Genomic DNA, 126,085 nt, shown 5'->3' with positions numbered 1-126,085 from the left:
ATTAAATTGTGATCAGTTTTTCCACAGTAACACTTTATGACATCATCATGACATCATCATGGTCACCTGACACGACAGTCCACTGTATCCAGGTGGACAAATGCAGGACTCGATAAATCTGGCCACGTCCCCTATGACATCAGACTCTTCCTCTGGCTCCTCCTCCACTGCTGTGTCCATTGTAATGTTAGAAATCCTTCAGAAAAGACATAACATAAACATGATCACTGTTGTAATAAAACATAAAAGACAGAATCATCAGCATATGCATATATATACTGTATCTGTAGTACCTGCTCTGCTGAAGTCTGGTTCCGTACGATGCTTTGATGATGACATACTGGACGTTACTGAGGACAGACATGAAGTCTTCATGACGCACTGACTTCTCCCACACCGAGTTAAAATACTTCCATTTGTACTGTAACACACACACACACACACACACACACACACACACATATATTAGTAACTGTAGCAGGGTTTGGTTTTGTTCTAATTTCCCAGGATTCCTTTCACCAGTACCTCTGTCATCCTAATGTCGTGCTGGGTCTTGATGCCGTTGCTCGGGGCAACCACGTCAGTGTATATCACATGCTTCTTCAGAGTACCACCCCTCATTATCACCTGAGGCTCCTGATTGGACAGTCCTGAACCGTCTTCAGCAAAGAAGGTGACGGTGTAAGACAGGAGGCCATTGTAGGACATCAGCTGTGCAAACACATGAGACACAATGAGACACTGACATCATACTGTGACAGTAAATGTTCATAATAAAGAAAGTTATTTACCTGGTCACCTTCAAACTGGGGGGGCAGCCTCCAGTACAGGGGACCAGCCAGTCTGCTTAAGTTCACCTGACGAGTGTCAAGCAACATGTCTCCGCCCTGCTGGTAAACTCCAGACACTACACCTTGCAGGTTAGACTGACTGACCAAAGACAAGAGAGAAGGAGAGCGAGCCAGGGTGACCTGTGTGTGGGGGGGAGGGGGAGGGGGGGTTAAAAGGTATATGATGTTATTTCAAATATATACTTATACTTATATTTAATTTAAAATGACATCTGACATCTGCGTGTGTCTCTGTGTGTTGTACTCTCTGAGACACACACACACACACACACAGTGAGTGTGTGTGTTGTACCTGCACTCACCTGTCCTCTGTAGACTCCTCCCTTCTCTTCACAGTCGCGGCTCAGTCCTGAACAGAAACACTGAGAGCAGCCATGTGGATTCATCGATGACAGACCAAACCAACCAGAGACACACTCCTCACAGTGACGCCCGGCCACGCCCACCTGACACACACACACACACAGAAATACCTGTTTTTAAACAGTTTGATGGAGGACGCTACACATTAAATACATTAAATATAACATTATCAACAGAGGAGCCCCATGTTTTTGTTTTATTTCCTTGACAGCTTGTTGTCAACTTGTGTGTTGTGAAAATACTAAATAAAAAGTATAAAAAAAAAGAAAGTGAACTGAAAGTTTGATGATGTGTAGTGACCCCCATCTGCCAGCAGAGGTCACTGTAGGCTCATTACCTTACACACACACGCTCCTCCTCGTTCACAGTCACACACTCCCAGCGTTGAGTTGCAGAACCGCTCGTCTGTTCCCGCTAAGTCGCAGCCACACGCAGTGCATGTTGGGTAACCGTGGTAACCAGGTGCACACTGGTCACATGACTTGGCAGAGAAGCCCTCTTTGCACGGACACTGTCCATTTGTGATGTCACACTGAGGGGAGGAGCTTCCTGCTGTGCTGCAGCTGCATGGCTAAAAAAGAGTCAATGAGTGAGTGAATAAGTGAATAAGTGAATAAGTGAGTGAGTGAGTGAGTTTCTGTACCTTACAGCCAGTGTTCAGGTCATGACCCCAGTACCCTGTCTCACACCTATCACAGGTGTCTCCCTCTGTGTGGGCGGGGCATATACACTCTCCACTCTCTGGGTCACAGTTCCCACCAGTGTGATCGCAGGTGCATGCTGGGAAAAGAACAGAAGGAACCCGGTCAGGGATTGAGGGATTGAGCCAATCAGTGGCCAGACTGACGTCGCATTCATGTACCTGTGCAGCCACTCTGATTGAATCCATAGTAACCTCTGCTACAGCGGTCACACTTGTCTCCGCCCACACCTTTCACACACTGACACCGACCATCCTCATCACATGTCCCAGACACGGATCCTGATTGGCTGCACTTACAGGCTGAGCAGCCCCGCCCACTCTTCAGGCCAAAGAACCCCGTCTGAAAAAAACACTTTTATTTATTACCTGTGTGTGTGTGTGTGTGTGTGTGTGTGTGTGTGTGTGTGTGTGTGTGTGTGTGTGTGCGTGTGTGTGTGTGTGTGTGTGTGTGTGTGTGTGTGTGTGTGTGTGTGTGTGTGCGTGTGCGTGTTACCTGGCAGATGTCACAGTTGTGTCCTGTCACATTTTCTTGACATGAGCATTGACCTGTTGTGACATTGCAAACACTGGAGATGGCACCACTGACATCACACCCACACTCTGAGCGAGAGACAGACAGAGAGACAGAGAGTGTTGTTTCCAGTAAGACAAAGCAGAGGGACTGACGTGCTGTGACGTCAAAGTAGCAGTGTCCGTCTTACCTTGACAGTCCTTCGCCTGCACAGCATCTCCATAGTAACCAGGCTGACAAACTTCACAGTGTCTCCCAGTTGTGTTGCCAAGGCAATGAAGGCACTCTCCAGTGACAGTGTCACAGTGTCCAGCTTTGGTTACGTCCACATTACCGTTACACTCACAACGAACACAGGTCCCGCCCACCACCTGTGGGTTACCATAGTAACCAGTGGCACACCTGGGGACACAGACACAGGTGTTACACTTCCTGTTTGTCTCTTTCACACAAGTCCACTCACAGTGTGTGTTTGTCCTCACCTCTCACAGTTCACTCCAGTGTATCCGACCTGACACTGGTCACATGACACCTGACCTGACGTCCCCAACACACAGGTGGGACTGAAACTACACAAACACAAACACACATTATTCAGACTGTCAGCATGTATGTGTCCTAATAAAGTCTGTTGTGAAGACACTCACCTGTTGGATGGCTCTGTCAGAGGACATGGACAAGGCCGACAGTCATTTGGCGTCCCCTCTGTGGCATCGCCATAGAAACCAGGGAGACACTGATCACAGTGAGGACCTGTGGTGTTGTGCTCACATTCCTGAGAGACACAGGTTTGTTTAAAGAGCGCTGAAAACAACACGGTGCTGTTTATTATTGGTACTGATTCTCACCAAACAAACGCCGTCGATGTCGCACTCGCCGGCGTGATCGTTACACTCACACTGCATACAATTTCCTCCAAACATGACTCCGCCCACTCTGTAAAACCCCGGGAGACATGTCTGCAACACACGACACGAACGTGGATGAGTCATGTGACACAGGTTAACAACTGCAATCATACAAAACTGATGACATAAACTTCTGACCTCACAGGAAGTGCCGCTGTAACCCCATGGACATTCACACGTCTCCACAGCAACCGCCTGAATCCCAGAGTGTGATCCTGAGTCAGCAACATCCAAAGATACAGACTTGAGACTAAAGGACAGAAGGAAACTGAATGTGAGACTGGATTAAACCTGATGGAGTCCTGACAGTCTCAGCTGTCCCACAGAAGGACTGGTAATAACCTGGACCATCCTTCAGTACCTGAGAGACAATCCAGCGAGTTTATTCTCTGATAATCTATACTCTGATCTAGCCAGACAGTGTTGCCAGATTGGGTGGTTTTCCGCCCAATTGGGCGACTTTTGTTTTTGTTAGGCGGGGAAAAAAACATTGGGCGGGTATATCAAATTTGGGCTGCTTTGGCCCACATTTGGTGAGTTTTTGTAGTCCTCATACAGGTCATTTGTGATGTAAATAATTATTGGATTGGGCGGGTTCTAAAATGTGGTTGGGCTGGAAACTGTCAATCTGATCTGACAACACCAGACCTCACCAGTCTTGTAAGCAGACCTATGTCCTTGCCTGGACATTCCCCGTCCGCTCCTCCGTGTCCTCAGGCAGAAAATGAGCCGTGACTTGTGCCTCTTTAAGTTAATGTGCTCTTTTAGCAAAGAAATGCACATCCTTGCACATTAAACATGCAGGTTTGGTGCTTGTACTTGCTGATGAGCAGCTTGACTGACTCATGTTGCAGCCAATCACAGCCCAGCAACATTTGCATGAGTAATGTGACATACAGACTGTATAGATTATCAGGATAATCATTTCTCAGGTTATTATGATTATTTCTCAGGATGCAATACATGTTTTTTGGGTTTTGTGAAACATGTTTGTTCAAATGTTTTTGACACTAACAAATTTTAATACATGTAATTAGATTACATCATATTAGATCTGATTACATCTCACCGTATGAGTCTGTCTGCAGGGACGTCCAGGTGAAATCTGACCCTCAGTGATGTCACATTAGTGAGGACAGACAATAGGTCATCACGAGTTACGTCCACACCTGTTTGGTCGTGGACAAAATGTTGGGGGACCACTGCCACGGCAACAGAGCGCTCAGCCAGTGGAGACAGAAGAACCAAGAGACGAGGAGAGAGACGAAGACCCTCGCCATTTCCCTACAGACGACACAGGTCACTCTGGGTTTTGTAGTTCATGCATATGCCATGTTTTACTTGAAACATTGTTTCTCACCTCAATGATGATGTCAGAGTGGGCGGTAAGTGAATGGTCTTCATTGTCCAATGGGATGTCATAAATCACAGAGTAGTTCAGGTAACCCCCATAAGACACCAGCTACAGACATACAGGAAGTTAGAGGTGGACAAACACACAGACAGGAAGTTAGAGGCATAGACAGGAAGTTAGTGAAACAGACAGGGACCGTTTCTCTTTCACTTCTCTGTACTTCTCTGTATCTGTACTTGTGAAACGTCATAAGTCTCAGTCCTAGTTCTGTTCCAGTATGCATCGGGTGGTGATCAAGTACAGGAGTACGCAAGTACAGAGAAGTACAGGCAAGTACAGAGAAGTACAGAGGAGTATGCAAGTATAGAGAAGTACAGGCAAGTACAGAGAAGTACACAACTATAGAGAAGTACAGAAAAATACAGAGGAGTACAGAGAAGTACACAACTATAGAGAAGTACAGAAAAATACAGAGGAGTACAGAGAAGTACACACATACAGCGAAGTACAGAGGAGTACAGAGAAATACACACATACAGAGAAGTACACAAGTACAGAGAAGTATGGCGAAGTACAGAGTACATAAGTACAGAGAAGGACAGGAAGTTGGATCAATAGACAGGAAGTTGGAGCAACAGACAGGAAGTTAGATCAACGGACAGGACGTTGGATCAACAGACAGGAACCTGCTGTTTACCAAATAAGAAAATGGTTGCCAACCTTGTTGCTAAGGAAACTGGTGGGTGCTGTCCATGACAGCACTTGGTGGGTGTGGCCTGAGGATACATTGCTGGGTATTAGGTCATTATCATGAACAGCAGCTGGGTTGAGGAGTGACTCAGAGGGGCGGAGCCAAGCATCTTTATGATACACCTAAGCAAAAAATTTAGATTTGAAAAAATATATATATTATGCAACACTCTGATGCAATATATGTGACCGGTACGTAAGGGGCGTGTCTTACCTGAGCTGTGGACCAGGTGGAGCTCTCACAGACGTCAGAGACACCGAAACAAAAACAGTCGCTGCAACCGAGAGAATTGTTGGTCTGAAGGTTGAAGAAACCTGGTTTACAGAGATCACAGTGAGCACCCATCACGTTTTCCTGAGGAGAGGACAGATAAGACATCATTCACACCTGTTCATGTGTTCACACCTGTTCACGCAGTGAATGTGATATCAAATCTGAACATCAGTGCAGGTAACACTGTTTACCTTGCAGATGCACGGCTTGCAGGGGTCACTGTTGATGCTGCCTGACAGGTTACACTCGCAGCGAACGCACCTCGGAAAATCTCTGTATCCAAACGCACAACGGTCACACTGCCGACCTGTGAAACCTTGGAGACACACGCACTGACCTGCAGACAAACACACACACACACACACAGTGAGTAACAGCATACTTCTTATTTGTGTGTGTCTTTGTTTGTTTGTGTGTGTGTGTTTGTTTGTTTGTTTACCGGGTTGTTTTTTGTCGTCTTTGACACAAACTGATGATGATGATCCTCTGGCGTCACAGTTACACTTTACACACGGAGAGTCTGAGTATGGAGAAACCTACACACACACACATGAACACATGAACACACACACACACACACATGAACCAAAACACACGCATGAACACATGAGCAAAACACAAACATACAGTACTAATGTGTACTACTAGTGTGGAGTATCAGTGTGTAGTACTAGTGTGTAGTATCAGTGTGTAGTACTAGTGTGTAGTATCAGTTTGTAGTACTAGTGTGTAGTATCAGTGTGTAGTACTAGTGTGTAGTATCAGTGTGTAGTACTAGTGTGTAGTATCAGTGTGTAGTACTAGTGTGTAGTATCAGTGTGTAGAGTCAGTGTGTAGTACCCCTGCAGGTCTGTAGTATCCATCACGACACGTCTCACAGTTGATTCCGTCTGTGTTTTGTTGACAGTCGATACAAACTCCGCCTCCACGACGAACTCCGCCGGCATTTAGACTCAACGAAAGTTTGGCAACAGTTTGATTGAAGAAACAGTCGAAGGCTTTGTTGTGACAGTTACACTCTGAGAGAGAGAGAGAGAGAGAGAGAGTTAGAAAGACACACAGGTGAGAGAGAGCGACAGGTATACAGACAGGTTCACTGTCTCACTTTCACATGTGTTTCCATCAGAGATGGTTCCTGGTTGCCATTGCTGCTGGTGGTAACCAGGGCAACACTGATTACAGTTCTCTCCACAGGTGTTGTGTTCACACACACAATGCAGCTTCTGTAAAAACACACACACACACAGGCTGCAGGTCAGATCATGTAACCAGGTAACCAGGTAACCAGGTAACCAGGTAACCAGGTAACCAGGTGAACAGTTAGGTCTTGTTACCTTGGTAATGGGGTCCAGCGGGCAGCTCTTTGCGTGTCCATAACAGATGCACATCCCGCCCACAGAAATATCTTTGATGGAGTAATAATACTGAGACAAAATAAACAAATAAACATCATTTCATCTCAAATTAAATGTAACAGAACTTTTGTTGCTGTGTCAGAGGAATTAAAGAAAGCTTTAGGTTGTCCATTTAGGGGGTGGGAGTGCTGGACAAAGTTTAGGCTGAGTTGTCTCTCTCAGCTGTCCTCTAGAGGTTGTTTTGGTGCCACCATCAGGCATGTTGGAGGATGTGCAGCAGCTCCGTGTTCATTACTTCTGGTCTGGTAAGGACTGACAGAGAGGCAGGCATCGTCCCTGTACTGTATCATGGACAAGGACATTGTGTCCTCCACTGCTCGGCTACGGAAATTTTTTTCCAGAGGAGAACATCTGAAGCTGACCTGACTGGACAGTTATCAGTTATCATACCAGGTATGTGGCTGAGAACTGGTCTTCAACAACTTATCTAAACTTCCTGTTTAGATATGTCCATGCCAGAGCTGGAGTGATGAGGTCCAGAGTCTGAAGGGTTTAGAAGAAACCTTCTACGCTCTGTTGAATCAGCTGGACACTTTCAAGAGCTCAGCGGACGATCGAATGGAAGCTTCATTTGTTGTATTTACAGACTATACTTTGTGGATTGCTAAAATCTGTCTCACCCTCCGGGTCACGATGGGGTCAATGTCTCGGGGGTCATGGGTGATCAGTGTCATCAGGTCTGCATTCAGGGTTCTGATTCGTTGAAGTCTCAGTCTGATGTAACGAGCTGATGTGAAGTTCAGGAGGTCAGAGGTCAAATCGTCTGCACCAGGTCGCCCATTAATCAGAGAGGTGTGGATCTGAGAGAGAGAGAGGTTTGAAACCAACAACAGTTGAAATCATTCTGTCACATTCATATTCATTAAATGTCCATCGTGCAGAGAGCAGAGCGCTGCCCTTTGACCCCAAATCTGACCAAACGTGTCCACAACACTGACTCTGCTCATTCCATTTCTGTCCAAACAGTATTTAGTGTCAAGTGTTCATGTCGTTAATGAAAACTATGACAAAAAATGATGATCAACAGCACTTTTTCACAGACGAACACGAGATAAAGTTAAATAAATAAGAATAAAGTTCATGTGACAAAAACTACAACGGAATCTACGGACACTTTCATCGACGAATACAAACAAGAAATAAAAAGTGAGGCCGGGACAAACTGGGGAGAGAACCAATCAGAAGTGAGGAATAATAAGACGAGGTAGGGAAGGCAACAGGTGTGAGCGATGTCTTGTCCTGTCCTCTCCTGAGGTAAAAAAAAGGCAATCAGAGATGGCAGACTTCACCCCATTCACACAACAAGCCTATGGCGCCCTCTGTTAGTCATATTTGTAAGTGCGGAAGCACAAACAAACGGACAGATACTTCACTCCACAGAGTTATTGTTTTTGCCGGCTTTGTGTCTGTATTTCTGTCTGTCACACTTACCTCTCCATGTTCCAGTGGGTTCAGTCTGGAGTAGTAGGACGTGCAGATGACTTCAGTGTCCCTCTTGTACGTCGGTGGACCAAGTCTTGGAGTCACATTGTAACGAGTCAAACACTCTGTGTCACTGATGGCGTAAAACTGCCACGGTTCAAAGGTCACACCATCCAGAGAGCGCTCGAGGATCCAGTTACCTGGGAGACAGACAGACAGTTGAGACAGGTTTGGACGGACAGACAGACAGACAGACACAGACAGACAGACACAGACAGACACAGACACAGACACAGACACAGACACAGACAGACAGACAGACAGACAGACAGACAGACAGACAGGTCTCACCAGGACGAGGAGAGTTAGCTGCCTTGATGATGATGTAAGCGACCTGAAAAATCTGAACAGAAAAATTATATTTAACACATTTGACAACATGACCAACATGAAATAGTCCTTTAATAAAGTACTTCTATAATCAGGTGTAGTAATTACAGTACTTTTGATAGCCAAGTATTTATTATAATCAAGTGTACTTTGATACTTCACCTGTTTGAGGTCCAGTGAGATCGTGATCCAGTGAAACTGTCGTCCATTCTTGATGCTCGGACTCTGGAACCATTGGTTTGTTCCATCAATGGCGTTTGTGATTGGATGACGTTCTGAAGACGAGTGCATGCACACACACACACACACACACACACACACACACACACACACACACACACACACACACACACAATTATGTTGAATCCTCTGTCATGTTAAAGTCAATAATCAACAAAATTATGACACAGTGTAAGAATAGTCTAAGTTTCTAGTTTGCAGATATAAAGTTGGTGTCAAGTTGTTTACTTGTTTGCATGTGTACAGTTCTTAACTTGTTTACAGGTGTAAAGTTGTTTACTTGTTTGCAGGTGTAAAGTTGTTTACTTGTTGGCAGGTGTCAAGTTGTTTACTTGTTTGCAGGTATAAAGTTGTTTCTTTGTTTGCAGGTATAAAGTTGTTTACTTGTTTGCAGGTGTAAAGTTGTTTACTTGTTGTTTACTTGTAAAGTTGTTTACTTGTTTGCAGGTGTAAAGTTGTTAACTTGTTTGCAGGTGTAAAGTTGTTTACTTGTTGCATGTGTACAGTTCTTTACTTGTTTACAGGTGTAAAGTTGTTTACTTGTTTGCAGGTGTAAAGTTGTTTACTTGTTGGCAGGTGTAAAGTTGTTTACTTGTTTGCAGGTATAAAGTTGTTTCTTTGTTTGCAGTTATAAAGTTGTTTACTTGTTGTTTACTTGTAAAGTTGTTCTTTGTTTGCAGGTATAAAGTTGTTTACTTGTTTGCAGGAGTAAAGTTGTTTACTTGTTGTTTACTTGTAAAGTTATTTACTTGTTTGCAGGTGTAAAGTTGTTAACTGGTTTGCAGTTAACTTGTTTGCAGTTGTAAAGTTGTTTACTTGTCTGCATGTGTACAGTTCTTTACTTGTTTACAGGTGTAACGTTGTTTACTTGTTTGCAGGTGTAAAGTTGTTTCTTTGTTTGCAGGTATAAAGTTGTTTACTTGTTTGCAGGTATAAAGTTGTTTCTTTGTTTGCAGGTATAACGTTGTTTACTTTTTGTTTACTTGTAAAGTTGTTTCTTTGTTTGCAGGTATAAAGTTGTTTACTTGTTTGCAGGTGTAAAGTTGTTTACTTGTTTGCAGGTGTAAAGTTGTTAACTTGTTTGCAGTTGTAAAGTTGTTTACTTCTTTGCAGGTATACAGTTGTTTGCAGGTATAATGTTGTTTCCTCTTACTGTTTGTTACTGTCAGCTTGATTATTTGGATATTTGACAAATTCAAAGTGATGTTCACATGTTCACAGTGAATGCAGATTACAGTGGACTCTGGTTCTGGTTCAGAATCCTGGTTCTGGTCCTGGTTCTGTTGTTGTACCTTTGGATAGGACAGAGTTGGCGTCACATTTAGGACAGTGTGGGTTCTTGATCTTTCGTCCTGGAACATGGTCGACCAGTTTACAGTAAACCTCAGGCTCTGGATCTCCACAGGTGGCGTTGCTGCTGATGATGGCGTTACTCGCCAGATTCAAGATGGCTGGAAACAAACCTGAAAAGCAAGTGGAAACACAACTGTTACAGAGAGAGAGAGAGACTGTGTGTGTGTGTGTGTGTGTGTGTGTGTGTGTGTGTGTGTGTGTGTGTGTGTGTGTGTGTGTGTGTGTGTGTGTGTGTGTGTGTGTGTGTGTGTGTGTGTGTGTGTGTGTGTGTGTGTGTGTGTGTGTGTGTGTGTGTTCTTTGTTTTCACACACAGATGTGACTCAGAAGGTTCTGGAGTGTCTGCATGTAAAAGTAAGTGAGTCACCGTCTGAAACTGTTGTCATGTGACCACCATGTAATCACGTGACTGACTTGCATTTTATCTCATATTAAATCATTTTGAACTTAAGTTGAACTGATGCATGATTATTGGTTACTGGTTATTTTATAACACTGGTTCTGATTTAAGTTCCATATTTACATGAACACATGAAGTGAAGCTCAGGATGATGAATCTGAAACTTTGTCATATGACCTTCATCATCACTGACTTTCATCCCTTTGTTTCAGATCATGTAACCTCAGAGGTCACAGGTTAAAAAATTGAAGATAATCTGAAACATGTTTGTCGGAGATAAAGTGTTGAAAACCTTTGATCAGTGACTGATACGTTAAACAATAGATGAACTGAAGATGACCTAATCACTGATCAATTCAAATCATCTCAGTCACAAACATCCAATCACTGTGTCACAAGGTCGTCAATCTGTAACATGTTCATGATTTATCAGTGAGTGTGAGGTCACCACAACTTAATCCTTCAAACATGTTCTCCAAACATCACTTTGTTTTGTCTGTTTTTCATTTCACCTTCAACACATGAACGTTTCATTGTCACATCTGCAGAAACTCATCTCTGTCCAGAACCAACAACAACTCTGTCACCACAATGGTTACATTATAATATCATATTATAACCAATGATTACATCATAATCTCATACTATAACCGTAATGGTTACATCATAAATCTCATACTATAACCAGTGAATCGTTCATAATCTCATACTATAACCAATGATTATATCATAACCTCATACTACAACCGCAATGGTTACATCATAAATATCATACTATAACCAGTGATTACATCATAAATATCATACTATAACCAGTGATTACATCATATTATCATACTATAACCGATGATTATATCATAATCTCATACTATTACCTCAATGGTTGCATCATAAATCTCATACATAACCAATGATTATATAATAATCTCATACTATTTCCTCAATGGTTACATCGTAATATCATGCTTTAACCAATGATTATATTATAATCAAATACTATAACCAATGATTACATCATAATCTCATACTATAACCTCATCACATTATAATCTCATATGTAAACCAATGACTACATCATAATCCCATACTGTAACACTATAAACTCAATGTTGCATCATAATTCCATACTATAACCAACGATTACATTATAATATCATATTATAACCAATGATTACATCATTATCTCATAATATAACCAACAATTACATCATAAACTCATACTTTAACACTATTACCTCAATGGTTACTTTATAATGTCATATTATAACACTATGACCTCAATGATTACATTATAGAATGAATCAGTGAAGTCGTCTGTGTTTGTGTTTCACCTCAGTGCCAGAGGGATGAGTTCACACCTGTACACACACACACACACAATAATGTGGGGGGTCTTTTATGGTGGTAAAGAGGAAGAAGGCGGAGTTTGACTGTTAACTCTAATTAACACACATAGTCTCTCACAGCAGGACTGTCTGTGTGTCTGTGTGTGTCTCTGTGTCTCTGTGTGTGTGTCAGTCCCTCATAAATATCTTGATCAATCACAGACTGATATATCACTGATAAATCGTCAATGATTTAAAGACTAATGAACGTGTTTGTTTTTAATAATTGATATGATTTTAATTTAAACCTCAGTTTAATAATCAGTTAACTGTGTGTGTGTGTGTGTGTGTGTGTGTGTGTGTGTGTGTGTGTGTGTGTGTGTGTGTGTGTGTGTGCACATATAAAACAAACCAATTCAAACGAAACTTCTTCTTTTTTCAAATTCAAAGTAAAGTAACTTGTTCATGTTAATATTTACTTAAAGCTAACATGCTAACAGGCCTTCAGCATGGGATTACAATATTTAAAAAAAAAATCATCTTCACTTAATGAACATCTAAAGTGTAATCTGATGATGATTGATCATAAGTGATGTAACAAAGTTATGGTTATTTAAAAAAACAAAACAAACAAAAAACAGAATGTTACAATGTTACACAACAACAGAGTAAAGACAATAGAACATTTCTCACCTCTCTGTTGAGCTGATGTTTGCTCCAAGAGAAACAACAAAAGCAGCAGCTTCATCTTCTGCTGCTTCTGCCTGAAACTCAGTCTAACTGTTCACTTTATAACAAGTGACTAACCAGTGACTAACCAGTAGCTAACCCTCTCACAGCTCTCACTGCAGCTCGACCAGCACTAACTGCTTAAATAAATCTGCTTCACAGGAATGTGTTGCTGCAGAGTCTCTGCTGGAACGCCACAGTGACTTTACCTCTCTCTATCACCCCCCCTCTCTCTCTCTTTCATTCATTCTACTCAATAAGAGGGGGAGGGGGAGGAGGGGGAGGAGGGGTGGACTGTACCATCTCACAGACTGACGGGGAAATGTCCCTTTAAAGAAAAAAAAATCATTAAATTATCAGGGGGAAAAAATTGATTAGAATCAATAATCACTGACGAGAAATGTTATTTGATGATTGACATTTATTAGTGTATTTATTTAATCGTTTAACACTTTACATCACTTTAACTTTAGCTTTTTATTAAGAAATGATATATAAATATATATATATATATATTTGTTATATTTATATAAAAATGCTCAAAGAACATTTCATATTTTCACTGTTGACGATTGATGTAATCTCACTAACTGCCCCTTTAACTGAGAATCACTCTCAACCATTGTCTCTGTCCTGAGAGAGAGAGAGAGAGAGAGAGAGAGAGAGAGAGAGAGAGAGAGAGAGAGAGAGAGAGAGAGAGAGAGAGAGAGAGAGAGAGAGAGAGAGAGCATGTGAGTGTGTGTGTGTGAGAGTGAGAGAGAGAGAGAGTGTGTGTGTGTGTGAGAGAGCGAGAGAGATGATGTCTCCAGAATCATGATGTCCATCACAACCACAGTAACTTCAACAAAGCTGTGAACGTGTCATCGCCCTGAGAGACAAGACTCAAGAAAAAATATTGGACTCAGTCACAGAAGACACTTGTCTCTGCGGTTGCCAGGTCTGGTGTCCACTCACTAACCAAAACTCTGCAAAATGGGACACTCTGCAAGTCCGTCCTCCTTGTCCAACAGAAAAGTCCAAACAATGCACACAGAGCAGACAATTAGGACAATACCCATTAATGATCAAAGCTCAAAAGAGATCATTTAAATTCTACAATCACCTGAAAGAAAGTGACCCCAACACAAAGACACTGTCCACAGATGTCCAGCTGGTCCTGGGACTCCACCAAGAAACCACATCAGACGAAACAGAGTCTCAGGACAGACTCAATGAGGACAGCCTGGCCTTGGACACAGACCACTACAGACAGACCAGAGAAGACACAATGTGTCCACAAGGTGGAGACAGAGCTGCACTTTCAGAGACACATCCCACAAATGAAAACACCCAAAAATACTTGGACAATATGGAAAACACAGCAGCAAAGTTTGTGAACTGTTGGGACACGAGGACGTCCAACATCCAAAAAGCACCATAAAAACAAACCACACAAGTTATTTATTCTTCTGTTCATATCTTTAAACTCTGTCTACATATATATATACACATACATATATATGTATGCGTGTATGGATATGTATATACATATATATATGTATGTGTGTGTGTATATATATATATATATATATATAGTTATATATATATGCATGTACACATTTGCTTTTGCAATGTGTGACGGCTTCAGAGCCGGCCATGTTGTTGTTGTTTCTCTTGTCTGTTTTGCCTTCTCTTCCAGGTGGGAGGAGCTGTGGCTGATTGATTGATGCAGCACACCTGAAAACAGCTTAGGAGACTATTTAAGCAGCCCTGCCATAGATGCTCCCTCTCTTCCTCTGACATCTGACATCATTTGTTTTGTTTACACATTATGTTGCAGTATTTGTTTACTTTATTTAATTAAACATGTTCAACTATGCATAGACTATGTGTGGTCTCCTTTTTTGTCACAGGCTTTGAGCCAGGTTGTGTAAAATGGGGGCTCGTCTGAAGGCTTTGTTTGGTAGGTTTACAATACTGAGTAGAAGCTTGTGTAGCAACTGCGAGGTTTGAACTAGTACTTTTGTTACCTCTATCTCAGATTAGTATAAGTACTAGTTTAGGTTTGGGGCTTACCTTTAGGATAGAGAGTAAATTTGTCTTTGGTTTTGCTATGTATGATCTGAACCAGTAGTCTGGATACTATAGTGTGTAGGTACTAATTCTGGGAGACCACATAGTTTATTGGTTGTGTTAAGATCAGTTTGTTCAGTTAAATAGGTTTAGTTGTTTTGGTTGAAGTTGTTGTGTCTTTTACTGCTTTGGTTTATCAGCTGTGCATATGGTTAAGGTTAGAGCTTTAGTGCTATCTTTTTAAAGGACTGATAGTTTTTGAATTTTGAAATTTGAAAAGTGACAGTATTGCCTGAGTGACAGTTTTGATGGGTTGGGGTGCACAAGTTGGAATTAGAGCTTTCTCTGGTAGGATTAAGGAACGTTCCTCCTTTGGGGTTCGTTCGTAAAAACTGGTTAATGTTGTGGCAACGTGTGGGTGTTAGTTGTTTCAGGCAACTTTCTTGGGAGCACGTCCGTGGGACCTTGCAGGGTTGCCTGTTTACAGGTCGCCTTTCAACCCCACTGGTTTTCAGTGTGTAAGTACCCACCGCAAGCCACATGAAGAGACGGGGGAGATTAGTAAGTTTCTGGATAGGTAGTTAGCGGGAGGCTTTAATTCTAAGTGCACTTCAGTTATCTGTACTGTTCAGTTATGGCTACTGTTGCTAGTTTTGTTCAGTCTCCCTCTGAGGAACTGTTGAATAGTTGTACAAAAGAACAACTTTTGAAATTGGTTGAATATTATGAAATTGATGTTGGAAACAGTCTGTTGAAGGATGAAATTAAGGGGTCATTAAGGAATGTTTTAATAGACAATGGTGTTTTGACAGCTTCAGTGCAGAGTTCAGTTGACGGTGTTGATGAGTCTGTAGTCTCTCCTACTGCAGTGTTAACCTTTGAGCAGCAAAAAGAGCTATTGTTGTTGCAAATGGAGAGGGATAAAATGGGCATGGAAAGGGAACGGCTTAAGCAGGCTATGGAGAAGGAAAGATTGCAGTATCAGAGGTACCAGTTAGACCTAATTAGGGAAGGTCAGCTGTCTGGTGATTCTGATATTGGGGTTTCAGTTGGTCCTGGACCATCCGTGTCACATGAGTTGAATAGGTTTGATGTTGTAGGTAACTTGCGTCTGTTACCAAAGTTCGATGAGAGAGATCTAGACACCTTTTTCTCTCTTTTTGAACGTGTCGCAGATGGAAGAGGTTGGCCTGAGGCTGACTGTGTAGTTATGTTGCAAACTGTATTTACAGGAAAAGCCCAAGAAGCATATTCAGCTCTTAGTGCAGCTGACAGTCAGCAATATGCTACGGTTAAAAATGCAGTGTTGAAAGCATACGAGTTGGTTCCAGAGGCCTATCGGCAACGTTTCAGGTTATGGAGGAAGTCTGATAAACAGTCACATGTTGAGTTTGCCTGGGACTTAACCAAACATTTCAACCGTTGGTGTTCTGCTTTGGAGGTTAGTACCTTTAAAGACCTGTGTGATCTGATGGTGCTCGAACAATTTAAAGATTGTATTCCACCTGAGGTTGCCACTCATCTTTCTGAGCGTGGGGTAAAAACGGCTTCTGAAGCTGCTACTCTAGCTGATGAGTATGGGCTGGCACGGAAACAAAACTTCGGGTTGAACTATGTTTCATGAAAGGCTACTTTTAAAGGTGCTGGTCACTCTCCTAACTTTTCTTGGTCTGTGTCTGCAAAGGTAAATCGTGGTCCACGTTCAGTGGGTTTTGATGGAGGCTGCAGTTATTGCCGTGATCATGGGCATTGGAAAGCGGAGTGTCCTTTACTGAGAAGCAAGGTAAAGCACACAGGTAATACATACATTAAGCCAGCTGCTCTCAGTGTTCCAGTTAGAAACATTCCAGTACTCTCGGAGGAGGTACTTGATGCAGTAAAACCTATAACTAATAAATATTCAGGTTTTGAAGCTTTTGTGTCAGAGGGGTTTGTGTCTCTTATTGGCGACGATAAAGTGCCTGTGAAGATTCTTCGAGATACAGGAGCAAAAAGTTCATTTATTCGAGCTTCTGTTCTGCCCTTTTCTCAGGACTCAGATTCTGGTGATTGTGTTGCAGTACGGGGAATGGGTTTAACCACTCTGTTGGTCCCTGTACACAGGGTAATTCTGTCATGTGGCTTGGTGAGTGGTGAAGTCCACATTGGGGTTAGGCCTGCCTTACCTTTAGATGGGATAGATGTGATTCTGGGGAACGGTCTGGCTGGCAATCGTGTCTGGGCTGATGACACTCCACCTGCTAATCCTACACCTTTGTTAAAAGAACCCGATCATTGTAAACAAGAGTTCCCAGAGGTCTTCACAGCTTGTGCTGTAACGCGGTCAATGTTAAAAGCTAAGCCAGACTCTTCAGTTCAGGATGAAGAGAGTGATGATGCCATTGATTTACATGTACCTGAATATCTCTCTGTCTCCCAGCAGGAGTTTATCGGAGACCAGCAAGCTGATGCTGCATTGAGTGGGCTGTTGGACCAGGTGCAATCTAGCCATGAAGCTAATAGTGCAGCCGTTGGGTATTTCCTGCAGAGTGGGGTATTGGTCCGTAAGTGGGTGCCACAGGGTTTGGATTGTATGGGTGATCCAGTTGTCCAAATAGTTGTACCAACTAAGCATAGAAATAAAGTATTGAAGTGTTCTCATGACCAGACTGGGCATTTGGGAGTCAGGAAAACATACTTTCACATTTTACGTTACTTCTTTTGGCCTCGTCTTAAGCGTGATGTTGCAGCTTACATTAAGACCTGCCATACATGTCAAGTAACAGGAAAACCAAATCAGACCATTAAGCCTGCTCCACTTTTTCCAATCGCTGCAGTTGATAACCCATTTGAACATTTAATCATTGATTGTGTTGGGCCTTTACCCAAGTCAAAAGCAGGATCTGAGTATTTGTTGACTGTAATGTGCCAGGTTACACGTTATCCTGCTGCATATCCATTGCGTACTATCACAGCAAAGTCAGTAGTCAAGGCTTTGACTCAGTTTATTGCCATATTTGGAATACCAAAAATCATTCAGAGTGACGAAGGGTCAAACTTTTCGTCACGTTTGTTTTCACAAGTACTCAATCTGTTAAATATCAAACATTTCACCAAACTCTCAAGTCCCTGTTGCGAGCATATTGCACAGAAATGGACAGGGACTGGGAAGAAGGTTTACCATGGTTGCTTTTAGCTGCCAGAGAGGTGAATCAAGAGAGTACAGGGTTTAGTCCCAATGACCTTGTTTTCGGCCACAAAGTACGGGGACCGTTGGCTGTGCTTAAGAATGAGTGGATTGTAGATGAACCACCCCGAACTTGATAGATTATGTAAATGGTTTCAAACACAGGCTTTATATGGCTGGCAAATTGGCTAAACAAAATCTGGCAAAATCTCAAACACGCATGAAGCACTTGTATGATCGGCACTCTGAGACACGTCAGTTTAGTGAGGGTGACCAAGTATTGGCTTTGCTGCCAATAATAGGTTCACCGTTTCGAGCTAAGTTTGTTGGACCATACACGGTAGTGAATCAGCTTTCAGAACAAAATTATCTTATTGCTACTCCAAACCGTAGGAAAAGAAACCAACTTTGCCACATAAATTTGTTGAAACCATATTATGTTCGTGACTCTTCGCAGGTTCAATCTTTTGACTCAGATCCCTCTTCCTCAGAAGTGTGTTTGGCCTTGACTGCTGGTCCAATGGTCCAGTCGGCAGTTATTGGGGGGAAGATGTGGTAGCGCCTGATGATTCATTGCTGCGTGGTCGCTTGAATAACTCGGAATCGCTTCAAAATTTAAATGTGTTGCTGTCTCATTTGACTGTTCAAAAGCGTATAGAGTTGACTGAACTGATAAACAATTATCCATCCTTATTTGAGGACAAGCCTTCAAAGACGTATTTGATTGAACATGATATTGACGTGGGTGACGCAAAACCGATTCGTCAGAGATTCTATCGAGTCTCTGAGGAGAAGAGCAAAATTATTGATGGTGAAGTTAAGTACATGCTTGATAACCATATCGCTGTACCTTCCTCTTCTAGTTGGGCTTCTCCTTGTTTGCTTGTTGAGAAACCTGACAAGTCACCACGTTGTTGCACAGATTTTCGTAAAGTAAATGCTGTGACTAAGGCTGATTCCTATCCATTGCCTCGCATTGAGGACTGTATTGACCAAGTTGGCTCAGCCATATATGTAAATTTGATCTTTTAAAGGGGTACTGGCAGGTGCCATTAACACCAAGAGCTCAAGAAATCTCTGCTTTCATAACACCACCTGGCTTGTTCTCGTACACAGTTATGGGTTTTGGCTTACGCAACGCTCCAGCAACATTTCAGCGACTTATGAATATGGTCGTTAATGGACTTGAAGGTTGTGCGGTGTATTTAGACGACGTAGTTATATACAGTAACACCTGGGAGGATCATTTAAGTCGTATTTGTGCTTTGTTTGAACGACTAGCAAAGGCAAATTTGACGGTAAACTTAGCGAAATGTGAGTTTGCAAAAGCCACTCTGACATATTTGGGTAAGGTGGTGGGTCAGGGTCAGGTGCAGCCTGTTCATGCAAAGGTTTTAGCTGTTACTGACTTTCCAGTTCCCACCACTAAAAAGGAATTGATGAGATTTTTGGGTCTGGTCGGATATTATCGCGGTTTTTGCCGTGATTTCTCAACTGTGGTGGCTCCTCTGACTGACTTGTTGAAGGCCAAGGCTAAATTTATTTGGTCTGCCTCATGTAAGCAAGCTTTCTGTGACATTAAAGCTTTATTGTGCTCTGCTCCAGTCCTGTTAGCTCCTCAGTTGGACCAGCCATTCACGCTTCATGTGGATGCAAGTCATATTGGAGCAGGTGCAGTACTACTTCAAACTGACAAAAGAGGTACTGAACGTCCCGTTAGTTTCTACTCTAAGAAGTTCAACTCCTATCAGTTGAATTATTCAGTGATAGAAAAAGATGCGCCCCTGCATTAATCTTGGCTCTGAAGCACTTCCATGTCTACCTAGACTCTGGCATGCCAGTCACCGTATTAACTGACCATAACCCACTGACCTTTTTAAACTCTCTGCAGAACCCAAATCAGAGGCTTATGCGGTGGGCCCTGTTCCTGCAGCCGTACAACCTGAACATTCGGCACATCAAGGGCAAAGATAATATTATGGCGGATGCCTTGTCTCGTGCCCCTTTGTAGTTTCATGCACCGTAATTAATGTCATTTTTCCTGCTCTGTCTTCTGTAATCTGCTGTTCTTCCTTTTAAACTGCTCCTAGGTGTCAAGGCTGCTGAGGTTGGAGGTGCAGACTGGGGATGTAATGTACATTTCTGCACCTTAAGGTTTAGGGTAGGAACCCTGTCTTATGGGGGGAAGTGTGACGGCTTCAGAGCCGGCCATGTTGTTGTTGTTTCTCTTGTCTGTTTTGCCTTCTCTTGATGCAGCACACCTGAAAACAGCTTAGGAGACTATTTAAGCAGCCCTGCCATAGATGCTCCCTCTCTTCCTCTGACCTGACAACTGACATCATTTGTTTTGTTTACACATTATGTTGCAGTATTTGTTTACTTTATTTAATTAAACATGTTCAACTATGCAGAGACTGTGTGTGGTCTCCTTTTTTGTCACAGGCTTTGAGCCAGGTTGTGACAAATGTAAAACATGTTTCCCATGTCAATAAAGATTCTGAATTTGAATTGAGAAACACTGACAACACACACACACAGTAAATCAGGTTTTTTTTTTCTAAAGTGACACTAGTCTCGGCACGGCATGACACATCATGGTTTAGGTTGCATCTTCATCACACTGCTGCTTGAAACTGCGAAAATGTGAGACTACATTTTACACAGACACACAAACGAGTGACTAGCGACTTGTAAAGCAGTTGTTTTCAGTGTAACTGAATACTTAGAATCAGTTAATTAAAAATATTTGTTCAGTACGTCCTCCGGAGCACAGACTCTGTCTGATTGGACATGAATCTAACCCATGTTTATAGTTTTAACTGATCTACAGTTCAGCATTGTTCGGCTTGATCCTTGTGTAGGACGCCTCTTCCTGTGACGGCACTCTGGCCAATCAGCAGCCAGCAGTACTCAGCGCAATTGGAACCTCGCCAGAGCAGGTACTAAAAAAAATGTAGCTGGTACCAGGTACTATGCTAGTGAAAACACAACTTAAAGGTGAAGTAAGTAGTTTATAGTGCCATCTAGAGGAGAGGCTGAAATTAACAACAAAGAACCGCTCCTCTGCTCACCCCCTCCCTTCCCTGAGCGCTACGGTATCCTCAGCCGGTCAAATGTCGTCCTCGTCGTCTTTCTCCGTGTCAGCAGATGAGGTTCGTGAGGCGAGGGAGAGGGCGAGCTACCGCGGCCGTAGCAGACGAAGCGGAGAGAGAGGAGGCGGGACTTCTGCTACAAGTAAAGAGACGCTTGATTTGTTCTCTCGCGTTTGTCTTTACAGGCTCCCGTAGAAACATGGCGTCTCGCTGCTAACAGTGGCTATGCAACCGCGGCCCGCGACCATGTTATTTAACATGACTTTTTGAAACGCTACGAAAATGAAACAAAAACTTTTATACAGCGACTAGACAATGCAGGAGCACATAATATGTATAAAAAAGTGGATTTTGGGTTATATAAACCCATAAATACTACACATTGTCACTTTAACCAAGTAGAGCCGGTGGAAATGTGCCAGTAATACAGTGAAATCTCACTGTGACGTCAGCAGAGGGCACTGCAGCCCGTGCTGTGACTAAAGAGGAGGTGGCTCAACAACAACAAAGAGCAGGGAGGGACAGGGCCGGCCCAAGCCTCCATGGGGCCCGAAGCAGTGGGAAATGGGGCCTTCTGTTACTGCCAATAAAAATGATTATTGATCATTCACACACCTACTATATTAAAGGTATTCTACTTATTCTACTCTGTCACGAAAACTGAATGTGATAACTTTTTGTTGTAGTTAGATTGTAATCCACAGTGATTAATGCATTGAAGCAGACACCAGATTTGCAAACTTACAGAAAAATCTTTCAATTAAAGGTGCATTATGTAACAAATCTAAAGCAACTGGCCATAAAATCCTCCTAATATGTCACAGAGACTCATGAATAATGTTCATATAACAAACTGAACTCACCAACAACAACAGTACAGACAAAATATTTGCATTAAAAAATATATATTTTGCGGACTGCAAATCATGTTTATGTTTTGAAATCATGTTTTGGCATGTGGCGCCACCTACCGCCGTCTACCAATCATTGCAGTCAGTAGAGTCTCAGCTGCCGAGCAACCACGGGTTGCCAGTTACGTCAGAAAACCTTGGTATTTTGAATTTGAGTGTAGTAACCGTTTTTGGCCACATTCTTACATATGGCACCTTTAATATTTGGCAAAATCAGCAACTCCCCTGACTGGCGACACAGAGAATCAATCAATCAATCAATCAATCTTTATTTATATAGCCCACAGTTTACAAAACATAGTTTGTCTCACGGGACTTCACAGGGTTGGTAACATCCTCTGTCCTTAGACCTTCGACCAGGGTAAGGAAAAACTACCAGGGAAAAAAAAACCCTTGTAAAAGGGAAAAAGGGTAGAAACCTTAGGGAGAACCACAGGTGAGGGATCCACTCCCTGGACGGACAGACGTGCAGTAGATGTTACCCAAAACATACAATACACAATGACAAGAATAAAAAGTGAAAAAAAAAAAAAAAAAAAAAAAAAAAAAAAAAAAGTCTTTAAATGCCAGGATCATCTGGATCACTGGGTTTATCACAGCCTGTAGTGAAGACTGTTGTGGTCAGAGACTTGAGGATGACGGAGTCTTCTTTCCTGTCCTGACCTCATGTCGTTCACTGGTGTCAGCAGAACTGTAAGAGATTAAAATCAGTTAGAGATGTGCTATATGTAGATTTATGTGCTACATCTCATGGGGGTACATCAGGTAAGTGGTGAGGGATGAAAAATCGAGGACGGGGTAGAGAAAGTGCGGCTCGTGCAAAGTCTGTGTGCTCATTCTAAGTGCATGATGGGAAATTCCCCCAGCAGTCTAAGCCTATGGCAGCATAAGATAGACTATTCTAATCAGGGCTACCTGATCTAGCTTCGACTATAGGCTATGTTAAAAAGGTAGGTTTTCAGTCTCACCTTAAAGGCAGAGACCGAGTCAGACTGTCTGACTGAAAGCGGAAGTTGGTTCCACAGGAGAGGAGCCTGGTAGATAAATGTTCTACCACCGATTCTACTTCTAGTTATTTTCGGAATAACCAGTAGACCTGAGTTCAAGGAGCGCAGCGGTCTATTCGGCTGATATAAAGTGATTAAGTCACAAATGTAAGAAGGTGCCTGATTGTTCAGGGCCTTGTATGTAAGTAAAAGTATTTTAAAATCGATTCTACTTTTCACTGGGAGCCAGTGAAGAGAAGCCAGGACAGGAGTTATATGGTCACGTCGTCTGGTTCGAGTCAGTATCCGTGCTGCTGCGTTCTGGACCAGTTGAAGGCTTCTCAGGGACTTACTAGGACATCCAGACAGTAAGGAGTTACAGTAATCCAGCCTAGAGGTTATAAAGGCGTGGATAAGTTTCTCAGAGTCTTGTCTTGATATAATATTTCTAATTGTCTTGATGTTGCGAAGGTGGAAGAAGGCTGTTCTACATATATGCTTAATATGTTCATCCAGCGATAAATCCTGGTCAAACAGGACTCCTAGGTTCCTTACTGTAGTGCAAGGGACTGGAGTGTTACTGCCTAGGTTTAGAGCTCCAAGTGCTGCTCTTATATCTTTTGGCCCAAGGACCATGACCTCAGTTTTTTCTGTGTTAAGCATCAGAAAATTACGAGTCATCCACGTCTGTATGTCTATGAGACAATCCTGGAGTTTAATAGATGGGTTTGGGTCGTCCGGTCGTGCAGATACATATAGCTGAGTGTCATCTGCATAACAATGAAAATCTATGTTGTGTTTCCTGATAATGTTGCCTAATGGCAGCATGTACAGGGTAAAAAGAATAGGTCCAAGCACAGAACCCTGAGGAACTCCGTAGTTAACCTTAGTGAGTATGGAGGATTCCTCGTTTACACTAACAAACTGAAATCTGTCCGATAAATAGGACTTGAACCAGACAAGTGCCGATCCTCTAATCCCAACGTCTTGTTCTAGTCTATCTATAGATCTCATGATCTATAGTATCAAATGCTGCACTGAGATCCAACAGAACCAGTATAGAAGCCAGTCCTTTTTCAGAGGCCATAAGAATATCATCTTTTACTCTAAGTAGTGCAGTCTCTGTACTGTGGTGGGTTCTAAACCCAGACTGGAACTTTTCAAATACATTATTGCTACACAGGTGATTACACAACTGTGTGGCTTCAACTTTTTCTAAAATCTTTGAAATAAAAGGAAGGTTTGAGATCGGTCTATAGTTACTCAGAATGCTACTGTCGAGAGAAGGCTTTTTAAGTAATGGCTTAATTACTGCCATCTTAAAGGCCTTTGGGACACAGCCGCTCAGTAAAGACATATTTATTTGATCTAGTAAAATATTTCCAACTTGTGGTAGAGCCTCTCTAAGAGTCTAGCTGGTATAGGGTCCAACTGACATGTAGTTAGTTTAGAGGAGGAGACCAGTGAGGTCAGCTCCCGGAGGCTTATAGGAATAAAATGATTCAATACATGTAAAGCTGGAGCCGCAGTTAAGTCTAGGCTCGCTGTACTAAACTGGTTGGTAATTCTATCTCTGATCGTTTCTATCTTATCGTTAAAAAATGTTATAAAGTCATTACTACTCAGCGATCGAGGGATCGATGGATTCGTTGTATCATGGCTCTCTGTCAGCCTGGCTACAGTGCTGAAAAGGAACCTGGGGTTGCTCTTATTTTTCTCTATTAACTCTGAGTAATAAGAAGTTCTTGCATGTCTAAGAGCTTTTTTATATATATCAAAACTGTTCTTCCACAAGACATAGTGACTGTCATTATGTGTGGAACGCCACGTTCTTTCTAACTTCCGTGTACTGAGCTTTAACGCTCGAGTTTGGGCTGTGTACCATGGGGCAGACTTGTCCCGGGTGATAACCTTTCTCTTAAGAGGAGCAACAGTGTTTAGAACTGTTTGCAAGGTTAAATTTGTGTTATCCACTATTCCATTAAGTTCCGTGGGAGAGATGTTTCTATAGTCATCCTCTGTGATAAAACATGGCTGGAGGGCAGACGAGAGCTGTTCAGTGAATTTTTCAACTGAACTGTCGGATAAACAGCGACTGTAATAATGCTGCTGTTTAGGATCAGTAACATTAGTAAGTACAACCTCGAATGAGATCAGACAATGGTCCGATATCAAAGGATTCTCATCAAATACTACCAAGTTACGTATGTCAATACCATACGTCAAGATAAGGTCAAGTGTGTGTCCATAACGATGTGTTGGTTTGTTAACCTGCTGCTTGAAGCCAATTGATTCAAGCAAAGCTTTAAAAGACGAGCCAAGACTATTATTGGCTACGTCCACATGAATATTAAAATCACCTACTATGATGATTTTATCTGAACAGAGAACTAAATCAGATAAAAAATCTGCAAAATCACTTAAAAAGTCGGAGTAGGAGTTCGGTGGTCGGTATACAACGATAAGCTGGAGTCTGTTATTCTGTTTAATACTTGAGTCTAACAGACTTAGAGTAAGGTGCTCAAATGTTTCATAAGTACACGTGGGTCGAGAGGTGAGCGAAAGTATACAGTCAGATATAGCTGCGACCCCTCCACCTCTGCCATTTCCTCTAGGGGTATGAACATTGGTGTGGGAAGGAGGCGTTGCTTCGTTTATAGATACATAATCATTCACTTGAAGCCATGTTTCTGTTAAGCAGAGCAAGTCAAAATCCTGTTCGTGTATCAGTTCATTCACAAGCAACGCTTTTGAGCGGAGAAAACGAATATTTAACAAACCACACTTAAAACTGTTCGTTCTCGGCTCGGAGAATGTCCTCGTGTTTATTCTAACAAGGTTACTATGAATGACTCCTCTCCTGTTTCTCCGTGACTGTCTAATGTAAGGAGCCCTAGAGGCAGACACTGTGTTAATCCTAAGCCGAATGTCGTCTCCGTCTGCACGAAATATTTTTTAAGTGTCCGTCACTCCGTCAAGGGACAACGGAGACTGCAAGAGCTGCGATTGGTCCTCAGGACAGGCCGAGCGAAGCTGCTCTGTGCCGGCTCTCAGTGCGCTCCGGGCGTCCTGACAGAGGCGGAGCTGATCCCCGCCGATAACGCCGCTGCCGAACTATAAATACGTCATATCTTAACACACACATCACATGTGTAGACTCTAAATGGCCAATTTCTCGCCTCAAATTATCTTAAAACTGCGTTCCGTCACACAGAAAAGTGAGAAACGGCCACTGTTTCAACAACAACAGTCTTTCTCTCTCTTTCTTTCTCGGACGCCATTGCTCACTGTAGCCAGAAGCACAACAACCTTGCGCAGCGACCCCTACTGATCGGGCGGGAAATTGCAGCGAGAGTCCGTCACCACGACGCAGAAGTATAAATGCTCGAGGCGTCTCCGTGGTGACGCAGACGGATAACGTATTACGCAGTCGGAGAAGTATAATGTGGCCTTTACTTCACCTTTAAAGGAAGTGTTGCCGTTTCTGGTAAATGCTGAGGAGGTAGGGCTGAGGCACACAAAGAAAAAAACTGAAAATTCCCAGTTCAAGTTCAAGGAGCTTGACTTTTACTTTCAGTTTGGCAGCGCTTTAAAAGCGCTCCTCATTCATTCTTCAGCTCTGTTACAGGACCGACGTCAACATGAATAGACACGCAGGTGAGTCGCTGTTTCCTCTCTTTGTTCTCTGACAATCTGCCACTGCATTTGTAATATGTCCACAAGTGTTCTGCATTCACTTGAAAACACACACCAAAGATACATTTCTGTTATTTTACGAGATGAATTCATCTCCGTTTTGTGAATAAACGAATTAATGAAAATAAATACAAATAAATAAGATTATAATTATATAATAATAAAATCATTAAACATTGAATTTCTGTTTTTGTAGGGCTGCAACTTCCTCTATAATCTCTCAATTGTTTTGTTGACGAGTTGTTTAGTCCATGACTGATGTTTCCCAAATCCATGAATAAAAAATATTCTCAAAAGTAAAGTTTCGTTGTATGGAACAAGAACAAATATTCACATGTGAGAAACTGAGAAATCAGAAAACTCTCAAACTGTTTTCAGAATTAGACATCAGTTAATTACATATGTTGTGAAAGTTCATTATGTCTATGATTGAACTTGTTAACCAGTTTTGGCGTGTATCAGATAGATAGATAAAGCGTGCTCGCTCTGTACTAAGTGTAAGTGCGTGCCTTCAGATTTATATTCCAACTTCACAATTTCATAGCCGGTTTAGATCACGTTTGCATAAGGCCGAGCTGTTTGGGGGAGTTTTGTGTTGAACATGTCTCTTTCTCTCTCACACACACACACACACACACACACACACACACACACACACACACACACACACACACACACACACACACCCACACACACTCACACACACACACACACACACACCCCCCCCCCCCCCCACACACACACACACACACCATCCACGACCATCTCACTCATCACAAAATCCCCTCAAACATTTAGGAGTAAGGTAAACTGTTATACTACTACTATTAATAATAATAGATTGTTTTTATAGCGATTTTCGCTTTTTTCTTTTTTTGAGTAAAAGTACAACTGTTTTGATAAAAACTATTTAATGTACTGGTGTAAAAAATTGGGTAACACTTTCTATGAATACCACATCTATAGTGCATTAGTGCAGTATATTATGACTACACTCATAAACATACATAGTTCTTAATGATGCACTATATCAACAGTTATGAATAACTATAAATGGTGTTTATAATGACTTATAAATCCAAGGGTCTAATGAGTGCTCTTGACTGGTTATTAACTACAGGCTGACTGATGGGGCTTATAATACATTATGACTACTTATACACCTCTATACACACACCTCAACAATCAACTGTTATAAGGACTCAGAGGATGCTATAATACTCCATGAAGGATCATACATTATCAATGTATGCTTTAAGTAAAGTGAAGTTCATGTGGATACATCTATAATGCAGTATACCTCATCATAATGATTCATTGTTGGTGTTAAATAAAGTTGAACACATTTTCATGCATTTAAAAGAATATACGCTGCATCATAAGTCATTATGTCAGATTGCAAAATAAAGAGAATTACATAAAAGTGGAAGTTCCAATTAACGCTGTTTTTAGTGTGTTACGAAGCCCTGAAGGTTCAAAACAAACAGTTCAGCCACTGCTGAGAACGCTGTGTTTTTATTGTAATCTCGGGCTCAGCGAGATCTCCCTTCTGGTTACGTAAACAGCATTTCTCCTGAACAGCAGATCCTCCTGCTCCGGGCACTAGTCCGGACACATCCGGTTGCGTACATTGAACCGCAGAAGAAGAATAACGTCCGTTGTATGAAGAGAATTTTGTGTCTTTATTATTCAATCAAACAGAATAGATTTGAAACCAAAAAAGAGTAAGTGACAATCAAAAGAAAATGTTTTGAGATCAAAACAGAACAGGTTGCAATTGAAAAAAAAAATATGAGAGAGTATATTTCTTCAAATTCAATCAAAAATAATGTATGTAAGTAAAAACATTTTAATTCTAGTTTTGGTTGCGAATTCAACAGTACTTGATGGGCGGGGCCTACGCTGGTGGATGGGAGAAGAGTTTCTATTGGTTGGTTTGACCTGATTCCAGCACCAGCTACATCTTCTGCATTACACCCACTTCTCCCTTGTGCTGCTGCTCTTGAAACGTTTCCCATAAGTAATGAATTGCGCTGGCTACACTTTTCTCAGAAACTTTACTTTATCGCATTAGAAAATATTACCTTGGCACGACCATGGATGTTTTACGACACCTATCCCGTCGTAAAATGGCGCATGCGCACAAGCTTGCACAGAGATGCCGTAATCCTCGCGTTATGCCTATTATCCAGGGCAGATCACTTTTTTTCTTCGTGACTATAGGGCTCTTGGTTGTTTACAAACATTGTGGATGCGCACGCATGAATGGGATACAGCTTGATGACACACATGCTTTAGGCGCCGGTGAGTGGATTAATGATGAGACGAAGTGGCCCCGTCTGCGGTGGCCCGATATCCACCTCGTACCTGATCGACACTCTGAGTCTTTATTCCAAGGAGAACTTAAAGTCCTACATGTCCTACTTAATGTGCATATAGCCAGCTGCTGCTGCTGCAGTGTGTGTGTGTGTGTGTGGGGGGGGGTGTGTGTGTGTGTGTGTGCTAACATGTTAGCATAAACGTGAGCAGACCATCGTCCCAAAAACAACAAACAGATGGATTATTTAGCGGCAGAAAGAAAGCAGGACATGACAATAACTGGACACAGTAGTTACTCCTGAGATGATGACTTGATGCCAACACCCCAAACCTCTTATTAACCTTCTATCTTCTTATGGGGTGAGTTTTCATTAACGTTGTTAATTAATTTGAAGTCACATACATGGATTAAAACTAGGGTTGCCACCCGTCCCGTAAAATATGGAATCGTCCTTTATTTGGCAATTAAATGTTGCGTCCCGTATTGAACCAATACGGGACGCGGTTTGTTCCGTATTTCCTTAAATATTCAATCCACATGTCTGTCACACACACATTGACACTAAAGATAAAGATGAAAATAAAACACAGGGAATAATAAGGCCAGCAAACTAGTCGTGGCGGGATCTACGCAGGATCCCGGCCGCCCCGGCTCCGGTCCTCTGTGCGCGTGCTGCTGTCACGGTTGCCTAGCAACAGACGCCACACATCGGTGCTGCTCACAGTTAACTAAAGACAGATTAATCGGTTATTCCCTTAATTACAACTAAACTAAAGCTCTTCTACAAAAAGATTGAGACCACGGAGTGAAAACAATGAAAAGTGCGCTGTTAAGAGTTACACTAGTAGACAGTAAGATCTACTCGGATCCCCTGCACGTCATTGCGACTGTACCGATCCTCGTCATAAAGATTATTATTGGATGTAAAGATAAAACTGCGTGTAGAGAAATAATCCAGTCTGTGCTGATACGGAAAGATCGCTTGGAGGAAAAGCGCAGAGCGCAGCAGCGACGCACAACGCAGCAGAGAAAGATAGAGAAACCATAGTGCAGGTGCGGTGCAGAAAAAAAGGCCCGTCTGCACCAGATGAGGGGGCGCACTCTATAATATAATATACTATAATTGTAATGCCTTGACTTTAGTGAGGTAAGCACACACAGTCCCTGCCATAACAAAATTAGAAGAAAAAAAACAATGGTACAGAATTAGCACAATAACTTATTTCAGTTTTCTGGTTTCGGCCAACTGTTTCCTGATTTTCGGTGCATCCCTAGTTATATTGCTCTTGCCAATAAAGACATTTCATGTTCATGTGTTCCCCAGCTGCTTCCCAAAGTAGATATTTTCTGTAATACAGAGTTCTGTAATGTTTTGAGTTACTTGGCCTTACTTCATGAGTCATCATAATGGTCCTTCAAAAAGCCTCAGAATGCCCCATTTTTACCTCAAATTTTCAAATGCTCCACACCAACCCGCCTCCGCTCAGTCGCTCCGCTCCCTCGCCTTGTACTCTCCATAGTGAAATTTTACTAGAAAAACCCCCGACACCCTTACAACACACGTGCCCAGATGTCCTACATTAGTCGGCTCCGTGGTGGTCATGGCCCCGAGGAGCCACGGTGGGGCGTCCCTTATTTTCATTTCTGAAAGGTGGCAACCCTAATTAAAACAGTTTGTCTTTTTATAATCCACTGTGCGTTCCAGAACTTTTTGTGGCTGCATTGTTATTCACTAGCTCCAGGGCCGGCACAATATTGATTTGATATTAGAAATATGTGTCTATGTTTGATCCTTCTCTCTTAAATATATATAGTATATTTTGTTTTTCATTTTTATGAAAAAACAGATGATGGAATTATGACTACACGAGTGTAAGGACAAGAAATGATAACAGAATAATTCCTATATATTTTTAAGTTATTTCATTTCAGATCTTAAGAGGATATTATGTCCAGTTTTAATATATTATATGTATTGTTCTGTGTAGCAGCGTAGCTCACAACAATAGTATCTGCGCTCATACAGAGAGGTGTGGTTTCACTGACAGCTTAGACCAGGAGGGGGTTGTTCTATGTAAATGTGATGATTCTGTCTGTTGGCTCCCAAAAGGTGTAAATCTTTGAGGCTAAAATTCTCCCTAAAGCAGTTTGAGGAGTGCCTACATTCAAATGACCACATCTTCTTCAAATATTATCTGTTTTACGTGTATTAGACATTGTTGGAAAGCTTAGAAATCACACTGGTTGTATTGTTAAGTATTGGCTGTATTTTTTACTTTTTTAAAGTAGCTGAAAAGAAAAAACATTGATATCATAATCCATACATTATTGTAACAATAGTAGCAGTTTTGTGAAACTAAATACATCGCCTTGCTTTTATTTATCTAGTCAGCTTCAACCAAGGCAAATCCCAAGGCTGATTCATCCCCCAGAACTGCATAAAAGGTCTGTAATAATATTTTTTCTGGTAGGATTATAACATAATTGTCGACATGTGGGTCATTGACGACCAAATAATAACAGCATTGCTTTGAATAATGTGTGGCACAAGGTTCTCAGTATGGTCCATGTCTATGGCTGAGAGTGGCTATACAATGTATTGTTCCTGCATCAATGTCGCAATGTGCACATTATACGCTATAATCATATCATATGATGCTTGATATAAGACAAATTAAGATAATATTTATTTAAAAAAGTGTTGCTTGACACAAAAGCAAAACTGGCAAGGCAGGCAGGTGATACACAGACGCTACATGCACAGCAATTACAGTCATTGTAAAGTGACACAACGACCAAGTGCAGCCCACAATTATTCGCTTCTTACCTATAGACACACAATCAGGAATTCTTGAATTGTTAATTGTAATTATACATACTTCCTGTTATTGTAATCATTTCTTAATTTGGAATTACTTCATTTGTAATTATTTCAACAGCCTCACCAAATGCAGTTCAGGAGGTTGAAAAACAACTTCTTGAGGCAGAGAAAGACAAGGGGTGTATTCGAGATGAAACCATCTCCCTTCTCAAAGATGACAAGACCTACGTGAATACTTGGGAAAAAAGATGAGCTCATCCATCAGCTACTCTCCAAGAAGGACAATGATAATTCTACAATCATGTCTGGCAAGTCAAGTGAGTGATTCACATTCATACAGTACAGTACTCTTTTTTTCACTCTCCAATAGGTCTTATTCAGCACACAGAAAAAATGTGTTTTCATGTTTATTCCTTTCTCACAAGATCACTAGTCACAAAATTTGTTTTTTTTTATTTGCAGGTGTCGAACGCAAGCATGGGAATGATAGAAAAGCCCCTCTGAAGAAAGCCAAGCAATTAAAGAGCATCTTTAATGATGACAAAGAGGAAGACTCCAGTTCTGTTCTTGATGATTCATCTGAAGGTAACAAAGGCACAATTTATTACATAGAGTTCAATCAAATCCCACATATTTTGACGGTAAACATTATCATGATCTGTTTTGATCATCCCTTGATTTCTGTTCTAGATCCATCCATGGATAACTACCAAATGAAGAGGTCTTCAAAATCTCCAACCTCTTCCTCCTCCTCCCACCATCAAGTTCAACCAACTGATGAACAGATTGGAAAAAGACAACGTAATTGCTCACTACAATTTTGAAAAGTTTGCACATCTGAAACAGCAAGCTTTTTAAACAAAATCTGGTTTTAATATGCCATTTACAGCGAGAAACACCAGCAGCATCATTGCTCGGTACAAGAAAGCTATCAATGCCTTTAACCGAGGCGGTTCCATGAAGGCATCTTTCGATTGCATCTGTGCTGATAGAAATACTGTCTCCAGGACAGCTCCAATTGCTGAACTGAGCATAGCTGCACCTGATGTCTTCAAAAACGTGGGGGCCTGGAATGAGCCAAAGAAAAAATTATCATCCTTTGTTGACAGGTGCCATGCTGCCATGATCCCAGAGTTCAAGGAAAAGATGACAAAAATGATGGATGGAGCTCTGCTTCCCATCGCCACCCATGTCTAATGATGTCACTAAATGTTAATTCATATTCATCCGAAGTTGCAGTGGCTGATCTTTTTTTTTTTTTTGATTACAGTTTTCATGGGCCACATGTTTAAAAATTCAGAATGTTAAAGTTCAAGAAAATAAACTTGAGAAAATGGATGTTTTCTTTCACTTTCTTGGAGTGTATTATTCATGTTTTATACTTTAATATTATGTTCCTAAAGCAGACATCTTAATGTAATTCTCTATATATTGCTATCTAACATAATGACTAATGATGCAGCATATATTCGTTTAAATGCATGCAAATGTGTTCCACTTTACTTAACACCAACAATGAACAATTAATTATTGATAAGTTATGCTGCATTATAGATGTGTCCATATGAACTTCACTTTACTTAAAGCATACATTGATGTGCATGATTAATGTGTCAGTCAACATGGGTCAAAGGTCACAAATGTCACTCACTCAGGGACCCAATTCACCTGTCCTCATCACTCACCTGTCCTCATCACTCACCTGTCCTCATCACTCACCTGTCCTCATCACTCACCTGTCCTCATCGTTCATCTGTCCTCATCGTTCACCTTACCTCATCACTCACCTGTCCTCATCGTTCACCTGTCCTCATCACTCACCTGTCCTCATCGTTCACCTGTCCTCATCACTCACCTGTCCTCATCGTTCACCTGTCCTCATCACTCACCTGTCCTCATTAGTATTATGTTCTTCTTCTTCACAGGGAACATAACAAATGAGGTGCTGAGGATCGTGTTGTTGGGGAAGACTGGTCTTGGGAAGAGTGCCACAGGAAACACCATCCTGGGAAAAAAGCATTTTAAATCTAAGTGCAGTCCCGAGTCTGTAACCGTTGACTGTGACAAGGGCAGTGCTACGGTCGACGGACAGCAGGTTGATGTCATTGACACCCCGGGTCTGTCTGACACCAGGTTTAATGAGGAAGAAACACAGAAAATCCTAAATCAGTGCATCAACTTCTCCTCACCGGGTCCCCACATCTTCCTGGTGGTCGTGTCACTGAACAGGTTCACTGACGAGGAAAAGCAGGCGGTGCAGACGATTCAAGAAATCTTTGGTGAGGGTGCCAACAGATACAGCATGGTTCTCTTCACCAATGGTGATAGTCTTGAAAATCCCATCGAGGAGTTCTTGTCGGAAAGTCAAGAACTTCAAGTGCTGGTGGCCAGGTGTAACGGCCAGTACCACGTCTTCAGCAACAAGCTGGAGGACCATACTCAGGTCACTGAGCTGCTGGAGAAGATCAGAAACATCGTGAAAAAGAATGGAGGAAGCCACTACACCAACGAGATGTTCCAGAAGGCAGAGAGGGCGATCCAGGAGGAGAAACAACGCATCTTGGAGAAAAAACATGAGGAGATACGTAAAAAGAAGGAGGAGGTGGAGAGGAAAACTCGAGAAATATATGAGAAAAAGATGAAAGAAATTAACAAACAAATGGAGGCAAAGAGAGAGATGGAGAGAAAAGAGCAGGAGGCGGTGGCAAAAAGGATGAGGGCGGAGATGGAAGCAGAGAGAAGGAAGATGGAGAAAGAGAGAAAGAGGTTGATCGAGGAGGAGGAACAACGCATCCTGGAGAGAAAACAGGAGAAGATACGTAAGAAGGAGGAGATGGAGAGGAAAATTCAAGAAGAACATTGGAGAAAGATGATTGAATTGAACAAACAAATGGCGGCAATGAGAGAGAGGGAGAGAAGAGAGCAGGAGGTGCAGGCTACAAGGATGTGGCAGGAGATGGAAGAGGAGAGAAGGAAGAGAGTGATGATAGCGGAAGAACAGGAGTGGAAAAGGAAAGAGGAGCAAGAAAGGTTACAGAGGAGGCATGAGGAACGAGCCCGGCGAGAGGCTGAGGAATCAAGTTGGTGTATGATCCAGTAAAAATCACCTGATCATCTAAAGCCGCGTTTCCACCGCTCTATATATCTATATATATATATATACGTATATATATATATATATACGTATATATATATACACTCAAAATGATCAACAATACAATTGATTAAACTATCGATCAAACTATTGATTAAACTGTCGCTTCAACTGTTGGTTCTCATCTCACCTTGACATGGCTATGTACTGCGGTACGTACAATATTCTGTTGTGTTCGCACCCTGTGGTGAGTCAAGTGTGTCTAATCCTTCATTCCTGGACTAAAATACAGTGATTATTGCCTTTTCAAATCACCTGAATTAGACATGGGTCCTTGAAATCCTTTCAACATTTTCATATTTGAAAAAAGAAAAAACATTCAAGGCCCTTGAAAGTTTTTGAAGATCACCCGAAATAGACCTGATCCTGTCTCTTTGTTCCTGTCCACTGAAATTGCCTTTGTGTCCTCGAACTGATTTGCTGCGCCCTGTCTGTCTCAGTCCTCTGTCACCACATCAGCCTCAGTAACAGAGGTACAGGTGGAGAAGCAGACTAAAAGAAGTGTTGCACTGTGTGTACATTTTTTTCTTACATTAAAAGAAAATGGCTCTTTTATATTGTTTCCCCATAGTTTGATGAACAGTCTGCTGATTCTTGACACTTTGACCAGATAACTTATTATTTTTCAAGTACTGACAATAAGTTCATTGTTCATTTGAATTATTGTTACGTATAGATAAGTGCATTTCCTTTCTTCTCTGTATTGCGTTGTGTGAAAACTGCTATGTCTACTTCTTTTTAATGTATTTACCTAGTTTTTTTAACCTGTCCAGCCCAGTTCCTAGGACATGTAATATGGTTGACTGCATGCACTTGTTGTGTTGAGCAGATTTGCTGTGTGCAGGGCAAGTCTCTGATACTTGGCCTGCAGGATTTTTTATTCTTGTACATTAAAGTACAAGTGTGTAAGGGCAGAAGTAACTGTTGTGGCAAATTTTGTTGAAAGATGTCTGATGAAGAAATAAAGTTGGAGCAAAAGCAACGTGCTGAAGCATTGGTTTAATCTTTGCAAAGAGAGAGTCACAGGGCTGCCAACTTTTGAGAAAACCTTGGAGTGAGACATCGTGGCATGCGGGGCTAATGTATGGCTGGTTTACACCACACACCCAATATATTTATTTATAGTAATATTTTATGCATCCCAAGCTTAATTAATGCTTTATACAATATAATATATATTATATTTATGGATTATTATGCTTAATACTCATAATTATTTATACAATAATAATAATATGGTAAATAATATAGATTTTTTGAGAGCTGGATTCGATCCTACGACCTTCCCAACAAAAGTCCAACCACCAGACTACCACTGTAACACCTCTCTTGCAGTTTTGGGTCATTGTTGTGCTGGAAGACCCATCCATTTTAAGTTTCCTGGCTAAGATTTTCATGGTACAAGGCCCCATCCATCTTTCCACTCGGTGTGGTGAAGTTGACCTGCCCCCTTAGCAGAGAGACACCCCCAAAGCAAAATGCTTCCACCTCCATGCTTGATGGTGGGGATGGTGTTCCTGGGATCATAGTCTGAATTCCTCTTCCTCCAAACGCTGTGTCAAATTGATTCTAAATAACTCAATTTTGGTCTCACCTGACCACATCACCTTCTCCCAATCATTCAGGTGTTCAGTGGCAAACTTCAAACGGGCCTGTACATGTGTCTTTTCACAGGCGCTGCTGGATTTTATAAAAATAATTTAAATCTTTTGTTTTATGTGATTTTCTGGATTTTCTTTATGATATTTTCTCTCCCTGTTAAAATAAACCTACCATTAAAATTATAGAACGTTGGGGGAGATGGCGGACCTCGGTACGGAGTAGACGTGTGTGGAGGGAGCTCCACCTTTGCACAATTTTTCACCTCATTATTGGGATAAAAGAGAAGGACGAAAACGGCAGGCCAACCGAATTTGTCACCAAGTTGCTACCAAAGCTGCTGGGAGAGGAGCATTTTGATCGACCTGTGGCTGTGGACCGGGCCCACAGCGCCAGCTAAAGACGGGAAACCGAGGGCTATCATCGCCAGGCTGCACCACTTCCAGGTAAAGGAGCTGGTGTTGAGGCTGGCGAGGGAGAAAGCTCCACTGCGGTACGACGGGCGTCCTGTGTTTATCTTTCCTGACCTAACTTCAGCGACCATGAAGAAACGGATGGCCTTTCAACATGTCAGGGAGAAGTGCAGAGCCAGGAAATTACGGTGCGGTTTCAGGTACCCGGCGAGGTTCGTGGTAACGGTGAACGACAACACGGGCACGTTTGACACCCCGGCCGAAGCCGAAAAATTCCTCAGTCGAGAGGCTCAGGACTGGGACAGAGATATCATGTCCGGTCGGGATGTGGACTAATTTTCGGACTGTTTTCTAAAACCGGGTGAGGTTAAATGTGTTTTCATTTCATTATTACTCATGTGTGAAGGGAGTCCTCCTTCTAAGTGAAGGGTGGTGAGCAGTTATACGCTAGCGTGGGCCGTTTTTCGGCGCCTACGTTCTAGCTTTGACTTCTTGTTTGGGGTATGGTATCGCAGCTCCGGGGGTGTGTTTCCCCCCGATTTTGTGTTCGTGTGTTGGGTTAGATGTTCTCTCTTTCTTAGCACTCTCTTTTCTTTTTTTTTTTCCTATTTTTGCGTCTACTGCATATTCCTTTTATGCCATGGTCATGTTTCGTTGTAGGTATTACTTATGTTAGGTGAGCCAAGTAAGCACAGTGATGCTACACTAGTGAGCTGGAATGTTAGGGGGATGAATACCCCACTCAAGAGAGGAACAGTATATGCGCATTTGCGTACACTCAAAGCTGATATTTGCTTCCTTCAAGAAACGCATATTAAAAAAACAGCAGCAAAAGTATTATGTCCTTCCTGGGCATCACATGTCTTCCAATCTAATTTTAGTACAAAGACGAGAGGAGTGGCAATTCTTATTAAGAAAAAAATACCTTTTGTTCATGCACAAACTATTTCGGATGACAGAGGCAGATATTTAATAGTTAAAGGGGAGCTAAATTCAGTACCAGTAACTTTGATAAATGTGTATGGGCCCAATTTCGATGATCCTGTTTTTTTTCAGAATCTTTTCAACAATATATCTAGTATGTCAACCGAAAATATAATCTTAGGTGGAGACCTCAATTGTGTTTTGGATTCTCTTCTTGATAGGCAACACCCCCAAATAAGCCCGTCTAAGTGCAGTATAACCCTCAATAATCTTATACAGTCTAATAATCTGGTCGATGTATGGAGGCTTCTTAACCCTACTGGGAGAGATTTCTCCTTTTTCTCAGCAGTTCACAAGTCTTATTCGAGGATTGATTATTTCATATTGGATTCTAGATTACTGTCACAAATAGTAGAATGTACTTATCACAATATTCTCATATCAGATCATGCCCCAGTCTCTTTAAAGCTTAAATTGAATCATAAACTAGGACAGTTCAACTGGCGTCTAAATAACACCCTTCTGAAAGACAAGGAATTTTGCTCCTATCTTTCAAGGAAAATAGATTTATACATAAATACTAATGACTCTAACGAGGTAGACGACTCAATGCTTTGGGAGGCCATGAAGGCTGTTCTGAGGGGCCACATTATTTCCTATGAAGTAGCAGAGAGAAGAAAATCTAAAGAAAAGTTAACTGAAATAGATAAACAACTGTCTGATCTAGAAGCACTGTATAAGGAAAGTAATAATACATTACACATTAAGGAAGATTACTGCATTAAAGTACGACTATAATTCTATATTGTCCAAGAATGTTTCACGCTTACTGGCTCAAGTAAGACAAAAGTATTTTGAGTTTGGTGATAAACCCCAGAGATTACTAGCTCGCCAGCTGAGGCAATCTCAGGCTTCCAGGGCCATACATTCCATCAGAACAGGTGATGGGGCTCTCTTGACGGATCCTGAAAAAATTAATAAGTGTTTCGCAAATTTTTAGGGTATTTATCAGTCACAGGGTGAACCTGACCTTGGAGCGATGGAAGACTTTTTTGAGAATCTGGGATTGCCTAAACTATCAGGAGAATCTTCTTCCTCGCTAGATGCAGATATTAATTTGAGCGAGATTACAGAAGTGATTTCCTCTCTCCCCAATAATAAGGCTGCAGGACCTGATGGTTTTAGTATTGAATTTTTCAAGGTATTCAACTCTAAGCTGTCACCTCTCATACTACGCATGTTAAGTCACTCGGTTCAGGGTTCTATGTTACCCCCAACCCTGTATAAGGCTAATATTTCACTCATTCCCAAACCTGGTCGTGACCCTAATCTGGTCTCTTCTTATCGCCCTATTTCTCTGCTGCCTATTGAAACCAAAATCCTAGGGAAAATCTTAGCTAACAGATTAAAAAAGCACATGTGTGCTATTATCCACCCTGATCAAACAGGTTTCATGCCAGGCAGGCATATGTATTTCAATTTGCGCCGCTTATTCCATGTGTTGTATACAGAGCACACAAAGGGGGCAGTAGTGATCTCTTTAGATGCTCAGCGCGCATTTGATCAAGTGGAGTGGCCATATATGCTGTTTACGTTGGAAAAATTTGGATTCGGACCCTCCTTTATGAAGTGGGTTGAGATCATTTATTCACACCCTACAGCTTCTGTTATCACCAACCAAAATATTTCATGTCCTTTTGCAATCAATCGCGGGACCCGTCAGGGGTGCCCCCTCTCTCCTTTTTTTTTTCTATAATTATTGAACCATTAGCTACCAGTATTAGAAAAAGTTATGTAATATCTCCTATTGTTATGAATGGACAGGAACATCATATCTCGCTATATGCGGATGATATTCTTCTGTTTGTTTCCCAGCCTCAAACATCAATACCACATCTTTTGACATTAATCAGTAATTTTGGCAAACTCTCTGGATTTTCTGTTAACTGGGACAAAACTGAGATAATGCCAATTTCTGAAGTTGATATTACATATATACAGTCCACTCCCTTTAAAAAGGCTTTTGAAAATTTCACTTACCTTGGTGTAACAATTACAAAAGATCCCGAGGACCTCTTGCGGAAGAATTGGCATAATAAGATTGAGCAACTCAAGCAGGGTATACATTTTTGGAAGACTCTCCCTATTTCACTAGCTGGAAAGATAAATGCAATTAAGATGATTGTATTGCCACGTTTTCTACATCTCTTTCAGTCTATTCCGTGTTTCATTCCCCAGTCTTACTTTAAACAATTGGATTCCATCATTATACCTTTTATTTGGAATTACAAAGCGGTAAGGATCACCAAAAAACATTTATGTAAACCTAAAAATACTGGAGGCTTTGCTCTACCAAATTTCAAAATGTATTACTGGGCGGCCCATTTGTCTATGCTTGCTTGGTGGAGAAAGGGCCCCCCCTCTTCATCATATTGTTGCCCTGCGTGGCTGCGTATAGAGCGATCACTTTGTAAAAAGACCTCCTTGCTAGCACTACTCAATAGCCCCACCATAGCTAAGAGGTCATATTACAGTAACAGTTTTGTAATTAATGGTACTGTACGCATATGGGAACAGATAAAAAAACATATCAAGGCCCCAAATATATACATTGATACTCCAATTTGTGAAAATCATGCTTTTTTGCCTGGCCTAAATGATATAGTTTTTTCTGCTTGGAAACAGAGGGGCATCAGTTGTGTGAGTGATTTATATATTGAAGGGACTTTTGCCTCATTTAAACAATTACAAACCATATATAATATCTCTGCCTCAAGCTTTTTCAGATATTTGCAGATAAGAGATTTTGTTAAGAAGAATATACCAGAATTTGAAGTTCTGAGCAAACATGATAGTCTCGAGGCAATGAACCAATTCAATCCGGCCACACGTGGGGCAGTTTCCCTTTTTTATCGAATCCTGAATGAGAGAGCTCTGCTGAATACAGAGGTTTATAAAAATGCATGGGCTGTTGAACTGGGCATGGAGTTGAGTGGCGAGATTTGGGAGGAATGTCTTTGTAATGTTCATAAATGTTCAGTCAATGTGAGACACACCCTTATACAATTTAAAATATTACACACTATTCACAAGAGAAGCTGCACAGATTTTACCCCACTGTTTCACCCATGTGTAATCGATGTAAATCTATGTTGGGTAATCTTTCACATACCTTTTGGTCATGCAGTAAACTCCACTCCTATTGGAAAAGCATTTTTCACTGTTTTTCTGAGGCTTTTGGAAAAACCTTGGCCACCAGCCCGCTGGTGGCGGTACTGGGAGCCACAAGTGTTCTACCTTCTACCAACAAATACGAGAAGAAGGCTATTCTTTTCGGGATGGTGATAGCGAAAAAACTGATTCTACGTTGGTGGAAAATGGACTGGGTACCGACATATGACTTGTGGTTGGGAGAGATGTCCAACACACTTCATCTTGAGAGACTGAGGCTTTATAACGAAGATAGAGGAGAGGTATTCGACAAGACATGGGACCCTGTGCTGAGATATTTAAAGGGGAATGACCTACAAACCTAATACTTCACTGGCCACAGATGCTTACGAGTTCTTATATACTCCATTTTATTCTTCCATTTACTCATAAATGTTTTTTCTTTTGTCATTTGCCTTATTGTCCTACTATGACCATGGAGTGATATCATAATTTCAGACGCGCTATGTTCTGTTTGTTTTGTTTTTTTGTTTTTTTGTTGTTTTTTTTTGTTTGTTTGTTTGTTTTTGCTTTCTATGCTGTTCTTTTCCTTGTTATCCCTGACCATTGAAAAATAATAAACATATATTTAAAAAAAAAAAAAAAATTATAGAACGTTCATTTCTTTGTTAGTGGATGATCTTACAAAATCAGTGAGGGATCAAATACTTCACATTATTGAAATGGGGGGGACACAAAATATTTGAAACACTTGTCAATATAATGCAGCCCTGTACAGCAACACTGCAAACTACAACATCAATGATTATCATGTACTTTAATTAACTCTCTGACCGTGTCAATGAAAAATGGTTATTATTATCTAAAGGACATTACATTATTATTAAAAAGGCAGAATTCAGGATATGTGGCTTTAGTGTAATCGACATACCAAAGCAGTCCATCATATGACATTCTGCTATTCTCAGCTGAAATGGGATTTACTTACTTACAAAGATAAAAAGATCATAGTGACCATAGACTTCCAATGGCAGTGATAAAACGGACAGTTTGTTTAATTTCACTTGACTCCACAGAGGTCCACAGACCTTATCTGGGTTGACTGTGAAATGTAAAAACATAGTCATAACACCAGGGCTATCACCCTCTCCTGCATAGTACCTAGAGCTAATAATGCAGGTAAAAATTATTTATTTTATACTGGTATCATGGCTTGGAATAGTTTGCCTACTGCTACACAACTCCTAGCATCTAGAGGGATTTTTAAAGACAGGTAAAGCAGATTATATGGAATAAGGTGGATATGTATTGAAAATGTTGATATTTTATCTGTAGTTGTGTTTTCTTATTTATTTTGTTTTATGCTATGTCCCCCACCCCCCAGTTTGAGTCTTGTTTGCTCCTTGTCCATTTGTTACTTGTGGCAACACCAAGGACCATGCTGGAAATAAGTTTTGTACTTTCGCATGTCATCCTTTGGATTATTGTATTTTATTGTCTTGATCCGGAAATAACTAAATAAATAAAAAATCTAATCTAATTTGTTGTAATTAACTTCAATTGTAAAGCGTAACATTGTTTCATAAAATATTGATAGTTCTAAAATGAAGGATCCTCACAGACAGATGAAATGTGTGGTTTTCCTGAAGAACTCCCCAAGTGAATTTTAGTTGACCATATAGATATCTCAAGAAAATTACCATAAAGAATGACTGCCTTGCCCATAATGTGAAATTGTCCTCTCTTGTACATCGACTCCATTATTTCTAAAAAAAGATCAATTACATTTTTAATCACTTATTTTACAGATACAGTGTAATAGCTGTGACAGGTGGTTCCACGTGCAGTGCCTGGGGATGAGGAAGGACCAATTCCGAGACGCCAGGACAAGCTACTGGAATTGCATAGTTCAGATATTTCTTAAATCTCACTATGTTGTTGTCTTAGATTTTATCTTTTTTTGTTTTGTGTGATTTAAAATTTTAATAACTACATGCATAATTCAAGGTGTTCATATGTTTCATTGAAAAAGAGAATCTTTAGGTATACTTTTTTTTTTTTTTTTTTTAATGTATGTTACCAATATGCAAAAATGTTAATAGTATATTGTATGTGCAATAGACCATTCTAACCTTAGGTTAGTTGAACATCAAAAAGCAGAACCAACAGTTTTTTGAAGTCCTTGTTACTCCGCAGGCACCAGCTTGCTCTCAACTAGTCTTGCTAGCGACACTGTCTTGCCTTCCTCCTGATTGCCAGCTAAAACCAGTTTATTGCTTCCTTGCCGCAAATCCAGCCCAATATAAAGGTGATAAACTATTACTTCAGCAGTGTATGAATCTTGGACTACATATGTAAAATACGCTTTTTATTCCATGTTAAAGTGGGTGAAATAGATCGATGGAATAAGTAATAGTTGAGAGGATTGCACTTAATCTTGTCCTCTGTTAGGGATTTTGACAGCAGATTACTCAAAAAGTACACAGTAAAAGTACTTGAAATATCAAGCAAGTAGTCTGGGAGTCTGGGAAATACTTAGTTCAATAGTGTATGAATCTTGGACTACTTATGGGAAATAAGCCTTTTATTCCATGTTAAATTTGGGCAAAATCGAATTAATCTTGTCTTCTGTAAATGATTTTGACAGAGGATTACTGAAAAAGTACACAGTAAAAGTACTTGATATTATTCATGCAGGTAGTCTGGGAAGTACTAAGTTCAGAAGTATATAGATCTTGGACTACCTATGGAAAATAAGCTTTTAGTTCAATGTCGAAGTAGGGCAAAATAGACTTAATCTTGTCCTCTGTTAGGTATTTTGACAGCTGATTACTCGAAAAGTACACAGTAAAAGGATTCAAGGTTTTTTTTCACACGTTGACGGTTACACAGTAACACAGTGAAATGTTGCTTTAGAGTCACTCTGATGCTGAACATTTACTTCAATTTAACATAAATTTAAATGAAATGTGGTAACAATATAAAATAGAAATAGAAGGTGTAAATAAAGTGACAGGAAACGTGACAGTGATGCTAAAGTGCAGTATAGCAGTTGTGCAAATTGTCCATAGCTATCGGGTGAGAGGCATGTCCTGGTTGAGGAGCCTTATGCTCTGGGGATAAAAGCTCCTCTTCAGTCTTTCTGTGCGTGTTGTCAGGCTGCAGAACCGTTTGCCTGAGTTCAACAGCCTGAACAGTTTGTTGTTGGGGTGGGAAGTGTCCTTGAAGATCTAGGTGGCTCTGCTCCAGCAGCATCTAGTGTAAGTGTCCTGCAGAGAGGGCAGACCTGGGGTCCGTTTCACAAAGCAGGTTTAGTGAAAACTCTGAGTCTGTTAACCCTGAAATGAGGAAAACTCTGAGTTTTCCGTTTCACAAAGGGAGGTAAGTCAAACCAGAGAAAGAGGAGTAACTCTAGCCTGTTTCACAGAGAGAGGTAAGCTCTCGGTCAGTTACCATGGTAACATGCTCTTTGAAACTAACCTGGTCGGGACCAGGTTTTTCTCCGCAAACCTTGAGTTTCTCTCTGTCTCCGCCCTCTTTCAGACACACACGGTATTTGATTTCCTCATTCATTCAGTCAGCAGAGTTTTGAAGTCTGTTCTGCGTCTACATTAGAAGTTATATTAGGTGGAGACTATTTTCACAACCATGTACTTTTGACAGTGATCCCGTGGATGAAGGTGCAGCATTACTGTGCAGAGAATTAAATATTCGTCAGGAGATGATTATCAGACCGTGCATAAATGTTCTTACATTTCCAGACACTTTTATCTTTTTGAGCGGTACAGTTTCACGGCACAGTTCATCATTTACATACACAACCTAATCCGTCCTTACATTTCAACATTAACAACCGGAGTCACGCTCTCACGTCACAGCAGAAACTGTGTTGCGCTGCGGTTTTTTTAAATTATTTTATATATTTACAAATTTACAAATTTTTCTTTTATACAACGTCATAGATGCAGATCACTTGAACGTGATATAAAGAATGAGAAGTCATTTATGTGTGAAAACAGCATAATGTTGGTGATAAAACAACTGTACAGTCAAACAGCCATATTTACTTTATGTAAAACATGGTCAAAATGAGGTTAATCCCATGAGATTATGCAGAGGTTTTACCTGTTTGAACAATGTTTTTATGTTTCATATTAAACTGCTGCCAACTGCGCTTCTCCCCCGCGGGATTACACCTAAATAAATAAATTAATAGTCTACAACTCAAGCAGTTTCCCGCTGTAATATTATCGTGATTGTGCAAAAGACGACATTTAAACTTCCGCATCAGCAGCAGTGTTCTCTCCGACGCCGTCTCCCTCTCTTTTGCTGCTGTTACACTTCCTTCTAAAAACATGCTCAAACTCACACATTAATATTTTCAACTCCAGTGGGTGAATAACGCCACCCTCCGCTTCCCTGTTGTCATGGTGACTCGTTGAAAAGGGGCTCCATTCATGCTGTCTTTTTATACTTGTGGTGCACGCGCTTAACCTGAGGTGAAACTACTCCGAGTTGAACAAACTAACTCAAATCAGCTGTTGTGGAACCGAAAACTCAGAGTTTCCTATCGCAGAGTAGATCAACTCAGAGTTCAGGGTTAGACTCAGAGTTTGTTGAACCTGCTTTGTGAAACGGACCCCTGAGCCGATGCAGCGCTCGGCTGCTTTCACCACTCTTTGCATGGCCTTACGGTCATGGGCTGTGCAGAGAGCCAGGCCTTCTGTCCAGGTTGGTACTCGGGAGCAGGGATGCGGTGTCGGTTCGCCTGCTTTTGGGATTGTTGTGAAGACCGAAGCAGGGAAGCCCGCACCTGACGCCACACCGCCTGACAACGCCGAAGGTTGGCCTGCACTGATGGAACCGCGACCTCCTCCTCCTGGAAGTCAAACAGCGGGGGTTGGTAACCCAGGGAGGCCATGAAGGGGGAGACACCGGTGGAGGCAGATGTGAGAGAGTTGTGGGCGTACTCTATCCATGGTAGGAAGGAACTCCAGGCTGAGGGATGACGTGCAGTGACGCAACGCAGAGCGACCTCCATGCTCTGGTTGGAGCATTCTGTTTGGCCGTTGGACTGAGGGTGGTAACCAAAGGAGAGGCTGGCAGAGGCCCCCAGTGCCGTGCAGAAGGCCTTCCATACCTGGGAGGAGAACTGGGGATCTCTGTCCGAGACGTTGTCCACAGGGAACCCATGAAGGCGGAAGACTGGGAAAAGGAGCTCACCAGTCTCTGTGGAAGAGGGTAGTTTGGGGAGGGGAATGTAGTGGACAGCCTTAGAAAACCTGTCGACAACAGTGAGGACAGTGGTGTTGTTGTTGGAGGGAGGGAGACCAGTGAAAAAGTCGACGGCGATGTGAGACCAAGGACGATGAGGAATGGAGAGTGGGTTTAGGAGTCCTGCAGGTGGGCGATTGGATGACTTGCCTCGAGCACAGATGGGACAGGCGGAGACGAAGGTAGCCGTGTCCTGAGGCATGGTTGGCCACCAAAACCGCTGCCTGAGAAATTGCAGGGTGCGGGCAGCACCAGGATGGCAGGCGAGCTTCAACGAGTGACCCCACTGCAACACCTCAGAGAGGGGGATAGGATGGGCCCCCGGTTCTTGATACGGGGGGTCAGGTGAGTACAGACGAGACAGGGCGTCAGGTTTTAAATTCTGGGTGCCTGGGCGGAATGTGAGGGTGAAGCTGAAGCGACCTAGGAAGAGGGCCCATTGAGCCTTGCCGGGAGTTCAACCTCTTTGCGTTCTGGATGTATGACAAGTTCTTATGGTCAGTCCAAATGATGAACGGTTGGGCGGTCCCCTCCAACCAATGTCTCCATTCCTGTAGTGCCAGGACAACCGCCAGAAGCTCCTTGTTCCCCACGTCGTAGTTTCTCTCGGCGGGTGAAAGACGCAGCTGAAGAAGGCGCAGGGATGAAGCTTCTGGTTGTTGGGATCACGTTGGGAGAGAACTGCCCCCACCCCAGTGTCAGAGGCGTCGACCTCCACGATGAATTGCAGGTCTGGGAGATAAGAAGGGTGGGGCGTTAAGCCGAAGGGCATCACCAGGTAGTAAAAGTGTCCGATTGGTGTATTGAACGCCATCTTCCACTCGTCACCTTCTCGAATGCGGACGAGGTGGTAGGCATTCGGCAGGTCCAGCTTGGAGAAGATACGAGCCTTCCTGAGAGGACTGAAAGCAGCGTCAAGGAGGGGCAGAGCGTAACGGTTCTTCACCGTGATGTCATTTAACCCTCTGTAGTCGATGCAGGGTCTGAGGGAGCTGTCCTTCTTCTGAACGAAGAAGAACCCTGCACCGACTGGGGAGGAAGAGGGGCGAATAAGACCGGCGGCCAGAGACTGATTGATGTAATCCTCCATGCTCCGGTGCTCGGTTCTGGAGAGATTGTCTTCTGGAGGGTAGAGTGGACCCCGGGAGCAGATCTATGCCACAGTCGTAGGGGCGATGAGGTGGCAGAGAGAGGGCACAGTCCTTGGAGAAGACTTCAGCCAGGTCGTGGTATACGTCGGTGACGATGGAGAGATTCGGTGGCTCGGAAACGATACCAGACTTGGCTGCAGGAACAGGATGGGCGGATTGGAGGCACCGGGAGTGGCAGTTGGTGCTCCAGCTGGCGAGTTGACCAGTTGAAGAAGGGGTTGTGGAGCGCCAACCAATGAAGACCCAGGACAATCAGGGCTGACGAAGACAGGATCAGAAACAATTGCAGCTCCTCCTGGTGGTTACCCGACAGAATGATGGTAAGAGGCATGGTGTGGTGAGTGACCTCTACCTAGTCTGCCGTCCAGGTCACAGATGGTCTTGGGCTGGGGGAGAGGGATCAGCGGGATATCTGCCTGCTCGGCGACTTGCTGGTCCATGAAGCTTTTGTTTGCTCCAGAGTCGATGAGACAGGAGAGTGGACTGTTGTCCCCACCGGTACCAGACTCCGGTGGGGACTCTGGTACCCGCCAGAGTCACTCGCGTAGGAGCAGGACAGGAAACAGCTCCGCTCACCAGCACTCCTGCATGTGCTGGTGAGCTTAGTCTTTTGGGAGGCTTGGGCAGTAAACGATGAGGTGACCGGACTGTCCACAACAGATGCAAGCCCCTGATTTTAGCCTGCGTTACCTCTCTGTTGGTGTAACCCGGGTCCGGCCCAGCTGCATGGGTTTGGTGTCATTAACGGGCGTAACGGGAAGTGATGGTGTAGGTTAACCACTATGTAGAGAATGGTGAGGGGCAACAGAACGCGGAAGTGAAGTGTGTCACTTTTCACGTCGCCTTTCCCGTAATCTGCAGTCAATACAAATCGCCAGTTCAATGAGTAAGTCTAGGCTTGGTGACTTGTCCCGAGTGAGTCAATGAATCATCATTCAAATTGTGCAGAAATAATGCCCGTAGTGCGGTGTCATTCCACCTGCTCTCGGCGGCGTGAAAGCAGAAGTCTACTGAATAGTCAGCAACCGAGGAGTAAGCTTGCTTTAAATTGATAAGACGACTGGCGATGTCATTGCTTTGAAACGAGTGATCGAATACTCTCCGTAACTCACTAGCGAATGCTACGTAGGAAGATGGTCTTGTGTGAGGGTTCTTAAATACCGCCGCCGCCCACTGTGCGGCTCTACCGGAGAGCAGGTTAACCATGAAAGCAATTTTAGCATGATCGGAGGAGTAAGTAGGGGGTTGCAGATCAAATACTAGAGAACACTAAAACAGGAAGCTAGAACATCTCTCTAAATCGCCCGAAATTGCTTTGGGGTGGGAACAAAAGGTTCCCGTGCAGAAACGACAGAGGTAGTGACGGGAGAACTGGGGTTAACATTAACTGGTTGGTGTATGGAGGAAGGTGAATGAAGTAACGAAGTGAGGTTAGCGGCTAGTTCGTTTACAGATGCGGCTACTTCCGTGGGCAGAGTGTCGTGTCTGCCAATAACCGCGCCTTGAGCTGCTAACGCCTGTCTCAATACCTTTCTGTCTGCCGAGTCCATTTTGGTCGGTTTGTTATGTTACATTTTCACTAGGGAAAACGTCTAAGGAGCTAGGTTGTGGACTCGGAAGCAGACAGGACACAGTAGGTAAAATAAAAGTAGGTTTTATTTACCTAGATGTACAGAGAGCTAACACCGGAAGTAAGTATGACTAGTGATATGCGAGAAACGAACTGCAGCCGAGCCGGAGAGGATCAACCGATTCACTGTGATTGTCAAAGACACGGAGAAAACACCGAATACTGCAGGATTGTGTAGTGAGAGTGTGGATCGTGACAGATAGTGGGAAGTACTAAGTTCAGTCGTATATGAATCCTGAACTACTCACAGTCACTCCCAGCTCCTCAGTGCGGACTTGTCACGATTACCGTAAATGTAAGTAGATTTGCGCTCTAGAAAAAAAACGTGCGGCTGATTTGACCAGGCAATCGCGAACCATGGCTGGCTTGACCGCAGTCCTATATTGGGGTATAACCAGAGGTGGAAAAAGTACTAAAATATTGTACTCAAGTAAAAGTACCAATACTTTGATGAAATAGTCATCTGAAAATGTACTCAAGTAGAAGTAAAAAGTAGTTCATTTGAAATGTACTTTAAGTAAAAGTTATTAAGTTACTTTGTGTGGGGTGTGAGGTTAGTAGAAATACGACAAGGGGTCAGAAACCCAAAACTATTTTGGAGTTCCTGAGGGCAGCGCGACACGGGATATTATGTCACTTTTGGTGCGCGCCCTCTGTTCATGCACCACTGCTGGTGCAAATCACATCATCATTCGTCTGGTTCTGCTGTATATTTTCTCCCTGTAGGTCTTCATTGTGCTGATTTTTATTTTTACTCAGTAACAGATAGGATTTATAAAGTAAGTACAAATAAGTAAAATACTTGAGTCAATACGTACTCAAGTGAAATACAAAATCCTGATTTTAAATTGTATTTAAAAAATACAAAATACACAAAAAAAGAATTCAATACAGTAACTTGCGTAAATGTATTTCGTTACTTTCCACCTCTGGGTATAACATCACTGCTGTTGCTGTTGTTTCTTATTGTGCAATACATGTCTGACCTGCTGCTGCTGCTGCTCTGTTTTGTTGTTGTTGTTTTTCTACTAACGGTGCAATACATTTTTTTATATCACCTATATTTAAATATTTATCCTGTGTCTAGCATATCTGCACTTTCTTTTAACTGTTTATTTTAAAACTGTGTGAAATGTCTGCACTGAAAAGGAGAAGCTCTCTGTATAATGACAATAAAGGGCATTCTATTCTATTCTAATCTTTTCTATTCTATTCTATTCTATTCTATTCTGTTCTGTTCTATTCTAAATGCCCGTTATAAAGACACTTTAGAGGAAGTGTTGCTGTTTCTAGTAAATGCTGAGGAGGGAGGGCTGAGGCACACCAAGTAATAAACCGGAAATTCCTGGTTGTCATGGTGATTAGGGGTCAGATGAGCTCAAGGAGCTTGACTTTTACTTTCAGTTTGGCAGCGCTTTAAAAGACACTGATGTTGGACGCGCTCCTCATTCATTCTTCAGCTCTGTTACAGGACCGACGTCAACATGAATAGACACGCAGGTGAGTCGCTGTTTCCTCTCTTTGTTCTCTGACAATCTGCCACTGCATTTGTAATATGTCCACAAGTGTTCTGCATTCACTAGAAAACACACACCAAAGATACATTTCTGTTATTTTACGAGATTAATTAATCTCCGTTTTGTGAATAAACGAATTAATGACAATAAATACAAATAAATAAAATGATAATTATATAATAATAAAATCATTAAACATTGGATTTCTGTTTTTGTAGGGCTGCAACTTCCTCTATAATCTCTCAATTGTTTTGTTGACGGGTTGTTTATTCCAAGACTGATGTTTCCCTAATCCATGAATAAAAAACATTCGCAAAAGTCACATATTTTAACGACGCTGAAGTTAGCCTCCGATTCGTTACTTAAGGGGAAAGTTGAGGGGAAATAAAGTTGATGCGCAGTGCGACTGTTTGCACGGTGTTGTACCGCGGTGAAATCAGTTTCATATTGGATATTCAACAGACATTCGCTCCAGCTCCAGATCCAGGGGCACTCTCCTCTGCCTCTCCCCGGAGATGGGTGCACGATCACGGCTTGTTCAAAGACCGACCCATTGCTCTTGACTTCCGAGGTCTCATTTAGGGACCGTCAACAAATTACTGTTTAAATGACAATATTTACATTTAAGATTGATTAAATAAAAATATGGGAGGTGAAAATGTCATAAAAGGAGGTGTGTCTTGACTAAGCAGTCTAGCACTATGGTTCTTTACTGATTTGAAGTCTTTACGTCACATGGCCTGGAAGCTATTGAGCTAAAATGCTAATATTTACATTAAAAAAATTATAAAAAATATGGGAGGTATTAAAATGGAATAAAAAGAGGTGTTTCCTGACTAGGCAGTCTAGCACTATGATTCTGCACTGATTTGAAGTCTTTAGGTCACATGACTTGGAAGCTATTGAGCTAAAATGCTAATATTTACATTAAAAAAATTAGAAAAAAATATGTGAAGTATTTAAATGGAATAAAAAGAGGTGTGTCCTGACTAGGCAGTCTAGCACTATGATTTTGCATTGATTTGAAGTCTTAAGGTCACATGGCCTGGAGGCTATTGAGCTAAAATGCTAATATTTACATTAAAAAAATTATAAAAAATATGGGAGGTATTAAAATGGAATAAAAAAGGTGTGTCCTGACTAGGCAGTCTAGCACTATGATTCTACACTGATTTGAAGTCTTTAGGTCACATGACTTGGGAGCTATTGAGCTAAAATGCTAATATTTACATTAAAAAAATTACAAAAAATATGTGAAGTATTTAAATGGAATAAAAAGAGGTGTGTCCTGACTAGGCAGTCTAGCACTATGATTTTGCATTGATTTGAAGTCTTTAGGTCACATGGCCTGGAAGCTATTGAGCTAAAATGCTAATATTTACATTAAAAAAATTATAAAAAGGTTTCAATAGCTCCCAAGTCATGTGACCTAAAGACTCCAAATCAGTGCAGAATCATAGTGCTAGACTGCCTAGTCAGGACACACATTTTTTTATTCCATTTAAACACTTCCCATATTTTTTGTAATTCTTTTAATGTTAATATTAGCATTTTAGCTCAATAGCTCCCAAGTCATGTGACCTAAAGACTTCAAATCAGTGCAGACACATAGTACTAGATGGCCTAGTCTGGACACACCTTTTTTTATTCCATTTTAATACCTCCCATATTTTTTATAATTTTTTAAATGTAAATATTAGCAATTTAGCTCAATAGCTCCCAAGTCATGTGACCTAAAGACTTCAAATCAGTGCAGAATCATAGTGCTAGACTGCCTAGTCAGGACACACCTTTTTTTATTCCATTTAAATACTTCCCAGATTTTTTATAATTTTTTAAATGTTAATATTAGCATTTTAGCTCAATAGCTCCCAAGTCATGTGACCTAAAGACTTCAAATCAGTGCAGAGTCATAGTGCTAGACTGCTTAGTCAGGACACACCACTTTTTATTCCATTTAAATACTTACCTGATTTTTAATAATTTTTTTAATGTAAATATTATCATTTCAGCTCAATAGCTTCCTGAACATGTGACCTAAATACTTGAAATCAGTAAAGGACCATAGTACTAGACTGCCTAGTCAAGACACACCTCTTTTTATGACATTTTCACCTCCCATATTTTTATTTAATCAATCTTAAATGTAAATATTGTCATTTAAACAGTAATTTGTTGACAGTCCCTAAATGAGACCTCGGAAGTCAAGAGCGATGGGTCGGACTTTGAACAAGCCGTGATCGTGCACCTATCTCTGGGGAGAGGCGGATGAGGGTGCCCCTGGAGCGAATGTCTGTTGAATGTCCAATATGAAACTGATTTCACCGCGGTACTGGTTGTCTGTTTTCTGTGACACTTCTTGACGTGAAAACATTTTAGAGATGTTAGGTAAGACATTAACCTTGCATGACATCCACTGTTGTATTTGTGAAACTTTTATTTTATTTGTGAAAATGCTAAAGGGGAGATTTCACCGTTTTTGTTTTATACCCAGACCTCATTAGAACAGGTCTGGATCCAAAACCACTGTACCTAGACTTCTGAAATCTGGACTAGATTATCCTACAGACTCTGAAGATTCATCAAAACACAGTCTCTGATTTGTGAAATCTTTATTCTATTTGTGAAAATGCAATAAAGGCACATTTCAACGTTTTTTCAGCATATAGACCACTTCAGACTAGGTCCTGATCCAAAACCACTGTAACTAGAATTCTCAAATGTGGACTAGATTAATCTACAGACCCTGAAGATTCATAAAAACGCAGTCTCTGATTTGTGAAATCTTTATTCTATTTGTGAAAATGCAATAAAGGCACATTTCAAGGTTTTTTTCAGCATATAGACCACTTTGGACTAGTCCTGATCCAAAACCACTGATGATTAACAGTCCTTCTTGTGTCCACTAGATGGCAACTTGATAAACAAATATTATTTACATTAATCTAATGTATGATGTAAAATAGCTAAACAGGACACAAGATGTGTCCAGCAACCACATAAAGACAGGGGCAGCATTTTAAGTCAAGTATTTATTAACTGACCAAGGATCAAGAGCTTTCACAACTTTAACCAGATACATACAACAAACATATGACAAGATAGTGCAGTCAAATTATTGATTAAGTGTAAATGAAAGTGCAGAATTGGATCTTTAGATGTGTTGATAAAGGCATCTTAGAATAATACTCTCTTACACAAAACAGTCCGATTTGCGTGAATAACCTGCAGTTAAACCCTGACCGATGCAAACATCAACAATGCTAGCAAACAAGCTAACGAGCGTAGCTTCAAATGACTGCTGTCCGCTGCTACAAGCCATAAACAGCTAACACGATGAAAGCATGAACTCCGTGGCACTGGTCAAACTACGTTTGCTTATCAGTTCGTGCTGGGACCGATTAAACGAGCACAATCCTCGGGGTATTTTTAAAACAGTGAGCTTCGCTGAGAACGCAGCGAACAGAGAGGCGAACAACTTATCGAGAGACGTGACGTGAAGAGAAGAGAAGATTTCCCCTCGTCTCTTTGCTCAATTTACATATGACACAAGCACGTTAGTGCATGCACATAAATCGTCATTATAATGCATTGGAGGGGTTAAAATGTTTTTCGAAAGAAAAAAAACTTTTTTAACATGAGAGTCAATGGGAGAATTTCCGGGCGATTCTCCATGTCAATCAAATCACCCCAGAAGAGGCGGAATCGTAAAACGCGATTTGAATCGGACGATTCTGATTGGACAATGACAGATAATATGTCTAGAACACTGATAATAACTACCTTTGCTGGCAGAGACAGCTGAAAGGAATATTAGTACTAAAGATCTTTGGAATTGCTGAGGAAAAAAAATTCTCTTTCTCCTCCTAGTTGGTAGGGCGTCGCCCAAATCGTCCCTATACAACGTCCGCCCCTGACCTGTCCTCATCACTCACCTGTCCTCATCACTCACCTGTCCTCATCGTTCACCTGTCCTCATCACTCACCTGTCCTCATCGTTCACCTGTCCTCATCACTCACCTGTCCTCATCACTCACCTGTCCTCATAATTCACCTGTCCTCATAATTCACCTGTCCTCATCGTTCACCTGTCCTCATCGTTCACCTGTCCTCATCGTTCACCTCATCGTTCACCTGTCCTCATCGTTCACCTGTCCTCATCACTCACCTGTCCTCATCACTCACCTGTCCTCATCACTCACCTGTCCTCATCGTTGACCTGTCCTCATCGTTCACCTGTCCTCATCACTCACCTGTCCTCATCGTTCACCTGTCCTCATCACTCACCTGTCCTCATCACTCACCTGTCCTCATCACTCACCTGTCCTCATCACTCACCTGTCCTCATCGTTCACCTGTCCTCATCGCTCACCTGTCCTCATCGTTCACCTGTCCTCATCGTTCACCTGTCCTCATCACTCACCTGTCCTCATCACTCACCTGTCCTCATCGTTCACCTGTCCTCATCGTTCACCTGTCCTCATCACTCACCTGTCCTCATCACTCACCTGTCCTCATCACTCACCTGTCCTCATCGTTGACCTGTCCTCATCGTTCACCTGTCCTCATCACTCACCTGTCCTCATCGTTGACCTGTCCTCATCGTTCACCTGTCCTCATCACTCACCTGTCCTCATCGTTCACCTGTCCTCATCAATCACCTGTCATTAGTATTTTGTTCTTCTTCTTCACAGGGAACATAACAAATGACAAGGTGCTGAGGATCGTGTTGTTGGGGAAGACTGGTCTTGGGAAGAGTGCCACAGGAAACACCATCCTGGGGAAAAAGCATTTTAAATCTAAGTGCAGTCCCAAGTCTGTAACCGTTGACTGTGACAAGGGCAGTGCTACGGTCGACGGACAGCAGGTTGATGTCATTGACACCCCGGGTCTGTTTGACACCAGGTTTAATGAGGAACAAACACAGAAAATCCTAAATCAGTGCATCAACTTCTCCTCACCGGGTCCCCACATCTTCCTGGTGGTCGTGTCACTGAACAGGTTCACTGACGAGGAAAAGCAGGCGGTGCAGAAGATTCAAGAAATCTTTGGTGAGGGTGCCAACAGATACAGCATGGTTCTCTTCACCAATGGTGATAGTCTTGAAAATCCCATCGAGGAGTTCTTGTCGGAAAGTGAAGAACTTCAAGTGCTGGTGGCCAGGTGTAACGGCCAGTACCACGTCTTCAGCAACAAGCTGGAGGACCATACTCAGGTCACTGAGCTGCTGGAGAAGATCAGAAACATCGTGAAAAAGAATGGAGGAAGCCACTACACCAACGAGATGTTCCAGAAGGCAGAGAGGGCGATCCAGGAGGAGAAACAACGCATCCTGGAGAAAAAACAGGAGGAGATACGTAAAGAGAAGGAGGAGGTGGAGAGGAAAATTGCAGAAATATATGAGAAAAAGATGAAAGAATTTAACAAACAAATGGAGGCAAAGAGAGAGATGGAGAGAAAAGAGCAGGAGGCGGTGGCAAAAAGGATGAGGGCAGAGATGGAAGAGGAGAGAAGGAAGATAGAGGAAGAGAGAAAGAGGTTGATCGAGGAGGAGAAACAACGCATCCTGGAGAGAAAACAGGAGGAGATGCGTCAGGAGAAGGTAGAGATGCGTAAAGAGAAGGAGGAGATGGAGAGGAAATACAAAGAAGAATATGGGAGAAAGATGAATGAATTATACCAACAAATGGAGACAATGAAAGACAGGGAGAGAAGAGAGCAGGAGGTGCAGGCAACAAGGCTGAGGGAGGAGATGGAAGAGGAGAGAAGGAAGAGAGTGAAGATAGAGGAAGAACAGGAGAGCAAAAGGAAAGAGGAGCAAGAAAAGATACAGAGGAAGCATGACGCAGAAGCCCGGCGAAAGGCTGAGAAATCAAGTTGGTGTGTGATCCTGTAAAAATCACTTGATCATCTGAAGCCGTGTTTCCACCGCTCTGTCTCTATATATATATATATATATATATATACATATACACACTAAAAATGATCAACAATACTTGGCAGTAAATGTAGTATTTTATGTGTGACACATAAAGTGATGGGAAGTGCATCATGACATGTTGATTAAACTATTGATCAAAGAATTGATTAGACTCTTGGTTCTCACCTCAACATGTCTATGTACTGCTTAGTACAGTATATTTTTGTTGTGTTAGCACCCCCGTGTGGTGAGTCACGTGTGTCTAATCCTTCATTCCTGTACCCAATTGACTCCCTGTCACTTTGAATAAAATACTGTCATAATTACCTTTTCAAATCACCTGAATTAGGCAGGAAACTCTTGAACGCGTTAGTATGTAAAAAAAAAAAAAAAACATTCAAGAAAGAAAGAAAGAAATCTTCATAAATAAAACGACATTGAAAATAACCTGGTGACTGTCATTTATTTTGTGGAAATAAATGGAAATGGACCAACGTGAGTATAATATCATAGATGTTTCGTTTCTGGTGATGCAGATGTTTATGACTTCATTGTCTCGCCACTAATAAAATGATGAATCACTTAAACAAGGAACACAGCTGAATATTCAGGTTTTAACATGCAACAATATACAGTATATAGATAAATGGTTTTACAGTGACTCCCACTGTCCTTCGACCATCGCATCGTGTGAGGAAAAACTCTTTTTACAGGGAAAAAATGGGAGAAAACCTCAGGAAGAGCCACAGAAGAGTGGTCCCTCTCTCAGGACGGGCAAATGTGCAGTAGGTGTCACACAGAAACAAAACTTCATATTTACAAACATTGGAAAAAGAAGAGGAGACCAGAAGCATTTCCAAATCAACAGGGTTCTAATTGTAGAAAACAGATACCCTCATATTTAATTTTTTTATTTTTGTTTTGTGTCATAAGCAGTGGCTAAAGACCAATTTAATTGCACTATTGTGTCATAATGTGTTATATTGTATGCTGGACGCAATACTCATGCATGTCGCTAGAGGTCACTGTTCTCGAGGTGGTATAGAATAGAACAGAAACACTACGCACACAGAGAAAGAATAAATCCTCCTGCTGCGAAGTAAACACCTGAAGAACGTGTGTCTCTTCTATTCTGTATCACAGATTGCAGGGTTGCAGGTTTGTCATCGGGCCCAGGTTCCCCGAGGCCTGAGGCCGCAGCACTGTCGCCATCTGGGATTGGTTGCAGCTCCTAATGTGAATACACCAGACTCCTCTGTTAAATTATGAGATTTTAGACATTTCCTTGGTAAATGTTGGTGATTAACCCACGTTGTCAGGATTATTAAATCTTTTTAACTGATCTGCAGTTCGTCACGGTTCGGTTTGATGACAAACACATTTTTCCTGGTTATGACATCACGAGTCGTGCTAGTGGAACACTACAATAACAATAAGTCCATTATGCAGGGCCATATTCAGGCACTTTATTTGAATTCGTAATTGAATGTTTCTAATATTTTGTCCATGAGTGCAATAATTGTGTACCCTCTCATAGACTGACAGGGAAATGTCCTTCACTAAATCACTAAATTATCAGGGGAAAAATATTTATAAATCACTGAAGAGAAAATGTTATTTAACGATTGACATTTATTATTTTATCTTTTGAATCATTTAAGGCTTTACATCACTTTAACTTTTTCTTTTTATGACGAAATGATGGATGTATTTGTTATATTTATATAAAAAAATGTTGAGAGAACAATTAATATTTTCACTGTTGACGATCGACGATGCCCCTTTAAGAGATAATTTGAATAACAATAACCTTAAAGAAAGTGACCCCAAAACAGAGACACTGTCCACAGATGTCCAGCTGTTCCTGGGACTGAACAGAGAAAATACCTGAGGACAGTGTAATGGGAAAATACATTTGCTCATACATAACATGTGCTTCACAAATTACAATTACTCATATATCACACATACAGCTTAAACAAGCTCATAAGTGAACATATGTTAACTGAAACTGCAACTGACAGGAAACTCACAGTTTGTAACCTATGCACACATTTCTAAGAGCAGAAGAAGAAGTTGGGCACCCCTGTAAATTTTCATGATTTTCCTTTATAAATCATTGGTTGTTTGAATCAGAAATTTCAGTTAAATATATCATATAGGAGACAAACACAGTAATATTTGAGAAGTGAAATAAAGTTTATATGATTAACAGAAAGTGTGCAAGAATTATTTAAACAAAATTAGGCATGTGCATAAGTTTAGAAGTTTTGTGCATTCTCCTTTTGCAGAAATAACAGCCTCTAAACTCTTCCTATAGCTTCCAATTAGAGTCTGGATTCTGGCGGAAGGTATTTTGGACCATTTTTCTTTACAAAACATCTCCAGTTCAGTCAGGTTTGATGGTTTTCGAGCATGGACAGCTTTAAATCACACCACAAATGTTCAATTGAAACTATTGAGTTCTGAGGACTGAGATGGCCATTCCAGAACTTTGTATTTGTTCCTCTGCATGAATTTGTGAGTAGATTTTGAGCAGTGAAGTCGTTGTCTTGTTGAAAGATCCAGCCCCGGCACAACTTCAACTTTGTTACTGAATCCTGGACATTGTTCTCCAGAATCTGCTGGTATTGAGTGTGTTGTGGAAATATCTCTGCTGCTGGTGAAGAATGAAATAGAGGAATTCTGCCAGCCGATAAGGTTTTATTTTCATTGCAAGGAAAAGGTCAATCTTCACAGGAGTGATCCTTGCAAGAGAAAGACCCAGAGCAAAGTGAACACTCCACATTTATGTCTGAGCAGCTCCCCCATCGCATTCCTCCAATAGACAAAGTCTCTACCTTCAGACGGTGCTTTCACACCACTTTGTCTACTGTAGGCATTGGGGACACAATTAGGGATGCATCGATTAATCGGCCAGCGATCGGAATCGGCCGATTTTCACGTGATCGGCCGAAATCGGTGACCGGCCGATCAGTCAGAATATTCCGATTTTAATAAGCCGATCAAATGCACCCGCATCGCGCAGCATCAGCAACAAACATGATCGCGGCTACACTCACATGTAGTAGAGTGTAGGACTGGGAGGTATACCGGTACACACTGAATACCTTTTTTCCGTTATGATATGAATTTTTTATATACGGCCGTGCTGGTGTATTTGATTACACAACATCCGCGCACCCGCAGCTCTGTGGCGGTGCTGCGGGTGCGCGGATGTTGTCTGCTTAGCGAGTGAGCGCTCTGCATGTAAACGTTTCATTAATGTTTATATATTTGTTTCAATCACTTGCACAAAACCTTTGATCAGCATTTGTTTGTTTGTCATTTAAACCTGTGTGCGCAGAGAGAGAGAGGCATTGTTGGCACGGGGCGGGAGAGAGAGAGAGAGACACACACAGAGAGAGAGAGAGAGAGAGAGAGAGAGAGAGAGAGAGAGAGAGAGAGAGAGAGAGAGAGAGAGAGAGAGAGAGAGAGAGGTCATTTACTTATTTGCGTGTAGGTACTATGTTGTGAAATAATATGTTTAAACTTAAATAAACTACACATACAGGTAGTGATTCGTTTTTGTATTTTTAGTTGGATATTGGATGTGAACAACATGGTTACATAACACTGCACTTTTAAGATGTGTGAGAATATTCCACAGCATTATTTAGTTCTATTTTATAGTGGTAATCTGTTCAAAAAGTCACACTTTAAGATATTATGTTCCATGGTAGCATGTTCAAATGTATCATGACAATTGCTTTTGTATTTTTATATATACTTCTATTTTATAGTGATTAGTTTTGTATTTTTAGTAGGATATTGGATGTGAACTGATTGTATTTCTATGTTAAAATGTTCTATTAAAGAGAAAAGATGCAAAAATATATATCTTTCTGTATGCTGAAAAGTGGTTTAAAAAATTGAAATCGGCAGGTCTAACTTCTTGAAAAATCGGAAATCGGAATCGGCCCCAAAAATGGCAATCGGTGCATCCCTAGACACAATACACAAAGTACTTGGTATTCTGTACTGGGTGGGTATCAGTGTTGGACAAATGTAGCTCTGAGACAGAGAAATTTAATTTTACCATTACAAGTGGAATCCATGTGACCCTCAACTTTAACAAGATTTCCAGTCCCTGCACTGGCCACACAGCCCCACAGCATGATGGAACTGCCACCAAATTTTACTGTAGGTAGCAAGTGTTTTTCTTGGAATGCTGTGTTCTTTTTCCACCATGCATAACGCCCCTTGTTTTGCCCAAATAACTCTGTTTTAGTTTCATCAGTCCACAGCACCTTATTTCAAAATGAAGCTGACTTGTCCAAATGTGCTTTAGCATACCTCAAGCGACTCTGTTTGTGGCAGGTGCAGAGAAAAGGCTTTTTCTGCATTACTCTTCCATACAGCATCTCCTTGTGTAAAGTGCGCTGAATAGTTGAACGATGCACAGTGACACCATCTGCAGCAAGATGATGTTGTAGGTCTTTGGAGCTGGTCTGTGGGTTGACTGTGACTGTTCTCACCATCCTTACCCTCTGCTTATTTGAGATTTGTCTTGGTCTGCCACTTCAGGTCTTAAGTAGAACTGTGCCTGTGGTCTTCACATTCCTCACAGTTGAAACTGAGAGCTTAAATCTCTGAGATAGCTTTCTGTATCCTTCCCCTAAACCATGATATTTAACAATCACTGTTTTCAGGTCAATTGAGAGTTGTTTTGAGGCTCCCATGTTGCCACTCTTAAGAGAAGATGCAAAGAGGAGAAACACTTACAATTGGCCTCCTTAAATACCCTTTCTCATGATTGGACTCACCTGTGTATGGAGGTCAAGGGTCACTGAGGTTACCAAACCAATTTTGAGTTCTAATAATTCGTGCTAAAGGTGTTGAAATCAATAAAATGAGTGTGAATGAAGGCGACTAAACGCACATGCCTAATTTTATTTAAATAATTCTTGCACACTTTCTGTAAATCATATAAGTTTCACTTTTCAAATATCACTGTATTTTTTTCTCCTATGATATATTTAACTGAAATTTCTTATCCAAACAACCAATGATTTATGAAGGAAAATCATGAAAATTTACAGTTGCACAGATAGGTGTTGAGCCCCAGCTGGTCCAGTTTGTGAATGAGCTGCTGGGGGATGATGGTATTGAATGCCGAGCTGAAGTCTCTGCAACAGCATTCTGACGTATTCTGCACGAGACACTGCGGAGGAACCCTAACCCTAACCCAACAAACAATAATAATAATAATAATAATTATGGTTATTAATTTCATAATTATAGAATGTGATGAAAATGTCAAACAGAGTGTAGACAGACAGGTGGACACAAAAACTTGACAAAGAAACAAAAACAATGATGTAAAAAGTTTTGAAAAAGAGAAAAGTTTCTGTTTTTTATTTACTCTTTATTTATGTTTGACTTCAATAAAGAAACAGTGTGTGTGTGTTTGCAAGAGAGAGAGAGTGTGTGTGTGTGTGTGCGTGCGTGCGTGCGTGCGTGTATAAGGCATAGAATGTGTGTGGGATCAATAAATAAATAAATAAATACACAGATGATTCACAATACTACAGCAGTATGGGCAAATATAGAGCTGTTACAGTGCTCGCATTCATGCTACGTTAACAGTGTCAGAGGCATGATCCAATCATGTGTGAGGGGCGGGGCTTATTCAGCAGAAGTTATTTTGCAGCAGCCCCCACACACACACAAACTGTTATAATTTAATCCTTTATTTATGAAATTGTTTTTAATTTTAATTGAGTTTAATCTTAAACATGAAAATAACTAAAGCTACAATCAAGCTAATGCTAACAGAGTGTGAGAGAGAGTGTGTACGTGTCTGTGTCAGTGTGTGTGTGTGTGTGTGTCTGTCCCCAGGTATTACTAATGTTGTGGGGACCCAAATGTGTGTGTGTGTGTGTGTGTGTGTGTGTGTGTGTGTGTGTGTGTGTGTGTGTGTGTGTGTGTGTGTGTGTGTGTGTGTGTGTGTGTGTGTGTGTGTGTGTGTGTGTGTGTGTGTGTGTGTGTGTGTGTGTGTGTGTGTGTGTGTGCGCAGCCTCAGGTTAGGGTTATCCTGTCGTTGGCACTGATGTCTGGACTACAACTCCCAGGATGCAGCAGGTTTGAAGATTCAGTCCTGGAAGAGACAAAAGTCTGTTCTTAATGTTATCACATTTTTGATGAGGTAAGCATGAAAATGGCCACCAGGGCGAGCATCACGTGGCTAATTCAATGAGAAGCTAAGCACAGCAAAGTCATGCTAATTAGCATGTTGGTTTAGCACAGCCTGTAGCATGATGACGCCATGCACCCATCAGCCAATCAGCATCCAGCTCCTGACAGGTGATGTTACCTGTGGTGACACTAACGAATCACACGTTTCTTTGTGGACGACAACTCGTGTGACACAAAGTTCAGGATGTTCTCGCTTCGCTTCACTTAGCGCTGCCGCCAGAGCCTTTAACACACACACACACCAGGGTTAACCTGGGTCACACCAGACCTGACCCGGATCAAGATGGTCAACCCAGGTCAGTCCAATTCCTGGTGTGGAACACTTTAATGAACACACAGACAACAACGGAACGACGTTTGGAACAGCTGACGTTTGGAACAGCCGACTTTAGAACAGCTGACGTTTGGAACAGCTGACGTTTGGAACAGCTGACGTTTGGAACAACAGACTTTAGAACAGCTGACGTTTAGAACAGCTGACGTTTGGAACAGCTGACGTTTGGAACAGCAGACTTTAGAACAGCGGACGTTTGGAACAGCTGACGTTTAGAACAGCGGACATTTAGAACAGCAGCCTTTAGAACAGCAGAGGTTTGGAAAAGCTGACGTTTAGAACAGCTGACGTTTGGAACAGCTGACGTTTGGAACAACAGACTTTAGAACAGCTGACGTTTAGAACAGCTGACGTTTGGAACAGCAGACTTTAGAACAGCGGACGTTTGGAACAGCTGACGTTTAGAACAGCAGACATTTAGAACAGCTGACGTTTGGAACAGCAGACTTTAGAACAGCTGACGTTTGGAACAGCTGACGTTTGGAACAACAGACTTTAGAACGGCTGACGTTTAGAACAGCTGACGTTTGGAACAGCAGACTTTAGAACAGCTGACGTTTGGAACAGCTGACGTTTAGAACAGCTGACGTTTGGAACAGCAGACTTTGGAACAGCTGACGTTTGGAACAGCTGACGTTTAGAACAGCAGATGTTTAGAACAGCTGATGTTTAGAACAGCTGACGTTTGGAACAGCTGACGTTTGGAACAACAGACTTTAGAACAGCTGACGTTTGGAACAGCTGACGTTTGGAACAGCAGACTTTAGAACAGCGGACGTTTGGAACAGCTGACGTTTAGAACAGCTGACGTTTAGAACAACAGACTTTAGAACAGCAGACGTTTGGAACAGCTGACGTTTAGAACAGCTGACGTTTGGAACAGCTGACGTTTGGAACAACAGACTTTAGAACAGCTGACGTTTGGAACAGCAGACTTTAGAACAGCGGACGTTTGGAACAGCTGACGTTTAGAACAGCAGACTTTAGAACAGCAGACGTTTGGAACAGCAGACGTTTGGAACAGCTGACGTTTAGAACAGCTGACGTTTGGAACAGCTGACGTTTGGAACAGCTGACGTTTGGAACAACAGACTTTAGAACAGCTGACGTTTGGAACAGCTGACGTTTGGAACAGCTGACGTTTGGAACAGCTGACGTTTGGAACAGCTGACGTTTGGAACAGCAGACTTTAGAACAGCGGACGTTAGGAACAGCTGACATTTAGAACAGCAGACTTTAGAACAGCTGACGTTTAGAACAGCTGACGGTTGGAACAGCAGACTTTAGAACAGCTGATGTTTGGAACAGCTGACGTTTGGAACAACAGACTTTAGAACGGCTGACGTTTAGAACAGCTGACATTTGGAACAGCAGACTTTAGAACAGCGGACGTTTGGAACAGCTGACGTTTAGAACAGCTGACGTTTAGAACAGCAGACTTTAGAACAGCTGACGTTTGGAACAGCTGACGTTTAGAACAGCTGACGTTTGGAACAGCTGACGTTTAGAACAGCAGATGTTTAGAACAGCTGATGTTTGGAACAGCTGACGTTTGGAACAGCTGACGTTTGGAACAGCTGACGTTTAGAACAGCAGATGTTTAGAACAGCTGACGTTTAGAACAGCTGACGTTTGGAACAGCTGACGTTTGGAACAGCTGATGTTTAGAACAGCTGATGTTTAGAACAGCTGACGTTTGGAACAGCTGACGTTTAGAACAGTGTGTGTGTGTGTGTATCTGTGTGTGTGCCTGTGTATGTGTGAGTGTGTGTGCGCGCGTGTGTGTGTGCGTGTTACCTGGTCTTGATCAATATCCGTGTCTCCAGAAATCACAATTCTTTTCTCAACTCTTGTTTCTGAAATTCCTCCTTTCACCGTCTGAAGAGGAAGACACAGTTGAACATGTTCTCATCAAACATTAATTCATTCACATTCTGCTGTAGCTGAGATAGGCACAGCACCCCACGACCCTTCGGTGGAGGATAAAGCGGTAGATAATGGATGGATGGACATTCTGCTGTTTCTTTCATCACATCACATCACTTATGTGTGGTACCTCTGTGATGTGTGTTACCATGGTCATGTGTGTTACTTCTGTGATGTGTCACCTCAGTGATGTGCGTTACCTCTGTGACGTGTTACCACGGTGATGTGTGTTACCAAGATTATGTGTGTTACCTCTGTGATGCGTGTTACCATGGTGATGTGCATTACCTTGGTGATGTGTGTGGTGGTGCTGGTATTGGCGGTCTCTGTGGTGAATGTTTGTGAACTCAGCAGGAAACCTGTTAGACGATCAGGGTCGATCCAACTCTGAAACATATCAACATTCATATTGATCATTACATCGTTCAATCTATAGGTGTGGCAGAAAACAATAGGTGAAAGTCAGTGGAGTAAAGGTCACTGCGGGAGGAGCCATCTCAGAACTTTTCACTAGGGGAAGGGTCACAGGGTTGACAGGTGACACAGGCATCAGTGTAAGTGGGCTTTACCTCCTGAGATTTAGATTCTTCAGCTTCCCTGTGTTTGGACGGACGGTTGTGTCCACAAGCGAGGCTCTGTGACGAGAGGGGAGGTGTGCGTTCGCTGAAACCACGCCCCTTTTTGTCCTGGGAGTCATCATCTTTAAGGTAACACTGAGCAGCTGGAGTTCTGTTTTCAGGGCTGTTAGCCTCTATGCTAGTTACCTCCTGTTCACCATAACTAGGTGTACATTTAGCAGTAATGCTAAGCTGATTATCATGGTTAATATTGGTGACTGCAGCCTCCATGGCTTCCTCTACAGCTTCCTGAGCTAACACACTGATAATATCATCATCACTATAATCATCATCATCATCATCATCATCATCACCATCATCATCGACCTCAGTCTTTCCCACTATCACACTTGTATCAATTTGGTTAGCAAAGATAACATTAGTGTCATTATCACTGGCCGCTCCCTTTATGACATCACCAGCATGCATCAGGCTTGCTCCGGGCGGAGGGTTGCTAAGGGGCGGGCCCACAACACTTCCTGTTGCTACCTGAGGCTGGTCCACAAGTGGCTGTTCGTGGTCACGTGACTCTGTCATCAGGAAGTTAGTCTCCGAATTCTCAGAAGTCTGAAACATGAAGTGAAGACAAAGACGAATGTCAGGGCAGTGGCCATGATAACTGCGCTTCCTTCCAGATCCCAACGCTTACCCACAATCCCCTTCAGCAGCAACATTAAGAGCAACAGAGAAGACAGACCTTCAGCAGATTGTGTTCTCTCAAAGTTTCTTGTTCTCTGGCCGACTTCAGCAGCGTCTTCAGTTCACGAGACATTTCATCACAAACAGGTTCAGCCTGAAAACAAACAAACAACGGTGAGAGAGACAAGTAAACAAGAGGAGGAGCCTAAACACATACTAAGAGCTGGGCAGTAGCCATGCAGGGGCTAAGCCAAGGGGGTGTGGTTTAACAAAGGTTATTAGTAATTAACTTCAATAATTACTAACCTGGTTACACATCAACATGTTTAACAAGTTAGTAACAAAAGTCTGATCCAACAGATCATGTGATGTTTCCCTGATCGTCACATTACATAAAGAAAACGCACCAAAATTACAAAATAAAAGAGTCATATTTCTTTGTATCATCAGTTTCATGACAATAACAACCATGAAACGAGTGTCACGCCCTCAGCGACCAATCAGAAACCACCACACATAACACATAAACAAAATCAAATGCATACAAAGACAAAATGATTCTGCACCATTTAAATCAGAGAAGTAAAACAGTGTCAAGGAGGACGTGAGGGGAGAAGCTGAGGAAGTTTAAACTGAACACTACAGCTCCAGACTGCCCCCTGCTGGTCTGAATACAGCTCCACACTGCCCGCTGCTGGTCTGAATACAGCTCCACACTGCCTGCTGCTGGTCTGAATACAGCTCCACACTATAGCTCAAACACTGCCCCCTGCTGGACTGACCACAGCAGTGTAGGAGTAAACCATTGAAATGAAGTTGCTAAAAATGTATTTCACCTTTAAACCTGTGGTAATGCTGACCCTGACTCTGACCTCCACCTGACCCTGACTCTGACCTCCACCTGACTGACCTACCCTCCACCTGACTGACCTACCCTCCACCTGACTTCCACCTGACCCTTGTGTGGCAGTTTCTCAGAGCTCAGGTGTTTAGTTTGAACATGGTTAATGTGGGGCTGCTTGTTTCCATGCCAACCAGCAGTCAGCGTACCACTCTGGCCTTAGACGAGGGTGATTTAGGACAGAGAAGAGGAGTCAGAGGGGACATCACAGAGGCTCCTCCTCCTCCAGTCTCACTAATGGCAGCACAGACGCCACGCGGTGGTTCCAGCGGTGAAACTGGTGTCTTCACCTCACAAATTGTCATCAGTGTTCGTCCTGTGATGTCATCAGCAGCGGACAGTGGAGTGACCGGGGCCTGTCTGCCCATCTCGAGACTCATTGTCATGGTAACGTCGAAGCTATTGTCCTGAGATATCATGGAGACGATCTTCCCTGAGGTTGTGTCGTAGCTCCGCCCAACAGTGTAGCACTTCTCTCTGATTGGCTGAGGGGGAGCTTGGTTTATTTTGACCCCACCCTCCTGCAGTGCACAGGTGAGCAACATCAAACACACAAACAGACTAATTAACCAATATCGGGTTAGAGATGGCGACAGATGAGGTCAGTAAGGGTGTGCTCACAGTTCTTTACGTACATAACTTCCTGGTGACTGTGGATCATTTACATTACTTACACAGTCACTTTCTGCCTGCTCACCCTTTCATCAGCGCCCCCATGTGATCAACACACAACTCCAGTCCTCCATGTCTGAAACAACCACCAGACTTGATTTTTTTGGTTTTTGTGTCGCCTTTTTACACCAGACTCACCTCATCTGGGTCCAAGGGTTCAATCATCGGTGATTCGTCCGCCCGACGCAAGGGTGAGGCAGCGAGACGTCTCTCCCACTCCGTCTCCCCTCCTCGTGCTTGTCCTCCCTCTAAGAAGGAGCGCCTCAGAGCACTGATGTCCTGATGTTGAGGATTCTGGACATCCTCTGGACTGTCCAGTGCCTCCTGAGGAAAGGTAAGATGACAGAGGACAGGTGAGGGGACAGAAGACGGACACAAGGACAGAGGAGAGGGAAGGGGTCCAATATCGGCATGAAAATGTTGAGACAGATTTACCAGAGTTTTCAAATCTTCATCCTGGTCAGACTGTCAGAGAGAGACACAGACACAGGTTAGAGAGACAGGTGGGGACAGGTGTTGCGTTCAGCTATTTCTAGTTTGACCACTAGGTGTTGCTGTTAGACAGTGATCGCAACAATAAGGGAGCTGAGGAAGTTGTGTGGGTAGTTGCTGATGCATGATGGTGAAAGACAGAGACAGGTTACCTCAGTAGCAGTCAGGTCTCCGTCCACAGCTGTGTCAGTCAACTCTGTCTAAACAAAGAAGTCAACATGAGGTGAGACACGTGGGACAGGTGAGACGCATGGGACAGGGGATGTGTTACCTTGGTGTCTAGTTTCTGAGGAGTTGGAGGACTCTGCTGAGACACATCCATCACTCTTGTCAGCATCTCATCTTCTTCTGTCACTTCCTGCTCTGCCTCCATCGCCGTCTGAATCACTTCCTGCTCCGCCACCATCGGCGTCTTTATCACTTTCTGCTCAGCCTCCATTGCCGTCTCTATCACTTCCTGCTCTGCCTCCATCGATGTCTCTATCACTTTTTGCTCCACCTCCTCACCTGTGAGACAAAGGATGAACATGTTAGTCTCAGTCAGCTGACTCCTCATGTCTCCTCTGTTTGTTTACCTCGTGTCTTCTCCGTCCTCCTATCAGGTGTCACCGAGGTCATGAGGTCACTGGCGCCAATGGATTTAGACGCAGCGTAAAGTCCTGCTCCCATATCTACACACACAGACACACACACACCACTGTGATGTAGCAACAGTAACCAACGGGGACCACTAAGGTGATGACATCAGCCAGTCCTTCCATCAGTGGGAAAGCACGGCTCAAATCGCCAACACAGTCAGCCAATGAGAGCTCAGCACGCATGCACAACAGCCCAGTCCTGCAGCCAATCAGCTGTCAGATCCAGATTCAGAATCTGATCTCATCCAGGACACATTTCAATCCCAGGTTAAAATAAAGCTACGATGCTAACAAAGCTAACAAACAGGTCGCGTGATCATTAACACATGATTCAGCACTTTGTGTCATTAATGCAGGCGACATTACATGACTCAGCACTTTGTGTCATTAATGCAGGCGACATTACATGACTCAGCACTTTGTGTCATTAATGCAGGCGACATCATATGACTCAGCACTTTGCATCCTTACTGCAGGCAACATCACATGACTCAGCACTTTGTGTCATTATGCAGGCGACATTAACTCAGCACTTGTGTGTTTGTGGGATTATTTTAATAATCCCACAGAGATTAACTATCCCTAACCTCTAACCACAGGAAGTGCAGTCAGACTTGAAGAAGTGGGTGGAGCCTCACTGAGTGGTAGCATCAGCACAAGTGGCAAAAAAGTGATCAGGCAGATCCTTCCAGCCAATCAGAGTGCATCATTTACAGCTGTGGCCAATGACAGAGCAGATCTGATCAGCGGAACAAGCTCTACCTGTGTGAGAACTGCCATTGGCTTTGATGACTGGAGAGCCAATCAGAGAAGGTGTGGGCGTGGTCATCTGGCCTGAGGATTAAAACTCAGTTTCAAGAGAGAACAGATATAAATCACTGAGCTGGATCTGAACCAGGACTGAATCTGATCTGGACCTGAACTAGGACTTAGCTGGATCTGAACCAGGACTGAATCTGAACTGGACCTGAACTAGGACTTAGCTGGATCTGAACCAGGACTGAATATGAATCTGAACTGGACCTAAACCAGAACTGAAACTGTGCTGGACCTAAACCAGGTCTGAATCTGAGCTGGACCTGAACCAGGACTGAATCTGAGCTGGATCTGAACCAGGACAGAATCTGACCTGGACCGAAGCCAGGGCTGAATCTGAACTGGACCTGGACCATCACTGAATCTGAACTGGACCTAAACCCGCATTGAATATGAACTGGACCTAAACCAGGACTGAATCTGAGCTGGACCGAAGCTAGGGCTGAATCTGTACTTGACCTGGACCAGCATTTAATATGAACTGGACCTGAACCAGGACTGAATCTGAGGTGGACCTGAACCACCAGGACGGACTAGTACTGCAATACTGATTGATCACTACTACCGATTGTTACTATGAAAAATAAGTCTACTGGGACCAGTCAGTTGTAAGAGACCAGTATTATGAGTGACAGGATCAGTGGTACTGCATTACTTCAGGTATGGGATCAGGATCTACATGGTGTCGGTACCTCCATCCAGGCTGCGGCTCATCAGGTTCCTCTTGCTGACACATCGGGTAAAATGTGGTGCAGGTCTGGAGATCTGAGCGCTGGCTCTGCGGCTCTGAATCTGAGTCCGACCGCTGTACCGAAACTTTGATCCCAGAGACAGGAACTTTTTAGGGGGTTCCTCTGGAGACACCAGTCTGAGACAAACAAAGAAGGGATTGTCTGATTACATGAGCTTAAAAGCACTGTATGTAAGTGTAGTTGCATGAGGTAGTGAGGGTGAGCCTTCATGTCTCAGGCTGGTTCTCATCACCAGCTCTGTCTGTAAGTACCTCAAACAACCAAACCTGGACAAACCTGAAGTCCCCCTGAAAACAAATGCACTGACCTGAAGAAGGAGTGATGTTCCACACACACTTTCCACAGTCTCTTCGCTGCTCTGTGGTTAAACAGCTTGAAACCAATGGTGGACTCAAACTGGTCAAACTGGAAACAAGAAAATCAGACACATGTTGTCCTCACTAACAGATTACATTTTATAGTCACAGGTGAACATGTTCTGTTGACAGATGATGATGCTTTTAGTTACTTTCTGGATCTTTCTTCCAGCATATTTATACATAAGAGTCCAAGATATTACTTAAGACAGACCATCGGCTCCATGACAACACTGAGATTCACGCTCCGTCTCACACTCAGACTCTGATTGGCTGAAGTCTCAGATTTCTCAGACTCTGATTGGTTCACGTCTCAGATATCTCAGACTCTGATTGGCTGACGTCTCAGATATCTCAGATGTCTCATATCTCAGATATCTCAGACTCTGATTGGCTGACGTCTCTGATGTCTCAGACTCTGATTGGCTGACGTCTCAGATATCTCAGACTCTGATTGGCTGACGTCTCAGATATCTCAGATGTCTCATATCTCAGATATCTCAGACTCTGATTGGCTGAAGTCTCAGATGCCTCAGACTCTGATTGGCTGACGTCTCAGATGCCTCAGACTCTGATTGGCTGACGTCTCAGATGTCTCAGACTCTGATTGGCTGATGTCTCAGATGCCTCAGACTCTGATTGGCTGACGTCTCAGATGTCTCAGACTCTGATTGGCCGACATCTCAGATGTCTCAGACTCTGATTGGCCAACATCATAAATATTTCAGATTCTGATTGGCTGAAGTCGCAGATGCCTCAGACTCTGATTGGCTGACGTCTTAGATATGTCAGACTCTGATTGGCTGACGTCTCAGATGCCTCATACTCGGATTGGCTGATGTCTAAGATATGTCAGACTCTGATTGGCTAATGTCTTAGATATGTCAGACTCTGATTGGCTGATGTCTCAGATGCCTCAGACTCTGATTGGCTGACGTCTTAGATATGTCAGACTGATTGGCTGACGTCCATCTCACCTCTCCAGGTCGAATCTTGACGTAAAAGTTGTTTCTTTTGTACGAAATCTTCAGAATCTTCGGCCATGAGAACCTGTTGATCCTCAGCCTGTCCCTGTAGATGAGCAGACCACTACAGCACACGCCAAGCATAATGGCCACGCCCTCTGAGTCCTATGCACACACACAAACACATTGTCTGAACATTCAGGATAGGAAAACATTTGTGTCCACTTTATTAAGTACACATGAAGAAACCTAAAAAAGTGACCAGTGTAGTTGTGTGTTGCAATTCATCTGCTTCAAAGTTCCTCATTACCAGTGGTTGTTTCAGTTACCGCTGAACCAGTTTGAACTTCACCATGTCACATGACTGAATACAGAGAGACAGAACAGAGAGAGTGTGTGTGTGTGTGTGTGTGTGTGTGTGTGTGTGTGTGTGTGTGTGTGTGTGTGTGTGTGTGTGTGTGTGTGTGTGTGTGTGTGTGTGTGTGTGTGTGTGTGTGTGTGTGTGTGTGTGTGTGTGTAACCTTTGCGTGATGAAGGTCGACTCCGTACATTGACAGTTTCTTGACATTTTCCAGAAAATGCATTTCAGCTTCAGCTGGAGACATTCCTCTGAAAAAACACACTGAACCTTACTACGTTTGCTGACAGTCACGTCACATAATCACATGTCTCATTATCACGTCTCATTATCAAGTCACATGATCACATGTTCTGGAGTTTCCTCTCACATATTTAGAGATCAGGTAAAGTAGGCACTCTAAATTGACCGTGAGTGTGAGAGTGGATGCTTGTTTGTCCCTATAAGTGTCTCTGTGATGGACTGGTGATCTGTCCAAGGTGTGACCCCGCCTTTCACCCTATGTCAGCTGGGATTGGCACCAGCGACCCATGTGACCCTCATGTAGTGATAAAGCAGTAGAAGATGAATGGATGATGAATGGATGGATGGTTGAATGGATAGATGACACATTATCATAACAGGGTAACACATGGCTAAGCGAAAGGGAACTGGGCTTGTAACTACAGTGTTGCTGGTTCAGATTCAGGACAGGTCAAAGGCTGAGGTTCCCTTGAGCCAGGTGCCAATCCAAATAAATAAAATGTGAATATTTGTGTTACCTGTAGTTATGATGCAGCTCCATGATCTTCTCTTCCATCTCTTTACTTTGATTTGGAGCAAAACTCAGTTCACTGATGTAGTTTGATCCACATTCATCTGAAATACATACAGAGACAGACAGGTGGTCAGAGAGTGGTCACATACAATATATTAAATGTCATCTATGTTTATCTGTCATGTTTGTTTAACTTTATAACCTTGTAACCTTATAAATGTGTAACTTTGTAAATCTGTAATTTTGTCGTCAACATCATCGCCTTCATTTTGTAACAAACGTTACCTGGGTCGTAGTCCCCGAGCTCTGACTGGACGGTGTAAGAACCAAGGACAGTGTGAGTAGCAAAGGAACACGGAAGACGACCAGAGATGATGTCCTGTCTGAGCTGGAGACACAGGAAGTACCTGCAGACAGACAGAATGTCAGGCAGACAGGTACCACACCTGTCCAGCCGTGAAGCAGGTGAGTGGACCTACCTGGTGAGGTCTTCAGACAGCTGGGCGGGATCAGGAGGGTAAAACTTGACATTAAAAGAGAAATTCCATGGGACACCTGGGGACACATCACACAGTGTTTGTGATTGATTATTCATTCTTTCATTCATTCATTCATTCATTCATTCATTCATTCATTCATTCATTCATACATTCATCATCTACTGCTCTCAGAGTGAAAGGTGGCAAAACACCTGGATACACAGTAATAATAGATTCAGTCATAATCAGATTATCAGTAATCACATTCAGTCTTAATCAGATTATAAGTAATCATATTCAGTCTTAAAAAAACTCACCTCTGACCTGTTTCTTTATATCCTTCGCTGGATCCAACCAGTTCTACAACAGAGAGACAGACAGGTGAGCAAGCAGACAGGTGAACAGACAGGTGAGTAGGCAGACAGGTGAGCAGACAGACAGGCTGACCTTGTTGTCGTCTGTGTCTCTGAACGACAGAGAAAAATAATCTCTTTCCAGAAGATTCACATGTTCACAGACTTTTTCAAAAAGCTGAAAACCACGAGCTCGTTTCTGGAGAAACAGACAGACAGACAGACAGAATGAAACAGGAAGTCAAAGTATCATTGCCTCCATCTGTCTCACGCTCCACCTGTCTCACCTCTAAAGTACAGGTGAAGGTGGAGCCGTCCAGCAGAGTCACTCTTGTGTTCATTGTCCAGAAGTTGATCGTCCCTCTGGCCGGAGAGCGAGCGATGTTGGATGACAGGTGACTGGTCGAGTCTTCGGCCAATGAGCCGTGGATCTGATTGGCCCCGCCTTCCTCACTCTGAGGACACAGGAAGTGATGCTTGATCATATTAGACATGTCTCATTTCAGAGTCTGGATCCTGTGAAGGGTGCAGCCCAGGGAGGAGGACATGTTTCTGTCCACTCAGGAGGTGACAGATTTCAGTTTGTCACCAAGAGGCTCAACACTGCCCTCCACAGTTTAAAGTCCTGAATCACAGACTGTTGATGTAAGCTCTAATTAATATATATTTACACATATCTGATGTAAAATAAAGTACAGGTTTAAACACAGTTGTAGAACAATGGAGTGTTTTCGTGTCAGTGTATTAGATTTGTGATGAAGTTAATATTATTTTAGTAAATATTTCATGTAATACTCGAGGACATGTGATGTGTCTCACACTGAGAGACAAACTACAGTCCTAAACTGTAATTCACCTGGAATATGATTCTATTTTTGCACAGAAATAAAATAATAATTCAATAATCTGAACAACAAACTCAAATTAAATCATGATTTGATCTTATTTTTATTTTAGAGTTTATTTTATTTTACTTTTTTGCGTTTGTTTGTAATTATCCAGACTTCAGTGAACCTGTTCTGTTGTTTTAATAAAATGTTATAAAAGAAACAAAAAGCCTTTGCCACTGGAGCAGAAGACCTCCCTGTGAACATTTGGTAAGTTAGGACACGCCCACATCAGTGAGTACACGCCCATGTCAATGAGGACACGCCCACATCATTGAGGACACGCCCATGTCAGTGAGGACACGCCCGCGGCACTGTGACGCATTTTGACAACATCCAGATGATGAATCCACACTTCACATGATTATTGTATCATGATCATAAATTCCTTTTCCGTTTTTACCTGTTTAGGTGTAGAGTGGGCGGTGGCTTCAGTAAAAGACTCCGCCTCTTTGGGCTGGGCCTCCTGTGGTTCGCCTGGCTCTGTTGTCATGGCGATTCACCTAACAGTACATAAAACATTTTAATTTAATAAACATTTTTACATATTAATAATAATAATAATAATAATAATAATAATAATAATAATAATAATAATAATAATATGTTAATTCCACTTTGCTCTTTCATTTCGTGATAAGATTGAAATTATAATCTCATTTTGTATGCTTGGACATCTGATATTCTGACCATCCTCATCCACTCATTCTATAATCTAATCTATTCCCTAATCCTCACCCTCTCATCAACATCCAGCCATGACTCCGCAAAAAATAAATGACTCTTTTTGTTATTGAATTTAACACCAGGATTATTATTTAATTATGTATTATACTGAGTGACTGAGTGAAGTGAGTGAGTGACTGAGAGACTGAGTGAAGTGAATGAGTGAACTGAGTGACTGAGTGAAGTGGTGAACTGAATGACTAAGTGAACTGAGTGAATGAGTGACTGAGTGAAGTAGTGAACTGAATGACTGAGTGAACTGAATGACTGGGTGAAGTGGTGAACTGAATGACTGAGTGAACTGAATGACTGAGTGAAGTGGTGAACTGAATGACTGAGTGAAGTGGTGAACTGAATGACTGAGTGAACTGAATGACTGAGTGAAGTGGTGAACTGAATGACTGAGTGAACTGAATGACTGAGTGAATGAGTGAAGTGGTGAACTGAATGACTGAGTGAACTGAATGAGTGAAGTGGTGAACTGAATGACTGAGTGAACTGAATGACTGAGTGAATGAGTGACTGAGTGAAGTGGTGAACTGAATGACTGAGTGACTGAGTGAAGTGGTGAACTGAGTGACTGAGTGATTGAGTGAAGTGAGTGACTGAGTGAACTGAGTGAGTGACTGAGTGAACTGAGTGACTGAGTGAAGTGCTGAACTGAATGAGTGAGTGACTGCGTGAACTGAATGACTGAGTGAACTGAGAGACTGAGTGATTGAGTGAAGTGAGTGACTGAGTGAGTGAACTGAGAGACTGAGTGAACTGAATGACTGAGTGAACTGAGTGAGTGACTGAGTGAACTGAATGACTGATTGAACTGAGCGACTGAGTGAACTGAGAGACTGAGTGAATGAATGAAGTGAGTGAGTGACTGAATGAATGACTGATTGAACTGAGTGAACTGCAGCAGGAAACACCCAGCTGCAGCACACACACACACACACACACACACACAGAGCTGCAGTGTGATGAAGCAGAAATGATGCTCTCGCTCTCTCGCGCGCTCTCTCTCTCGCTCTCTCTCTAATGATCGATAACAATGAAACAAAGTGATCAATCAGTAATCAGTGATCGATCATAACCTTCTGATGATAAACCAAAGCATCATCTTTACCTGTCCTCGTGCGGACGCTCGCCCTCTTCCTCCTGGTGATGGACGCTAAAATCTACGTCATCATAGTGTCTGCGACACCACGCGCTGCGGGGCGATGACGTCATGACGCACGGTGCGACGTCAGCTGTTTGTCATTAACGATTACAACGATCTGCGGCTGCGAGGGGCGGAGCTTACACCGTCACTTAGATGACGTCACGGCTGACGTTATGATTTTTTTGTATAATTTTGTGTTTCAGAGAAAACAAAGTGATGTCAATAAAAATCACTGTTTCATCGTTTCCACGCGTTCACTGTCAACATGTCCACAGCAGCAGCGCCACCTGCTGGTGACGTCACTCGTCACTCATACACACGCACATACATACACACACAAACGTTACTCACCAGTCAGTGTTTATTCAGAAGAAACAGAAAAAAGGAAAAAGTTAAATATTAATATTTGTATATGTATTAAAACAGGTGTAAAGGGACAGTCCGTATGTTTTGTTTGTTTGGGGACACAGGAGCTGCTGGTCTACTGCTGCCTCGTGTGGTCACTTTGTGTCACCGAGGTCAATCTGAACAAAGGATTTCAAACACTGAAGTGACAAAATAAGACATTTGGACTTAGTGATGGAGGCAGCAGTGGATCAACAACTCCTGTGTGTGTGTGAGTTTTGATGATGAACATGAAACAATGTAACAATGTAACAATGTAACTGTAACACAACAAACAAACAAACAAACATAGACTCACATCTGTTATTCGTGTTATTCATGTTCATACCAGTCAAATTGTGACAGACAAGTAGAGGAGGAGGAGGATGAAGGACACCAGATCAGAAGGCAGTTACATCACACACACACACACACACACACACACACACACACACACACACACACACACACACACACACACATTAAATACCTGATCAGGTGTGTGTTTTTTCTCAGTGATGAAGATGAAGAAGATGATGAAGGTTCAGTCCTTTTATCCTTTATTTCACTCTCTCTCTTTTTGTCCTCCAGCCTGTTGTTTGGATGGATTATTGGTTTTTACTCCCATCAGGCCCCGCCCCCTCAGATTAACACTGTCATCCCGCCCCCAGGGGTGCACACATACACAAACACACACAGCTGTTTGGATTTAGACAGACATTCTCCTGCAGAGAACTGTGTGATTTGTAGTCAAACAGGATGATGGGTTCAAAATCTGTAGGAAAAAAGAAAACTTTATAAACCAAATAAACAACTTAGTTATTATTGTGGCGCCTCCTAAAGGCCAGAGGCTGCAACAGCAATTACACAGTGGTTATAATATTCATCTATTTATGATTAAAAATAAAGAATAAACAATCATCGTTATTGATTTAAAGGACATCAAGTGGTAAATAATAAATGAATAATTGAATGAATTAATGAAGATATGCAAATCGTCAAAATAATGTTTTTTTAAACAAAGAAAACGTTGTTTAGTTTTCAGAAGTGCAGAAAACATTTGAAACATTACCACGTCCTCTGATTGGCTGAGGCAGCCGTCACTCATGTGGTGGGCGGAGTTTAGAGAGAGAGAGAGAGAGAGAGAGAGAGAGAGAGAGAGGAGTTCCAGAACGACGGTGTTTTTCAGCATAGAAAAAAGGAACAAACAAGAGAAGAAGAGTGATACTTTTACGTTCTACTGGAAAACTGCTAAAGAAGAGAAGAAGAAAAAGAAGAGAAGACAAAAAAGAAGAAGAAAAAAGAGAAGAAAGAAAAAGAAGAAAAAAGAAGAGAAGAAGAAAAAGAAGGAGTGGAAAAGTTCATGGATAGAAAACATGTAAATAAATTATTTTCTTTTTTCACCATGAAGACACGTGGAGCTCTGAGGTGGAAGTGGATCCAGAACCAGGACTGGGTTTAGCTCTGGACCAATAAAGGATGTCATCAGAAGTGGCTGCAGGTTTGGTCCTCAGGGTCCTACTGCCCCTCACTTTGACTGCAGGTAAGACCAGAACCAGAACCAGACTCAGAATCCTAAGCCAGACCAGGTATTGTGGTTCTCAGTCTTCAGACCAGAACCAGAACCAGACTACCCTTATAGTCCTGAAGCAGACAGACTGTTGTGGTTCTCAGTCTTCAGACCGGAACCAGAACCAGACTAGTCTAATAGTCCTGAAGCAGACAGACTGTTGTGGTTCTCAGTCTTCAGACCAGAACCAGAACCAGACAAATAGTCAAGACAGATTTTTGTGGTTCTCAGTCTTCAGACCAGAACCAGATCCACAGCCATCTTGGTCATAAATGACTGTTGTGATTTGAATGAGAGCAACAAAGTAAACAACAACATTCAGCTTTTCATCACAAACATCAGGCCTGATCTGATCTGATCTGAACTGATCTGATTTGATCTGATCTGATCTGATCTGATCAAACTGAACTGAACTGAACTGAACTGAACTGAACTGATCTGGTCTGATCTGATCTGACTGAACTGATCTGAAAACATTCCGCATTTCATCACAAGCATTAGAACTGAACTAAGCTTTATGTATATTTATTCTAATCTAAAGTGTCCAGGACTGACTTTAACATTTAGCTGGAATTTCCCTTTAAAGTGCCTCACATTCCAGGAGGGGGAGGTGTGTGTGTGTGTGTGTGTGTGTGTGTGTGTGTGTGTGTGTGTGTGTGTGTGTGTGTGTGTGGGGGGGGGTGTGTGTGTGTGTGTGTCTGTGTGTGTCTGTGTGTGTCTGTGTGTGTGTGTGTGTGTGTGTGTGTGTTGACACTGCTAACCACCCACACACACACACACATACACACTCTCTCTCTCGCTCTCTCTCTCTCTCTCTCTCTCTCTCTCTCTCTCTCTCTCTCTCTGAAAACCAGATGTGACCTGAAGAAGTGGAACCATGTGTCTGTTGCGGGGAAGAATATAAGGGTCGCACACGAGTAACCTCACAGTGTTCATGTGTTCATCACAGTGTTCTTCACCGTGTTCTTCACCGTGTTCTTCACAGTGTTCTTCACCGTGTTCTTCACCGTGTTCTTCACAGTGTTCATAACAGTGTTCTTCACAGTGTTCATCACAGTGTTCATCACAGTGTTCTTCACCGTGTTCTTCACCGTGTTCTTCACAGTGTTCTTCACCGTGTTCTTCACCGTGTTCTTTACAGTGTTCATCACAGTGTTCTTCACCGTGTTCTTCACCGTGTTCTTCACTGTGTTCTTCACAGTGTTCTTCACCGTGTTCTTCACAGTGTTCTTCACCGTGTTCATCACCGTGTTCATGTGTTCACAGCTTGTGTGTTGCGGTACAATGGATTCTCTCTGGTCTACGTTCTCCTGCTGCTGCTGGTGCCGCTGCTCCCTGACCCCTCCCCCAACACAGGTATGAATAATATACCTATATCTGAATAATAATCACATTGATTAATTCATTGTCACATGTTTCACTGATGATATCATATTAATTATACGTTACATAGTGATGATGTCATTCTGACACAATGAAACCAGACCAGACCTGCTACACAACGGCACACACACACAAACACTCACACAGACGTAGGATGTTCGTTTCCTGAGGAAACAGAGACAATGAGGTTGTCCCTGGAGTGGACAGGATATGTGACACACACATACACAGAGTTAGGACCTCTGGTCCCACAGTGTGTCATCTTTGTGAGGTCACACGGACAGCCCATGGTCAATAGGAAAGGTACTGGGCTTGTAACTGGAGGGTTGCTGGTTCAAATCCTGGGAACAGACACAGATAAGTAACTACCCTGGTCATCTTCAATCAAACTCCATTCATTCATTCTTTGTCTACTGCTTTATCCTCCATTGGCTGGTGCACATCCCAGTTGACAGAGAGGCGGGTTCACACCCTGGACAGGTCACCTGTCCATCACAGGGACACATAGCGACAAACAACTGTCCACACTCACAGTCAATTTAGAGTGTCCAATTTACCTAAATCTGCATGTTTTTGGACCCATGCACACACTTGACCTGTGGTAAAAGTCACGTGACCTGTGGTTAAAGTCTGCTGATTGGTCAATGATGGTCACATGTTTATACCCAACACGTCAAACAAATAAAGTAAATACTGAACAACAAACCAAACAGGAAGTGAGACAAATTCAGCAAAATAAAAGCACTAATCACCATGTTGTTCCCTTCAGGAAACACAAGTCGCTGTGTGATGGCGATGTTTGTCTCCAGCCTCCTCTTCATCCTACTACAGTCCTTCTTCCAGGTTACCACGGCAACGCTGCAGCCTGAGAACAACTGTAAGACTCACCTGTCCGTCTGTCTGTTCAACCATCTGTCTGTCTCTCTGCTCACCTGTCTGTCTGTCTGCTCACCTTTCTGTCTGTAGGTACATCGTGGCAGAAGTCTCTTGCTCAGCTCGGCCTGGTAAGGTAAGAATGACATGTAACACACAGAGGTGCATTGTGGGTTAGTGTGCTGAGGAGGCAGAGTCCTGGTCATAACTACAATAAACATGTCAGACAGGAAGTGACACAGAGTCACAGGAAACATGACATCTGATCTGTGTGTGTGTGTGTGTGTGGGGGGGGGGGGTGGCAGTAGGAGGTTCAGACAGTGTTCTCCCTGTCTGGTCAACATGGCTCTGTACACACACTCACACACACAGTCTCAGTCAGAGTTCTCAGTCACTCTCATGTCGTATTCACAGCAGTTCCTCTAATTCCAATTCTATTTTGTTTGCTCAGAAAGTCCAGTTCATTTGTGAGCCGCACCAAGAAGTGAACTCTGGTCCGCCAAAAACATAGGTCTTGCAGATGCAGGAAGCGGACTACAACGCAGGGCATTGTTGGTAAACATACAACAATAGCTGGGAAATGTGTGCGTCCGTTGTTGCAGAGTATCTGTGTCGTATATTCATATAAAACTATAGGATTTCTTACAGCTCCATGTTTTGCTCTATGGAGGATACAGAAGTTGTCAATAGTTGAGACACCTGAACCTGAACTATCCCTTTAAAATAATTCATCCATCCATTTTCTACCCCTTCATCCTACACAATTTCGCTGAACTTTGCAATGACAATTAAAGATATTCTATTGTGCCAATCTCAGCCAACATACGGCGATAGGCGGGGTCATGCCCTGAACAGGTCACCTGTCCATCACAGGGACACACATATGGTGCATATCCACTGCCTCGCCTCGCAGCCGTGCAGTGATGAGAGATGCCTACGTTGTTGAGTAGGTACTTTTTTTGTAGTTGAAATACAAACTAAAAAGTGCCAAGGCGAGGCGAGACGAAGGGACTCAGGACTACTAGTGCAAATGCGCCAATAGAGACAAACAACCATTCAGCCATTCACTCTCACACCTTAATCTAGAGAGCCACTTTACCTAATCCCCATATTGCTTGTTTTGGACTGCGGGAGGAAGCCGGAAAACTAGGAGGAAACCCAGGCACACAAGGGGAGAACATGCAAACTCCCATGCAGAAAGCCCTTGTTCCAACCGAGGCTCGAACCTGGGTCTGCTTGCAACAAAGGCAATAGTGCAGCAACTGTGTGGCCCCTTTAAAATTATGATAAATGAAGATTATCTCTCTCTGTCTAGCTCTCTGTCTCTCTCTCTCTCTCTCTCTCTCTCTCTCTCTCTCTCTCTCTCTCTCTCTCTCTCTCTCTCATCCTCTCTCCCTCTCAGTCTGACAGGAAGTGATGCAGGTTCTGCAGTGAGACAGGTCCTTCCAGATGTTGGTGTGTTGATAGTTAGTCTGGTGACCTGGAGACTGACTGTCAGGTTACATGGTGACACACACACACAGGTAGAACACACACACACACACACACACACACACACACACACACACACACACACACACTAATGAAGCAGGTGTAACCTTGTTAAGTCTCCCCCTCTAGTTTCTTAACAAGGTTAGTTTTCTATTAGCGTGTAACTCAGTCGGCGATTAATAACTGTAACCTTGTTATGACACAAACACACACACACGGCTGCGCGCACAGACTCTATAATGATTAGGTTTCAGGTTTAATCTATTTAATATTTGTTTGTCTGTTAACATGAAACCAGACAAACTCTAATGAACTGATCCTTATGTTTTCAGCCCCAGCAGCAGCAGCAGGAGGAGGAAGAGGAGTTTGACTCTGTGCTCAGAGAGGAAGAGGAGGAGGAGGAGGAGGGGACAGAGGAGGAGGAAGAGGGGACGGAGGAGGAAGGCAGCAGGAACAGGTTTCTGGTTGAACTGGAGTCACTGATTTGTAAAACCAGACACTTTGTGGGAAACATGACAACAACTGGAGGGAAAATCCTGCTGACAGCTCTACTGGGACTTACAGGTAACCATAGCAACCTGGAGAAAACACTCAAAGATCACCATAGCAACCTGGAGGAAGCACTCACAGGTCACCATTGAAACCAGATGTTGAACTAAAAGTTACCTCAATGCCCCGCCCCCTTGCCCTCCCTTTCCAGGTATCATGTTTCCCTCCCTCTCCTCCCTCCCCTACCTGCTTTGTTTCCAGGTGCTGTGTACATGGTGGGCGTGGTCAGGACAAGTCCCACCTTTCCTCTTCAGGTGTGTGTCAGTGATGTCAATGGTCTATTCCTCTGCCCACTTCCTGCTTCTCTACTGCTACCAGCTGCCTTCACTGCAGGAGGCGTGGCCTCCCAACTACACCTCAGCCAGGTGACACTGCTCCTGATGTTATTATTGATTATTGATAAAAGGCGTTTTCCTCTGTCGTGCGTTGGGTCTGGATATGATGATTGATTATTGATTTTTGGTTGCAGTGTATTTGGTCTGGTGCCTGTGGTGGTGGTGGACTGCGCTGCCCCCTGGAGGCTGGAGATGAACACTGAGCTCAGCTGGTTTCACTTCACCAGTCCTCTGCTGCTGCTGCTGCTTCTCCACACGGTGGCCAGTCTGAGGAGGAACCAGGTGAGGACCAGGTTTTCATTGACCTGTCAGGCTGTCACGTAGGCTCTTCTGATTGGCTGACGCTCTCATGCTCTTCAGCTCATTGATGGTGGTGGTGTAGAGAGGGCGGAGTCAGCAGTCGGGGGGAGCAGTGACATCATCACCTCCACCAGTAACTTGAGTGATGAGGTCAGCGGTGACATCACAGCAGAGAGGCGGAGAGAGCTGTGGAGGAGGGCTCACAACAGTCCAGAGTGCAGAGAGATGTCATCAACCAATGACAGCCCCTCAGACTCTTTTGCCCCGCCCACACAGAGTACTGCTTTGGGACTGGATGTTAACTCCACGCCCCACTACTCTCTCAGCCAATCGGGTGAGTGTATGGTTTGACATCGTTTGACATCGTGTGACATCGTGTGACATCGTGTGACATCGTGTTTCAGACACGCTGGAGACCTGTCTGTTTGAAGGAGATGAGTGGGAGGAGGAGTGCGGGGGTGAGGCAGGTGAGGCGGGTGAGGGTGTGGTCAGCGCCGCCTCCATAGCTTTCAGCTTCCTCCTCAAACAGAGTTACATCTGTGCTCTGATCGCCATGATGGCGTGGTCAATCACATACGTGTCCTGGCTCACCTGCGTCCTGCTGCTGTGGTCATGTGTTCTCTGGATGATGCGAGAGCGTCGCCACTACACGCTGATGTCATCGCCCTGGCTGGTTGCCTACGGCAATCTGCTGGTCATTCTGCAGTACGTCTACAGCTTCCCACCGATTCAGGAAGTCCCAGGACTGTTTCCCAAAAAAGACGCCCCCTGCAGGGAGCTCATCTCCAAGGTACTTTATACCGTAAAACTGCAGTCATAGTACTGATCGAACCCAATTCTCTGTAATCTGATTACGAATAATACAATTAACCCTAAAATTAATCTGATTATTTGACAGTCTAATATGGTTTCAGATGCATGGCATTGTATGTATTCAGATTATAACCAATCCAATCCTATGTAAACTGATCTGATTACCTGCTGTTGCAGTTGTTGTGTCTTCTGACCTTCTGGCTGTTGCTGCGTCAAGCCATGACTGAGAAGAAGGACAGAGAGACAGAGACACAGCTGTCCACCATCACTGTCCATGTGGAGGGTGAGACGAAGGAGGTGTCATATGAGGAGGTTCTACTCATGGGGGGCGGCTCTGGAGGAGGAGTCCAAATGGAGGCTCTGGTTACCGTGGTAACCAGGATGTTCATTAAATACTGGATCTACGTCTGTGGAACAATGTTCTTCTTCGTCAGTTTTGAAGGAAAAATTGTTCTTTATAAAGTAATCTACATGGTCATGTTCCTGTGCTGCGTCGCCCTCTACCAGGTAAAACTGCAGTACTGCATGTATGATAAGTTATGTTCACAAACACCTGTTCATCTCTGCCTGACTCTCTGCCTGTCTGCCTGTCTGTCTGTCTGTCCCCCTGGCTGTCTGTCTGCCTGCCTGACTGCCTGACTGCCTGACTGTGTCTCTGCAGCTGAACTACGAGCGCTGGCGAGCCTTGCTCAGAGGATTCTGGGTAGCTGTGGTGGTTTACTCCATGCTGGTTCTGATCCTGGTCTACACCTTTCAGTTTCCTTCATCCCCTCATACCTGGAGTTACTATACTGGACTCAGTACTCATAGGTAATCTGATCAACAGTTTAGTCAGATTAGTGAATTAACCTGATGTTATTGGTTGGTTCATGTGTGACTTTGTCTTTCTAGGTTGGAGGACATTGGTTTGGAGAAGTTCTCGGTCTCAGGGCTTTTCACCAGGATCTTTATTCCTGCTGCTTTCTTACTGGTACACACACTCACACAGTCACACTTACACTCACACACAATCACCACACACACACTGTGTTGTGTTGTGTGACTATGTTGTTGTGTAACATTGTTGTTTTGTAACATTGTTGTTTTGTAACATTGTTGTTTGTCATGTTGTTTTGTAATGCTGTTTAGTTACGTTGTTGTTTTGTAACATTGTTTTGTGACTATGTTGTTCTGTAGCATTGCTGTTTTGTAAATTGTTGTTTTAGACTTAGACTTGGACAGACTTTGTCATTTGGATTTCCAACAAAATAAAATTTCGTTTCAATTGCACACAGGACAACAGGAATAAAAAATGGCAGTATGCACAGTCAAGAAATAGATATGCAAATATAAAAAAGTATTCATATAAAAATCCCGTAGATAATATAAATAACTGAACTTTTGAATGTAATACAAATAAGAAAAGTACAATAAATGATCTTTTGTCTGAAAGACAAATAAAAAATTAACTCTAAAGTAAAAGACAGCTAAGAGGAGATAGTGCTTTGTATATGTGTGGGTGAGGAGGATAGAGAAGGAGGAATGGTTGAACAGTGTTCAGCAGTCTAATGGCATGTGGAAAGAAGCTGTTGACAGCTGTTGAGTCTGGCTGTTCTGCTCCGCAAGCTGCGTAATCTTCTTCCAGAGGCCAGCAGTAAGAGCAGTCCATTTTCTTTTGTGACTTTGTCTTGTAACGTTGTTGCGTGACTATGGTTTTTTAACGTTGATGTTTTGTTTGTTGTTTTGTAACATTTTGTAATTGTTGTTTTGTAATATTGTTTTGGTGGCATTGTTGTTTTGTAACGTTGTTTTGTAACGCTGTTTTGTAACATTGTTGTTTAGTAACGTTGTTGTTGTTGTCTTTGATCTACAGGTGTGTATCGTCCATCTTCATTACTTTCATGAGTCCTTCTTACAGCTGACCGACCTGAAGACAGTGGTGGACACACACAACAGCACCATCACTAGGTAACACCTTCTGTCCTGACAGTGTCCAGATGCACTTTCTGTCCAATTGAAACTAGTCTTCAAACCTTCTATCTTCACTAGTTAGCTGTAGGTTAATCTTCATTTCTGACTAGTGGATAAATCCAGGTTCTATTACTAGTTCCCAAACCTCTGTAACTAGTTCCCAAACCTCTGTAACTAGTTCCCAGGACCTCTATAACGAGTTACCAGACCCCTATAATTTGTTCCCGGACCTCTGTAACTACTTCCCAGACCTATGTAACCAGTTCCAGGACTGCTATAACTAGTTCCAGGGCCTCTGTAACAAGTTCCCAGACCCCTGTAACTAGTTCCAGGACCTCTATAATTAGTTCCCAGACCTCTGTAACTACTTCCCAGACCTATGTAACTAGTTCCCAGGACCTCTATAACGAGTTACCAGACCCCTATAATTTGTTCCCGGACCTCTGTAGCTACTTCCCAGACCTATGTAACTAGTTCCAGGACTGCTATAACTAGTTCCAGGGCCTCTGTAACAAGTTCCCAGACCCCTGTAACTAGTTCCAGGACCTCTATAATTAGTTCCCAGACCTCTGTAACTACTTCCCAGACCTATGTAACTAGTTCCCAGGACCTCTATAACTAGTTCCCAGACCCCTATAATTAGTTCCCAGACATATGTAACTACTTCCCAGACCTCTGTAACTAGTTCCCAGGGCCTCTATAACTAGTTCCCAGACCCCTATAATTAGTTCCCAGACCTCTGTAACTACTTCCCAGGACCTCTATAACTAGTTCCCAGACCCCTATAATTAGTTCCCAGACCTCTGTAACTACTTCCCAGACCTCTGTAACTAGTTCCAGGACCGCTATAACTAGTTCCCACACATCTGTAACTGGATCCCAGATCCTGTACACACCTGTCTCTCTCTCACTTGTCTTACTCTCACCTGTCTCTCACTTGTCTCGCTCTCATCTCTCTCTCTCTCACCTGTCTCTCTCACCTGTGTTTCACTTTCTCCCTCACCTGTCTCTCTCTCGCCTGTCTCTCACTCTCACCTGTCTCTCTCTTGGTAGGTTGGTCCACTCTGATGGCAGCCTGGTTGACCTGTCAGTGTGCGGAGCTCCTCAGCTTCTCCTGGAGGAAGAGAAGAGAAAAGACCAGATGGAGACAGAGGTGAAGACAGAAGTAAAGACAGAGGTGAAGACAGAGATGAAGTCGGAGGTGAAGACAGAAGTGAAGACAGGAGACGAGTGTGAGGAAGAGGAGGAGGACTACCCCTGTGGGTTTGACAGGGAACCCTTGTTTGACAACAGTGCAGGTAAACATATTCTATTATCACAGCTGATGTGTTGAGGGTGACACAGGACACAGACTCACGGTGTCTCATCCTCAGTGCTGGTCTCTTGGAGGTTGGTGGTAGATCGTCTCGCTGTCTTGTTCCTGCGCCTCCTCTTCTCCTTGCAGCGCCTACAGTGCCTCCTGTGGTGGTTTCTGGAACTACATATCATGAAGTTTGTGTCCTGCTACATCATCTGGGTTTCTGTGAAGGAGGTCTGAGTCGCTGTCCATCTCATTGTCTGTTCTGTCTGTCCTTGTGTGTGTTCTGTCTGTCTTTGTGTCTGTTCTGTCTGTCTTCCTGTCCCTCTCTCTCTCTCTGCAGGTGTGTGTTAAAACCCACCCCTCTCTCTCCCTCCCTCTGTGTGTCTCTCTCTTCAGGTGTGTGTCTTTAACCTGCTGTTTGTGTTCTGTGTGGGCGTGGCTCTGCCCTGCAGGCCGTGGCGCCACCTGCTGTCAGGAGTGTGTACAGTTTGGACCTGTGTGGTGACCGTCTGTAAGATGTTGTACCAACTCAACGTCGTTCAGCCAATCAAATACTCCTCCAACTGCAGCATGGTAACATCATTCTGCCTGTCTGTCCGTCCGTCTGTCTGTTTTTCTGTCTGTCTTTGACCTGTCTATCTCTTCATAGCCAGACAACTCCAGCATCGACCTGTCTACCTCTGTTTTATACTCTGGTCCAGTTGACCCTGCCCAGTGGGTGGGGCTTCGTAAGACGGATGGAAAACTGCTTGACTACCTGAGAGTGAGTGAGCTGATGATGTTTGTCCTGTTGTCTCTGATAATGAAGACACATTGTAACATGCCTGTCCTGTTGTCTCTGATAACAAAGACACATTGTAACATGTTTGTCCTGTTGTCTCTGATAACGAAGTCACATTATAACTTGTGTCTTTGTCTTTACAGCACAACCTGATGATGTTAGCGCTGTTAGCGTTTGAAGTGACCGTTTACAGACACCAGGAGCTTTACCGCCTCCGCCATAACAAAGTCCCGCCCCCCACCAGAATGCTGTTTCAAGACATAACCAGGCAACAGCTGGACAACAACGTGCTCAGCTGTGTCAAATACTTCCTCAACTACTTCTTCTACAAGTTTGGACTAGAGGTGAGTTCTGGACTGGAGCTTTGGACTGGAGCTCTGGACTTGAGACTAAAACATTCTCAAATTCTCCTTCAGACCTGTTTCCTGTTGGCTGTCAACGTTATTGGTCAGCGGATGGATCTGTTTGCCGTGGGTCACGCCCTTGGCCTCATTACGGTCCTATCACATCGCAGGAGGAGGAGCATTGCCACAGTGTGGCCCAAATACTGCTACTTCCTGTCGGGGCTGTTGTGTTTGCAGTACCTGTTGTGTATGGGATTTCCTCCTGCGGCCTGTAAAGGTATAAATACATTGAGATTATATTTCTCAATAATCTGAGAAATAGATCAAATCTCTAAATTTGAGTTGTTTCAAAGTTTTAAATGTGTTTTATTTTCAGATTATCCGTGGAGACCTCCGTCTTCTAACATGGACTCTAACGTGGTGAAATGGCTTTTTCTCCCTGATCACCTGACTCCACCAAACCCCATCTTCCTCCTCTGTATGACATCATCATCATCGTCATCATCAGATATCACATGATGATAGCAGTAAACAGACGTGTGTTTGTTTGTTTACCGTCAGATGACTTCCTGCTCCTCTTTGGGGCGTCGCTGCAGCTGCAGGTGTTTGAGGAGGAGCTTCAACCGACAGTTCAGGTCCTTGCAGGAGAAAACAGCGAACTGGACGAAGAGGATGGTCAGATCTGTGATGTCATCAGACAATTACGTCTAAACACGGTCCCTGATTTCATGCTGTGCCGGTAAGCCCCACCTTGCCCCCATCTGTCCACCTGTCTGTCTCCCTGTCCATCTGTCTATTTGTCTGTCTACTTGTCCTTCCAGGTCTTACTTGGACATGATGAAGGTCATCATTTTCAGCTACATGTTCTGGTTTGTACTCACCATCATCTTCATCACAGGGACCACCAGGTGAGTGGGCGGAGCTACAGGTACTACAGGTAACATGGTACAGGGTTTGGTTATTTTTTTAAGAGCTGTGTGCTGCTGTCCCTCAGGATCAGTGTCTTCTGTATGGGTTACCTGGTGGCCTGTTTCTACTTCCTGTTGGTGGGCGGAGACTTGCTACTGAAACCAGTCAAATCTATTCTGGTTTACTGGGACTGTCTGATTGGCTACAACGTGTTTGTTATCACCATGAAGAACATTCTGTCGGTGAGAAGCTTCTTCGTCACATTTACTGAGTCTAATCATTCACAGAGCTAAACCACCTCAGGTGTTTCAGTTGTTGACAAGTGAAGACAAGTAGATGATTTGGGGCCAATTCCAATTCCTATCTTAACCCTCAAGCTCAACCCTTATCTTAACTGGCCCTCAAAACCAAGTGTTGAGTGTTATGTTGTCACTTAGAAATGGAACACCCCTTAAATGCAGAATAACGTGAAAGCTGCGTCCAGTCTGTCAACTCCAAAAAAGAAGAAAAAGGACACATTTACGTCACGATTATTTATTTATTATTTTATTTCAGTCAAGTTATTAGGTTGTCAGTTAGTTATAAGATGATATTCATACAAATACCACAACCACGGACATATTCAGCTGACATTTACCACACACCACAGAAGAAAGATCGTAAAATAAAAATAAATGTTACGCAACAATGACGTCAGTAATCCATAATATGGTCCTAAACTAAGATAATACAATGGTTTTCATCATTTTTATATCTCTATTAACAAAGAAAATACTTAATTTGTGTCGCACTCGCTTCGCTGTTTTCGACCCTCAACTTAATTTTTCTGAGAATCGGGACAGCACTTGCACTAGAGGGAGCGTGCATTTTTGAGATTGAGGGTTAAGCAAGGAATTGGAATTCACCCTTGGACTTGATTTGAAGATGTTTCACACTGACAGAGCTGTCTCTCTCTCTCTCTCTCTCTCTCTGTCCCGCTGTTCCTGTGTAGATCCTGGCCTGTGGTTTCATTAAATCTCTTGTGTTGAAGCACTGTTGGTTGATCCAGCTCTTCAGTCTGGCCTGTACCATCAAAGGATACACCAAACGTCAGTAAAGCTGCCTGTCTGTCTGTTTCTGCACCTCTCTGTCTCTCTCTCTCTGTCTGTCTGTATCTACACCTGTCTGTCTCTCTCTCTCTGTCAGTCTGTTTCTACACCTGTCTGTCTCTCTGTCTGTCTTTCAGCGGAGCAGCAGAGCAGTAAACAGTGCGAGTTGCCAAGCGACGAGGCCGGTATCATCTGGGATGGCGTCTGCTTCTGTTTCCTGTTGTTACAGCGCCGAGTTTTCAGGAGTCACTACTTCCTGTATGTGGTTCTGGACCTGAGGAACACACAACTGCTGGCCTCCAGGTACACACACACACACATACACATACACACACACACCTTCTGGCCTCCAGGTACACACACTGACACACACACACAGCTGTGTTAATGGTGTGTGTGTTGCAGGGGGGCAGAGCTCTTTCAGGCGTCCACAGTGAAAGCTGTTAGAGCAAGACTGGAGGTAGAGAAGACGTCCATGGACCTGCTGAAGAGACAGTAAGACATGGACACGTTGAAGTGCCGGTTATGTTCAGACTGGGATCAGGACCACTGCTGTACTGCAATGACCCAGGTCCAGGTCCTGGGATGAACCAGGTTCTGGTCCTGGACCTGGTTCTCAAACCTGATCTTACCCGTGACCTGTGTTGGTTTCAGGATGGAGAGAATAAAGTCTCGACAGCAGAAGTTTCGCAGAGGAAAAGAGAAAATGTTGAGTTTAAACCAGGACAATGGCAGCGGCCATGACGGTGAGTAAACAAAGGTGTTGTCATGGTTACAGACCGGGGACACCTAGCCGTTTTCTTTAAAATGTCTGATTTCAGATCAAGAACAGAGGAAGAGTCAGCGACAGAAGCGATGGTGGAGACCGTGGGTCAACCACACATCCAGTGAGTGACCTATGACATCATCACGTACACCAATCACAGCCCTGTGTTAGAATGATGTCATCACTCTGCGTCTCTGCAGTGGTGAGGAGCGGAGACTACTACCTATTTGAGACGGACAGTGAGGAAGACGAGGAGGACGAGAAGAAGGAGGAGGACAAAAGGGAGAAGCAGGAGCCTCCTGAGAAGTCAGCCTTCCAGGTGAGTCCACAGAGTTTTCAACCATGTCCATGTTTACAAACAGTGATGTATTCATCTGTGTCGTCTTCGTCTTTGTCTTCACCGTGTTTGGCAGTTTGTCTATCACGCCTGGATCACAGACTCCAGAACCGCCATGAGAGCTCGCCACAACCAGAGGAAACGCCGCGAGAAGACGACTTCTGTCGGGAGGAAGGACGAGGACGGAGGACGTGAGGAGGTGGATAGAGGAGGTGAGGATATTTGGTTTTCAAAGTCTCTTTATTTGGTCGCTTCAAGGAAAAAACAAAATTGTCACTCAACACAAGGTGAAAAAATCTATATGAAAATAAAAAACGTAGAAATTTAGAATTAACTTATAATAACCTCCCCACATTACATAAAACCCCACCCAATGCCCATGTGTGACAAAAAAATCTCAACATTTTCTGCCATACCACCCTTAGTCTGGCTTTAATCAGTCCTTCTAGAATCAGCACTGGCTCAATAGTACAAACACCCTGTTCCCTGTTCTTTCTCGTCATGCCAGATAAAAGGTTCATGAGTGTCTGGACAGCTTTTTTCTTTGGACAGTATTTAGGTCCAAACAATGAATGCACCATCAATGACATTTGTGAGAGAAGAGCATCCTATTTTAAGGAAAAACTGACCTGAAGGACACAAACAAATCTTTGAAACTTGCTTTAATGCCAAAAAGTCATCACATTTTAACATTGGTTCAACTAACCAGTAAAAAACACAAAACCTTCATCACTCAGCTCGTTTTCCTGACCGTTAACTTATTATAAACCAGTAAATAAAATTAATTTGATACAACATACATATAGCTGGTTTACAGTATATTACCTGCTACTTTAGGTCATTATGGACGGTACCTAGTCTCTTACCTGCTGAATCTGCGGTGCAGCCGTGCAGGTACAGAGAACGTAACGTCCGAAGAGGATGATACCATTTGTTAGGCGGGGGTGTTTTCATTTTCATTAAAAAAAAATATATATAAACTACAGAGTATGTTTTGCACATTATCTAAGCTTATCAAAGACTCAATAACAACATTTCTTACTCCAAATTTTAGGGGGAGTTGAGTCTCAATTTACAAACTAAAAAGAGGCTAGCTTCGCCCATGCCCAAGTCCGTGGAACCACATCTTCAACACATCAAAAAGTGGTTTTAAACGGGAGCATTGAACAAATAAATGTGGAAGACAGAACCCAAAATCCTCCCCCAGCCCTGGATTTAGATGTGCTCTGTATCTGTTCGTAGCTATTGCACCCTGTGCAATCCTCCATTGGAGGACTGCGCTCCACTTGTCCACTTGTACAGGGATCTGCATTCCGTAGAAGCGTTTGGGCCAAAAAACACAGTCCACCTTGACTCCTTTAGCCTACCAAAAAGTTCATGTTCAAAACCTTTACACAGACCTGGTAGATGGCTTTCTTCTTCCCTCCAGCATGACATTTATTCAGGTGAGGAGTTGGGAAGGACAGACGGAGGGACGACCTCCCTCCTTCCACGCCCCCACAGCTGGGGAGATTGACAGGGAGGGAAAAATGTACTCACTGCCCTCCGTTCATGAGTCACAGAAGTCGTTGTCTCTTGTAGCTGCTTGACGTGGTTGTGGTAAGGAAGCACATAGACTTCCTCCACCACTCTATTAATGAGCCTGGCAGAGGTTATCCTGATAAGGTGGCCCAGCTTGGTGCAACCCGTCACTCTGAGGTTGGCTTTTAGACTGGCAGACTGTAGAGATTGTGTCCCGATGAAGTCACTGAAGAATGGTTCCTCGAATAACCACATACCCGGGGACTCACTGATGTTCCCCTTTAGCCTTTATAATGGGCCATGCCTCTGCAGTACCGAGCTGTAGAACAGTGTAAGGCTGCATAAGTCCACAACCACACTGGTTGTAGGAGGAAAAGCTGTTTGTCAGTCAGAAGGAGGCGATCTTTTCCTGAATATCAATAAGTCCCTGCCCTGTAATGGGTGTGATTTGGACCCAATAGCAGCACAATGGTCGCAGGTATCATTGGTAACAAACTTTATTGAGCTCATGTGCAGGAACAATGGTGGCCGCTGCAACAGTCTCTGGTATTGGAGGTTACCAAACCAAACCTGAACACTGGTGAGTAACTGAGTCCGTGAGACTCAGTCTTGTACCCACTCAGTGAAAGAATAATCAGAGTCACTGAACTGCAGGTAGCCACGGAGGAGACAGGAGTAGCAATCACTCTGAGCTGAATCAGGTACACTGTTGACGAAAGTTGAGAAAACTCAAAATTTCAAGGCAACTTACTGCAATCAATTTTTGAGTTTTCAGCCCAACAAAAGATGTCCAGTTTTTAAAAAGTTCCATCAACTAATATTATTTTGTGAGACAAACTTGTAAGTTAGAGTTGTGCTAAATCAAATTCAAGATTCCCAGAGTTTGATCTTCATCATCATATGATGAAGGTGTGACTCTATACTCTAAAAATACTGTTTGTCCAACAGGTGGTGTCATAGAGGTGATGGAGGAGGAAGAGCAGGAGGAGGAGGAAGGAGAAGCGGAGGCGAAAGAGGAGGGAACAGGTAGGAGGTGTCAGACTGACTCACCTGTCACAGTGAAGTGATGATGGTGATGATGATCATGATGATGAAGGTGATGGTGATGATGTTTCAGAGACAGTTCTTCACCGGTTCTCCAACACGCTGCGGTTCTGCTGGGTTCTGCTGTCGGCTCTGCTGGACTCTCTGACCCGGTGGCTCAGTGGTCTTTGTCAGGAACACATCGACATCTCCACCGTCCTGAGAATTGAGCACTGCATGCTAACACACCAGGCTAAACAGGTACACAAGTGTCCTCACAGTTGTGAACCAAACCAAAGAGGGTTGATCCACTTCACTGTTTTCCTCTGTGGTCATGTGATCAGGGTCATTTACCGAGCAGAGAGGCCATCAACATTTACTACCAGGAGCAGATAATGAAGGCGTCCAGAGAGTCCGGTCTGGACTGCCGGGATGAGACACATGAAGAGGGAGTGAGTCCTGATACAGATGAAGAACTAGACCCAGACTCAGGAGCAGGTGGTCCAGCAGATTCACATATTGAAAGCGGTCAAGAGAGAGAACCAAGAGAAGACGATCCAGGTGAACCAGAATCTGAACCGGAACTGGAGGCGACTGTAGAAAGAGACTGTGTATGTGGTTCAAAGACAGAACCAGGACCAGGAGCAACAAGTCTTTATCAACCACAAGACTCAGCAGAACCCGCACCTAAACATATCATCTCTAAAACCAGCCAAAGACCTCGACCCAAACTGTCTCGGATGGACTGGGTGGACTCGTCTTCATCAGAGGAAGAGGAGTGGAGTGAGACACAAAGGTTCGTCCTCCAGTATCAACATAATCAATGATCAGCTGATGTGAGGACGAGTTGACCTGTTGTCACATGTCTCTTCCTTTCTGTTTGTCCAGTGGTGACGACAAGAGCGAACCACTTCCTGTTGACACACAGTGGACACACACCTTCACAGGTGCCTCCTCCACCTCCTCTCTCATCCTCCCCCCTTCTTACAGCACTGCTCTTGGGCTGGATCTTCAGGCTGAGGACAGAGGGAAAGAGAGGGACGGGAGGGGGGAGGCAGCGTCAGGGGAGATCTGTGACTTCCTGTCTGACTCAGTCACCACTTCCTGTCTACTGGTGCCTCGCACTCAGGAGCTGACGGCCAGTGAGCTGCTGAGGAACAGGTAAGACAGGTGAGTTATCAAAGTCAGTCACACTTGATGACCACTTCACACCGTTTCTCTGTGTTCCAGAACATTCTACAATGACGAGCTGGAGGCGTCCGACTTTTTCTATGACAACCAACCACAGCTGCTGCAGCTGTGCTACTCCCTCTGGAACATCCTAGCAGCCAGGTAAACACCTAACAGGTGACTGTCTGTCAGGTCAGCTGATCATCTATCAGGTCAGGTGATCATTTGTTTAGACCACACTGAACTTCTCGTTTCACATTTCATTTTCTGTAAGTTGTTGAATAACCTTTATGACCAGATTGAAGTCCGAGCCTGAAGCTCTGCCTCCTCATGTGCAGGTCAGAGACAGTGTGTTACCTGGTCATTGTATTGAACCACATGGTGTCGGCCAGTTGTCTCACGCTGGTGCTTCCTGTTCTGGTGTTTCTGTGGGCCATGTTGTCTGTCCCTCGACCGAGTAAAACCTTCTGGATGACGGCCATCATCTACACAGAGGTCCTGTCTCCTTTATTTATAATCCATACCTGTGTATAACTAGTACTGATCAATAAAGGTGATTGATTTTCTATCGACAGGTCACCATCGTCATTAAGTATTTCTTCCAGTTTGGTTTCTTTCCATTTAACCAAAAACTGGAGGTGGACCGTTCCAAACCGTTCCATCCCCCAAACATTCTGGGAGTGGAGAAGAAAGAAGGTTACGTTCTGTATGACCTTCTACAGCTGCTGGTGCTCTTCTACCACAGAGCTACGCTAAAGGTAATGCTACAGCTACACTAAAGTGTTAGAGATAGACTGCTCGTTGTTTTAGATTGATACATTTTAGTTTGTACATAACGCTGACAATAAAAACAGTATTATAATATACTGTATATAGCTATGTCTGTATATAGATACGTATATACAAATATAGATGGATAGAACTTAAACTTACAAAATACACTCAACAAAAATATAAAGGCACAAAGAAAAACTTGTAGTTATTGTTATGTGACAAAACAGAGTAACTATCCAAAAAAACAGTACAACTTTATCAATAAAGTGGCTTTAATTTACGAGCATTTGGATCAATTTCAAAACAAAAGTCCTGGAGTAATGGCAGGAAGAACACAATGGGGATCAATGATCCAAGTTCACAAACTTCAATAACCACCATGTCCACCATGAGCCTCATGCAGAGCGGTACACCGGCGACACATGGACATCACCAGGTTGTCGATCGTGGCCTGGGGGATGTTCTCCCATTCCTCCTGCAGAGCCACTTGAAGTTGGCGGCTGTTCTGGGGAACTGGAACTGGAACCCGCTGGCGGACACGCCTATCCAGAACATCCCAAAGGTGTTCGATAGGTGACATGTCTGGTGAATACGGCTTCATTCAGTTGAGTTGCCACAGCTGTCAACCCAGCACTCAGCATGCCAATGGCACGCTCCCTCATGATTTGTGACATCTGTGGCATATTGACAAGTGACAAAAGTCCACATTTTGGTGTGACCTTTTATTGACCAGACCATAAGGAGTGTATGTGTACTGGTCACGCATATTGACCACCACTCTGCCATGCTCCATGACTCTTGTGAGTTGAAATACTCAATCTGAGAATGTCACTTGGCCAATAGGAGTGGCCAAGTGACACTGGACTACAGGGTTTGAGCAAAACAAATCATTCCATAAACAAATGCATCAAGAATCTGAGCAAATGTCATGACATTCTATTTTTGTTCACCATTTCAAGTTTGTGCATTTTATTTTTGTTGAGTATTCATCTCAACTCCCTTCTTCTAATGCTCCTCCTTCTTCTCCTTTTTCTCCTCCTTCTTCTCCTCCTGTTCCTCCTCTTCCTCCCTCTTCTCCTCCTCCTGTTCCTCCTCTTCCTCCCTCTTCTCCTCCTCCTGCTCCTTCTCCTCCTCCTCCTTCTTCCTTCTTCACAGTGCCATGGACTCTGGGACCAGACTGTTGTCATGGAGCCAGACACTTTCGGTCACCATGACGACCAGGAGACCCCCACTGACCGTACATCACCTGTGGGCGGGGTCGACGCAGCCAACGCCCTGCGACGACGAGGCAGGAGACGAACGCGATCTAGCTCCACCCAATTGCGCTCTCCTGCAGGTACAATCAAACACACCTCAGGAGGAGACACAGACTATTGATCATTTGAATTCTTGTATTTTCTGAGCTAAGGTGGGCGGGGCTTTGTAATGTGTCCTCAGGTAGCGTCAGCTCTCAGCCTCAGGTGTCCACGACCTTTGACCTCTTGCTGCAGAAACTCAGAGAACTTTCCATCAGAGCCAAACGTTTCTCTGTCAACAGGTAAGTTAATGCTCACCTGGAGTGGGCAGAGCCATCTTATTATCAATACTATCAAAGGCGGGATCTGTAACGGATCAATACTTTTGATACCTACGTTTGTTACTATGGCAACACAACTACTGTCTATAAACACATGGAACTGTGTGTGTGTGTCTGTCTCTGTCTGTGTGTGTCTCTCTGTGTATGTGTGTGTGTGTTTCTGTCTGTTATTCTCTCTGTGTGTGTGTCTCTCTCTGTCTCTGTATGTGTGTGTGTGTGTATATATGTGTGACTGTGCGTTCCTGTGTGTCTGTCTGTATGTTTCTCTCTCTCCCTGGGTCTCTGTGTGTGTGTCAGGTGTGTGTCTGTGTACCGTCCCGTGTGTCTCTTCTTCAGAGCTCTGGTTCAGCCAGAATACAGCGCAGTCACAGACGTCTACGTCCTCATGTTTCTCGCAGACACCGTTGACTTCATCATCATCGTCTTTGGTTTCTGGGCGTTTGGAGTGAGTTTTTATTCTTTGTGCTCATTTGAATAAAGTTTGATTTTATCTACGTTACAACCATGGATGTTTATAAGCACTTCATATAGCCCTGCCCCTTTGGCTCCATGCTGGTGTCACTGTCATGCTTTGTATTTTGGTTTAAATTTTTAAGGTGGTTTACAAACAAAGCTATCGTAAGTTACTATTATAATTAATATAATTATAATAAAATATTAAAATAAACCTGCAGACTCATGATCATATTATTAGGAACAATAACAAAAACGTTTAAAAGTAGTTTTATAACTCAATTCAACTAATTCATCACATTTATCAATAACATTATGAACAGATAGTTTAATTCATGTGTTCATCAGTGGTGAAGTGACAGCAGGTCTCAGGTCATCAAACGGTCACAGCTCCACAGTCCACACAGTCATTAGTGTCTCGATGTCCAGGACTGAACACAGTGATGTCAGTCTCCTCTCCTCAATGATTCATTAATACATCGATAATAAGTTTGAAAATAAAATGTATCCTTAATAAAAAAAAAAAATTGAACTCACGTTTAAATAGAGACTTTAAAGTTTGAATCAAAACAAAGATATTTCATGAATTTCTTTGTTACCTCCTGATCAACAATTAATGTCTTTATGGTTATTTACTTATGTTTGCGTATTTCACTCACTCACTCACTCATTCTTCATTCCAGCTGGCATAGGGTGAAAGGCAGCGTCACCTGTCCATCACAGAGACACATAGAGACAAACAACCATCCACTCTCACACTCAGGGTCAATTTAGAGTCTGCAAGAGGAGAATCTGAAAGACACTTGTTCTGACTGGGACATGAACCCGGGTCTTTGTTTGTTTGTTTATGTTATGTTTGTGTGTTGTTGTAGAAACACTCAGCAGCTGCTGACATCACGTCGTCTTTGTCTGAAGATCAAGTTCCTGAAGCTTTTTTAGTCATGGTCCTCATCCAGTTTGGTATGTCTGCCTGTCTGTCTGTCAGCCTGTCTGCCTGTCTGTCTGCCTGTCTGCCTGTCTCACTGCTGACCTGTCTGTCTGCAGGTACCATGGTGATAGACCGTGCTCTGTATTTGAGGAAAACAGTTTTGGGGAAGTTGGTTTTCCAGGTGATTCTGGTTTTTGGGATTCATTTCTGGATGTTCTTCATCCTGCCGACCGTCACTGAGAGGTAACTGACTCCTTGACCTCCTGACCTCTTGACCTATGTCGTGGTCACCTGCAGTCCAAATGTAAACTCTCTCTCTCTCACTGTGTGTGTGTGTGTGTGTGTGTGTGTGTCTCCAGGCGCTTCAATCAGAACTTGGTGGCTCAGCTCTGGTACTTTGTCAAGTGCATCTACTTTGGACTGTCGGCATATCAGATCAGGTCTGGATATCCAACACGAGTCCTGGGAAACTTCCTGACAAAGAGTTACAACTACCTCAACCTGTTCCTGTTCCAGGGGTAAGTGAGTCCAGCTGAGTCCAACACCACCATAACAACAACACACACACACACACACACACACACTGTCCCCTCCCACTATGACGTCACGGCAGTGTCAGGTGTCTTGTTTCTGATGTAATAAACAATTATCGCCCCCTGGTGGATGTTCAGCAGAATACATGTCAACACAATGAGAGTGATGGAATAATGTTCTCTGTGTCTGTTTGTCTTTCTGTCCATGTGTCTCTGTGTCTGTCTGTCTGTGTGTCTCTGTGTCTGTCCATGTGTCTCTGTGTCTGTCTGTCTGTGTGTCTCTGTGTCTGTCCATGTGTCTCTGTGTCTGTCTGTCTGTGTGTCTCTGTGTCTCTGTGTGTGTCTGTCTCTGTGTTTCTATCTGTGTCTGTCGGTGTGTCTCTGTGTCTGTGTGTCCATGTGTCTCTGTGTCTGTCTGTCCATGTGTCTCTGTGTCTGTCTGTCCATGTGTCTCTGTGTCTGTCTGTTCATGTGTCTCTGTGTCTGTCTGTCCATGTGTCTCTGTGTCTGTCTGTCCATGTGTCTCTGTGTGTCTCTCTCCGTAGCTTCCGTCTGGTCCCCTTCCTCACTGAGCTCAGAGCAGTCATGGACTGGGTGTGGACGGACACAACTCTCTCTCTGTCCTCATGGATCTGTGTTGAGGATGTTTACGCCCACTGCTTTGTCTTAAAATGCTGGAGGGAGTCAGAGAAGGTGTGTGTGTGTGTGTGCGCGTGTGTTTGTGTGTTGATGTGTTGACCTGCGTTAATCTGTGTTGATGTGTTGACCTCTGTTGATGTGTGTGTGTCCACAGCGGTACCCTCAGCCTCGTGGTCAGAAGAAGAAGCGCGTGGTCAAATATGGAATGGGCGGTCTCATCGTTCTCTTGTTAATTTGTATTGTGTGGTTCCCACTTCTCTTCATGTCGCTGATCAAATCTGTGGCTGGCGTCGTCAACCGACCACTCGATGTTTCTGTGACCATCACACTGGGCGGCTTCCAGGTCAACTCACTGTTCAACAGTTATCCACATACTGTTTTCAGCCATTTTATCACCACAGTAACTGGTGATGCTGCATCAGTTACCATGGTGTTACCTTAAGTTATCTGGAGAACTACTGTTTCTTTAGACTGACATCATGTCAATAATGATGATGTCATCATGTTGACAATACAGCACCAGTTACCGTGACAATGTTGTTGACGCTGATGACATTGTTGAGGTTGATGATGACATTGTTGACGTTGCTGATGATGCCATTGATGTTGTTGATGATGTCATTGTTGACGATAATCACAACATTGTTGATAATTACATTGTTGATGTTGTTGACATTGATGATGCATTTGTTGACGTTGATGATGACCTTGTTGATTTTGTAGATGATGACATTGTTGATGACGTTGATGTTGATGATGTCATTGTTGTTGATGTTGTTGTTTTCTGGCGGTGGTTGTTTACAGCCCATCTTCACGATGAGTGCGCAGCAGAACCAGCTCAGAGATCTGACAGAGACAGAGTTCAACACCTTGGTGAACTCGTACAGTTACACACCTGTAAGCTCTCACCTGTTCTCACTCTCACTCTGTGTCCAGTGATGTCCCGCAGTAACGCCACGCCTTGTGTTTCCCAGAGTGCTTTACAGTTCCTGGAGGCATACACACATGAGGATGTGACAGTGGCGGAGCTGCAAGGCAGCAGCAACTCTCTGTGGACCATCAGTCCTCCGAGCAGACATTACCTGAGTCAGGTTCTCCACCTGGACCACTTTCCCCTGACCGTTTCCTGGACCGTGCAGAGGTTAGAATCAGCCGGTCATCACATCTTTGACCAAGTGTCCAGATTTCACCGACGTGAAATGTGTTTGTGTTAAACAGGAACCTAAGTCTGGGGGCGAAGGCGGAGCTTGCGTCAGGTAAACATGTGACCTACCTGGACAACCAGACCCGCCTGGAGCTGATCGAGCTGCTGAATGGGACCAGGACACTTCCTGTGTGAGCAGAGAGGGCGTGGCCTAATCACTTCCGTCATTAGCCCACATGAAACCAATTTGAAGTGATTACATCGCTGATGACAACACAGTGAAGTGATAACATCATGTCATGTTTTTGTCTGCAGGGTAATACAGGAAGTGTTTCCGTGTTTCCTCCGAGCTCCGAGTGATTCCAACGCCAAACCCATCGAGCAACTTTACCCCGGTGTGACATCACTTTACATTCATGTGTTCATTTTCAATTCCTCTCATCCAATCACGTGTCTTCTCTGTTCAGACGATAGCTACAAGGACATCCTGCTGGCTCTGGAGAGGTCCATGAATCAAACCAGAGAGATTCGTGAGTGGTGGATTGTTGACCAACCAACTGTCGGCCTGGTGCCACTGCAGGGCAGAACTTCACTGACTGACAAGAGGGAGGCGGGGCTTCAGCTCTTTGTGTTCAGTGACAAAGTCAGTCCTCCGAGTCTGGGCTTCCTGGCTGGATATGGGTAAGCAGTAACATCATGACTTTATGATGTCTACAGAAACAGATCACTTTTGACTGACTTTAAATCTGATTACCTGTCTCAGCATCATGGGTCTGTACGCGTCAGTGGTTCTGGTAATTGGAAAGTTTGTCCGTGAATTCTTCAGCGGGATCAGTCACTCCATCATGTTTGAGGAGCTTCCGTGTGTCGACCGCATCCTCAAACTGTGCACCGACATCTTCCTGGTAAATTTAACCCTTAATCTGATTACAGCACCACTGTCAAAGACTATTTCTGTAATCTGATTACATCACCACCATCGATGAATATCTCTGTAATCTTACAGCATCACATTTAAAAAACAGATTATCATCTCTGTAAACTGATTACTGCATTTCCTTCATAGTCCCTTGACTATATGCTCATTTCTAATCCCGGGGGTCATGGGCCACCTTCAGTATTTAGAAATTGTCATGATTTGCAAAGCTACTTCTTTTGTTCATCAGATTCAGGCTTTAATAATCTGGCTACTTGTACTGCAGTAATCCGATTGTCTGACATGTGACCTGTTTCAGGTGAGAGAGACAGGTGAGCTGGAGTTGGAGGAGGAGCTTTACGCCAAACTGATCTTCCTGTATCGATCTCCAGAGACTCTGATCAAATGGACTCGACGCTGACGTGGCTCCTTCAACGATCCTCAATTTTTAATCTTCAGAGATTGTTCTCACCGTGTTCTTCAGATGTTCTCCATACATTGTCAAGACCTTCTCGTGTTCACCAGACATTCTTCTCATGTTCTGCACATGTTCTCCATATGTTCTTTTAAACATCACCACAAAGAACAAAGAAACCATCAGTTCTTCAAAGATTTCAGGAAATGTTACAGAAAGATTCCTGGAATCATCTGGAACATCAGTGGAACGTTACCTGGTTGATGTGAAGCTGAGACTTAAGCCTAAATTGATCTCAGGACAAAGTCACTTAGTAGACTGTTGGAGTATTACAGTATTATTGATAATGAATGATTGCAGGGAAATATCACATCCTGGAAAGCCTGGAGTTATTTAATGTGACTTTTAAAATCCTGAAAAATCACAATTGTCCAAATGCTGTGGGAAATAATCATCACCTGAAAGTATGTGACTGGTGTTGAAGGAGTAATTTTCCAGGACCTGCTCCAGGACCTTTTCAATGACTTGCATACAGCTTTACTCACTTGTCTTCTTCACGTCTAACCTATACTACTTGGATTGGACATGAAAAACGAAGGATCAGGCAGAAGAGCAACACTGCAGATGTCAACTGATACCAACAACCAATGAGTTCAGTGTCAGCGCTACATTAGCTCAGTGTCAGCACTACATTAACTCAGTGTTAGCAATATGCTAGCTCAGTGTTAGCACTACATTAGCTCAGTGTCAGCGCTATGTTAGCTCAGTGTTAGTGTTAATAAATTAATCAATATAATTTCTCAGGATCAACAGAATCAATAAGGTGAAGACGATCAATCACAAGGGGGTAACTGAAAATGGCTGCCTGATTGGTCACAATGAAATGTAACACTGGAAACAGCATATTAAGTCCACACTGCCTCCTGGTGACTGAGACTGGAAGTGCAGTTATATGTGTTGGTAATGTCAAAACTGTTAACCCATTAAGAAAGACACACAGAACCAGAACCCTGATCCAGTCCAAATCCCTGACCAAGTCTAGAGTCAGAACCCAGACTGGAAACAGAACAAAGGTGTGACAGTAAAAGTTGAACTTTATTGTTATTTGTTGATCAAAATGATTGTGAGGTCATAAACTGACCAGAGGAAGACATCGAGTGTTTGACCACACAGTCGCTTCCTGTGAGACGTGATGTTGTTCAATTGTGCTGTTATTATAGAGGAGGCAGAGTCATGAGTATGAATGAATCACATCACTAGTGAAGCTGTGGTTTTAATCTGTTTACAGTGAAGTGAGTCATAATTTAATGTATTTGCATCATTTTGAAAATTAAAAATAATCTGTGAAATACTGCAATTTGAGCCACACGCTGGTGTGATGGCTAGCACAGCTGCCTCACAGCAAGAAGGTCATCAGATCAGATCCAGGTGAGATTGGCCCCCTGTTCCATCTGTCGTTCATCCGAGGGTCTTCCTGTGTGTCCCGGATTCTCCCTGGGTTCCCTCCAGGTTCTTCCCACAGTCAAAAGACATGATAAGATTTACTAGAACATCTGAAATGACCATAGCAGTGAACTGTCCAGGGTCCTTTGTCAGCTGACAAAAAGGATAAAGTGGTTGAAAACAAATGAATGAAAATTGCAACTGTACCAAGTGCTGCCACTAAACCCCTCACTGGAGGCAGACATGAGGCGGTCTGGGCCCCGTGGGCTTTGGGCCTCTGTTGCAGGTAAACATGCAGGTGGCGCTGTCACATTCTCACTTTCATTCATTCATTCTTTCATGTGGAAGACACATATTTGCTACATCACAGTCAGCTGATGGTGACATCATCACTGAGGTGACCAGGTCCAGAAGAAATTTGTGATGCCATTAAAATGGAACATGACTCCAGAGTTGTGATGTTATTCTGTGAGTTGGGTCCCGATTGGTCGACAGGCTCCCTCAGCTGACCTCTGACCAGACTGTGACATCATCACCAGCTTCCCTCTGTGCGATGTCATTTCCTCTGACCTCTGTGATGACGTCATCTCGGTCGACTCAAAAGAAGGGTCCTCTCTGTAACTCAGTTTACTGTAACCTGTGAGAGTGTTCCCAGTGGGTAGGCTCCGCCTCCTGCAGGGCGGGGTCAGTGTCAGTGAGGAGGAGAGAGACAGATGTGAGGGGCTGAGCGAGGAGCAGGAGAGAAGGAGGCGGGCCCGAGAGCCTCCTGGCACCACCCGATGAAAGCTGAAGGAACTACAGGACGCAGCTGATGGCACTTCCTGGAAGGAGGGGGAGGAGCACAGTAGAGGTGACAGACATGTGTCCACCTGTGTAACACCTCCCCCTGCCCCTTCTCTGCCCTCCCTCAAGTCCTGCCCCATCCTGGCACGAGCTGAGCATGTCCTGCGGGGGGTGGGAGGAGGCAGGCGGCGGAGAGGTAAGGTGTAGAAGCTAGGCTCCACCCTCTGCGGCGAGGGGCAGCAGGGGGAGAAGGAAGGCGGGGTAAAGCTGCTGGAGGAGGAGTCAGTGGGTGGAACCTCATCTGACTGATAGATACTGAACACTGCATCTCCTGCTCGTGACCTAGACGAAGTCCCGCCTCCCCCCTCTCCTCCCCCTCCTTCACTCCTGCTCAACAGGGAGGTGGGGTAAGATCCCTGGTTAGATTCCAAGCTCTTTGATTGGACATAGTTGACAAGACCATTGATGGGATTGGCCAAAGGATGGGCAGAACCTGTGGAGGACGAGGGGTGTGGTCGGCGGTGGCTGTGAAGGTCGATGACGGTTGAGTAAATGTCACGAAGGTTGATGACCTTTGTCTTCTGGTCACGCTTCTCATGAAGGACAGCGTTGGCACAGATGAAGAGGAAGATACCGACACCCATGATGAGAGGACCAAAGACCTTCAGCCTATCAGAGTACAGATACCTGCAGAGACAAATATAGTACAAGTATAGAGTTGACTTCCTTAACTTTCACGACCTCAGATACACAACGAATCAATGCCAGAACATCAAAACCAGAACATCCGAACCAGAACAAGGTCATGTACAAATATTGATGAACAAGACCACCTGACTGACCACAGATGCCATGTAAAGACCAGTAGATCTAAAATGGGGGTCAGGGAAAAGTTTCCAGATTCATCCAGTTACATGATTGTTAATATTTAGACACACAAAAACAAGGTTTCAGAGAATGATGAATGAATGACAAATGACTTTCCATGTAATCAGAAAAGTTCCTAAATGTAGTAATTATGTGTCACTGCAAACCAAGTTTCCAACCTAGAAGGAGAATAAAGCTCAGCAGTGGTAGTCCTGGCTTGTATGATGTCCTGGGCAGACCACCTCCCTGGGGTGAAGCCCAGTGGTGAACCCTCCTCCCCCAGAACCTGCAGATGGAGCTGAGGACCACACCACCATATTCCTCCTGGTGACAATGAGATGATGACCCTCAGAACCTGGTGATGGAGCTTGTAGATAATGATTGTAGACATACCTGTCCAGGAACTCCTCTAGAAATCCTCGCCACTGTCTGGTTGTCCCATTGAAGGTACCGTCTCCTTCATCCTTGTGTAGCTCTTCCCCCTTCTCCACTTCATCTGCGTGTAACCCCGCCCCTTCATCTTCTCCCTGTAGAGGCACTACAATGTAACACAGGTGTAACGTGCCAGGACTACACTTCCTCCTGCTCGTGTAAAGATCTCACCTGAACATCAAGAAGAGCTGGTGTTGGGGTGATGGATGATGTGGATGCCATTGCAGCGCCCTCCTGCGGCGATGCTCTGAAGAACAGTCCACTTCGAGGCCAGTAACCAAGGGCTGCCATGACCACACCCACCAGCAAGACCAGGACCCCGAGCACTGCCACAAGACCTGGGAGAGAGCAGAGCTTCACCTTTGCCTTCACCACGACCACCTCGTTCCTCCTGAGGAAGACAGGAATTAACATCACACACACCGACAACAGCAGTGTGTTTTGTGTGTGTTACCTTCTCTTCCTCTTGTGTGTGTGTGTTTTGTGTGTTATCTTCTCTTCCTCTTGTGTGTGTGTGTTTTGTGTGTGTTACCTTCTCTTCCTCTTGTGTGTGTAACCTTCTCTTCCTCTTGTGTGTTACCTTCTCTTCCTCTTGTGTGTTACCTTCTCTTCCTCTTGTGTGTGTGTGTTTTGTGTGTGTTACCTTCTCTTCCGCTTGTGTGTGTTTTGTGTGTGTTACCTTCTCTTCCTCTAGTGTGTGTTACCTTCTCTTCCTCTAGTGTTACCTTCTCTTCCTCTTGTGTGTGTGTGTTTTGTGTGTTACCTTCTCTTCCTCTTGTGTGTGTGTTTTGTGTGTGTTACCTTCTCTTCCTCTAGTGTGTGTTACCTTCTCTTCCTCTAGTGTTACCTTCTCTTTCTCTTGTGTGTGTGTGTTTTGTGTGTTACCTTCTCTTCCTCTTGTGTGTGTGTTTTGTGTGTTACCTTCTCTTCTGCTTGTGTGTGGTTTGTGTGTTACCGTCTCTTCCTCTAGTGTGTTACCTTCTCTTCCTCTTGTGTGTGTGTTTTGTGTGTTACTTTCTCTTCCGCTTGTGTGTGTTTTGTGTGTTACCTTTTCTTCCTCTAGTGTGTGTTACCTTCTCTTCCTCTTGTGTGTGTGTGTGTGTTTTGTGTGTGTTACCTTCTCTTCCTCTTGTGCGGTGTTACCTTCTCTCCCTCTAGTGTGTTACCTTCTCTTCCTCTTGTGTGTTACCTTCTCTTCCTCTTGAGTGTGTTTCATGTGTGTGTGTTACCTTCTCTTCCTCTATTGTTTGTGTTTTGTGTGTGTTACCTTCTCTTCCTCTATTGTGTGATACCTTCTCTTCCTCTTGTGTGTGTTTCGTGAGTGTGTGTTACCTTCTCTTCCTCTTGTGTGTGTTTTGTGTGTGTGTGCATTACCTTCTCTTCCTCTATTGTGTGTGTGTTTTGTGTGTTACCTTCTCTTCCTCTAGTGTGTTACCTTCTCTTCCTCTTGTGTGTGTTACCTTCTCTTCCTCTTGTGTGTGTTTCGTGAGTGTGTTACCTTCTCTTCCTCTAGTGTGTTACCTTCTCTTCCTCTTGTGTGTGTTTCGTGAGTGTGTTACCTTCTCTTCCTCTTGTGCGTGTTTCGTGAGTGTGTTACCTTCTCTTCCTCTACACACTCACGAAACACACACAAGAGGAAGAGAAGGTAATTCTCTTCCTCTTGTGTGTGTTTCGTGAGTGTGTTACCTTCTCTTCCTCTTGTGCGTGTTTCGTGAGTGTGTGTTACCTTCTCTTCCTCATGTGTGTGTGTTACTTCTCTTCCTTGTGTGTGTGTGTGTTACCTTCTCTTCCTTGTGTGTGTTACCTTCTCTTCTTTGTGTGTGCGTGTTACCTTCTCTTCCACTTGTGCGTGTGTGTTTTTGTGTGTTACCTTCTCTTCCTCTTCCTCTTGTGTGTGTGTGTTTTGTGTGTCTTCACAGAGTCCTGTCGTCGAGCATTGATCCTCAGGAGTCCTCCGGTTGCGATCATCACGACCCACCAATCAGATAACAGCTCAGCGGGATTAGCCCCGCCCACCACTTCACCTAAAAAGACCAATCAATGATCAATCAGCTGGTTCATGGTAACATGTGAGTGTCTCTGATTCTGTTACCACAACACTGACACACACACATGAATGCACATGAATGCACAGGCATACACATGCGCTCACACACACACACGCAATATTTTGTTTGTTCTCACAGCGACATCATCATCATCGTCCTCCTTGTTGTCGTCTTCTTCGTCCTCCTGCTGATCCAACGTTGAAATGTCTCCTCGCCTCAACTCGTCCCGTGTGTGTGTGTGTGTGTGTGTGTGGAGGAGGAGACTTTTTAATCACTGCAGTGAGAGAGAGAGAGACAGAGAGACACAAAGAGACAGAGAGAGAGAGAGACTGAGAGACACAAAGAGACAGAGAGAGAGAAGGAGATACAGAGAGAAAGATGTTTCTCTGAAGACACACAAACCTGTCCGTCTCTCTGATCCTGGACCATCAGTAGTAGTGTTTGTGTGTGTGTGTGTGTGTGTGTGTGTGTGTGTGTGTGTGTGTGTGTGTGTGTGTGTGTGTGTGTGTGTGTGTGTGTGTGTGTGTGTGTGTGTGTGTGTGTGTGTGTGTTGGGGGGGGGGGGGTTTCTGGTGTTGCTAGGCAACAGAGAGGCTCTGCAGCCTCTGAATAAGTTGGTGTCCTGTTGTCATGGAAACGCTGCAGACTCCATCAGCCTGTTGTCTCCTCTCTTACTCGACTGCTGTGAATTATGGGTAAATGACAGAGACAGGTAAACTACAACTCCCAGGATGCATTTCAGCAACAGAGAGACACACAAAGTTACTGATTACTGCCCTCTTGTGGTCTGAATGTTATATTTAAAAACAGCCTGCAGCGCCACCATGTGGTCACAGGTGGAACCATGGAAACACATGAAGTCAATCCATTATTAGTGTGCTTGCTGAAAGGCAGCACACTATTGTCCTTCTTAAAGGGACACTGTGTAGTATTTATGGGTTTATATAACCCAAAATCCACTTTTTTATACATTTTATGTGCTCCTGCATTGTCTAGTCGCTGTATAATATTTTTTGTTTCATTTTCGTAGTGTTTCAAAAAGTCATGTAAAATAACATGGTCGCGGGCCGCGGTTGCATTGCCACTGTTGGCAGCGAGACGCCATGTTTCTACCGGAGCCTGTAAGGACAAACGCGAGAGAACAAATCAAGCGTTGCTTTACTCCACTCTCTCCGCTTCGTCTGCTACGGCCGTGGTAGCTCGCCCTCTCCCTCGCCTCACGAACCTCCTCTAGATGTCACTATAAACTACTTACTTCACCTTTAAGTTTTCTTATGCTCCTGCTTCTGGACCTTTTGAGATATCTCCACCGGTCCAACTCTGGAACGTTCGGCCGTAACCGGTGTAGTGTGGAAATTAAAGCTGGTGTTACTGACCCTTGTCGTTCTTCCGCCAAATTGGATTGAATAGAAAGCGAAACTAAACTTTCATAGGTCACAAATTTTGTCTGATCTTCACAAAACTTGACGTACATGATCCTTGGACCAAGCCTCACAGAAGTTACCATAGGGATTTTTGATTTTTCGGAAGCATTTGCCCGTCACAGCCAGAAGAAATCGGCAGTGTAGCTGCCAAACAGGAAGTTAGCTCATATATCAGGAACACTTCACGTATCAAAACCAAACTTTGTACATGAACTCGGGACATGAACAAGTTTTTTCCTGATTCAAACATCGTTGGTCTCACGCTTGTGTTTATATCAAGAAACACGACATGGTGTCAGAAGTGGTGCGATACTGAATCGAAACGGAAAAGGACCACCTGCAAGAGAAGAGAAAGAGGCTTGTGAGCAAGCAAAATGACTGAAGGTAACGGCGAACGGAGTGGAGTTAGCACAGTGGCTAACAAACCTAACGCTACATTCAGCATTCAGCCAGTTGAACCCTTTGAGTTTTCCAAGCCGCACCTGTGGACAAAATAGATCCGACGATTCGAGCGATTCCGCCAAGCAAGCAACTTTTCTGCCAGCTCCGATGATAATCAGGTAAATACACTGATTTATTGTATGGGAGACGAAGCTGATGATGTTTTGAGAGGCTTGAAACTTAACGATGCAGATCAGCGACAATATAATAAAGTCACAGATGCCTTCCAGTCGTTCTTGGTGGTTTAGAAGAACATTGTTTAGGATCTCGCACGATTTAATATGTGCAAGCAGGAAGCAAACAAGACTGTTTATGCATTCGTTACTGATTTGTTTACACTAGCAGAGCATTGTAACTATGGGATGTTACATGATGAAGTAATCTGGGACAGTATAGTGGTTGGTCTGGCTGACACACGGCTCTCAGAACGCATGCAAATGGAGAAGGATTTAGACCTGGACAAAGCTATAAATATGGCAAGACAATCCGATGAGGTAAACCAACAGCAAACTATACTAAGAAATAATGCTGCAGGTAGATGGTAACTCCATGGACAGGGTGTTCAAAGGCAAACATCAAAAGGAAAAGCCTAAATTCACCAAACCTAAAACCTACGATGAAAAGCCACACAACAAGTTCAAAAGCGATAAAATCTCCCAGTGCTACAAATGTGGTGGAACACCTCACCCTAGGCATGAATGTCCAGTAAATGAAGCCGAAGTGCCATTCCTGTGGAAAAAAAGGTCACTACCAGCGTGCCGTGCAGGCAAAGCTGTACAGAGCATAGAGGAAGAGGAGGAAACTTTCTTTCTTGGTACTGTGACATCTGATGATGATAAATGGACTGCTGTGATTGATGTAATGGACAAAAACATCACTTTTAAACTCGACACTGGAGCGGATGTTACTGCTGTGTCACAAACAGAGTTTAAAAACACATTTCCAAACACCAAGAAGCCAGTTCTCCAAAACACAGAGAGACCCTTATTTGGGCCAGGCCGGATTCCTCTGGATGTGTCTGGGTTTGCCAGATTGGAGTTAAAATGAGGAGCCAAGAAGAGCATAGAGAATGTTTATGTGGTCAAGAACCTGAGCACACCTTTGCTTGGGTTGCCAGCCATCAAAGCCCTTGGTTTACTCATTCGTGTCGACAGCATAGACATGGGGACCCTCAAGTCAAGCTATCCAAAGCTGTGCAGCGGGCTAGGTATGTTACAACAACCATACACCATTAAGCTCAAACCAGATGCTGTGCCATTTTCTGTTAATACCCCCAGAAGGATTCCACTGCCGCTTGTGGGCCCAGTCAAGGGAGAGCTCCAGCACATGGAAGCACTGGGCGTCATCAGCAGGGTGGTGGAGCCAACTGACTGGTGCGCCGGGATGGTGGTCGTACCCAAGAAGGACAAGAAACACCTGCTGCTGTGTGTGGATCTGACCGGCCTGTATGTATACGTGTGCCGTGAAAAGTACATTCTGCCATCAGTAGAACAGAGCCTGGGAACACTCAGTGGAGCAAAACTGTTCAGCAAGCTGGATGCCAACATGGGCTTTTGGCATATCCCACTTACAAAGGAATCAACCAAGTACACTACGTTTATCACACCGTTTGGGAGGTTTCACTTCAATCGTCTACCATTTGGAATCGCCTCAGCACCTGAACATTTACCAGTGCAGGATGGCAGAGATCATAAAGGGGCTCGAAGTTGTGATATGCCATATCGATGACCTGTTGGTGTGGAGGCAGGACCAGGCAGAGCACGACACTCGACTCCATGCTGTGCTGCAAAGACTGAAAAGAGCAGGCAGAACACTAAATGTGGACAAGTGTGAACTCCTGGGCCACATAATCACAACTGCAGGCATCCGCCCCGACGCCCGAAAGACTGAGGCTATCTCAAAGATGAAGGAGCCAACAAATGTGAGTGAGTTGAGGAGTTTTCTTGGGATGGTCAACCAGCTGGGAAAGTTCATTCCCCAGCTGGCAGAAAAAGATAAGCCACTTTGCGATCTTCTCTCAAAGAAAAACTGCTGGGTTTGGGACGTGGACTAGGTTACAGCGTTCAAAACACTGAAGGAAGCACTGTCATCTCCCCCCTGTGCTGGCCATGTATGACCCAAACACAGACACCAAAGTGTCAGCTGATGCATCATCTTATGGCTTGGGTGGTTGTAGAACGTACTTAGTGGTTGGTATGAGTCAAGGATCACACCGAGTTTAAACGACTGCATTTAATCCAAGCATTCAATGAACTGCGATACAACCGGGAGGTAAGAGGGAACTGGCCCGCCGGGCATTCTGATTGGATGAGGCCACACAGTACGGTGGCTCCGGTGGCTCAAAATGAATAAACTAATAATTTAACCAAATGATCTACATCCTCTCCTTTTAGTCTTTAGCACCGTCAACAAAATAGCACTGGTAAACATTGCAACTTAAATCAAACAAATAAGGTTAATTGAATACTTCTTATTTCACTTTTAACGTTTAGGCCTCTTCATAGCCTACTAAACACTTTGAGAGTTTAAGTACATCAAATGTCCCAATATTAAACACGCTGGATGGATGGGATTATTCTTCCTTCTTTTCTTTTTTTTTTTTCACATGTATTTGGGATTTGGTTTGCAGGTGCGACCTGAGCGTGTGGTGTATTGTGTGTCTCGATTCACAATGGGTGAGGGCGTTGTGGACTGGGGCTGGGGAGAGGATGGGTGTTGTGGTTGCACCGTGTGTGATGCTGGCATTTGTGGTGGGGGAGAACTGTCCACTGTAGGGGGGCTGTTGTCCTGTTGGTCTGGGTCATCAACGAGCTGCGGCGATGGTGGCTCTGCGACAGGAAGTATGTGGCGGCGATTTCTCCTATAAGTCTTCCCATCTGCTTGAACTATGTAGGACCGTGGCTCTTTACTCATCTCCTTCACCGTTCCAAGTCTGTCGTAGCCTTTTGCTGTCTGCATGCGTACCACTTGTCCCTCTGCCAGCGGCTGTAGTGGGTGGCTCGACTTGTCATAGCAGCGCTTCAGGGTGAGCCTTTTGTTGAGAAGTTGGGCGGCAACTTGCTTGACATTCCTCGTGGCAGGCTCCAGCAGTTTAGTGCTCACTGGAATGGCTGCTCGAGTTTGGCGTGACATAAGACGCTCAGCAGGAGAGCCTAATGTTGGGTCACGGGGAATGTTTCTGAGGTTCAGGATATTGAGAAACACATCCGATCCGTCTCTGTGCGATTTCTCCATGAGTTGCTTGGCGCTGCGGACTGCTCTTTCCGCGAGTCCGTTTGACTGGGGAAACTCTGGGCTGCTTGTGGTATGAGTAAAATCCCATTGCTTAGCAAAATCCTTGAAGTGCTGGCTGGTGTACTGTCTAGCATTGTCTGTGATGAGTATGTGAGGTGTGCCATGTACCGAGAAGTGTCTTTTCAATTTGGATATGACGGCTGATGAGGTCAAATCTCGGAGCAGGTCGAGTTCGAACCAGCCGGAGTATGAATCCACGAGAACTTGATAATGTTTGCCATGCCAATCAAGAATGTCTGCAGCCACTGTGGACCATGGCAAATCTGGAACAGGGTGGAGTTGGAGGGGCTCTTTTCGCTGATGCGACTTTGTGCTATTGCACACTGCACATGAGAGCAGCTCTTCTGTAATGTTCTTAGACATAGCAGGCCAAAAGATTACACCTCTAGCTCTACGTTTGGTTGCCTCAATACCTGGGTGGCCCTTGTGCACAATGTTGATGTACTCCCTGTGCAGTGATTGGGGGATGACCGCTTTATGGCCTTTCATGACGATGCCGTCTTCCACTGTCAGCTCATCTCTGTATGGAAAGAAATGGCTGATGGCAGGCTGGAGTTGGCTTTCTCTGGTGGGCCATCCGCGGTGAATGATTGTGGTAAGAGTCTGTAGCACCACGTCTTCAGCTGTATGTTTACGGAGTTCCTCCAGGCGGGCTGAGGATATGTAGCTCACACTCATGACTTCGTAGTCACCGTTTTCAACAGAGCTCTGCGGTGCATGTGAGCCGGGAGCTCTGGAGAGGGTGTCTGCCAGGTACATGTGCTTGCCCTTTTTGTAGATCAGGTCGATGTCGTAACTTTGCAGGCGAAGCAGCATCCTCTGAAGACGGGCAGGAGCGGCATGAATGGGCTTTTTTATGATGGTCACCAAGGGCTGGTGGTCGGTTTCTACGATTGTGGGCTTTCCGTAGACATAGTCTTTGAATTTTGTGCAGGCAAACACAACAGCTAGAAGCTCCTTTTCTATTTGCGCGTATCGTGTCTCAGTGTCTGTGAGAGCACGCGACGCAAAGGCTACAGGTCTGCCGTTCTGTAAGCACGCTGCTCCTAGTCCATAACCTGACGCGTCGCAGGTCAGTGTAACTGGGTCTTTGACATTGTAATACGCCAGTACTGGTGGGCTGGCCAGGCATGACTTGAGGCGCTCAAAGGCTTCCTGATGCTGTTGAAACCAGCACCATGCTGTCTCTTTTTGGGTGAGTTGCCTAAGGGGCGCTGCAATGTTGCTGAGATTTGGAATGTACTTGCTAAGGTAGTTGACCATGCCCAGGAAGCGTTGTAGTGAGGTCACATCCGTAGGGACTGGCATGTCATTGATCGCTGCAGTTTTAGACGGGTCCGCTTTTAGGCCATTGCTTGTGAAGATGTGGCCTACGTAGGCTACTTGGTCCAGGCGAAATTTACATTTGTCTGGGTTTAGCCTGAGATTGATCTCCCGTGCCCTTTCGAGCACTTTTCTCAAGTTGGCGTCATGTTCAGCCACTCCGCGGCCTCCTATGATGATGTCATCGACGATGACTGAGCAGGGGTAACCCGCAAACAGTTGTTCCATGGAGCGCTGAAATACTTCACTGGCAGAATTAATGCCAAAGGGCATCCGAAGGAATCTGTAGCGCCCAAATGGGGTGCTGAATGTGGTCAGCAGTGATGATTTCTTGTCGAGACGTATCTGCCAGAAAGAGTTCTTTGCATCCAGAACAGAAAAAACTGTTGCCCCGGACATTTGCGCTGCCACCTCTTCCACGCTGCGCATTGGGTGGTGGGGTCTTTTCAATGCGGTGTTGAGGTCTTTGGGATTGATGCAAAGTCTGATTTCTCGCTTGTCTTTCTTATGTGCTGCTACCATGGACGACACCCAGTCGGTTGGTTCCGTGACTGGTGTTATAACACCTATGCTTTGCATGCGTTCAAGTTCAGCTTTAACTCTTTCTTGCATTGCGACAGGGATGCGGTGAGCTGGACGGACCATAGGCTGTATGCTGGGATCCAGGGTCATGGAATATGTGACTGGAAGTTCTCCTAATTCCTTGCTGAAAAGGTCTTTGTACTGCACGAACGTCTGTGAGCTGAAATCCATGTTGCTCTCCACGCTGATCTGATGGACGTCTGGACTAATTTTAACAACCCCCATGTCCATGCATGCACGAAATCCTAGCAGTGGTTGCACTGCTCTGTCCACAATGAAAAACGGCAATGAGTGGTTCTGCTCCTTTAAGCAGCACTGCAGTGTGGCGATGCCACTTGTCTCAATTCTTGTGCCTCCATATGCAACAAGGCTAGCTGTTTTCTTCTGCTGTACAAGTTGTTCGCCATTATTTAGTCTTTTGAAAGTATTGAGTGACATCACATTGCATTTTGCTCCTGTATCTACTTTCATCTCGGTGGACTTGCCGTTTATGTGCATTGTGACAAATCCTTCATCCTTTTCAATGGCTTTTAGATTCACACAATCGACATGATTGTCAACTTCAATGCCATCCACATAGAACGTTCCATCGTCACATGTGTGTTCCTCCATTTCCAGCTCGTTAACTGCATGTCTGACATTATGTCTGGGATGTTGCCTATTTTGGCTGCAAGGTTTAGACTTACAGCAACTTTTGTAGTGGTTGAACTTTTGGCAACTGTGACACTGTTGTCCGAATGCTGGACACTTTTCCCGCTTGGCTGCGTGGCTCCCTCCACAATTGTTGCACCTCATGACGGTCTGTGCGGGGGGCTGGGGCTTTGGCCAATGCATTTTATTTGAAAGTAACTTAACTGCATTAACACTGGTTGCATTGCTTTGTGATGCTAACGTCTTGCTGCTTTCCTCTGTCATCTCGTGTATTCGACAGATAGAAATGGCTTTGGCAAGTTTAAGCTCGCTATCTTTTAACAGAGCTTTTCTCAAAGTGTCACTGGTAACGCCACACACGATGCGGTCGCAGATAAGCTCGTCCGTTAGGTCTCCAAAATGGCAGCATTTAGCCTTAATCCTTAAATCACTTGTGAATGATTCAATGCTCTCACCTTGTTTCTGACTTCTGGTATGAAATTTGTGTCTTTCCATCGTCCTGTTGTTTTGAGGACTGCAGATTTCCCGAAACTTTTTCTTCAAACATTCGGGGTCCTCTCGAGATTCAGCTGGGGTAATGATCCCTCCAACATCCCCTGGCGCGCGCACTTCAGCAGAGTAGACGAAAGACCGCTCTCGTTCGATGGCGTCTGGGCCAGCAATGTTGAGAAGGATATAAGCTTGAGTCTTTGCTGACTTATCTGAGTGCGCGGCAGCAATAAAAATGTCGTACTCCTGCTCAAAAATACGCCAATTCTCGGCGATATTTTCATCAAAAACGAGGGGGTCCGGTCTGCGAAATCCATCCGCCATCACGTCGGGGAAAGGAAAACAACGTTCTTAACTGTTGATAGCTACGCTAGCACGATTAAATCCAACAGGTTATTCAACGACGACCGGAGAAAAAAGGAAAAAAAACACTGGCGAGAAGTCCGTACTCGCTTCTGACACCATGTAGAACGTACTTAGTGGTTGGTATGAGTCAAGGATCACACCGAGTTTAAACGACTGCATTTAATCCAAGCATTCAATGAACTGCGATACAACCGGGAGGTAAGAGGGAACTGGCCCGCCGGGCATTCTGATTGGATGAGGCCACACAGTACGGTGGCTCCGGTGGCTCAAAATGAATAAACTAATAATTTAACCAAATGATCTACAGTGGTGTTCTTCTCCAGAGACACGAGGAAGAATGGAAGCCTGTGGCGTACGCATCTCAGTCACTCACTCCCACAGAACAATGGTACGCACAGGTAGAAAAGGAGGCCCTGGGCCTCACATGGGCCTGATTTCCTAGGGAAACATTTCTGCCTGGAGACAGATCATAAACCCCTTGTCAGCCTGCTAGGAGCTCAAGCACTGGATATTTTGCCGCCAAGGAGCCAGTGTTTCAGGATGAGGCTGATGCGCTACTCCTACTACATTGTGTATGCACCAGGAAAGTCTCTTTGGACAGCTGACACATTGTCACGCTCACCTGTCATCGAGCATGCCTGCAGAAGACAAAGAGCTGATGGAGAGCACCAACATTTATGTGGACTGTGTCATTGAAAACCTGCCTGTCAGCCCTTTATACATACAGAACCTGAAGGAGCAGCTTGAAGCTGACAGTGTATGCTCACGTGTCTTGGCGTTGTGCACAGAAGGATGGCTGGCACAAGCAAAGCACGAGCCAGTGCTGAAAAATTACTGGCCAGAGCAAGCCACACTCTCAGTGAAGGAGAACTTACTGCTGAAAGATGCACGGCTTGTAACACCATCAACAATGAGGAACGATGTGCTAGCCAGGCTACACGAAGGACACCTAGGTGTAGTGAAGTGCAACGCTTGTGCTCGTCAGAGTGCGTGGTGGCCGGGACTCAGCCAGCAGGTGACTGACATGATGCTCAACTGCAGACCTGTTCATCCTGGGGAATAAAACCTACCCTCTTGTTGTGGATTACTTCTCAAGGTATGTTGAGATATTGCACACCAGGTCCACTGATGTAATTGTGCACTTAAAGTCCGTTTTTGCCCGTCATGGCATCCCGGAGGTCCTGATATCAGATAATGGGCCACAGTTTGTTGGGCAAGCTTTCACCACCTTTGCGGCTTCCTATGGCTTCAGGCACATCACCAGCAGCTCGAGATTTCCACAGAGCAATGGTGAAGCTGAACGGGTGGTCCAGACTGTGAAAAACCTCCTGAAAATGGCAGAGGATCCCTATCTGTCTCTACTTGCTTACAGGGCCACATCTCTCCAGTGTGGTTACAGCCCGGCGCAGCTCCTCATGGGGCGACGTCTTCGCACCATGGTGCCAAATTTTTCTTCCCAGCTTGAGCCTTCTTTACCTGACACCACCATATTTGCTCGGAAAGAAAGGATGAGGGGACTTTCAGATGCTGAAAACTACAACAATTGACACCGTGCCCGAGCTCTCAGTTGCCTGCCACCAGGAGAGCGGGTATGGGTGACGGATGCAAGAGCATCTTCAGAAAGCAAGAAGAGTGCTTCAGAAACACTCTGCTCCAAGGTCTTACTTGGTGGAGCTACCTCAGGGTGTTGTGAGACGCAACCGCCGGTACCTGATACCTCTACACACGCCTGCTCAAGACAATGATTCTTCATTACAGCAACCACCACCAGAGCCATTGCCTACACAGGCATCCATGCCACCTCCCCAAGTTTCGCCTACAGAGACTCCTGCTATTACAACTAGATCTGGGAGAGCCATCATAAAACCTAATATCTGTAATCTGTAAATTAGAAAATGGGTCTCTGAGAACTGATGCTTGAATTAAAACAGAGGAAAAAAAATCAAGCAAAGAAACCCAAATAAGTGAGTTATGATGTTGTATTATGTTGGATAAGGTTAAAGTAACCCAGTGTGGATTTAAGATACATTAATTACCTGATTACTGTATACTGAATGTTCACTAAAGTGCTTATGGTCACACTGTTCTGTTAAGAGTTAAATAGGAACAGACCTTTCAACAAAAGAGGCAGAATAATCCTCTAAGGTCTGATGAGACAAAGGCAGTCTACCCTTTGTTCTCTAGAAAGGGAAGATGTGGTGTTATTGTAATGTTTATTGAGTGGAATGTTTAACACTGGTGGGAGGTCTAGCAGGGTGGGACACACGGGGGCACTGTGAGGCCACCTGAGACAAGGTTAAGGTTGAAGACTGACAACGACTAGATTAATAAAGTTTTTCCTGATTCAGACATCGTTGGTCTCACACTTGTGTTTATATCAAGAAACACAACAATATATACCCAGCAAATTCAATACATTTCACAGTCATGGTGTTCATATCTAACTTGTTTCATTGTGTGATGATAGTACAAAAGTTGATAGGAGAGTAATATTCCAATGTTTACATCTATAAAAGCATATCAAATTAATATATTTACGGAAGATTATGTATTATTGTGTTGCTTTGCAGTGTTTAAAGACTAGCAATGCATTGTGGGTAGGCAGCGGCCATTTCACCGAAGCTGTAACTTACTATTACCTAGACCCGTATTATTTACTTGCTTTGCATCCACTGGGTAAAACAGGCATATTTATATATCCATAGACATTATTTCCTGTTGGGCAACATTTGAGATTACATGTTGAACCTGTCAGCAGCGAAAAAAGAGGTTACAGTTTTTTCTCAAATGCTAAAACACATTTCACAAACGTCTCCTCCATGTTCCCCAATATCTAAACACAATACCCTTTTCTAGGGCTACATAAGCACAACCACACCTTCTCACTTCAAAACTCAAACTTTTACACCAAAAGAGCAGCTCGAAGCTTTCAAAAATGGAAACACTATACACATCATTACACACTACAGCAAAACAATTTAAAACACAATGCTCAATTTGTGAGAAGGTTCTTTGTTTCATAACTGCCAATGCATATTTTTAAAAAACTTAAGAGTAACGGATCTTCTTAGATCTCTGCAGAGGATTAGGCCGCAGAGAGTTGTGAGTTTCATATGAAGAGTACAGAAAATTCTGCAAGTACACTACTGTAACACAACTCAATGCAAAAAACAGAATCTATTGCACACAACAGTACTCTTGAAAACATGATCAGAGTGTGAAGTTTTTTTATTTTCTTCATTCACACCACACACACACACCACAGTCACTGTGCGGTATCATGTCGCCAAGCTGCATCGGGCCACATCACCTCATCCACATCGCAGGCTATATTGTCTCTTGCTAGGCACCACGGGAAAATGCCCGCTTTTATAGGTGTGGTCACAGCATTAGCAACAAGTGTCTTCAATTTGGAGTCGTTGTGTGTAATAAATGACGCCAGGTGTGTTCATTGTGTTCAATTATTGCTGACTGTGGCAAGCATTTTGCATCACATGAACTTTCATTTGAGAATATGTTCTTTTAGCAAGGAAACATGTGTTTAGATTTATGAGAACGGAGGATTGTGTTTTGTGAATTGTGTCTTCATGTGAAATGTGTTTATGATCTTGGAAAATGATGGCTAGATTTAGTAAATGTGTTTAGACAACTGGTCATTTGGTTTAGAGGATTGGCTTTTGTGTTTTAGCATTTGAGAAAAACTAATCTCACACTTTTAATGTTAATGCATTTATACACTAGGTGGCACTGTTGTTATATTTCACATCTAAATGCGGTTAAATCATTACTACTGTGATATTATGGTATACAAATATGTTCTATGTGTCTGTAAATCAAGAAACTACGGTGGCCCTGAGGTGCAAAACACAATGCAAATCACAAAACACATACCTAAATCAAAAAACACAAACGCAAATCAAAAAACACATGCAAATCACAAAACACATGCAAATCACAAAAACATTAACTCGAAACGGAAACACAAGCAGAAAACACAAATGCAAATCACAACACACACACAAGGGGCCTTTAGCTCACTTGGTAGAGCTGCGTTTGTTGTCGCATATGTATGAGGAAGTGTGTAGCTTACAGTTTTTCTCAATTGTTTACACACAAATTCTGGTACTTGAGACACAATGACCACAACAGGTAATTCATGAACCAACCCCCTGAACCAACTCTGCTAAACTACAAGCACAATTCCTGCTTTACACTCAAATTGCAGTTGTAAAACACACTTTTTTCAAAACACTACACACAATTCTCTGCATTTGGCACAATTTTCATGAAGAAAATCTCTTGTTTTCACAAGGAACACACTGTCATTCAAAATTCTAAAGTTAATTTCCCTACTATGCAAACTGACTCATCACATGGGAAAACACCTGTCACACAGGTTTACAATTTGCAATCAGAGCGTTAGCATAAAAGGGTCCTGTTTTGTATGTAGACCACTGTGCAACTTTGTGTTGGTTGGGATGTACACTGTGTACATTGTTTTTGTGGGGAATATATAGGAATACAATATATTTGTTACTGTGTATTTGTGTGTTTTGAGTATAAAAATAATCCATCCATTTCCTACTGCTTCATCCTCCAGCGGAGGGTCGCGGGGTGACATAGGGCGATCAGTGGGGGTCACACCCTGGACAGTTCACCAGTCCATCACAGGGCGTATAAAAACAATATTCTAAAATATTTGACACACTTATGTCTGTAGTGTCTGTAGTAAGTGTAACACTAAACACTAAAAAAGGCCTAAGTCATTATGATCAATGGAGAAGAAGTGTTTTCCATTCATCACAGTGTTTTACATTGATCACATCAGTGTTCAACTGGTTCTTATAAATGTCTATTGATATGATGGTTTGTGTGTCATTTGAAAACAAAATACCATTTTGAGAAGAAATAACATTGTTTTGAATGTAAAGTTTCATTTTACAGGAGAATTGAGGGGTTTTGTCCATTGTATGTGTGTTTTTTGGATTTGTGTGTAGAGTTGTGAGAGCATGAGGCAAGGTTTCAGAAAATGTGTGTAAACAATTGAGAAAAACTGTAAACCTCTTATCCATTTTGGTGGCAGGAATTTTGGTTTTCAGCTTGCATATGTGACAGACATCGTATTGTCATCTTCAGTAGGTCCTTGACCGAAAACAGCCCCATATTCAACAGTGACCCTGAACGGGAAGTACTACAACACATTTTATATGAAAGTTAATAACATTCACCAAGCATACACCTATGGATGTTAAAAACATGGACTGTGCCTCTGTGCAACGACCCTGCTCGATCGTGGGAAAACAACATGTTCCGTTAATGTTTTGTGCTTTTATTTTTCTGTTTTTTGGTTTGCGTATCCATTGTGAGATAATGTTTTTGTGTTGTCTGCTTTTGTGTTTGTCTTTTTTGCTTGAGGCGGGATTCGAACCTCTTCTACATGGGATGGCAGCATTCGTGTTGGTGTTTTGTGCTTTTGTGTTTGCGTTGTGTGATGTGCATATCTGTTTTGAGTTACAGTTTTTCTCAAATGCTAAAACACAAAAGCCAATCCTCTAAACCAAATGACCAGTTGTCTAAACACATTTACTAAATCTAGCCATGATTTTCCAATATCATAAACACATTTCACATAAAGAGACACAATACACAAAACACAATCCTCCGTTCTCATAAATCTAAACACATTTTTCCTTGCTAAAACACATGTTGCAAAAGAACATATTCTCAAATGAAAGTTCATGTGATGCAAAATGCTTGCCACAGTCAGCAATAAATGAACACAATGAACACACCTGGCGTCATTTATTACACACAACTCCAAATTGAAGACACTTGTTGCTAATGCTGTGACCACACCTATAAAAGCACAGTTTGCTGAAGATTCCAAACAAACACAATGGATGAAGGCAGAGTCAGGGGAAGAGGAATTCGAGTGAGAGGAGAGAGAAGAGCTGGCTATGGAAGAAGAGGAGCAGGCCAAAGAGGAAGAGGAGGAGGCCAACAAGGGAGAGGAGAAGGTCCAGGAGGGAGAGCAAGACAACCTCGCACCATCATTACGGACGAGATGCGAGCAACAGTCATTGACCATGGCATGACAATGGCTGAAGCAGGACTAAGAGTCCGTCCAAACCTGAGTAGGTTCACCGTGGCCACCATTATCAGGGCATTCAGACAACACAACAGGTATTGTACTCTATTGCTTTCTTTGTCACAATACCGTTTTACAAGCCTGTGAAAGTAGTCTATTACTGTAGTTTTACATGTAAATCAGTTACTGTATTGTAAAACATGTCAATTGACAACACGTTTCTTTCTTTAGAGTTGAAAGAATGCCACATAGAGGTGGGACAGTTGCCATATTATATATATTATATATTGCATATAATATACTATATTATATACAACACCCAACGTCTCCTCACCTTCCTAGAGGAGCTAAAAGACATCCTCCTGGACCGCCAACAACACCATCCTGGGCTTGCACATCACATTTATGTGATCATATGGGACAATGTGCGCTTCCACAAAACAAACCAAATTAGAGAGTGGTTCACCACTAACAGTAACCACTTTTTAAACGTCTGTCTGCCACCCTACTCCCCTTTCCTGGACACTATAGAGGAGTTCTTCTCATCGTGGAGATGGAAGGTTTATGACAGACAGCCATACACTAGAGAGAACCTCCTAAGGGCAATGGAGCTGGCCTGTGCTGACATCCCAGTGGAGGCCTTGCAAGGATGGATTCGCCATTTCAGGGCGTTTTTCCCGCGGTGCCTAGCAAGAGACAATATAGCCTGTGATGTGGCCCGATGCAGCTCGGCGACATGATCGCACAGTGACTGTGGTGTGTGTGTGTGTGGTGTGAATGAAGAAAATAAAAAACTTCACACCCTGATCATGTTTTCAAGAGTACTGTTGTGTGCAATAGATTCTGTTTTTTGCATTGAGTTGTGTTACAGTAGTGTACTTGCAGAATTTTCTGTACTCTTCATATGAAACTCACAACTCTAAATGCCTAATCCTCTACAGAGATCTAAGAAGATCCGTTACTCTAAAGTTTTTTAAAAATATGCATTGGCAGTTAAGAAACAAAGAACCTTCTCACAAATCGAGCATTGTGTTTTAAATTGTTTTGCTGTAGTGTGTAATGATGTGTATAGTGTTTCCATTTTTGAAAGCTTCGAGCTGCTCTTTTGGTGTGAAAGTTTGAGTTTTGAAGTGAGAAGGTGTGGTTGTGCTTATGTAGCCCTAGAAAAGGGTATTGTGTTTAGAAATTGGGGAACATGGAGGAAAGGTTTGTGAAATGTGTTGTAGCATTTGAGAAAAACTGTAATGTTTTTGTGTTTTGTGATTTGCGTTTATGTTTTTGATTTGCGTTTGTGTTTTGTGATTTGCGTTTGTGTTTTGCACCTCAGGGCCACCGTAAGAAACAGCTGTTACAAACTGCTCACATTAGTGAAATGCACCGGAGCAAGCACACTCTGCAGTTCCCCCGGAAATGCATTCTAGTTTCAAATTATGATGCTACTCTCAGCACAGCTCTTATCATTGGTCCCTGTGGCTCCTCCCCCTCCTGTGTGGCCCCTCCCCTGTGCTCCTCCCCCTCCATCCGCTGTGTGTCAGTCAGAGATCAGCAGCTGACCTGAGGGTGAGTTTGATTCTGCATGTTCTCATAGATTCATTTATTCATAACATGCTAAAAAAAAAAGTTGATATTATACTGATAAATGTATACATTTATAATACATACTGTAATGATTCATGAGCAAGAGAGAGAGAGACAGAGAGGGTCAGACAGAGGGAGAGAGTTAAATGTGATCAGTTAGAGTTAGTTTGATCCTGTATTATGATTATTATGATTATTATGATTATTATATTTATGATTGCTATTATTGTTGTTATTTTTATCATTGCTATTATTGTTATTATGATTATGATGCTGATTCTGTGGTGGTTTAATTCTAAGCCTGTTTCAAAGATGGGCAGCAGAAATAACCAGGTCAGATTTCTGTCTGAGGACCTGAGTGAAAACACTTAGACGTGATGCTCCGATTGGACGAAGAGCGTCCATTTCCTCCTAATGCACACACAGCAGCAGCTAGCATTAGCCTGGGACCCCCACTCTGTGTTCCCCTGGGAACAAAAACCCATTAGACTGAGGTCCCCCCCACACACACAGACACACACACGCACACACACACACACACACACACACACACACACACACACACACACACACACACACACACACACACACACACACACACACACACACACACAGATCAATAGAAGATGACTTCCTCTCTCTCTCACATGATCAATATTTAATCGTCCACAAAGTAAAATCTTTGTTTCACACGTTTCAGTGACAGATTTTTCACTCTAATTTTATATTATTATTTTTTTAGCACATTTACATGTGAATGATTAAAGGGAGAGTTCGGGTTTTTTAAAAGCATGGCTATGTCTTCTTTGGTCTCCTCTTTAGGGGGCGCTACAGCAGATCATCTGACTTCATCTTGCCCTTTACCAGTCATTGTCTCTACATTTAAAGTCCCTACTCTCACCTCCACAATCCTGTCTGTCTGTCTAACTGTCTCCTAACACACTGTCCCCCTCTTTCTCTTCTGTCCTCAGCCTGGACACAGAGGTTCACGCAGTGAAAACATGGATGCCAGCAGAAAGATTTTAACTACTACTTCTACTAAGTCTATGATATCTCTGTCACATGATCACTCTCCCACATCAAAGTCCGTAGAGAAAATTAGTGATTTTAACATCACAGCACACAGGAGTTGTTGATTCATAATGACTTATTTTGCCACTTCAGTGTTTGA

The 126,085-nt window shown here is 43.4% G+C and overlaps 6 protein-coding genes across 6 annotated transcripts in view; 3 read left to right on the top strand and 3 right to left on the bottom strand.

Annotated features, from left to right (window-relative positions):
* lama1 (laminin, alpha 1) overlaps positions 1–13,005 on the bottom strand; it is a gene marked incomplete at both ends in the record, with an annotated part of 24,913 nt that extends 11,908 nt beyond the window's left edge. Inside the window, 29 exons of the mRNA XM_083901827.1 lie at positions 67–196; positions 294–421; positions 526–711; positions 792–971; positions 1,154–1,297; positions 1,552–1,785; positions 1,858–1,994; positions 2,077–2,257; positions 2,411–2,517; positions 2,619–2,830; positions 2,911–2,997; positions 3,076–3,203; positions 3,277–3,387; positions 3,475–3,586; positions 4,406–4,620; positions 4,697–4,798; positions 5,411–5,563; positions 5,655–5,795; positions 5,906–6,051; positions 6,154–6,250; positions 6,555–6,733; positions 6,820–6,937; positions 7,049–7,138; positions 7,750–7,929; positions 8,561–8,751; positions 8,903–8,954; positions 9,104–9,216; positions 10,474–10,644; positions 12,951–13,005. Of these exons, the coding sequence (XP_083757953.1) occupies positions 67–196; positions 294–421; positions 526–711; positions 792–971; positions 1,154–1,297; positions 1,552–1,785; positions 1,858–1,994; positions 2,077–2,257; positions 2,411–2,517; positions 2,619–2,830; positions 2,911–2,997; positions 3,076–3,203; positions 3,277–3,387; positions 3,475–3,586; positions 4,406–4,620; positions 4,697–4,798; positions 5,411–5,563; positions 5,655–5,795; positions 5,906–6,051; positions 6,154–6,250; positions 6,555–6,733; positions 6,820–6,937; positions 7,049–7,138; positions 7,750–7,929; positions 8,561–8,751; positions 8,903–8,954; positions 9,104–9,216; positions 10,474–10,644; positions 12,951–13,005 (4,080 nt within the window). The remainder of the gene's footprint in view (positions 1–66; positions 197–293; positions 422–525; positions 712–791; positions 972–1,153; positions 1,298–1,551; positions 1,786–1,857; positions 1,995–2,076; positions 2,258–2,410; positions 2,518–2,618; positions 2,831–2,910; positions 2,998–3,075; positions 3,204–3,276; positions 3,388–3,474; positions 3,587–4,405; positions 4,621–4,696; positions 4,799–5,410; positions 5,564–5,654; positions 5,796–5,905; positions 6,052–6,153; positions 6,251–6,554; positions 6,734–6,819; positions 6,938–7,048; positions 7,139–7,749; positions 7,930–8,560; positions 8,752–8,902; positions 8,955–9,103; positions 9,217–10,473; positions 10,645–12,950) is intronic.
* Positions 13,006–33,936: 20,931 nt separating this feature from the next.
* Positions 33,937–35,130, top strand: LOC310937543 (GTPase IMAP family member 4-like; the record flags this gene model as incomplete). Its single annotated transcript, XM_083901826.1, has 1 exon — positions 33,937–35,130. The coding sequence occupies one exon, from the start codon at positions 33,937–33,939 to the stop codon at positions 35,128–35,130; it is 1,194 nt and encodes a 397-aa protein (XP_083757952.1).
* A 13,051-nt stretch (positions 35,131–48,181) lies between these two features.
* LOC310937542 (uncharacterized protein) lies at positions 48,182–56,759 on the top strand (the record flags this gene model as incomplete). The annotated part of the gene is made up of 2 exons (XM_083901825.1): positions 48,182–48,312; positions 55,535–56,759. 2 exons carry the CDS (start codon positions 48,182–48,184, stop codon positions 56,757–56,759), a joined length of 1,356 nt encoding a protein of 451 aa, XP_083757951.1.
* Positions 56,760–62,916: 6,157 nt separating this feature from the next.
* Positions 62,917–75,455, bottom strand: epb41l3a (erythrocyte membrane protein band 4.1-like 3a; the record flags this gene model as incomplete). The annotated part of the gene is made up of 23 exons (XM_083901824.1): positions 62,917–62,922; positions 63,139–63,243; positions 65,152–65,232; positions 65,569–65,667; positions 65,850–66,464; positions 66,595–66,690; positions 68,248–68,433; positions 68,545–68,574; positions 68,754–68,801; positions 68,873–69,108; positions 69,177–69,272; positions 70,002–70,073; positions 70,748–70,923; positions 71,115–71,212; positions 72,141–72,293; positions 72,650–72,737; positions 73,248–73,344; positions 73,529–73,650; positions 73,723–73,798; positions 74,040–74,082; positions 74,170–74,274; positions 74,363–74,530; positions 75,366–75,455. 23 exons carry the CDS (start codon positions 75,453–75,455, stop codon positions 62,917–62,919), a joined length of 2,886 nt encoding a protein of 961 aa, XP_083757950.1.
* Positions 75,456–78,459: 3,004 nt separating this feature from the next.
* LOC310937724 (piezo-type mechanosensitive ion channel component 2-like) lies at positions 78,460–104,327 on the top strand. Its single transcript, XM_083902056.1, is given in 54 exon segments — positions 78,460–78,768; positions 80,062–80,151; positions 80,948–81,055; positions 81,145–81,187; positions 82,454–82,574; positions 82,890–83,106; positions 83,243–83,456; positions 83,561–83,708; positions 83,787–84,060; positions 84,131–84,516; positions 84,717–85,046; positions 85,201–85,349; positions 85,431–85,509; positions 86,392–86,486; positions 87,543–87,795; positions 87,798–87,842; positions 87,844–88,020; positions 88,186–88,362; positions 88,439–88,552; positions 88,714–88,914; positions 88,987–89,191; positions 89,291–89,392; positions 89,476–89,653; positions 89,736–89,822; positions 89,909–90,065; positions 90,815–90,911; positions 91,049–91,214; positions 91,317–91,406; positions 91,566–91,657; positions 91,733–91,798; positions 91,878–91,996; positions 92,091–92,226; positions 94,484–94,561; positions 94,653–94,819; positions 94,903–95,354; positions 95,447–95,719; positions 95,789–95,890; positions 96,067–96,223; positions 96,304–96,486; positions 97,658–97,838; positions 97,940–98,039; positions 98,376–98,523; positions 99,404–99,491; positions 99,576–99,702; positions 99,819–99,977; positions 100,538–100,685; positions 100,786–100,974; positions 101,436–101,528; positions 101,606–101,772; positions 101,850–101,966; positions 102,091–102,170; positions 102,243–102,456; positions 102,539–102,680; positions 103,011–104,327. Coding segments are annotated over 54 exon segments (8,247 nt in total). The 5' UTR covers positions 78,460–78,704; the 3' UTR covers positions 103,113–104,327.
* A 683-nt stretch (positions 104,328–105,010) lies between these two features.
* On the bottom strand, positions 105,011–108,599 carry tmem200ca (transmembrane protein 200C-a; the record flags this gene model as incomplete). The annotated part of the gene is made up of 4 exons (XM_083901823.1): positions 105,011–106,019; positions 106,593–106,726; positions 106,803–107,022; positions 108,502–108,599. The coding sequence occupies 4 exons, from the start codon at positions 108,597–108,599 to the stop codon at positions 105,011–105,013; spliced, it is 1,461 nt and encodes a 486-aa protein (XP_083757949.1).
* Positions 108,600–126,085: the final 17,486 nt, after the last annotated feature.

Source organism: Microchirus variegatus, assembly GCF_963457635.1.
Source record: "Microchirus variegatus genome assembly, chromosome: 15".
NCBI lineage: Eukaryota > Metazoa > Chordata > Actinopteri > Pleuronectiformes > Soleidae > Microchirus > Microchirus variegatus.
The sequence above is the reverse complement of the archived record's forward strand: the minus strand, read 5'-3'. Positions and strand labels throughout refer to the sequence as shown.